General features: G+C 34.6%; 2 protein-coding genes and 2 long non-coding RNA genes across 4 annotated transcripts; 2 read left to right on the top strand and 2 right to left on the bottom strand.

Moving 5' to 3' along the window:
* Nucleotides 1-19,732: 19,732 nt before the first annotated feature.
* Nucleotides 19,733-82,845, bottom strand: LOC127860837 (palmitoyl-protein thioesterase 1-like). The gene is made up of 9 exons (XM_052399144.1): nt 82,688-82,845; nt 74,674-74,783; nt 74,367-74,494; nt 73,410-73,480; nt 39,036-39,120; nt 32,964-33,072; nt 26,457-26,555; nt 22,434-22,505; nt 19,733-21,380 (listed from the first exon to the last, which is right to left on the bottom strand). The coding sequence occupies exons 1-9, from the start codon at nt 82,785-82,787 to the stop codon at nt 21,255-21,257; spliced, it is 900 nt and encodes a 299-aa protein (XP_052255104.1). The 5' UTR covers nt 82,788-82,845; the 3' UTR covers nt 19,733-21,254.
* Nucleotides 65,962-67,307, top strand: LOC127860845 (uncharacterized). Its single transcript, XR_008039946.1, has 3 exons — nt 65,962-66,377; nt 66,657-66,859; nt 67,162-67,307. It is a non-coding gene; the product is annotated as an uncharacterized LOC127860845 (long non-coding RNA).
* Nucleotides 82,846-82,999: 154 nt separating the features above from the next.
* LOC127860831 (transmembrane protein 65-like) lies at nt 83,000-112,192 on the top strand. Its single transcript, XM_052399137.1, has 7 exons — nt 83,000-83,394; nt 87,062-87,106; nt 89,081-89,148; nt 92,109-92,163; nt 92,485-92,527; nt 99,375-99,480; nt 100,727-112,192. Exons 1-7 carry the CDS (start codon nt 83,112-83,114, stop codon nt 100,787-100,789), a joined length of 663 nt encoding a protein of 220 aa, XP_052255097.1. The 5' UTR covers nt 83,000-83,111; the 3' UTR covers nt 100,790-112,192.
* On the bottom strand, nt 93,466-99,008 carry LOC127860841 (uncharacterized). Its single transcript, XR_008039938.1, has 4 exons — nt 98,492-99,008; nt 97,815-97,955; nt 97,193-97,366; nt 93,466-96,198 (listed from the first exon to the last, which is right to left on the bottom strand). It is a non-coding gene; the product is annotated as an uncharacterized LOC127860841 (long non-coding RNA).
* Nucleotides 112,193-129,334: the final 17,142 nt, after the last annotated feature.

Below are 129,334 nucleotides of genomic sequence, written 5' to 3'. Positions count from 1 at the left end.
TGTTTTCTGAATAATAGTTTTTTGATTGACCAGGCAATTATTTTTATCACTTTTGAGTATGGGCACATTAAACGAACCGGTATTAAATACCGTTGTGCACATGTGCAATTTTAAAGCCTTGTATTGTGTCCATTATAATATCGCGTCATAGTTATGTGCAAATATTTTTATTTTTATTAAACGCTTTGTATGTTTAAATTGAAATTATGAAATGTTCTTATTAAACACTTCAGTGCACTTTTTTTTCATCACAATAAATATCTTGTAAAAAAACGCTTCGTTTATAAACAAATTCAGAGATCTTATACATATTATAATTACAAAGGAGTTTTTAAAGACATTGCGCCGATATATTAAGAACAAGCTACTGCTTAATATGGACTTGGAATAAAAATACCAGCAACAACATTTAGTAAAATAAGCCCAACACGATTCACTACATAATTCATCAATACCGCTCCATTAAAAAAAACTTAAAACTGAACTCTGTATCAACAATGTTATTGATTTAGTTTTGAACTAAACCAAAGTGGCTTTTGAAACGGCATTACAGGAAAAACAATTCATAATAATAATTCCAATCAGTTAAAACTGTTTAATTGTGGTAGCGGATTTAGGCACGTTCACAGTTAATTTTATTTACAAAATTTAGGTACATCGCATAACAATTTTCATCACGGAATAGTTTAAATGAACTGAAATGCCAACACATGCAAGTTCAATCTTTCGTGATTAATTTATTTTTTTCGGCCGATCGGTTCACTGCGTTTTAATATATCGTTCAATTACCCAAACTGTGTCAGATTCAAGTACTACACCACTTTGATCTCACTCGCTCTCTCTCTCTCTCTCTTCTCCTCTCTCTTCTCTTCTAGTAGATCTCTGCTACTCGATCTAAATATCGCTCGAATATCGCAGCGAGCTAATCGCTCTAGATATCCAGATCTCTCTCCTCTCCCCTCCTCCTCGTCCCTCCCCTCTCCTACCCTCCTCCCTCCCTCACCCCCCTCCTAACTCCCTCCTCCCTCACCCCTCCCTCCCTCCCTCCCTCCCTCCCTCCCTCCCTCCACTCCACCCCCTCCTCCCCTCCCTCCCTCCCCTCCCTCCCTCCCTCCCTAGACCATCGTTGGCTGATGCGAGTTGTCTTCTTTAAAAGGACATCATGTAGTTCCACAGCTTGACATAGATGACAAAGATCTTAATTCTATTCAATGAAATTGGACTTGTGGCCATTTTAATGTTAATTCTAGCACTCATCCTTTATGCAAAAGAAGGTCATTATAATATGTAAAGGGACGAATTCAACACATGAGAACAAAATTGTCAGAGGTGATTAAACACATTTAATTAAGGGGTTATGTATTGCACATGAGCCATAACTCTTGCGTTTGTAGGTAAAACTTCAATGCAATGCATATATGTTGTTCTATAAGTCGTATTACTTTGCAACTGTAAAGGACGATAGGTTTCATTAACGGAAAGTATATAGCAAGAAACACAACTCTTGCGTACGAACTTTAAGTAAGAGTTGTTGTCCTGAATGATAGTTACATTTAACGTGGGCCTATTTCTGTATGAGAGATCAACAGGACATCCATAGCTTGATTTATCTTGTTGATACAAATGTTGTGCACAAGAGCTTAAACTGTTGCTTCTATATTGTATGCTCGTTTATCCTGTGTAAACATTTACTTTTATCGTTCAGTCTGCGAAAAAATATATTAGAGCATATATCATTAAGACCTTCAGCCCTAGCAAAGTCGAAGGTCCAAACATATTTTTAAATGCCCCATTTTTGCCAAATAAAGTCAACAGTTTGCCGTGAGTTTTATTCTAAATAAAAGATGGCAAAATATTTTTAAAACATGATAATCTTTACATCCTTGTAATAAAAATAATTGTCCTTCATCTGAAATGAAAAGGTAAATTATTACAAAAAATGTTTGTTAATTTGGGGAAATTATTTCTTTATAAGCAATAATTGCAAAACCATGGCATATTTAAATAAAATAAACACTCAGGTCCGCCATTTTGAAATGTTGACTCTCCAATTCCAGCTCGACCCACATTTTGCTGTCATTGGTGTACAATAATTACACGAAGTCAGAATTCAAAGTCAACGAATGAAAGAACACCTTCCGAATTCTTATAACCACACCTACCGACTGCGTATATATAGGGCATTGTGTTAACTGCTGGTCCCGCAATCAGTGTTTGACGTAGGTGGTTCATTATTTCATTTTCAAAATGAAACAGGAGTTACAGGGCCAAAAAATTAAACACAATGTCGAACCTCACCATGTGCTGATGGAACTTTCCGATACAATCAAAGGTAAGCGAAACGCGTAAAATAAAATGCATGTTTGTTGAAAATAAGAACAGGTCTATAGACCAGTCTCCAGACATGGATGCCACCACACCAAACTGATCATTTGTTCGAAAGAAATGAAGGAGCGTAAGATATTATCACAGACGAGCGGAAAGTTCAGAATATAAAATACGTATTTGAACATATTTATTAAAAATATTTGCCAAACGAATTTGAATATATAATACCAATAATGCCGGATTAAATCAATCACAATCTGACCAAGTATTTGGCATTGCATTGCGTAAGTGATTGTTAAAAACTATCTCTTCCATGTGAAGTTTAAAATGTACCTCCTGGATGACGAACGAAGGACTGAGTATTTGGATCGTGCTCTTTAAAAAGGGGTTTAATGCATATGCGTAAAGTGTCGTCACTGTGCAGTCCGCACAGGCTTATCAGGGACGACACTTTCCGCTGTTATGGTATTCATCGTTTACAGCAGGTCTCTTCTTATCAAGTCCCCTTTATTAGCCTATGCGGACTTCACATGCTAATATGAGACGCCACTTTACGCACATGCATTAAACATTTTTTCACACAACAATAGTGTTTGAATCATTTCATTCTATAAGCAGCAATTACTGGAGGCCTATCTTCAACACTCTTAGTCGACCGACCAAAGCAAGTACATGTATCTTCAAACCATAAATAAATAAATCATAAATAAAATTACAAGACCTTTAAAAGATTCATATTATTTTTTAAATTGTGTTGTTTGATTGGGCTGCATGTGTTGTTGTTTTTTTGCTGAGCGAAATAAATATGTAACTATATTTGTAAACAAATGATTTCATGCAACTAGAGGATAAATCATATTTTCGTTTAATTAACGACTCGATAAAACACTTCAACCTTCAATCACTTAACGTTTAACGAATAATTCATGTCGTCAAAAAATGTAGGCTTAACCAAGATGAATAGAAACTAACTATCCTGGAAAACAATTGTTTGAATTAACGTCTGAATTAATGCGCTTATTATTTTAGTTTATGTTAATTTAATCCAAAGTAAATGCAGCGAGATAAAAATACTTGTTGAGTAAGCATTAATAACACAAACGAATTATATACTTAAATAAACTATAGCTAACAGTATGAAAAGTAACTGGAGCATCATAAATTGTAGTGTGCTGTTCAATAAAATGTTCCACAAAATGTTCCGATAGTGTTGCAATACGTGTGTCAGCATTGGGTACAACAAGGATCCCACTCGTTAACATGATCTTCATACTGTTTATGAACACAACAGTGCTGTCATTTGTCTCAAAACAGTTTATTCGACAAAAGACAAAGAGTTGTAATTGTCTTCAATGCTATTACTGGGAAACAAGACAGTGGTAATTATGCTACATAATATTAACGCGGAACCTACAATGTTGTCATTTTTCTACATACTGTACGGCGAAACATGACAGTGGTGTCATTGTTCTCTATACCGTTAACGCAAAACACGACATTGTTGGCACTGTTATCCATACTGTTAACGCTAGAAACGACCGAGTCTTCAGTGTTGTCCATACTGTCCATGCGAAGCAGGAAAGTTGATCATTTTCCTCGTTAAAGCTTTTTCCACACATGTTTCACATCCGTCAGTGTACACCACCATGTTTTCTCTCGACGTTTATGCCAATCATTTACGTGTATTCTCAAGCAATAATAACAATTTTCTGCATAGTATTATCAACCCAAGAATACCCGGCTCTGATCAGACAATATTTCCGAAAGAAATTCCGGCATGGGCCTTCCCTTTATAGTTTGTTCTGATGGGTGTTACATAGAACTATAAGGCGCGTGTAGTCCCCTTCTCTTGTGAAACAACGCTGTGTATGATACTTGGTCTTCCTTTGTTTTTCAGCAGAAAATACTCCGAGAATTTCGCTCTTCTCCGAAAGAAATTCATTCAGCAATACTCGGCCATAGAATGATATTTAATCTGCAAAACTTTGAAGAAACCAGCTTTAATGATATATCATTTCCATTTTGTTGCTTTAATTTTTTGTTATTGTTATTGGTCGTGTTAATGAAGATATGGTAATTGAATAAGTGTGTGTGTGTGTATAGGTGTGTGCGTGCGCGCGTGTGTGTGTGCGTGCGTGCGTTAGAGTGTGTGCATATGGGAATATGTAATCAACAATACATTTATATTGTTAAATACTTTCTGTTTATAAATATTTGTTCCTTGAGACCATTTCAATATTGGAAGAAAAATTAATAATATAAGAGAAGTCATATAATGTACTTGCTTTTTATGACACTTTTATTACACTGTTACAGTACTCTTATGTCCGTCAAAGTCTACATGTTTGCATTATAATGTAGAAATGCATTATACATACCATAGTTGTTTGAAGGCCTCATTGAAAATAAGATTGCCATTGTTAAACTGTCTGCATGACTTTGTATCAATGTGTTGTCTTAATGAGTTACCTTCGGAAAATAAAGAGATTATTATTATTATTATAGAAAAAAAGGAATATTACCATGGTTGTCATAACGTTTGGCAACAATAACTATGCAGGTACTGAGTTATCAGCTTATGTGGTAAATAAATGGCACAATGCAGTTACTTTATCTCCGCTTTCATCGTGTTTCCATCAGGGTTTAACAATTGCTGCGATATAGTGTCCGTCATATCTTCTGAACCTCTGAATCGCTGTAGTTGTCACATTGTGTTTATATTTTTGTCTATAAAACACTGGCATTAAAAGGGGCCTTTTCACATATTTTGGCATATTTTGAAGTTTGTCATAGAATGCTTTATATTGATAAATGTAAACATTGGATCTTAAAAGCTCCAGTAAAAAATCAAGAATAAAATTAAACAAGAGGGCCATGATGGCCCTGAATCGCTCACCTGACTCATTGAGATCAGATGAAAACTATGACCTCTATTGTCTACACAATGTTTTTCTATGATTTGACCTAGTGACCTAGTTCCTGACTCTAGATGACCCAAATACAATCCCAATCCAGATTTCATCAAGATAAACATTCTGACCACAGTTAATAAATATTGGATGAAAACTGTGACCTCTATTGTCAACACAAGGTTTTTCTATTTATTTGACCTAGATTTTTTACCCCAGATGACCCAAATACAATCCCACCCAGATTTCATCAAGAATTCTGACCAAATTTCATAAAGGTTGGATGAAAACTGTGATCTCTAATGTCTACACAAGGTTTTTCTATTATTTGACCTAGTGACCTAGTTTTTGACCCCAGATTACCCAAATAAAATCCCAACCCAGATTTCATCAAGATAAACATTCTGACCAAATTTCATAAAGATTGGATGAAAACTGTGACCTCTATTGTCTACAGAAGGTTGTTCTATTATTTGACCTAGTGACCTTGTTTTTGACCCCAGATGACCCAAATACAATCCCAAACCGGATTTAATCAAGATAAACATTTTGACCAAATTTCATCAAGATTGGATGCAAACTGTGACCTCTACTGTCTACACAAACAAATTGTTGACGGACGGACGGACGCACGGACAAACGCAGGCACGCACAACGGACGCCGGACATCACACGATCACATAAGCTCACCGTGTCACTTCATGACAGGTGACCTAAAAATATGTGTCGGAGATAAACATGAACAGCTTGTGGTTAAAATCCCATAGAAACAAGGGCTGTTTGTAAAACATGCATGCACCCCTATATGGGCTATAAGTTGTAGTAGCAGCCATTGTGTGAATACGTTTTTTGTCACTGTGAATGGTGGTGGTGGTGGTGGTGGTGGTGTAGTAGTAGTAGTAGTAGTAGTAGTAGTAGTAGTAGTAGTAGTAGTAGTGGTAGTAGTAGTAGTAGTAGTAGTAGTAGTAGTAGTAATAGTAGTTGTAGTAGTAGTAGTAGTAGTAGTAGTAGTAGTAGTAGTAGTAGAAGTAGTAGTAGTAGTAGTAGAAGTAGTAGTAGTAGTAGTGGTAGTAGTAGAAGTAGTAGTAGTAGTAGTAGTAGTAGTAGTAGTAGTAGAGTAGTAGTAGTAGTAGTAGTGGTAGTAGTAGTAGTAGTAGTAGTAGTAGTAGTAGTAGTAGTGGTAAAAGTAGTAGAAGTAGTGGCAGTAGTAGTAGAAGTAGTTATAGTAGACGTGGTGGTGGTGGTGGTGGTGGTGGTGGTGGGTGGTGGTGGTGGTGGTGGTGGTGGTGGTGGTTGTGGGTGGTGGTGGTGGTGGTGGTGGTGGTGGTGGTGGTGGTGGTGGTAGTAGTAGTACTAGTAGTAGTAGTACTAGTAGTAGTAGTAGAAAGTAGTAGTAGTAGTAGTAGTAGTAGTAGTAGTAGTAGTAGTAGTAGTAGTAGTAGTAGTAGTAGTGGTAGTAGTAGTAGTAGAAGTAGTAGTAGTAGTAGTAGAAGTAGTAGTAGTAGTAGTAGTAGTAGTAGTAGTAGTAGTAGTAGCAGTAGCAGTAGCAGAAGCAAGTAGCAGCATTACAAGACCAATACTTAAGAATGATCAAATGGGAAAAGGTAACCTAGCACTGGCAGTAAATATGGGGCTCATTTACAGGTCAGATTTGGAATCTCTGCTGTAAAATGAGATTTTGAATGAATTAAAGGGAGGCAAATCTGTAATAAAAAGAACATGCATAAACCGTAGTTGTTTCCCTTGTTTGAACCATGCTAAATCCTTACAAGTTTGGAAAGAATTGGATGAAAAATTTGGACTTCATTGCATAAACACCATTTTCTCAATCCAAGGGGAGGTAATTCTGTACTTCATGGACCAATAATGCTCATTTTTTGTAGGGTTCGTGTCCTCATTGATATAAAGACACTGTGCAAATTTGGAAAGGATCGGACAAAAAAGGTGGAAGATTTTTGAAAGTTTTCACAAAATAGGCAAAAACGAATAAACATGCAAAGTTCAACGAGCTCCTGCGGCCATGTTTTTTGACGAATCAAATTTCTTTGAACAACTTTTTCAGGGCAGCCTTCAAAGGTCATCCCTGTGAAATTTTTTGAAAATCTGATGAGCGGTTTCTGACAAGAAGATTTTTTAAGGTTTTTACCATATATGGTCATGGCGGCCATCTTGGTTATGTGATCAAATTTTTTTTAACAATTCTTTTGTCCCATGACCTAGGGATGCTCCACATGAAATTTAGTTGAAATTGGCTCAATGGTTTAGTAGAAGAAGATGTTTACAAATTGTTTACAGACGGACGGACGGACGGACGCCGGACGCTGAGTGATCACAATAGCTCACCTCGAGCTATCGCTCAGGTGAGCTAAAAAAGGGAAAAAATGTAGCCGGTACCAGGGCTCGAACCAGTGACCCATGGAGTCCTGGAGTTAGTCTGAAGTCAAAACGCATAAGCCCTCTCGGCTATTCCGCCGGGTATACGCGGTTTAAGTATTTTATACCTTATACAATATAAGCAATCTTCGTAGTTTCGTAAATTTAAACAACAACAGAACTCTCCAAATTATTCAATCGTTTCGCGTTGCAACGGTTTATAACTTTTAGGTTTTCAAATCGTCAAAAGATACATATAATGGCTTTATTGGACTATGGTAAATGTTCACTAATACTGTTTCCTCACAAATATTATAACTAAAACGAAAATTTGCGAATCTGAAACAACTTTTTTCAATTTTGTCAATTTACCAAACCGTGAAAAGATCCCTTTAATGGTCATTGTTTTTTTTACAGAGCAACCAAATACGTTATATTAACAGGATCGCTCAAATAATCTCTATTCCAATTCATCGTTGACATTGACACCGGCACACTTCCATTTGAGCATCTTCTCCATTCCTCCTCCGTTCAAGTGAAACACTGGCATAGTCTTAACTTCATTCCATTGAAATACTGACACGTCTCATCTTCATTCCTACGAATCTTTTACATAGTCTCAAGTTCATTCGACTAAAACATTTGTTTTTCGTTTAATCGCATATCCACTCAACATTGACATAGTCTAACCTGCATTGAACTGAATCTTTGATAAACATGTAGTATCATTTCAAGTCCAGTATATTTGGACTCATCTTATTTCATATCTGTTTCAGTTTCAGAACAATTGAAATATAACCATAGATAACCATAGTCACTGTGATCGTTTATTTTTATTACTTTAATAGCGCCGTTACAGAGAAATAGCCATGCGTGATTTTTTCGACGTTATTGTGAAAAATACAGGTATAATAAATTATGTTAATTGCCTTATTTTTGTACCGCATTTGTAACGTTATTGATTAAAATAATATTGCAATATTTTACCTGATGCCAAATTGTAAAATGACGCAGCAAGAGCTATTGCTTGTGTTTCTTGACATACAAAGATCAAAATAAATGTAGCAAAAGTGAATGTATTATACCATAAACAGACAGAAGAAAGCAATTAGAGTTTTGAAAATACCACCAGGACCTATTGACCATAAAAATGCAAGAGCGGGAAATAAGATCATTCTTTTGAAAATCTGACAATTGAGATTTATGAATCTCACAAGTTTTATAATATTCTGATGCAATTTCAATGTATTCTTTGTTTAATGCTTTGAGTCGTTCCGTGTAACCAGGGCCAGGCTTTTAAGGTTCTTAGTGGGGAAATATTTAACAATTACCAACCGGTCAAAAAAAACATCAACATTTAAAACACACACATACAAAATAATGCGTTATTTGCACACAAAACACCTAAGCAAAGTCATATTTATGGGTACTCGTGCACTATGTAAATTATTTGTTTTGAGTCACCTAAAACTTTTGAGTGTTGCCAGTTTTATATCAGAAACGAGTTTTTTTCGAGTTTCTGTTGTGATTATGTCTTATGTATTTAACGAAACAAATAACTAAACGAAATAGAGCAATTAAGCGAAATTTGCGTACTACAAAAACATATGCTTTCTAGTTGACGAGTGTAAATCGACTTCAAATGATTGACAAAAAGTGAACCTTGGAAAATGTTACGTAATGGAACGGGAGGGGGCGTATGCCATCCCCTCCCCTCAAATCACCTTTGGTTATTATGAAATGTGAATTATGTGCATGGATGCTAAAAAGCGTGTTTCAAGTGTGATGAATACTGACATTCATCAAACTAGTTGGCGATGATTCTTTCTTGATATTTCCAAAAAAAATACAAAACGTCGCTAGTTAATCTGATACGGCGTTTCATCTAGGACAAAGGAAAATTGCGCCTACTCAGTTACTTCGAGTCTCTTCATTCATTAAAACCTCATATTAAGTATTTAGTTAATTGATCATAGTCAAATTTTCATAAACAATTTTGCTTTAGGGAAAAAATACAGAAAGGGGCACCAGAAAACTAGGTCGCACAAAATTTATCAGAGACAGGCTCCATCGTGTGTTGAAGCTTAAATGAGTACTTGGCGTATGACCTTTTTATTTTACCTATGTTCCTTTATCCCGCAGAAAAAAAGTTACTATTGACAACCAACACCACTTACAATATACACAGCTGAAAAAAGTGGGAATAAATGACAATCGTTATTGATTATTTATTGATATGGCTCTTCAAATAAACAATCGAATCACAACATCTCATGTGCTGACATTGCAGATCGAAAATCTGTCATAAAAGTTGTTACCGTATTTCAAATGTGTGTTTCATAACTAATGATGGTTCAATTATAATTAGTGATATTTCATTTCGTTCCTGTGATTTTTCATTTCAGAATTTGATACTTCAGAGACGTGGTCCCTCTACTCCCTATCAACAATTATTGAAACGCCGTTTGATAATTAAAATAAGAGGAGTAATTAAAACGTTTGTTATTTTAAGTGTACGTGTTTCAAAAGAAATCCAACAGCAATAGTGTTCACGTTTGTTTTCGTATCAACAAAAAAAAAACAATAACAACATTGGCTTTTAATTGCAATTTAAAGATTCATGTTTTCATTTTATAAAAATATTAAGAACAATGCCAATGCAACTTACGTTAAAATGTACGTGAATGTAATGCGGCTAAGAATTGTTTAGAACAAACATCTGTGACATAAGTCATAACTCATGGAATTTTTTAACGATTTTTAACAACAAACACCAATTAACATCAACGTCGTATATTAAACCAAAATTCTTGTTATTTATCAGACCATTTTTTTGTATACAAGTCACATGCGTATTATGAGTGCATAAGTATGTGATTTATATCATGTGATTTTGCGCTTATTTACTTTCGTGCTGATTTTATGTCGTGACGTCATTGATTGCTTGTTAACATTTGGTTGAGTACCATAACGAAAATTTATTGAATGCTTTTCAGCAGGTTTTAGAAAACTATAAGTCAATTTGAAAATAAAATTTACTGCTTCAAACAATGGAATATAATAATGAAAAATATCGATAGTTATCGATAACTTTTGAGACATTGAAAATCATCGATTATTGTCATCGTTTAACTATTAAAGGGATCTTTTAAAGTTTTGGTGAATTGACAAAATTAAAAAACGATTATTTCAGATTTTCGTTATTGTAATGATATTTGTGAGAAAACAGTAATACTGAACATTTATCATGCTCTAAAATATCCATTATATGCATCTTTTGACGATTTAAAAACCTGAAAACTATAAAACGTTGCAATGCAAAACGATTGAATAATTTATGTTGTCGTGGTTATATTTTGTGACACTACGGGGATTGCTTATATTTACGGATGAAAAGTTGTCATTTTTACACCAATACTTAATTATTTCAGCGAAATTGTAACATATAAACTCGTGCAATATTTAAATACATCATTGTGGAAAAAGCATTAAATAATCAGAACATGTGTTTGTTTATGTTAGATTGTCGATTTTTATTTACTCATGACCATATCTTTGAACTCGTGTCTGCGTCACTCGTGGAAATATTTACTTATATGATAAATATAACATTATATATAACTTAAACACTTAGGTCCTGAGTCAGCATTTGAAAGGCATGTCACAAATCACATTTAGCACATGGTTTATCACAAAACAAACACCACTCTAAATAAGCCTTAAAGGGGCCTTTTCACAGATTTGGGAATGTTTTCAAGTTTGTCATTAAATGCTTTATATTGATTAATGTAAACATTGGATCTAAAAAGCTCCGGTAAAAAATCAAGAATAAAATTAAAAAAAGGAAAAAGTAGCCCGCAGCAGGGCTCGAACCAATGACCACCGCAGTCCTGGAGTAAAAACCAATATGACCACTCGGCCATCCTGCCAAGTAGGTATGAGTGACGTATTTTATACTTTACATAATCAATCTTCGTAGTTTCACAAAATTAAACGACAACAGAGCTCTCCAAATTATTCAATCGTTTCGCGTTGCAACGCTTTATAATTTTCAGGTTTTTAAATCGTCAAAATATGCATAAATTGGCTCTATTAAACCATGGTAAATGTTCAGTATTACTGTTTCCTCACAAATATCTTAACTAAAACGAAAATTTGCGAATCTGAAACAACTTTTTTCAATTTTGTCAATTTACCAAAACGTGAAAAGATCCCTTTTACTTCAAAGCAATTTACATCGGGCGTTTTTCATAAACGATTTTTTTATCATTAAACGTTTCTCGAGAATTGTATCATCATGCATACAACTGTATGCCTCAATCACTGCAATTCTCGTTATTTCTATCCGTCCTTAAAAGCACCATGAAAATCCGATCATCAACATCGAGCATTTAGTACTTCAAAGAATAATTCAAAGACATGATAATTAATTAAAGTAAGACTGCGTAGTATCAAATGACCTTAGTTATATAATGACATGATGCAGCTATCTAAGCAATTTAGAAGAGATATTCGCATTTAAACGACTTTGGTACATTTGAAAGTCATGATTCAAACACTAGAAAGGGCATCAAATCAACGACAAACAATAACATTAACACAGACAGAGGCAGTACATTTGAAATGAACATGTTTTTTTTCCGAATTCCAATGTGCAGATAGTGTTTGTTTATTACACTTAGCCTTCTACTGGTACTAAAATATTATTATATAATAGTACATAAACGTGACCGTGCGAGGATACCCAATAAAGCACGAACACTCGGTTTTGATGTAATAAATGTCAGATAAGAACATGACTACACACCCTAACATACATCTTGGATGATGTTACTTGATGAAATTGTTACGAATTGTCATTAGGTAACATAATCAATATCGCAAATTCGCGCCCTCTTTCTGTCTGTATCCAATGCCTTTTGTGTACATAGCTGAGGTGTTGCAAGTGAACATCCTATTTATACAATGACTGCTGAGATTGTTCACACAAAACTGTTAACAATCGAATCATATATCATGCTATTATTAACGGTTCGTTTTTGTGCTTGCAATTAAATTGCAACCAACGATCGAATTGCCGTATATGTAGTATTTTTTTTAAAGATTGTTTGATACCAATTCTTATATTGCATAAGTTATTCAGAAATAATGCGCCGCATTGATCATTTCTGTTTGTTCAATCCACGTCATATAAAGGCCACCCTATCGAGTGACCTAAATTATAAGATTCCGGGTAAACCTATTTATTTATACACCTACATACATAGCATTCGTTTCTAGTTTGAGTATTCAAAGTTTGGTGAACCTGTCAATGGATAATCACATCTTGATACGGTGCTTTAGTATACTTATTCATACAGGTCGATTTCGGCTTTTACTTTATGGAAATACATACAGTTTTTTTATTTCATGCACAGGTCTTTTTGAAGTGGATTTCCAGATAAAATAATTAGAAGGAATTAAATATTTAATCGACAAGGTTGATCGCATCTATAGGCCTTCATAATTCCGAATTGTCATTCTGAATATAATGGTATCTTTAGGATTATTATACACACATACTAAATACTGCCAGAATTATACAGAATTACCTTTTAGGCTGTTTTGGAAAAGGATTTTTTTCTTACTAAGTAAGTTGGTAAGGTTGTACACAAGTCAATATATTTAATTTGAATAAATCGTTGCCAAATGATTAATACCCTGCATAATTAATTGGATCGGTGCGAGATGCAATAAAACACTTGTATTACACTTATCGTAATTAATAGTGTATAGTTAAAAAAAATGTAGAGAACAAATATTGTATAATATTCACATATTGAATTGAAAGCATTCATGCTCGTTATAATGAATTATTGACAAACTGGATTTGTGTCTGGATTGTGAAACTGTTGGATGACGAATACCCTTTACCTTTAAAAGCTAAATGGCCCTAATATTTATATTCGACAATTTTACATATTTTTTTATAATTACAATCAATACGATGCATTGTCTTCTTTATTTTGATGACGAAATTAAAATAATGATTTTAGAAAGTATATTTATATTATGATAGCATGTATTTTTCAATTACCATAACAGATATTTCTGATATTTTACCGTTTTGTAAGACTTTTTTATGAGACATAAATGTATAGTTAAGTTTACAAAACTATACCAAAAAAGAAGCACATGTTTCAGACGAAATTATTACATGCCCAACAAACACAAATGAATGTAAAAAATGAAACAATTTAATCGTTTAAAACGCATGGTGATGCAGCAGCATTGCTAATTAATATTTGAAAATACCACTTATTGCAATCAATTCAGTGTGAGTAAATAAGTTAAGAAAAATCAATTTGCTTGATGAAGTAAGCACAAAAACGCAGCTTATTTAATTTAACATATTTGCCAATGACTTGTTAACTGTATTTTCAGAAATACATTTTGAAACATTAATTCTTACCTTTTTATCCTTTCCGTAATACATGGACATAAATTTTTGCAGCATGTTTTCTACGCACATGCACATACCCACACGGTCTTCATTTCCCGCGTCCATACAATCACTCGGGTGCATTGTCGCCCATTGCCTCCGATCGACGTATGCCATGGCATGCCATACCTTCCCTGCTGCCAATGTTGCCAATTCGCTGCGCAATGTCTTGTCACGTGACAAGAAACCGCTGCCTCATTTTACAGGTAGGCATTCATCGATTTTGTACTCGTATGACATTTATTAATTCACTCGTGAAAGAGTTATTATAATCGGAAATCTTTGTTGGAAAGAATTAAGCGTGGTTCTGTACTGCTAAGACATCTGAGGCTTCATAAACGAGCAGATCTTTGACATAAGCTATGCCAGGAGAATCAGATGTTAAATGATGACGACTTATTAAAGAAATTTTCATATTGTTCAGGTGTTTCATACTGAAACTGGCAGTAACAACTTGACAGCGAATGAATTTTTATAAGATTCGTCGGAAATTATTACGCGCCGCATAAAAAAGTGTGGTGTTACCTTGTTTTTTATGATTTCACTTGCGCTATGTTAAAAACTATATCATCCGACTTTACCCAATACTTTCGTAAGTAAACATGCACGTTTATAAAAAAATAAATATTATTTAAAGCGGAACATTCTTTACAATACCGATTTTTTCACGTTTTTTCTACATTTAGTGCCCGATATATTTATTTAAGTGTGTTACGTTTGCATAGCAACCTCTAAAACAAAATGCTGCGTATCAGAAAAACAAAAAGGAAACTTTCGCAGGTGTATTTTTGTTTTCTTTAGTGAACACAATAGATCACGATTACTTTAAATTGATATCAACGCAAATAAAATAGAAGTATCACCTTAACTCAAACATCTTGAATGTTTAAGGACAATAAGTGTTTTCGAGACGAGTCGAATGATCTGAATGACAATAATTAACACATTACCTAATGCACCATGTACATACACGCTATAGTAGTAATGTTGCCAGAACAAATAACAATTATTTCTGCACAAATGATTCCATTAAACAAGAAAACGTATGAGTGACACGAAGTTCACGTTAAGTAAGAGCCTCTCACTTGCGATTCTTCCGGTTAATGAATTAAAACTACACGACGTTTCCATGCGAATGCATAGTAAATTGGAATTTAATACATCGGTGAACATATACCTTGTTTGCACGAAACCATGGAAGTAAAATGCATCCTTCTCATGTTAATAAATTAAATATATTCATAAATTGACAGACAAAGTCGCTTCAGAGCATTAAGATCAAACTTCTCGTCATTGTCTGGCATCATATTGCAAAGGCGATGATTGCTATTTATGATCTGAATAATAAAAGTGACAAAAACTTCTTACGCCATGTGCATGCAATGCAGCCTTGAACGAAGATGAAATGCTTCGCGGCGACTTTCTTACAAGTACAATGCTGGATATGAGATATTTGTGGACAAATTGTATAAATAATTTACAAAAATACATACTTGTTTTATTGTTGTTTGATTTTTTTCAGTTACATATTTGTGTATGTAACATTACATTGGTTACCAGAATTATATATAAGTAATTAAATATATAATACATCATATGATTGCGAATTGCACTATATTGGCCCGTAAAATACTTTGTATTACCTGCACTGTCAGCAAATTGTCTAAAATTACATTGATAATAATTTTAATATTCGCTTGTGTAGTTTTTTGGAGTACTACTGAATATAGAAATGTACCGCATACAATACGTTGAGAAATTAATTTGTTCGGTAATTTCCAGTTGGTAGACCAGGTATGTGTATTAGAAATACATGTACTAGACATCCCTAATTTGGATATACATTGATCCAATTTAGAAGGATGGGAGAGTCCACTAGGCATAAATGAGTTAATGTGACATGTTCAGCTACCCTACAGTCAATTAGTTATGATTTTCAACATTCATCATCTTTTGATCTTCAGTAAAAGTTCAGCGTAATTGTCAAGTGAATATACCGGATATAAGATGTTTATGGGAACGAGTATCTAGTTAATTTTTAAATGGTTCGATACATGCATATGTATTCATGTTATACCTTAAAATTCAACCGCCATAGATCGGCATAGATCGTTTTAATTAAATAGTTGTCATTTGGTTTAGTGAAGTGAAAATGAAAATCAAGCTAGGGAACATCTACGCAAAAATCTATCATAGCTAAAAACGGAATATATAAATCTTAGGACTGTGCCAGTGTTCAAACAAGAGCACCGCCTTGCGGGTGCAGACCGCTCATCTATTTTCTTTTTAAAGGTGAAGGGACTCTCATTTTCAATCACAAAGGAGGGAGGGGTGGAGTGAAGAGGGGTGTATAGTGTGGGGATGTGGACATATTACATTATTTTCCAAAAATGCGAAAAAAATATATAAAATTCGGGTGGGGGGAGGGGGGGGGGGTGCGATGGTTGGACGGTATTTCAAATATAAAATAATAAAAATAAATATTTGTGTTTTTTAACCGTTTAAAAAAAAATAAAAAATAAAAATTGGGGGGGGGGGGGTGGGTGGGGTGGGGTGGGGGTGGAGGGGGGGGGGGGGTATAGTGTGAGGGTGTGGTGGTCATTTGTGAGATGATCTTTAAAAAAAAAAATTAGGGGGGGGGGGGATTCGGGTGAGGGTGGGGGGGATTCTTGGGTGCGATGGTTGGACGGTATTTCAAACATAAAACAATAAAAAAATATTTGGGTTTTTTAACCGTTAAAAAAAAATTGGAGGGGGGGGTGGGGTGGGGGGGGGGTATAGTCTGAGGGTGTGGTGGTCATTTGTGAGATGATAAAAAAAAAATTAGGGGGGGGGATTCGAGGGGGGGGGGGGAATGGGGGGGGGAAGGGGGAGGGGGGAAGGGCACGGGGGATGGTTTGGGTGGAGTCTATTGTGGTATGTCAGGTAAGAGTACTTTTGTCAAAGTATCAATCAAATCTAATCATAAATAAAGAAGTTATGGCAATTTTAGCAAAATTTAATAATTTGACCTCGAGAGTCAAGGTCATTCAAAGGTCAAGGTAAAATTCAACTTGCCAGGTACAGTTACCTCATGATAGCATGAAAGTATTTGAAGTTTGAAAGCAATAGCCTTGATACTTCAGAAGTAAAGTAGATCGAAACACAAAATTTAACCATATATTCAAAGTTACTAAGTAAAAAAATGGCCATAATTCCGTAAAAATGACAACCAGAGTTATGCAACTTGTCCTTTTACTGTACCCTTATGATAGCTTGCGAGTGTTCCAAGTATGAAAGCAATATCTTAGATACTTTAGGGGTAAAGTGGACCAAAACACAAAACTTAACCAAATTTTCAATTTTATAAGTATAAAAGGCCCATAATTCCGTCCAACTGCCAGTCAGAGTTACATAACTTTGCCTGCACAGTCCCCTTATGATAGTTAATAAGTGTTGCAAGTATGAAAGCAATAGCTTTGATACTGTAGGAATAAAGTGGACCTAAACACAAAACTTAAACAAATTTTCAATTTTCTAAGTATAAAAAGGGCACATAATTCTGTCAAAATGCCAGTCAGAGTTACATTACTTTGCCTGCACAGTCCCCTTATGATAGTTAGTAAGTGTTGCAAGTATGAAAGCAATAGCTTTGATACTTAAGGAATAAAATGGACCTAAACATAAAACTTAACCAAAATTTTCAATTTTCTAAGTATAAAAAGGGCACATAATTCTGTCAAAATGCACGCCAGAGTTATCTAACTTTGCCTGCCCAGTCCCCTCATGATAGAAAGTAAGTGTACCAAGTTTGAATGCAATAGCATTGATACTTTCTGAGAAAAGTGGACCTAAACGCAAAACTTAACCAAAATTTTCAATTTTCTAAGTATAAAAAGGGCACATAATTCTGTCAAAATGCACGCCAGAGTTATCTAACTTTGCCTGCCCAGTCCTCTCATGATAGTTAGTAAGTGTACCAAGTTTGAATGCAATAGCATTGATACTTTCTGAGAAAAGTGGACCTAAACGCAAAACTTAACCGGACGCCAACGCCGACGCCAAGGTGATGACAATAGCTCATAATTTTTTTTCAAAAAATAGATGAGCTAATAAAAGGCAACTTTGTTTCAAATACTCCTAAACACGTGTGGAACTCAAACAAAATTACAAATAAAACAGTATGTATAATGCAAATAAAATCAAATAGAGTATGTCGTGCAATTTAGTCTTATGCTTATTTATACGATTTTTTATTAAAAAAATCATTCTGTTCATTTTAAACGAGTGTATATCGATGACATTATTCGCATTATTATACCAGTTTTCAACCAAGTGAATTCTATGAAAGAATGCCTGATTTTTTTATAAGACAACAACAAGAATCTAAGTCTTTTGTACGATTTTATGACATTGGCATTGCATGATAAAAGTGTAATAATTTAAAAAGCACATTTCTTTAATGATTTCAATTGTATTGTTAATCTTGTTTATTATTTTGCCAGATGTTATTAAATCTCTCTATATAATAAATATGCTTCATATGTCACTTTAATTAAATATGGAACAAGTACTACATAAAGGCATTTTTAATTATGTCCCATTTTATGATTCTAGATTAGTACATAACAAAATATGGATTCAAACATTGATTAATAAGAGGGCATACGCCTGAACTACTTAAACCAACTCTCAGATGTTTCTGAAACCATGTTTAAACTTGGCTAAAATATAAACTAGAGAGTTAACAAGGTTTTACTACAGCCATATAAGGAAAAATGCCCAGCCCCGTGGCAGCCATATTTTACGATGAACCATAACCATGTTTGAACTCAACCCATATATCATTATTATAAATGTTCTGACCAAGTTTCATGGACATTTCCCTTAAATATGACTTAAAGAGTTCTAACGAGGTTTTTCTACAGCCATATAAGGAAAAATGCCCCACCCCCTCGCTGCCATATAACCATAACTATTTTCAAACTCATCCAAGCTATCATAAGAACAAATGTTCTGACCTGGTTTCATAAAGACTGGACCATAAATGTGACTTGTAGAGGGTTAACAAGGTTTTACAATAGCCATAAAAGGAAAAATGCCCAGTCCCCTAGAGCCATTTTGTTCAACAGACCGCAACAATTTTCCCACTCATCCAAAATATCATTAGAATAAGTTTCTGACCAAGTTTCATGAAGATTGGACTATAAATGTGACTGTTAGAGTGTAAACAAGTTTTTACTATAGCCATATAAGGAAAAATGCCCAGCCAACCTGGTGGCCATGTTTTTTAACCAACTGGAACCATTTTCTAACTCGTCTAAGTCACATTAGGACAAATCTTGTGACCAAGTTTCATGATGATCAGACAATAATTGTGGCCTCTTGAGTGTTAACAAGGTTTTACTTGAGCCATGTAAGAACCATTTTCAAGATATCATTGGCACAAATCTTCTGACCAAATATCTTGAAGATCGGACAATAAATGTTGCCTCTAGAGTGTTTACAAGGCAAATGTTGACACCATACGACACAAGACGCACAATGCAAGACGGACAAAAGGCGATCACATTGTGCTCAGGTGAGCTAAAAGTCTATATTTTCCAACTTTAAACCAAGCTGGCACCTTTCATATTTAAGAAATGAAATGCATAACTAAAAATTATTGTTACCATTCCATTTTAATCACCACATATATTATAATAGAGGACATACATTACTTATATTTACACAAATTAATGACTATTTGAACTGATATTTTTCACACAATTAAAACACTTATAGTCAATCATACTAAGAGTGGAATCTTGACATTATATTCCCTTTTGTCTTCACACATATATAACACAGAATTGTGACATTATAATTTAAAATATCTTCAAACGTTTGTTAAATGCAAATACAACGTAATAAATAATAGGAATTCATGTATATTTTTTTTAAAGCACGTTCATGAAATGTAAAAGCTTAGCATGTTAAGATATTTTGCAGCATTTTAATCTTTAATACATCTAGCTAAAGTATTCCTCTTGAACGGTGATATGCATAAATAACTATACAACAATCAGAATATAATTATAAGGTTAAGAATTGATATCAAATATTACATAACTCACATGTAAACTTAACAGTGAACATACACTGTGAAAATAGTGAAAAATCAACCTATGTAGACAAACTTGCAACCTCAAAATGTCATGATCTTATTTGATTTGTTACATTCATAATACATGACATTTCACACTTTGGTGTAAACAAACAACATTTATCTGAAAATTCCTGCTGTGCCATGTGACGAATATTAAAAAAGGTTTTGGTTAGCAAACTCAGCATATATTTAGGGGAAATACAGAAAAATATAAATGACTTGCACAGAAATCATACATGCAATGATTAATATCACAGACTGAGAGACATAAAGATTTAAATTGACATTGATTTCTCTTGAAATCACACATGCTCTAGAAAAAAATAACGACAAGGCTGGCTGAGTCATTTTTATTTTGTGCAAAGTCTGATATATGAGAGCAGATTTGACACAAAATGCAACTTTTAGAGTGTTGACAAGGTTTCACTCTTGGCATATAAGAAAAACTGACCTGCCCCCTCATAGCTATGTTTTTCAAAGGGCAAGAACTCTTATCAAACTCGGTCCAGAAATCCTTGAAACAAAGATGCCCAGTAAGTTTCATGAAGATAAGGCACAAAATGTGATGCGTAGAGTGTTCACCAGCTTTCTCTTCAGTTGACTCAATAAAGCAGTTGCAGTAATAGTTTAGATTCTGTAAAAGCAATACTTGAACAATTAAGGCTATTGTTTGTTGTATAAGAAGTTGTATACATTACATTATTCAGCAAGCTTTATGGGTGAGGCATACTTTAATTGAGAGAACAATATTTGTTTAATATTTTAGCGGTGGGTACTGTACTTGTAAATTTATTAAAAATAATAGATTATCAGACAATTATTCTCTTTTTTTTCTTTTGATTTTAGTTTGAAGTGCAAGTGGGGAAGGTTTTCCTGTAGCAAAATATCTTGTATCTGCACCATACAATTTGAATATTATTGTTTTATTGGAAGAATACCATATTTTTGAAAAGAAAAGCCTTTTATCATCTTTCATTAATTCTATTTCAATGTTTCTGTTCCAAAAAGTGCACAGTGGGTGGGATATGTTGAGTGTCTACTGCAGGAACTTCGTGATGATGTTGTCTATGAACCACTGCTCCGTGAATTGCAAGTGGTCAGAGTCGGAAGAGAGGAATGTGATACGACCCGTGTCGTTGAGAGTCTTTAAACCAAGCTTGTCCTGAAAGGAGAATTGATCATATAAGACTTGTTTTGGGAAAACTTACCTTAATGCATAGGCTTTAAGTGTCAGTCTAGTTTAGCCTGTGCAGTCCACACAGTCTTATTGTGGACCACACTTTCCACTTTACTTAAATCTTTTATTATAAGAATCTCTCTGCTAAATGAAAATCACTAAAGGAGGAAAATGTTGAAACTGATAAGCCTTTGCAGCCTGCATATGGTAATCTGGGACAGCACCTGAGGCACATGCATTAAGCCCTGTTTTCACAGAACAAGGCTCTGTTCAACACTTGGTTTCTCAAACTTGGAACGAGTATCCAAACCCAAATGTAATCATTTCATACTGAACAAAAGCATTTTGTATACTGTAAATTAAAAGGACCGTTAACCACAAACGACGAAAAAAGAGAAGTTCTAAAATCCCGTATTTTTTTACAATTATTAGTTTATATTGATTAAAATATCACGACTGGTATATAACATTACTTGAAAAAGTTGTCAAGTTTTCATATTTTATTGTTATGTCACCTATTTTATTACCGAATATACTGAATATATGAACTTTTTTCAAGTAATGTAATATACCAGTTTCTTTAAGTAGACATGTGTGCTTATGACATTGAGGCTCCAATATCTTACTTTTGAAAAAAAGCTTCCCACATATAGATAAAACTGCACTGAAAATTCAAGTGCACTCAAAATGTGCAAAAAATACCCAGGTGCTCAAGTTTGTATGCGGATTAACTCTTTCAGTGCAGGAACCGAATTTTGAAGGCCTTTGCAAACAGTTTGGATCCAGATGAGATGCCACAAAATGTGGTGTCTCATCAGGATCCAAACTGTTTGCTATTTTTATAGTATTCTTTGAAAAAAGTAAATGCTAACTTTAGAAATTCAGCAGACAACATTTTAGCAGACGACAATTTTCCCAGCATGCAAAGGGTTAATATTTTCTAAAGTTCTAAAGTTTAAGCTATGCCTTACTCAATGTCTTTTAGGATATCAATAAACAACACAATAATGTACTCCTAAAATACATCTAAAGGCATACCTGCAGATACAGGGGGCTCTCATACATGGTGTACAGCTTCTTGTCTTGGCCAGGAATGTAGTAACCAAACCACTGAAAAGGGAACAATTGGTATTGATGAGAGACATTCTCCAAACAGATCATTAGGTACTGGTTTGGTTATAATGATGTGGCAAATATTAATGCATTGTTTTGTGGGATTTCAGGATTTTTTAAAATAAAACTCCACCCTCATGCAAAACTCAAGTTAGATAAAAGCAATTATGCTGAAAACGGTAATGAAGCTTCATTTTATACCAACTAACATTACTGTTAAGTTTCACAATGGTTGGTAAATAGCTGTTCAAGTGTGAAGCCATTGCAAATGAAAGCCCCTGATCTCACAACACACAAATATTGTTTCATTTTATTTCTATTCCCTTATGATCATAATGAATATTGTGCTGTGAATTCAATGCCAGGTATTGGTAACATATTAATAGATGTATAGTGATAGTATAAAGTAAGCCAGATCAAAAGGCATTCAATAAATCACCATAACTTATTAAAATTTCATTGTTCTCCGATGCACCTGAGAGCAATTACAGAATAAATAGGCAAGGCATTCCATTTTTTTTATTAGAGTGATATGTAATCTTTCCATCAATTGTCATGCAAACTGAAATATTAAACCCTTTTTATAGTTCCTTGCCCAATAAAAGAAAGCCTGAGGTTTGATGCTATCAAATTTCTCTACCATCTTCTAGTATTCCCCGATGACAATTTCTTTTGAACACATTACTAAGTTATTGTAGAGATCCGGATTGCTTAAGGAGTCAATAAATTGTTTAAAATCATAATTTTGTGTAATGGTTTTGCACATTCTGTTTTTTTAACGCTACTGTCATGTCATGTCAAAGCTGTTTCTGCAAACTACATTAAACATATTCAAGAACAAGATATGTGTTTGTCAGAAACACTATGTCCCCTTTTGTGCCGCTTCGAAGCTATATATTTGACCTTGAAGGATGACCTTGACCTTTCACCACTCAAAATGTGCAGCTTCATGAGATACACATGCATGCCAAATATCAAGTTGCTATCTTCAATATTGCAAAAGCTATTGCAAAATGTTAAAGTTTGACCAAACAAACCAACCAACCAACAAACCAACCAACCAACCAACAAACCAACATACAGGGAAAAAACAATATGTCCCCCACTATAGTGGTGGGGGACATAAAATGTACTCAATTGCACCCATGGTTAGTTCTTCAATTTGTCTCCAGTGATATACTAAGGTCAAAGTTTAAACGGCCCATTTGAGAAATTGTGAGTACATTCCGCTATTCATAAATAGTGTTTTTTTACATTAAAAATGATATAGACAAGTTCATATTGCTTAGATGATTATTACTGAAACATTTTGATCATAAAATATTGGATTTCACATAAAAATAAGAAATTCCTAAGACAGCACATTAAACTGTTCTTACGCTTAAATGGTATTGTGTACACTCTCTGTAAGTCATCTGATATAATAACCACAAAGACATATTTCTTATTGAATATCTGTAGTACTTAAATAGTATAGTGAAAGTTAAAGCTGAAAAGTTATAAAGAAAAACAATAAATGTTACCATGCCAGGAAACTATATAATCAACTTTAAAACCATAAATTACGTAAACTTAAATCAACAAAAATATATATGTCAGCATATAAACTACCTACGCACAAAAGTACAGCACAATACCGGTACCTCCACTCAAATTCAAGGTATTGAGCAGAAAACATTTCTATTTTCAGTAACAATGACCTTGACACAACTGGTCTGAAATGCAAAACCACCCTAGGTCTGCATGAAGCCTTTCTACAAACAAAATGAAAGCACAAATCCTACAACCAAAATTAAGTCTTTCTTTTTTTCAAAAACAGTGACCTTGACCACAGTGGCCTCAATTGATCTAATGCATTCCTTCATTATATCAGCCTGTCCCCTACCTACACAAAATATTCAGCACAAATCCTACATCCAAAATAAAGTTATTGAGATGAAACTATTTCTTTTTTTCACCAACAGTGACCTTGACAACACTGACCTCACTGGATCTAATGCATTCCTCCATTAGATCAGCATGTTACTTTCCTACACAAAATATTCAGCACAAATCTTCATCCTTAAAGAAGTTCTTGAGCACAGACTTTTTATCTTTTTTCAGCAACCGTTACATTTACCCAATTCGAACCAATTGAGACCCTATGCTATATCTGCATGTCACAAGTTAAATGAGCTTCAGGACTGCACAGAGGCATGATTTGAATAAATTGGTAGAGGACTACCATACAATTTTAAACACCAAACTGCTGACCCTTGTTGTTTCAGAGAGGAATATTTTTTAAGGTAAATTTACTAAGTCTGTATAAATCTCGTGAACCTTGGCCATGGTGAGTTTTGACCCAAGGGGCATGATTTGTACAAACTTGGTAGAGGACCACCATACAAAAATACATGCCAAACCCTAGACCTCTCAGCCTTGCAGTTTCAGTTTAAACACATTTTTACTTGCAGTTTCAGCGGTTTAAACATGTTTTTACTTGCAGTTTTAGCGGTTTAAACATGTTTTTACTTGCAGTTTCAGTGGTTTAAACATGTTTTTACTTGCAGTTTCAGCGGTTTAAACATGTTTTTACTTGCAGTTTCAGCGGTTTAAACATGTTTTTACTTGCAGTTTCAGCGGTTTAAACACATTTTTACTTGCAGTTTCAGCGGTTTAAACATGTTTTTACTTGCAGTTTCAGCGGTTTAAACATGTTTTTACTTGCAGTTTCAGTGGTTTAAACATGTTTTTACTTGCAGTTTCAGCGGTTTAAACATGTTTTTACTTGCAGTTTCAGCGGTTTAAACATGTTTTTACTTGCAGTTTCAGCGGTTTAAACATGTTTTTACTTGCAGTTTCAGCGGTTTAACACGTTTTTTTACAATGTACATGCAAGGAAGACAAAACCCCCAATAGGCAGGGCCATTTTTGACCCTTAAAGGATTATTTGAACAAACTTGGTAGAGGACCACTATATGATGCTACACACCAAACATTAAAGCCCTTACAAGTGCAGTTTGATAGAGAAAGTTCGTTTAAAATGATTTACTTTTATAGATCTATTTAAATCATGTAACCCCTGAGGCTTGGCCAGTTTTGATTATAGGTAAATGAGGTGAACAAAATCAAGAGGACTATATGAAGATGTTATATGCTAAATTTTAAAGCCCTAACCCTTGTGATTTCAGAAAATAAGATTTTTAAAGTTTTCATTTTCTTTAGTTCCAGTAAATTCCATATGAAATCCAACAGCTTTGAAAGAGGGTCAGTTAACAATCATTTTTCAAATGTTAATCAAAATTCTGACCAGCAGTTATTTAGGAAAAGTTGACAGCTTTCACTCAAAATCCAATATTTAAACAATGTTTGCAGAGAACCACAAGACAATTATATAAATATAATAAATATTAAACATTTGTGTCAAGTGGTTAAAGAGAAAAATGTGTTCAAGTTACAAGTATTTTGCAATATAAGTCTCTATTAATCTATTTAAGCCCATGACCCAAGGGGAACTTTTTAATGACACTAGGTTGACAGCCACTTAAAAAAAGTTTCAATATAACACATCTGGGTGTTGAAGTTTCTAATGTGCATGTTTTTGCAAAAAAAATAATTCAGTAATGATGAATGTTACAGCAATTCGACCTTGAACAAGTGGCATAAAACTTTCATTTGTAACATAGGACAAAAAATGGAATTTAAAGCTAAAAAGTTTTAAAGGTTTTTGGAAAATAAAATATGCCAAATTCTTGTCTTAAAAGATAATGAAAAAATACCGTAGGTCATAATGCTTTATTTTTTGTATTTATTTGAAAAATCTTGGTAATAATATTAATGGTTTATTTTCCTTGTGTCACTTTATGTGTGCCTTTAGGTAACTTATGTTAAGATTTGTGTAAAAAGCTTTCTGTACACAATCCCTTGCATAGTATTGGGCACTGGGTCCAGGACAAGTCTGCAACTTACCTCACTCTCCCTTGGGATGACCATTGTGTCCTGTAGGAACTGAACCAGGACCAGATTCTTCAACTTCAGCAGGTTGGCCTTGTACGTTGCATTCACAGACTGAAGCAACATATGAAGGCCATTATTTCAAGGAACAGTGAAATATGTAGACACTGTTTGGGAACACAGACATAAGCAGGCTATGTTAAGGAACAGTGAAATGTTGACAATTATAGGGGAACAATTAATGCAATTATGTAGGCAATTATATGTGAAAAAATAAGGAAATATGTAGGTAACAATAATGTAACAACGGACGAAATGGGCAATCGTAAGGAAACAGTGAAATATGTAGGCAATATAAAGAGAGAAGTGAAATATGTTGGAATCAAAAAGGAAACTTAAATGATAAGCAGAATATGTTAACGGAACACTGAAATTGGTTATAAAAAGAAAAAAACACACTTTTACTGGTACAATTTCACTGATTGAATCAACATGGGTAAAGTTTAGCACATTGCCTGTACAAATGCTATAATATGGTGATTATCACTACTTGACTATCACACTAGATTTAGTTTTTATCTGCTTCCGCAAAATGCTTGTTTAACAAAAATCTATTAAATGAAAAAAAAACACAGAAGTTTACACAGTCATGTCTACAAGTTTCCCAAAATGTTTCAACAAACATGTGATAAGTTGATAACTGCAGACAGTATAGTTCCAAAACTGTTTAAGCAAGAAACAGTCATCAGAGAAATATACAGGGATGGTTAAGACAAAATATATAGGCAATGTGCAATATGTAGACAATTATGGTTAGTGTACAGTTCACAACTTCTGTAAAACTAAAGTAGTACTAGGAGCAATTTTAACATACGAAAGGAAGGGGAAAATACTGAAATAGATCAGAAATAATTATTCTTCGTATGCAAAATTTTAACAAAAAATGCCATTATTATGGGAGACTTTTAAGTTTGCATTACATTCTAATGACACTAGAAGGACATAAATTACACAAAATTGGAGAACTATTGGTAAGTTGTGATGCCATTTTATATTACATTAAACAAGACTAGGATTGTGTTTTACAATCTAGCATCATTGTTCAAATACATGTATTAGCATGCCATTGTTCAGTAAAAAAAGTGTAGCTAATGAAAATGCTCAACAGGTTAACTAAACATGTTTTAAATATCAATATTTATAATGATTGTAATTACCATGGAAACAAGGTTTAGCATGTGATTCCAATTTTGTATGTAATAATAGGCAAGAATTCCATAGGGCATGCCTTGTATTCTGTCAACATAAGGTCAAGAAATGTAGGACTTGCAAAAAAACTTTACTGGTTTTTAACCATGTCTTTTTTCTTATGCAATCTTACATCTGAATAGTGAACATGATCTTTTATTACTAAGGTAACCGCTGCCTATCCTTAATATCCAACATGGATAAAAAGGCTATCCAATACCAGTATAAGGTGTGCACTTTACACCTAGCTTATGCTTTATCACCATCTATGACACCATATGCTGACATTGCATTTTTATAAATTAGTGAATATTGTTAACAAGTACGCCAAGAAATATAGTAAACCATAGTATTGAAATACATCACTAAACTCTAGATGGCCATTTTTTTATAAGCTGCTAGCACAAATATAATAAATTTATAGATTTAATGCACAAAATATAAGAACAGCACCCAAAAAAATGTAATCAGGTAAATATAATTTATAACAAGACTATTGCCAAGCAATATAGTCCCCTACCGGCTCCACAATTGTCAGAAATTCCACCATTGTCAGAATTTTTTGTTGTTGTTGCCATAGCAACCAGAATTTTTGACGTAGGAACAAAATGAAATGACATGCATAATGTCCATATTGCCATCTATCCATGTTTCAAGTTTCATTAAAAAATATTAAGAACTTTTAAAGTTATCGCAGGATCCAGAAAACCACCATTTTCAGCAGTATTTCTAGTCTATTTGTTGCCATAGCAACCAGAATTTCTGATGTAGGAACCAAATGAAATGACGTGCATAATGTCCATATTGCCATATATCCATGTTTCAAGTTTCATGAAAAAATATTAAGAGCTTTTTAAGTTATCGCAGGATCCAGAAAAGTGTGACTGACTGACAGACTGACAGACAGACAAAAGGCAGACAGAGCGCAAACCATAAGTCCCCTCCGGTGAAACCGGTAGGGGACAATAAAGTGTGGCCTATAGATGCACATTATTTGGTGTGTGTGGGGGGGGGGGGTAGGGGGGGGGGGGATGAACGTCAAATTGACTTTCTTTTGCATACAATAAAGAAATCTAAACAAGAGGGCCTGAAAGTCCAAAAGTTGCTCACCTGAGATAACAAGATTTTGTTGGGACAAATCTTCTGACCAAGTTTCACGAAGATCGGGAAAAAAAATGTGGCCTCTAGAGTGTTAACAAGGTTTTACTAAAGCCATATAAGGAAAAATGCACCGCCCCCTGGCAGCCACGTTTTTCAACCAACCGGCATCATTTTTGAACTCTTCCAGGATATTATTAGGATGAATCTTCTGACCAAGTTTCATGAAGATCGGACAGTAAATGTGGCCTCTAGAGTGTTTACAAGATTTTACTATAATAGCCATTTGAGGAAAAATGCCCCGCCACTTGGAAGCCATTTTTTTCAAGCAAACATTATTATTTTCAAACTCATCCAAGATATCATTGAGAACAATCTTCTGACCAAATTTCATGAAGATTGGACAATAAATGTGGCCTCTAGAGTGTTAACAAGGTTTTACTATAGCCATATATAGCCATATAAGGAAAAATGCCCTTCCCCTGGTGGCCATGTTTTTAAAGCAACCAAAACCATTTTCAAACTCATCCAAGATATTATTGGGACAAATCTTCTGACCAAGTTTCATGATGATCGAAAAATAAATGTGACCTCTAGAGTGTTAACAAGGTTTTACTATAGCCATATAAGGAAAATAGCCCCGCCCCCTGGTGGCCATTTTTTTTTTACCAACCGGCATCATTTTAATAATCTTCCAAGATATTATTGGAATGAATCTTTTGACCGAGTTTTATAAAGATCGGACTATAAATGTGGCCTCTAGAGTGTTAACAAGATTAGACTATAGCCATATAAGGAAAAATGCCCTGCCCCTTAGCAGCCATGTTTTTCAAGCAAAGGTTACCATTTTTGAACTCATCCAAGATATCAGTGGGACAAATCTTCTGAGCAAGTTTCATGAAGATCGGAAAATTAATGTGTCCTCTAGAGTGTTAACAAGGTTTTACTATACCCATATAAGGAAAAATGCCCCGCCCCCCTGGCGGCCATGTTTTTCAACCAACCAGCATCATTTTCAAACTCGTCCAAGATATTATTGGGATAATTCTTCTGACCAAGTTTCATGAAGATTGGACAATAAATGTGGCCTCTAGAGTGTTAACAAGATTTTACTATAGCCATATATAGCCATTATAAGGAAAAATGCCCCGCCCCTTGGCAGCCATGTTTTTCAAGCAAGGTTACCATTTTGAACTCATTCAAGATATCAGTGGGACAAATCTTCTGAGCAAGTTTCATGAAGATCGGAAAATAAATGTGGCCTCTAGAATGTTAACAAGGTTTTACTAAAGCCATATCAGGAAAAATGCGGCCATGTTTTTCAACCAACCTGCATCATTTTTGAACTCGTCCAAGATATTATTGAGATGAATCTTCTGACCAAGTTTTATGATGATCAGACACTAACTGTGGCCTCTAGAGTGTTAACAAGATTATACTATAGCCATATATAGCCATATAAGGAAAAATGCCCCGCCCCTTGGAAGCCATGTTTTTCAAGCAAACGTTACCATTTTCGAACTCATCCAAGATATCATTGAAACCAATCTTCTGACCAAATTTCATGAAGATTGGACAATAAATGTGGCCTCTAGAGAGTAAACAAGGCAAATGTCCGCACAACGGACAACGGACGACGGACAAAAAGCTATCACAAAAGCTCACAATGAGCACGTTGTGCTCAGGTGAGCTAAAAAAGATAACAAAAATATCAAATAAATTTATTTTTCTGTTCAAACAAATGATGTTTAAAAACTATAAAAAAGAAAAGTAAGAATTTTTTTTTTCAAATGTTAATGTTTGTGAATGCATAATGAATATCTTTCAGTAAAATTATAAAATAGTAGCAAATTTGTATCTCCTAGCTGTATGACCCTCCATATATGTATTTGCTCAAACAAGTTTGCCTATAAATTGTCTTTCTCCATGTCTGTTAATGGTCTTTCTTTCAGTTGGTGTTTTTTTAATGATTTGTTTTCTGTTCTTTGCAACAAAATAAAAATCAGAAGATACATATATTAACGTCGTAAAAGTTGTAATTTTTTGTCAAATTACCAATACTTCCATGAAATATTGAGAAAACTAGATAATAATTGTAGAATAATGGGAAACAAAAGGCATCATTTTTCATATGAAGATAATTATTAATAACAAATAGGCCTAATAAAACCTAAATATGCTATTTAACTACAACATGGAAATAATAATGCAAATAATGCAAATAAATTGTCTTGTCGAACGATGTTTAACAAGCAGACTGCCACGTTCAAACAAATGAGCCGTATATAAAAATGCCTCATAACTGAAAAAGGAAGATTACATGTATAACTTAAAGGGACAGTGCCATAGATTTGGCATAGACAAACTTAACTCATATAATAGAATTTAAAAAAAAGTACAATGTATAAGAATTATATTATTTAAAAATATGATTAATATTCAAAAATATATTTATATGTACCATAAAAGACAGTTTTACTTAAACAATTGGGTATTTCCATTAAATAAGAGGGCCATGATGGCCTTTAAAGTGCTCACCTGAACAACATAAACATTCAGACCAAGAGTCATAAACAAATGTGGCCTCAACAGTGGTAACACGTTTTCTTATGGTATGACAATTATCTAGTTTTTGGACAAATCTGACCCAGATTTAAACTTGACTAAAATATCCTAAAGATTAACAATCTGACCAAGTTTTGTCAAGCTTGAGTCATAAATGTTTTCCCTTGAGAGAAAATAGTTTGTTCAAAGATTTGACCTGGTAAACTAGTTTCAACATACACATGACCTAGATTCAACATTTGCCTAACAATTGTCAAGATAAACCTTCTTACCAATATATTGTCAATAAAAACATTCTTCAAAAATTTCATCAAGATAACTGTGTTACAAGGTTTTTCTACTTTTTGATCTTGTGCCCAAGTTTTTGGATGCACAACTTTGCACAAAGCCTACACATTGTAAAGATAAACATTATTACTTAATTTCATCAAAATTGAGTCACATTTGTTTAATAGAATGATAACGAGGTTTTCCTAAGATTTTTTTACCTTATCCACTCGTTTTTTTACTCATGTGACCCAGATTTTAACTCTTTCTAGATATTGCCAAGATTCATAAAGGTTGCCTCTAGAAAAGTGACAAAGTTTAGACAGGATTTGACATTGTGACTCAGTTTTTGGATGCATGTTACATAGAATCAGGCTTTTACAAGATTTTGTCAAGATAAACAATCTGACCATGCTTTATCAATATTGTTTTTTTATTAAACTGGCCTCTAGAGTGGCATACAGTTTTTGTATAATTTTACCTGGTGACCTAGTTTGTGGACATACATAACCCAGAGTCAAGTGCAGCCTATTACCTGATGACCTAGTTTGTGGACATACATAACCCAGAGTCAAGTGCAGCCTATTACCTTATGACCTAGTTTGTGGACATACATAACCCAGAGTCAAGTGCAGCCTATTACCTGGTGACCTAGTTTGTGGACATACATAACCCAGAGTCAAGTGCAGCCTATTACCTGGTGACCTAGTTTGTGGACATACATAACCCAGAGTCAAGTGCAGCCTATTACCTGGTGACCTAGTTTGTGGACATACATAACCCAGAGTCAAGTGCAGCCTACTACCTGATGACCTAGTTTGTGGACATACATAACCCAGAGTCAAGTGCAGCCTATAACCTGATGACCTAGTTTGTGGACATACATAACCCAGAGTCAAGTGCAGCCTATTACCTGATGACCTAGTTTGTGGACATACATAACCCAGAGTCAAGTGCAGCCTATATATTGACATGATACAGCATGCTGAGCATGTTTCCAAGATTTAGTCATAAATGTGGTCTCTAAAGTAAATCAAATGTTTTTCTCAGATTTGAGTTTAACCAAGATTTAGTCATAAATGTGGCCTCTAAAGTAAAACCAATGTTTTTCTAAGATTTGAGTTTAACCAAGATTTAGTCATAAATGTGGCCTTTAAAGAAGCACCAATGTTTTTATAAGAGTTGACTAGATGACCTAACTTTTGGATAAATTGACCCATATCCATTGTCAGCCTAAATATTGGCAAGATAAAGATACTGAGCAAATTTCACGATGGTGGTAATATTAGAGAGAAAGCTAGTTAACACTCTGCTCTTCATAGTTACGTGCATCTAGTTACGTACATTTTCTTGGTTAATGTCTGCCAGGAAGACGCTCTTGGCCTGGTACTCTGCCTCGTTGAGGGGGTCATGCCAGTATTCTGCCTTGCACAAGCCTTGAATAGATATGAGCCTCACTTTGAGAAAACAGGGCTTAATGATTTATTTATTGTGCATAAAGTGTTGTCCAAAATAAGCCTGCGCAGTATGCAACACTTTTTACTTGCATTGTGTTTTCTGTTTAAAGGAAATGCTTCTTTGCAAAAAGCTGGATTAGGCCGAAAGTGTTGTCCCTGATTTGCCTGTGCAGACTGAGTCAGGGAAAAAATGTAAAGTGCCTTTGAACATACATACGGTATGAAAAGGGCGCTATATAAATGTGGTATATATTTTTTTTTTTTTTTTAATGAAGATGACCAATAAAATGTGTGGACAATGGTTGTAATTTGGGTCGGGAGTAAAACATAGACCTAATTATGATTATTAATATTGCCATTACTTGTGTGTAAATATAAGTGAAGATAAGAGTTCAAAAGTCTCTCTAAATAATTTGCCACAAACAGACTTGCAAATAACTGAAAAAATAACTTTTTTGGGAACATTATGTGACATCAAAATAAATGGAATACATTATTCATGATCTTCATTTGTGTCTTGTTCTGTGAAAGCTGGTCATAATGCATGTGCGTAAAGTGTCGTCCCAGATTAGCCTGTGCAGTCCGCACAGGCTAATCAGGGACGACACTTTCTGCCTAAACTTGATTTTCGGTAAGGAGGGACTAACTTGAAACTAAAAATACCATTAAAGCGGAAAGTGTCGTCCCTGATTAGCCTGTGGGGACTACACAGGCTAATCTGGGACGACACTTTACGCACATGAATTAAGCCCAGTTTTCTCAGAACAAGAAACATTTGATTGTTTTTAATGAAAACTCATATAAGATCCTATACTGATGAAGTATGACATTAGTATTTGTGTTTATTTGGTTCAAATTAAAGCTCAATTCGATATATTTATTGAAAAATAATAAAAAAACGAGTAACTTACTGGTTCTGGATTTCCCTGAAAAAATAAAATGTTTTAATTTCAAAAACTGAAAACATATATTATAAATTTAATACACAAACAGAAAATACATTCTTGTTCATACACTTTTAATTGCTGTTGATTTTTAATAAAAATAAACAATGTTCAAGCTAAAACTTAACACAGGTACTTCTCAAATTTTTACCAATAAAATGATAAGATCAAAATCATGAAACATTTTTTGCATGTGTTTTTTAAACTACTTAAAAATTATTAATTAGTTAATTTTATATTTCATATTTAATGTACAAATATACAGACAATTTACGTCATTTCTTATGCTATAAACAGCTTATTATTAGATTGGTGTTCAAGTGATAATTAACGCATTTATGCCTAGTGGACTCTCCCATCCTTTTAAATTGGATCAATTAATTTCCAAAATTAGGGATGTCTGGTATATTTTTTTTCTATTTTTAGAATATTTCTGATGGGTCTACGCTGTTTGCCAAGGCCTTTTTTCTAGACGCTAGGCATAAATGGGTTAACAGACTAGTTGCTAACCACTTCATTGAGAAATAGCTATTACTATCAAATAAATGCTGGTCAATTAAGTAAGCCAAAGGTGTGAATATCTTCTAGATAGGGTTTTAACAGTCACAGTTGCAAACATATTTTTATTTTATGCTTTCCAGTGGTTTATAGGGAAATATCAGTGAATTAAAACTGATGATGATTTCACTGTTCAAACAATGAAAGTTATCAGTGAAAATTATCGATAATTTTCACTGTTTACTGTGAAATGACGTCATTTCTTTGACGAAATGACGTCATTATTCCAGCGAAATTCTTAAGTTAAACTCTTTAACAATGTATATAAACTATTAAAAAAGGCATAAAATAAAAAGAAAATTTGTTGGATTCGGTGGAATATCGATTTTAATTCACTCCTGATCATAAAAAACATATATTTTCACTTGTGGCTGTGGCACTCGTAAAAATATTATTTTCTTTGATCACTCGTGAATTAAAATCAATAATCCACCGAATCCAACAAATATCCACTATATAATAAAACAACTAATTTCAATCCGTGTTTATCAAATGGACTGAACAGTACACAAGTAAAATGGCCTCTTTTGTTCTATCACTTTTCTCTTCATCGCATCTTTTTTCATATTATATTATACCACTACGACCAAAGTCATAGCAGATATGTTGTCTGAATGCATATCAACTGTGAGCACCTGCTTCACTAAGACCAAAGTCATAGCAGATATGTTGTCTGAACGCATATCAACTGTGAGCACCTGCTTCACTTAGACCTTAGTCATAGCAGATATGTTGTCTGAATACATATCAACTGTGAGCACCTGCTTCACTAAGACCAAAGTCATAGCAGATATGTTGTCTGAATGCATATCAACTGTGAACACCTGCTTCACTAAGACCAAAGTCATAGCAGATATGTTGTCTGAATACATATCAACTGTGAGAACCTGCTTCACTAAGGCCAAAGTCATAGCAGATATGTTGTATGATTACATATCAACTGTGAGCACCTGCTTCACTAAGACCAAAGTCATAGCAGATATGTTGTCTGAATGCATATCAACTGTGAGCACCTGCTTCACTAAGACCATGTCATAGCAGATATGTTGTCTGAATGCATATCAACTGTGAGCACCTGCTTCACTAAGACCAAAGTCATAGCAGATATGTTGTCTGAATGCATATCAACTGTGAGCACCTGCATCTCTAAGACCAAAGTCATAGCAGATATGCTGTCTGAATGCATATCAACTGTGAGCACCTGCTTCACTTAGACCAAAGTCATAGCAGATATGTTGTCTGAATGCATATCAACTGTGAGCACCTGCTTCACTAAGACCAAAGTCATAGCAGATATGTTGTCTGAATGCATATCAACTGTGAGCACCTGCTTCACTAAGACCAAAGGCATAGCAGATATGTTGTCTGAATGCATATCAACTGTGAGCACCTGCTTCACTAAGACCAAAGTCATAGCAGATATGTTGTCTTAATGCATATCAACTGTGAGCACCTGCTTCACTAAGACCAACGTCATAGCAGATATTGTGAGCCCCTGCTCCACTAAGACCAAAGTCATAGCAGATATGTTGTCTGAATGCATATCAACTGTGAGCACCTGCTTCACTTAGACCAAAGTCATAGCAGATATGTTGTCTGAATGCATATCAACTGTGAGCACCTGCTTTCAAGAACTGATTGTAATTACAGAGTATAATGAATAATTATTTGGAGCATTCATATGGAATTGTTCCACAATCTAGCTAAAGTTGCTGGAAACTGTGTTTCTCTTTATATTTAAAATCTGAGCAAAGATGTAAGAAAATAAAATTCCCAACCTGATTTGTAATGGATTGATACAACATCTTCATGCTAAACTACTGTATCCAATTAAGAAATGAGGATTGATACAACAGTTACACAATAAACCATTGAGAATGTTATTAACATAGTTTGATGGAAATCATAAAATACGAACTGAGTCTCAGCAAATTGAGTAAAATAGTACAATTTTATGGAAAACTGACACATGACAGGGCCAATAAAGAAACATTATTTGATTTTTATATGACATATAACAATAAATTATCAATAAAAACTGCATGTTAAATGCTCTGCAACTAATAAGCACTCTACAGAAAAGTTAATTCCTACAAAACTAACAGAAAAGTTAATTCCTACAAAACTAAGTATCTTTGAATGTACACATTACATGAAGTTGCAAGACTATTAAGAATAATTTTTACAGTACAGCACACATTTAAGTAACTTACTTCAAAATTATATAAATTTCTTTTACAAAATTCTTATTAATAAATGTCAATTTATCTACTTCAATTAAATGTGACATTTTCTCATTTCTATGAAGTGTTTAATCTTTATAAGACTAGAAAATTGTACACTTGAGATGTGAAGATAAAAAGCAGGAAGACATACATCAATGACAGACTTAAACAAGAGATGTGTTTGTCAGAAACACAATGCCCCCTACTGCCCCACATTGAAATAAAATTTATAAGTCAGACATCATTGACAACCAAGGCCTGTGGTTTAAAAGAGATCATAGTTGATCATGTATCTATGGACATACGTTCACAGGTATGTAATGAACATCAAAGAAATTAAAATTATATCATTTAAAAAAAACTTTGAAAAATCAATCATTTGGGTTATAAATAATCAAAATAATAAATTTGTACAGTAACTGTGAAAAGAACTTCAATTCTTGGTAAGGAAATATATAATATGAGATTTATAATTATATAAATTACTTCCCTTGAAAATAATTGTCTGTAACAAATCTCTATTTTTAGTAGCAAATAATTAAAAGCCACTACTGTGACTGTAGATTCACCACTCAAAATGTGCAGCTCCATGAGATACACATGCATGCCAAATATATAAAGTGGCTATGTTCAATATTTAATAATTTTCTCCCTTGTTAAAGCTTATAACTTCCCTTAAATCTGTATTTTTACCGTAGACCATAAAGGATGACCTTGACCTTTTACCACAATGTGCTTGTCAGAAACACAATGCCCCCTACTGCGCCGCTTTGATTTATTTGACAAAAATATATACGTGGGCAGGTCAGATAACTATGTCAATTTAAAGCTTAATACTTCCCGTGACTTTGTTTTTTCGACCCAAGACCTTAAAGGATGATGTTCACCTTGAAATTTTACCACTCAAAATGTGCAGCTCCATGAGATACACATGCATGCCAAATATCAAGGCGCTATCTTCAATATTTAAAAAGTTATGGCCAATGTTAAAAGTTTTTTTCGGACGGACGGACAGACATACTGACTGACGGACAGTTCAACTGCTATATGCCACCCTACCGGGAGCATAAAAATTATATTTTCCCAGTATTTTATATATCTTTTAATATTTTTTGTAGAAAGCTAAACAAGTCTCCCATGTCCCTGTTTGACATATTTACTGCTGGAAATGCATGTGAAAATCAAATAAAACAATATTATCACCTTATGTTTCAAGATTAAACTAGGTAGATCACAATGACACCCACAGGGGTTAATCAAGAAACTAAATTAATCTGCCTGGAAATTATCAGTTCTTGACAGATGAAAAAAATACTTTCAACCAATTTATTTCAGCTCAATCCCATTATTCAGAGTTTAACCCTTTAAGCGCTGGAACCAAATTTTAAAGGCCTTTGCAAACAGTTTGGATCCAGATGAGACGCCACAGAACAATAATTGGCATCTCATCAGGATCCAAACTGTTTGCTATTCTGATAGTATTCTTTGAAAAAATTCTAAGAAAATGCTAATTTTAGAAATTTAGCAGACGACATTTGAGAAGACTACAAATTTCCCAGCATGCAAAGGGTTAAACAAAAGATCTTGAGAATGTCCTCAATGTGTATTGCACCAACAAACCTTGAGAACCCTCTTTAACCACATTTATGTCTATCGTCTAGAAAAAAGGCCTTGGCAAACAGCGTAGACCCAGATGAGACGCCCCACGATGCAGTGTCTCATCAGGGTCTGCGCTGTTTGCTTAAAGGAATTTCTGTAAGAAATATTCTAAATATAGAAATAAATATACTAGAAATCCCTTGTTTTGGAAATAAATTGATCCAATTGAGAAGAATGGGAGAGTCCACTAGGCATAAATGGGTTAAGTGCGTGTTGAACTCTTGACCTACAAATTGCTAAAGAGACTAAACATCCACTACGTGACTGTGACCTCTACAGGACTCTTTCTTGAAGAGATCACATGGCCATTATCTGCAGGACCAATAACAACAAACATTTACATTATTTTCTTCATCTCAATTACTGTATCTATGTGAGGAACAGTAAAGCTTAACTGACAATCATGTCACCTGTAATTAAATAAAAGTTTCATATATTTTCATAGGTTAGATTTAAAGGTGGTTCAATATGATACAGCAACTGACAATGCTCATCAAACATCTGTTTTTCTTGTTCTGATATCACAAAGATGATGTGAAAGCAATTGAAGGAATGAAAGATTTTCATACTTACGGCACATATGCTCCTTGATTGAGAAGTTTACGTACTGCTTCACATATGGAAAAACTCCCAGGGCAGTGGGGAAGTCCAAATACACCTGGGAAAGGAAATATTGGGCAGGAATAAGGCAATTGGGAAGTCCAAATACACACATGGGAAAGGAAATATGGAGCAGGAAAAGCGCAATGGGGAAGTCCAAAAACACACATGGGAAAGGAAATATGGAGCAGGAATAAGGCAATGGGGAAGTCTAAATACACATATGGAAGGAAATATGGAGCAGAAATAAGGCATTGTGGAAGTCCAAATACACATGGGAAAGGAAATATGGAGCAGGAATAAGGCAATGAGGAAGTCCAAATACACCTGGGAAAGGAAAAATGGAGCAGGAATAAGGCAATGTTGAAGTCCAAATACGCCTGGGAAAGGAAATATGGAACAGGAATAAGGCAATGTGGAAGTCCAAATTCACCTGCCGTGGGAAAGGAAAAATGGGGCAGGAATAAGGCAATGTGGAAGTCCAAATACACATGGGAAAGGAAATATGGGGCATGCAGGAAAAAGGCAATATGGAAGTCCAAATACAACTGAGAAAGGAAATATGGGGCAGGAATATGGCAATGGGGAGGTCAAAATACACATGGGAAAGGAAATATGGGGCATGAATAAGGCAATGGGCAAGTTCAAAAACACCAGGGAAAGGAAATATGGGGCAGGAATAAGGCAATGGGGAAGTCAAAATACTCATGGGAAAGGAAATATGGGACATAAATAAGGCAATGGGGAAGTCCAAATACACCTGGGAAAGGAAATATGGGACAGGAATAAGGCAATGGGGAAGTCCAAATACACCTGGGAAAGGAAATATGGGGCAGGAATAAGGCATTGTGGAAGTCCACATACACCTGAAAAGGGAAATATGGAGCAGGAATAATGCAATGTGGAAGTCCAAATACACCTGGGAAAGGCAATATGGGGCAGGAATAAGGCAATGGGGAAATCAAAATACACCTGGGAAATGAAATGTGGGGCAGGAATAAGGCAATAGGGAAATCCAAATACACCTGGGAAAGGAAATATGGGGCAGGAATAAGGCATTGTGGAAGTCCAAATACACCTGAAAAGGGAAATATGGAGCAGGAATAATGCAATGTGGAAGTCCAAATACACCTGGGAAAGGAAATATGGGACAGGAATATTGCAATGTGGAAGTCCAAATACACCTGGGAAAGGAAATATGGGACAGGAATAAGGCAATGGGGAAGTCCAAATACACCTGGGAAAGGAAATATGGGGCAGGAATAAGGCATTGTTGAAGTCCACATACACCTGAAAAGGGAAATATGGAGCAGGAATAATGCAATGTGGAAGTCCAAATACACCTGGGAAAGGCAATATGGGGCAGGAATAAGGCAATGGGGAAATCCAAATACACCTGGGAAAGGAAATATGGGGCGGGAATAAGGCATTGTGGAAGTCCACATACACCTGAAAAGGGAAATATGGAGCAGGAATAATGCAATGTGGAAGTCCAAATACACCTGGGAAAGGCAATATGGGGCAGGAATAAGGCAATGGGGAAATCCAAATACACCTGGGAAATGAAATATGGGGCAGGAATAAGGCAATGGGGAAATCCAAATACACCTGGGAAAGGAAATATGGGGCAGGAAAAAGGCATTGTAGAAGTCCAAATACACCTGAAAAAGGAAATATGGAGCAGGAATAATGCAATGTGGAAGTCCAAATACACCTTGGAAAGGAAATATGGGACAGGAATAATGCAATGTGGAAGTCCAAATACACCTGGGAAAGGAAATATGGGGCAGGAGTAAGGCAATGTGGAAGTCAAAATACAGCTGAGAAAGGAAATATCGGGCAGGAATAAGGCAATGTGGAAGTCCAAATACACCTGGGAAAGGAAATATGCGGCAGGAATAAGGCAATGTGGAAGTCCAAATACAGCTGAGAAAGGAAATATGGAGCAGGAATAAGGCAATGTGGAAGTCCAAATACATCTGGGAAAGGATATATGGAGCAGGAATAAGGCAATGTGGAAGTCTAAATACACATGGGAAAGGAAATATGGGGCAGGAATAAGCCAATGGGGAAGTCCAAATACACATGGGAAAGGAAATATGGGGCAGGTATAAGGCAATGGGGAAGTCCAAATACACAAGGGAAAGGAAATATGGGGCAGGAATAAGACAATGGGGAAGTCCAAATACACCTGGGGAAGGAAATATGAGGCAAGAATAAGGCAATGGGGAAGTCCAAATACACCTGGGAAAGGAAATATGGGGCAGGAATAAGGCAATGTGGAAGTCCAAATACACCTGGAAAGGAAGTATGGCACAGGAATAATGCAATGTGGAAGTCCAAATACAGCTGGGAAAGGGAATATGGGACAGGAATAATGCAATGTGGAAGGTCAAATACACCTGGGAAAGGAAATATGGGGCAGGAATAAGGCAATTTGGAAGTCCAAATACAGCTGAGAAAGGAAATATGTGGCAGGAATAAGGCAATGTGTAAGTCCAAATACACCTGGGAAAGGAAATATGAGGCAGGAATAAGGATTGGTTATGGTTGGTAAGGAGACTAACACCTAAATAGAGAATGATCAAGACTTTTGACAAGCAATATAAATCCCCTACAACTGAAACTCCACCATTTTCATCAATATTTCTAGTCTATTTGTTGCTGTAGCAACCAGAATTCTTGACATAGGAACAAAATGAAATGACGTGCATAATCTCCATATTGCCATCTATCCATGTATCAAGTTTCATAAAAAAATATGCAAATCTTTTAAAGTTTTCGCAGGATCCACTACTTTCAGCAATATTTCGAGCCCATTTGTTAATATTTCTAGTCTATTTGTTGCCATAGCAACCAGAATTCTTGGCATAGGAACAAACTGAAATGACATGCATAATCTCCATATTGCCATCTATCCATGTTTCAAGTTTTATGAAAAAAAATGAAGAACTTTTAAAGTTATCGCAGGATCCAGAAAAGTGTGGCAAACCATTAGTCCTCTCCGGTTTCACCTGTAGGGGACAATAAGGCAAGGCAATGAGCCTAAGAAAATCTGAGAAGATAAATAAGAGCATAAATAAGGGACATAAAAATTGGCATGGCTATCACATTATGGAATATTTTATGGCGCTAACACACCTGGGAAGGGAAATAATGAGCAAAATTATTGCATGGTTATGAGGCTAAAAGACTTCAATCATTTGAAAAGGAAATACGGAGCATAAATAAGGCTAGTTATGAGGCTTACAAATCAAGAAAAGGAAATAAAAGCAGCCAATTCTTATGCCACATTTTTGTTAGTTATTTTATAATAAGAAAATATATTGAGGAAAAAGGCACCTAAAAAGGACACAATATTGAGAAACATGATAAATGAGACTCTGGAACTAGACAATGGCATGATGATTATGTTGACAGATTTTATAATTGAAGGAATGACATTCATAAATATGGTACCTGTAATATTGCTCAGGTTCACATAGGTTTATCATACATACTACATGTACTAACACTGATTTGCAATAGAAATATCGTCCCTGTCGTTCTAAAACATCGTAGCTACAAAATGCCAACTTTACAGGAGAGAGAAAAATTTTCTCATTTTTTTATAATGATGTTTTAAAAATTGAAATTCTGTAAAAATACCAAACAAATGAAGCTGCAAAATACAGTATAAGCCGTAGACGCGTAAGTCATACTGATAAGTCATACTGATATTCAGAAATGGTAGCTACGATATTTTGTCACCACAATTTTGTCATTTTTATGAGGTACGACAATTCCGCCTGATCGAAAACCTCGTAGCTGCAAATATAAAAAAGTTTTTGTCAACTTTGTTCAAACGAAATGACATACCCACGTAGCTCTTTCAAGGGCTCTGATTGGCGTTGAGCTACGAGATATAGCACAAAACACACGCCAGACTTCATATATTCGGAAACGACGCAAAAAAGATTTTGAAAATTTTGGAGCTACTAGGTTTGAGAACGACAGCGACGATATATTATTTTTTTTGTATGCATATCTATTTGTTGGATTTTTTATTATTGTTTGTGAATATAGTTTTTCCACTCATTCAATTTTATTTAAGTTAAGTAAATGGTGTTTTAATGGTGATACTATTACTCAAAATGTGTTACAAGCCAGATCTTCAGGGTAATAATTATCTGTACATAGTTGTTTGTGTCCAACCTGACCAATTCTTTTCTTAATGCCAACCCTAACATTTTTGGTGGGATTCAGACTATTTTTTCCTACCATTTGTAGTAAACTTTATGAAATTTGCAAAAGTTACATGTACATTATTTGTAAAGAAAGATAATATTATTGTTGCAATGGGACTTCCGCCAAAGAAAATCCTTGATAAAGTGGGAAATAAATTGAAGTTGTGTATGGTATATGACAAACAAAGTTTGTTACTTACTTATGTTTATTTTGGCTTAAAGCCACACAACTTATCTGGCATGTATAGTAAATTTCAGTATAAATAAGACACATTTTATCTATGCCAATTAGGATATATCTGGTGGTTACAAGGTAGAAATCTGTCTTTTTTTTTGCGCTTTAAAACTTAAAAATAATCGCTTTTGTCAAAATGGACATATAGGTCTAAAAATCCTAATTTTGATTTTAAAAGCGGTACCGTTTGAATAATAATAAATTACTTGCTAACTAGGCTATAGATTTAATTTTATCTATGCCAATTAGAATATATCTGGTGGTTACAAGGTAGAAATCCTTCTTTTTTGCGTTTTAAATAGGGATGCAAGAGGTTACAAAAATCATTAACCGGTTAACCTTTTTCCGTAACTGGTTATTAACCGGTTAACCATAAGGCCAAATACGTAGTTAAAATGATTAAGAGTACGTCAAAAATGTCATACCGCTGGGTAGAAACAAAAGTAATTTCAAATTTGAAATCGCTTGCGTTGATTACATGCCTTTTTCGTAATAAAATGTATTATAGAATTTATTTTAACAATTTTCTAAACATATGCTTTATATTTGATTTATTTTTCCTGCGTAAATGCAAAGGAGTAAAAAATTAAAGAACTACACAATATTCATTTTTACGTGTTATTAACTATTTTTGGTTGGGCCACTTATGTTACGTTCGCGTCGCATTGCTCACAAAAATGATTTGCTCCTTTGTTCATTCTTTTAATTTTTGAAACTCAAATTGACTCAATTATAATAGAGATGTGCTTTGCCCTTTCAATTCAACGTAAAGTGGGTCATGTGTGTTCAAAGATCTGCATCTCTTCTTATTCGATAATTGCATATTTTGTTGTTAGCATTTTAGCGTCTGTAGCCGAAGTATTGTCCTTTGATGTTCATTATACAATTAAACAAGAGGGCCAAGATGGCCCTAGTTCGCTCTCCTGAGAGGAGTCGATTCATTCAATCTTTACCAAATGTCAAACTTGACCTAGACATTGTCTAGACAAACATCCTGGTCAAGTTTCATCATTATTGAACCAAAACTCTGGCATATGGAGTGTTTTTTGTTTTTGTAAGATTTGACCTGGTGACCTATATTTTGAGTTGACCCCCCCTAACCAAATATCAAACTTTGCTTACAAAAATAAATATTATGATGACCATGATTCATAAAATCGGAAACAAAATTGTGACCTCTAGAGTGTTTACAAGGATTTTGTATAATATAATGAAAATTTGGACAATCTAAGGGCAATAATTATGGCATTAATTATGTGATATATATAAAACAAATCTTTGTACAAGGTTTCATGATGATTGGACAAAAAATGTGATTTCTAGGGTGTTCACAAGCTTTTTTAACTATATAAATATAAGAAAACTGCCCCCCCCCCCGGCACCCATGTTATTCAACTGACCGGAACCATTTTGCGAACTCAACTCTCATATCAAGGAAACAAATGTTCTGACCAAATTTCATGAAAAATGGGCCAAAAATGTAACTTCTAGAGTGTTCACATGTTTAACTGTAAACATATAGAGAAAAATGCCCCGCCCACTGGCCACATGTTTTTTCACCGATCTGGACCATTTTCAAACTCGTCTGAGATATCAATAAAACCAATGTTTTGACTAACTTTCATGTTGATTGGGCAAAAATTGTGATTTCTAGAGTGTTTACAAGGTTTCTCTATAGCCAAATAAGGAAAACTGCCCCCCCCCCCCCCGGGCCCCGGCAGCCATGTTTTTTAACTGACCGGAACCATTTTCTAACTCAACTCTCATATCAAGGAAACAAATGTTCTGACCAAATTTCATGAAAATTGGGCCAAAAATGTGACTTCTAGAGTGTTCACATGTTTTCACTATATACATATAGAGAAAAATGCCCCGCCCACTGGAGCCCACATTTTTTCACCGATCTGGACCATTTTCGAACTCCTCCGAGATATGGATTTAAACCAAAGCTTTGACCAACTTTCATGATGATTGGGCAAAAATTGTGACTTCTAGAGTGTTTACAAGGTTTCTCTATAGCCAAATTATTAAGGAAAACTGCCCCCCCCCCCAGCAGCCATGTTATTCAACGGACCGGAACCATTTTCGAACTCAACTTTCGTATCAAAGAAACGAATGTTCTGACCAAATTTCATGAAAATTGGGCCAAAAATGTGACTTCTAGAGAGTTCACATGTTTTCACTATATACATATAGAGAAAAATGCCCCGCCCACTGGCGGCCATGTTTTTTCACCGATCTGGACCATTTTCAAACTCGTCCGAGATATCAATAAAACCAATGTTTTGACCAACTTTCATGATGATTGGGCAAAAATTGTGACTTCTAGAGTGTTAACAAGATTTCTCTATAGCCAAATAAGGAAAACTGCCCGCCCCCCCCTGGCAGCCATGCTATTCAACTGACCGGAACCATTTTCAAACTCAACTCTCATATCAAGGAAAGAAATTCTCTGACCAAATTTCATGAAAATCGAGCCAAAAATGTGACTTCTAGAGTGTTCACATGTTTTCACTATATACATATAGAGAAAAATGCCCCGCCCACTGGCGGCCATGTTTTTTCACCAATCTGGACCATTTTCGAACTCGTCCGAGATATCAATAAAACCAATGTTTTGACCAACTTTTATGATGATTGGGCAGAAATTGTGACTTCTAGAGTGTTTACAAGGTTTCTCTATAGCCAAATAAGGAAAACTGCCCCGCCCACAGGCGGCCATGTTTTTCAACGGACCGGAACCACTTTTGAACTCGACCAACATATCATTAAGGCAAACATTTTGACAAAGTTACATGAAGATTGGGCATGAAATGTGACTTCTACAGTGTTTACAAGGTTTTTCTTTTTTTTGACCTAGTGACCTAGTTTTTGACCCAGCATGACCCAGTTTCGAACTTGATCGAGATATCATTGGGACAAATCTTCTGAACAAGTTTCATGAAGATCCGACATGAAATGTGGCCTCTAGAGTGTTTACAAACCAAATGTGGACGACGGACTGACAGACAGACGGATGGACGGACGGAAGACAGACAAAGACCGGTCACATAAGCTCACCTGAGCAATCAGGTGAGCTAAAAATGTGGGTAAAATAAAGGACACGAATGCAAATTAAATTAATTTTGAACGAAATGTAAGTTAAATAATTTAATTAGTACATTTATTTAATAGCGAAGTAACTAAGTATTATGATCTCAACTACTGATGGCTACGTATGTTTGTTAGCGTGCAAATTTTAAGCAATTACAAAAATACAAAATTTCATGGTTTTATTTTTTTAAATATGTTTAATTGATGTTTAATTATTGAATAAGTTAATCATTTGCTTTCTTAAAAAACACTTGCATCGGACGGTAATGGTGGAATCGTTGGACATATATAAATTATAATAAAAATATTAATTTCTGATAAACAAAAAATCGACGTTAACTCGGCAAAATTTTAACTACAAATGCAAGTCTTGATAAAATTGTTACTTATTAACACGGAATTTTTGCGTGCAATCAGTATTGGATATTGGTTAACAAAACATCAAAATAAGCCGTCCAATGTCTCAACTTTTTTTATCCCGAATTCAATAAACGTGTCAATTACGCCTTCGCTAATTGCTCCGACTCCCCGCAGTTTGCTAGTTAAATTTGTGCGAGTCAAACAAAACAATAGTGTCAGTTATCAAAACGTACCCCCTATTTGTTATCACAAAGGTATTGATTTATTGCTTTAGTACTTTGATTGTTGACACATTATTTATTACCGTTGATGGTGCGGCATGTTGTTCTACCTAGTAGCCAAGGCCAGTTGGCAGTATGTCACGCGCAAAAGTAAAATTGTTCAATTTATTCCATGAACCAAACATAATCAAATATATTTTCAAGGTTAACCTTTTCCCGAAAATATAACCGGTTAACTGGCCGTTTCGGTAGGTTAACTGGTTAACCTCTTGCATCCCTAGTTTTAAAACCTTAAAAAATAATCGCGTTTGTCAAAATGGACGTAAACATATAGAAATCCTACTTTCGGTTTTAAAAGCGGTACCGTTTGAAAAATAACAAGGGCTGTTTGTAAAACATGCATGCCCCCCATATGGGCTGTCCGTTGTAGTGGCAGCCATTGTGTGAATACGATTTTTGTCACTGTGACCTTGACCTTTGACCTAGTGACCTGAAAATCAATAGGGGTCATCTGTGGGTCACGATCAATGTACCTATGAAGTGTCATGATCCTAGGCAAAAGCGTTCTTGAGTTATCATCCGAAAATCATTTTACTATTTCGGGTCACCATGACCTTGACCTTTGACCTTGTGACCTCAAAATCAATAGGGGTAATCTGCAAGTCATGATCAATCTACCTATGAAGTTTCATGATCCTAGGCATATGCGTTCTTGAGTTATCATCCGAAAACCATTTTACTATTTTGGGTCACCGTGACCTTGACCTTTGACCTAGTGACCTCAAAATCAATAGGGGTCATCTGCAAGTCATGATCAATCTACCCATGAAGTTTCATGATCCTAGGCGTATGCGTTCTTGAGTTATCATTCAAAAACCATTTTACTATTTCTGGTCACCGTGACCTTGACCTTTGACCTAGTGACCTCAAAATCAATAGGGGTCATCTGCGAGTCATGATCAATGTACCTATGAAGTTTCATGATCCTAGGCCCAAGCGTTCTTGAGTTATCGTCTGACAACCACCTGGTGGACGGACCGACCAACAGACCGACCGACAGACTGACAGACCGACATGAGCAAAGCAATATACCCCCTCTTCTTCAAAGGGGGGCATAATAAATTACTTGCTAACTAGGCTATAGATTAAATGACAATTTCACACACTTTCAAATTGCATCTATATGTATTGATTTATATGTATTTAATTTCAAGGTCAGAGGCAAAGTGTGTGCCTTTAATAACTCACACAAATGAAGACAAGTAAGCAAATAATATAAATTGATTATTTGTATAGATATACATTCAAAATAAAGGTTTTATCCAACATTATTTTTGATTTCCCACAAGAAAAGGACATAATAGCCCTTCAAAAGAACATAATTTTTCATTCATATGTATCTATAGTGATAAGATAAAAAAACAATACCATAAGTCATTCTAGACAGTTGAGCATTGTGTGTCTTGTAATAGTTGGTAATAGTATCTGATTCATTTGTTTCAGATATATTTTCAGCTGTTTTTGATGTTTTGCTGTTACAGCCTTTTTACAGCTATTCAACATGACACACTAGTGTATATCATAACCCACAGGGAAATCAGAAAATCACGATTCAAATACTGGTATATTTAAAAGATTAAAAGATTTTGTACAAGAATATCATTGACCTTTATGACATCCTATAGTAATGGTATTTCACTGAGTTCACAAGTTGTGTCATGCCATTTAGATGTCTGGTGTACCTAGGACCACAATCCCATTTTCATACGTAAAAGCGCTTTAGTGCTACCTTGGGACAGTCTATTGAATACAAGATATCTAAGGTTGTTGTTCGTTGTAGGAAGTCAATTGATTATGAAATATATTCATATACAGAAGAAGTATTTTGCTTGATTGCGGCTGTTTAACCTGGCTTTGCTTTGCAATTACCGTAAAAACGCAGTCATAAGTCGAGATTTTTTACCTCCAAAATTTGATTAAAAAACCGGTATCGACTTATGAGGTGGTCCATGAAAAAAAATAATGAAATTCCATGAAAAAAAAAAGAAATTCGATGAAGATTGATCCCCGCGGCAATAGTTGTTGTTGTTGTATAAAAAAAATCGTTGATTTACGACTAACAAAACGTCGTATTTTTACTGATACATACCAATTAACATAATCACAGTTTGCATTTACTCTTGTTTTTATTTTGATAATTTAATCCAAAGTCTTCATGTAAGCAGGTGTTGTTTTTTTACTGTTCTGATGATGTAAACAAAGAATCAAGGACATCATTGAAAGTCTCGCGAAAATTTGCAATATGTGTGAATCGACAGTTTGACGTCATCAAAGGAAAGCCGTTTCCTGTCAAGAAGCCATAAAGAACACCTTTCTCGCCGACAAAATTGGATTCCTTTGTTTAGAGAAGCGATATGCTTAACCAATCGCGTGTTTGTAACTCGCTTGCAATCGCCCCATTATGTTTGAGCACGTGTATAGCTCCGCCTTTGAAACTGTTTCAGAGAAAAAGGTGGAGTTAGCGGTCTCTTGGGTATGTCGATCATTGTTATAAAAACACGTTTTACCGAGACACTAATCAATTGTTTTGACAGTCAGATTAAAAGTACAAAGATTGGTTTACAGTGATAATATTGTTTCATCGGATAAAAAGCGGAAAATAGTTTGTGGATAATTACTAGCGTAAATTATTGTGTGCAACCATTTATTAATTAGATAAACAAAAACACAACTGGACTTACGATGAATCTTTGAAAATGCCTGGCAAACGCAAACGCCAGGCTTATGACAATGCATTTAAAATACGTTTGATAGAGTTTGCGGAGAATTTAAATAACAACAGTGCTGCTGAACGTGAGTTTGGTATATGTGAGAAACTAGTGCGTGATTGGCGTAAGAATAAGGACACAATTGTGAGTGGACCTATGCTTTGCTTGTCTATATTGAAAAATATTATTTTCCATTTCCACAATAAATCGTATTGAATATATTAAACGAAATTTAGAATACATGTGTTGGCTTTGCCTACGTTAAACAGTTCCACAGTGACGTCATGTGCAATGTATAGAATACTACCGCAACTTCATGTACATTTAAAATGGCGTCCGTTTATGAAACTCGTAAACAGAAAATTTCTGACTCGACTTATGAAGCTAACATACTCAAAATCTCCAATTTTGGTACCAAAGTATACCCCCCGACTTATGAGCCGGGTAGACTTATGACTGCGTTTTTACGGTAGTTCCGGGATGAGTGCGAGGTTTGGCTTGGCCTCAAACCAATTTTTACCCCCAATGCTTAACATTTACTTTTTCAAGGACGTGATCCATGTTTAAGAAATATGATTTTAATTGTTGGAGTTTTAGTATAGAAGAAGACTACTAGTGGGATTTCTCTCTTGATAGAGTGTCCAGAGTTTAATAGTTTGTAATATGCTTATCTCATGACCATCGGCACTGACAATGATATTCCTTGATATACAGTCTACACCCTATGGCTCGCGATTGCCGGGTCTGACAAGAAAAGTTTGTGCCATCAAAAAATTAAAGAAAACAATTTTTTATATAATGTAATTAGTTAAATTAGTCAGCAACAGATGTTCATCTCGATTGCAAGAATATTCATACTGCCTAAACTCTGTATTATTACTTTGACCTTATGAATTAATAAGAACATAACAGTAAGTATTTAATTAATTACAGTCGACTCTCGTTATCTCCACATCGGATATCTCAATATTCTCGGTATGTCAAAGTCAGCTCAATGTCCCAACTTTTTTCCTTCTTTATCTATATTAACAAATATCGCATATCTTGATTTTCGTTATGTCGAATAATTCGATTTCTCGATATAAAAAGTTGTCCAGAGTCTCGATTTTACATGTTTTTACTGTGGTTTATCTCAAAGTGTGAATAACTGTCCCAGTGTCGGCAAAGGTGCGAAACTTTTTCTTTGTTACTTCACCGTCCCGCTTCGCCCGGATGCTCCCGATACTGTGCGGTAGATAATTGATCCGCTAATTGCATCAATGACCACATGTGTGTTATGTCGTTAGCCATTAACCCTTGAGTAAACCTGTCACTTTAACTGCAATAAACTGCAATTAATACACAGCCTGCCGAAAAGCCGAAATACTAATTGTTTTTACAAACATGCATTGAGGTATATTTTTTATTAAACCGTCGCAAGTTGAAACAGTTTGGATTTAAATGATCGCCCATATCTATGTGCTGCTCTGTTATTTCATGACAATTGGTCGGAATGCTAACAGAGATAATAAAGATAAGACTCAGAATGGCTTTTCATTTTTATTTTATCCTGTACTAATAATTGATCAAACTTTTCATTTACAACTACAAAATGTACATGTACAGTTCAGTATTCCGGAACGTGATTTACGCATGTTCAGATGGAAAACCCTCGTCTTGATTGGACGTCAATTGCATCTTAACTTTAAATAGCCATATTACCGGATGTTTACTCGACAGTTTAGAAAAATAATAACCTCATGTGTTCATGCAATTATGTAACACTTAAAACGTCATTTTAAGCATTTAAATAGCAAATTAAATCGTGCCTCGAAAAAACGCGTATATATAAGGTAATAGATAGGGTAGTAGAAAGTATTATGCCACACAGTTACGGCTTAAGTAAGACCATTTAGCAGGTATTTAGATATTAAAACAAGGTAAATTTTCGTCTCATTTTTTCTTTGAAAACACCTAATCGGATATCTCGAACTCTTGTTATCTCAATATTTTTTCTTGTTCCCGCTGACTTCGAGATAACGAGAGTGGACTGTAATAAATATTTAAAAACATTAACATTAACCAAATATAATAATATAAATGAATATAAGAGCACCTTGTTTTTACAAAGCAAATTTACGTGTAAATGTAAGAAACTGCACTTAGAACCAAAACATGCACCAGATCCATACACACATCACAAAAATATTAAACAACACTATTTATGTATTTTTTAGTTATTTTGAATTGATGTCAATTTGTGTGGTGTTGATGCATTGTCGTGTGATATGAATTTTAAAATGGCATCCTGCTGAATTTAAATATGTTTTGAGTCTTTGCAATGCTTTAGAGAACTTTTTATTTCAATGGCCACACGTGTGTAAATTGTCGTAAGCCTTTAACACTTGAGAAAGCCTGTCACTTTATAACCTGTGGGTTTATTTAATCCTGTCCTAATAATCGATTGAACTTTGCATTTCAAACTTCAAAATGTACTAGTGTTTTTCCCAGGCCATTTTAGCGTGGCGAAAAGCCACGCCGCCCTCCCGGATCGCCACGCTGCCCTTTTCAAAGGCAAATTTCGCCACACGCCCTTCTTTTCAAAGGCAAATTTCGCCACTCGCCCTTATTGATAACATCTTTATTGCCTTACGATCTAACTTGGTCCGCAAAATCAGCGTCCTTGATTGTCTGTGACGCTCCGACTGTGCTTGATTTACTCGAGAGGAGTCAACGTCTAATCGACTATATTATTTGAGCAGATTTAATCTATTACAGTGCTCGATTTATAGGTAGACTGCTCCATAGCTGTGAATTAGTCATGCGTGAATAACCCCGTGTCAGTATCAATCGATAATGTCAGAGGCTATGTTATACCAAGCGCACTTTTCGGTCGGCAATGTGTACTCCTCCACCATAAAATCGTTACTTCGGAGAATTTTGATGAAAAACTTGATGTTATTCTCGTGGCATTTGTGCATTGCATGCATTATTCAGTTATATCAAAACATATATTTTTACGCAAAATTACATTTAAAAACACAAACAAATTTATTCTTTATCGCTTTCGTCTTTAAGATAATGAGATCTAATTATTGAAATAATTACTGAGACGTATACTAATTTAACAAAATGCGAATCGCGTATACGATTAAACGTTGCTATGCGCACCTGTCGCTTACATCATTTGACATTTGAACAACATGGCGGACTATACAGAATTAAATTGCGACTCTGCAAAAATGACAAATAACGTCGTAAACGATCGAATTAACGATGGAGATTATACATTAAGAAGAAATTTATGAAATGTCTGTGATAATCAACGATGCATAAAAATGTTTTAGATAGCAACAACATTATTTATTTATTTGTAATCTACCTGGTGGATGTATATCACGGAAACGAGTGTTTGCATATTGTTAGCATCAATTTACTCGCAATGTTATTTTTAACATTTTGCAAGATTATTGTTAGAAAATGGGATAAGACAAACATGGTTTCATTTATATGTTAGTGGATCTGTGTATAATCAGATTCATATGCATATATTGCTTTATTATGTTTGTCGTGCAGTACAGTTTATTGAAACAGCATGGAACTTAAATGTACATTGTAAGGTAAATATATTAAAGCGGGTATATACGATTTTTTATATGTGTTTAATTGTAATATATTGATAAAATATGTTACAATAACATAAAATGGGAAAGAAAAATTATACGTTAAAGCCGAATTTCATAAAATGCAGCAAAGAAAAATTAGCGCCCCGAGCCGATTGTGACGTACATATTTTCCTACAATAACCGAAGCATTCGTCTTTGTATTAGATCGGAATTAGTGTTCGTGTGTCGTATGAATAGATATCGTTGCGGGAATTCAAATAAACCGTTAAACTAAGTTTAGATTCACATCGTACATGTATAGTATACATGCTGGCGAATTCGGCTGTACAGCCGTTTTCAATTTCAGAATTAAATATCTGGCTTATTTCGCATTTTTCGACACATGTTCTTCTTAACTTTTATTTTAATTTATATTGAAATATATATATATATAATAATTGTTTACACATTTTATATAAATTTATAAATATTTGACAAAATCGTATATACCCGCTTTAATATAAATCATAGTAAGATAAATACATCAATTACCATTAAATGTGCTTGTTTATATGTTATTTTTTCCACAACTGTTTCGGATGCGATTACATGTTGCCCCGTTATTAAGGGGACGTTTTTACCTTTTTTTTCCTATACTGCACGCTAAAATGCCCTTTTTGAAAGTAATGCCATGCCCCTTTGCCCTCCTGGGAAAAACACTATGTACATGTGCAGTTCAGTATTCCGGAATGTGATTTACGCAATTTCAGATGAAAACCCCTTGTCTTAATTTGACGTCAATTGCATCATAACTTTAAATAGCAACATTACCGGATGTTTACTTGACAGTTTAGAAAATGATAACCGCATGTGTTCATGATTTTCAGTAACACTTAAAACGTCATTTTAAGCATTTAGATAGCAAATTTAATCGTGCCTCGTAAAAACGCGTGTACACTGTAACTCCAATATAACGCTCTCCGTTATAACGCTGAATCCAATATAACGCGGGTGGGTCTTGGATCCCATTTTTTCTCCAACCTTCCATTTCTGATTCAAATCCATGGTTATGCAATTTCATGTATTTTCAGACAATTCAAAGATGGCGGCGATCACATCTTCATTGCTTATTATACTGTCCGTTGAACCGATTTTAATCGCTTTGAGGTTAAACAACACCGACAGCTAATTGGTGTTAATCTGTTGTGTAATGTCAATAATGGTGTGAAAAACTTGCGTGTCAGTGTTTATTACATGTATTCCCTATCAGAGCGGTACGGTGCACTAATTTCAATAAGTTAAGTGCAAGCGGGATAATTATAAAATTAAAGTTATATAAATCGATAAAAACATTCTTACTTTGAAAGGATTTCAGTTTGACTCTATAATAAAGGAGCGGCTTTGAAATATACTGCGCACAGCATAAAACAAGTTTTTCTGTCATTTCATTATCATTCTAGTATTTAGTCATTTAATTCAGTTCTTGTACGAGAAATTAATTAAATAATCCAGAAGATTTATTTGCATGCTAAGGAAGTGTTATTGTTAACAGAGATTCACTTTCATTTTTGCCCAGTATCAGAAAGTCCCCGGAAAGCACGTTTTTTGCATGACAGTGTATGACGCAATAAAACCTTTCTTTGTACATGTAACGTATTGCATTCAATCTAAATTTAAATTTGCTCGTCCAATGAAAGCTCTGCCCCATAATGCACTGTTCTCTTTACACTTCTGAAAAATGGCATATGCATATAGTTGTGTTTACGAAATTTGTAAACATATTTATCGTCATAAATGTTTAAGATTATTATTTTTTTAAGTGATGTTGTAATTTTATTGGATTATCGGATAAATATGCACATTAGACAAGCGGTATGTATAATGTTATCATACGATTCGGTTTATATGCATGTATTTGCGGATGAAAACACAGAATGGTATGGCAATGGTAATACACAGTACCTATATTATAGGCTATACTATACCTGTGTTATAGCCCCCTGCAAATAAATGAGCTCAAAACTTATAACGCGGATTCTTTTATAACGCTGTTGCGTGGCTTGGACCCCGTCATCCGCGTTATATTGGAGTTACAGTGTATATCAGGTAATAGATAGGGTAGTAAAGAGTATTATGCCACACGGTGACGGCTTTAGTTTGACCACTTAGCAGGTATATAGATGTTAACAACAAGGTAAATTTTCGTCTCAATTTTTCTTTGAAAACGCCTAATCGGATGTCTCAAACTCTCGTTATCTCGATATTTTTTCTTGTTTACGCCAACTTTGAGATAACGAGAGTAGACTGTATATAAATCAACATAAGTACAGATGTATGACGAGTGCAGTTGAAGTTGACAAACAAAACTGATAAATTAACTGATCAACAACAATTGGTTTTTGTAACCAACACAATGTCATGTACAAATAAAAAAAGAGGGCCTGAAAGGCCAAAAGTCTCTCACCTGAGATAACAAGATATTATTAGGACATCTCTTCTGACCAAGTTTCATGAAGATCGGAAATAAATGTGGCCTCTAGAGTGTTAACTCTTTCAGTGCTGGCACCGAATTTTGAAGGCCTTTGCAAACCGTTTGGATCTAGATGAGACGCCACAGAACGTGGCGTCTCATCAGGATCCAAACTGTTTGCTATTCTGATAATATTCTTTGAAAAAAATCAAAGATAATGCTAATTTTAGAAATTCAGCAGACAACATTTTAGCAGACGACAAATTTCCCAGCATGCAAAGGATTAAAAAGGTTTACCTATAGCCATATAAGGAACAAGAGGGCCATGATGGCCCTGAATCGCTCATCTGACTAACCAAATACAATCCCAACCCAGTTTTCATCAAGATAAACATTCTGACCAAATTTCATAAAGATTGGATGAAAACTGTGACCTCTATTGTCTACACAAGGTTTTTCTAATATTTGACCTATTGACCTAGTTTTTGATCCCAGGTGACCCAAATACAATCCCAACCCAGATTTCATCAAGACAAAAATTCTGACCAAATTTCATGAAGATTGGATGAAAAATGTGACCTCTATTGTCTACACAAGGTTTTTCTATTATTTGACCTAATGACCTAGTTTTTGACCCAAGATGACCCAAATACAATCCCAACCCAGATATCATCAAGAAAAACATTCTGACCAAATTTCATAAAGATTGGATGAAAACTGCGACCTCTATTTCCACACAAGGTTTTTCTATTATTTCACCTAGTGACCTAGTTTTTGACCTAGTGACCTAGTTTTTAACCCCAGATGACCCAAATACAATCCCAACCCAGATTTCATCAAGATAAAAATTCTGACCAAATTTCAAAAAGATTGGATGAAAACTGTGACCTCTACTGTCTACACAAACAAATTGTTGACGTTTTTTTTATTATTTGACCTAGTGACCTTGTTTTTTACCTCAGATGACCCAAACACAATCCCAACCCAGATTTAATCAAGATAAACATTCTGACCAAATTTCATAAAGATTGTATGAAAACTGCGACTTCTTTTGTCTACACAAGGTTTTTCTATTATTTTACATAGTTTTTGACCTAGTGACCTACTTTTTGACCCCAGATGACCCAAATACAATCCGAACCCAGATTTCATCAAGATAAACATTCTGACCAAATTTCATAAAGATTGGATGAAAACTGGGACATCTATTGTCTACACAAGGTTTGGGATTTTGGCCTAATGGGATTGTTCACCCTCGGGACTTCGGTTATAAACCATTGCCCGAGCACACTGCTTAACATAGAACTCTGCGTAAAAAAAGCAGAAAACGGCCATAAAATGGACAGCCAGATTTTACTGGGCTGTACCATTGATATAAATAGAAACTTTGCAGTGTTGGTGCGGTGCCTTGGTTTTTAACCAAAGTCCCGAGGGTAAATAACCCCATTAGTCAGTCAGTCGTAAAGATTGGATGAAAACTGTGACCTCTACTGTCTACACAAACAAATTGTTGACAGACGGACGCACGCACACACGCACGCACACACAACGGACGCAGGACATCACACGGTCACATAAGCTCACCACTTCATGACAGGTGAGCTAAAAATGCCCCACCCCCTGGCAGCCATGTTTTTCAACCAACCGGCATCAATTTTGAATTCGTCCAAGATATTATCGGGATGAATCTTCTGACCAAGTTTCATGAAGATCGGACAGTACATGTGGCCTCTAGAGTGTTAACAAGATTTTACTATAGCCATATAAGGAAAAATGCCCCGCGCCTTGGCAGCCATGTTTTTCAAGTTAACATAATTATTTTCAAACCCATCCAAGATATCATTGAGACCAATCTTCTGACCAAATTTCATGAAGATTGGACAATAAATGTGGCCTCTATAGTGATAACAAAGTTTTACTAAAGCAATGAATAGCCATATAAGGAAAAATGCCCCGCCCCTGGTGGCCATGTTTACCAAGCAACCAAAACCATTTTCAAACTCATCCAAGATATCATTGTGACAAATCTTCTGACAAAGTTTCATGATGATCAGAAAATAAATGTGACCTCTAGAGTGTAAACAAGGTTTTACTATAGCCATATAAGGAAAAATGCCCCGCCCCCGTGGTGGCCATGTTTTTAAACCAACTGGCATCATTTTAAACTCGTACAAGATATTATTGGGATTAATCTTCTGACCAAGTTTCATGAAGATCTGACTACAAATGTGGCCTCTAGAGTGTTAACAAGATTTTACTATAGCCATACATAGTCATATAAGGAAAAATGCCCGCCCCTTGACAGCCATGTTTTTTCAAGCAAACAACCATTTTTGAACTCATCCAAGGTATCAATAAGACAAATCTTCTGACCTTATTTCATGAAGATTGGACAATTAATGTTGCCTCTTGAGTGTTAAAAAGGCAAATGTTGACGCCGCACAACGGACGACGGACAAAAGGCAATCACAAAAGCTCACCATGAGCACATTGTGCTCAGGTGAGCTAAAACATTAAGCACAAGTAAGGCATTGTGACAAGGTACATATTTTATAACATCTTAAAGAAACTTATTTACATATTTTAGTGTTTTTGAAAAACTTTGTTTAATGCATTTAAGAAACAAGAGGGCCATGATGGCCCTAAATCGCTCACCTGACTCATTAAGATCAGATGAAAACTACGACCTCTATTGTCTCAGAAGGTTTTTCTATTATTTGACCTAGTGACCTAGTTTCTGACCCAAGATGACCCAAATACAATCCCAATCCAGATTTCATCAAGATAAACATTCTGACCAAATTTCATAAAGATCTGATGGAAATAGTGACCTCTATTGTCTACACAAGGTTTTTTCTAGGATTTGACCTAGTTTTTTGACCCCCAGATGACCCAATTACAATCCCAACCCAGATTTCATCAAGATAAACATTCTGGCCAAATGTTATTAAGATGACCCAAATTCTATCCCAACCCAGATTTTAACAAGACAAACATTCTGACCATATTTCATTAAGATTTGATGAAAACTGTAACCTCTACTGTCTACACAAGTTTTTATAAAACTTAGACCTAGTGACCTTGTTTTTGACGCTTGATGACCCACATACAATTCAAATCCAGATTTCATCAAGATAAACTTTCTGACCAAATTTCATAAAGATTTGATGAACACTGTGACCTTGATTGTCTACACAAGGTTTTTCTATTATTTGACCTAGTGACCTAGTTTTTGGCCCAAGATGACCCTAATACAATCCCAACCCAGATTTCATCAAAATAAACATTCTGACCATATTTCATAGATTTGATGAAAACTGTGACCTCTATTGTCTACACAATGTTTTTCTATTATTTGACCTAGTGACCTAGTTTTTGACCCCAGATGACCTAAATACTGTCTACACAAACAAATTGTTGACGGACGCATGCACACATGCACAATGGACCCAGAACGTCACACGATCACATAAGCTCACCATGTCACTTTGTGACAGGTGAGCTAAAAAACAAACCCCACATAACATCTAGAATAGTTTTATATAATTTTGTACAATGTGCCTGCCCACGGGTAATACCTATGACCTCTAGAAGTGAAGGCTTACAGCCTAACACACTACCACTACACCAACCAAGCCTTTGATATTAGATGATCGTTGAAACGGTATGCCATGAAATATCAATCAATTAACATTATGGTCTAAACCCTTATGCATATATTAATAATAGTTTTCTAAGACAATAATGTTATTTTACTTGTTTTAATATAATGCATACATGTATATCAATTATATCACAATATTTTTTTAAATTGTATTTTTATTTAAACTATGAACAAATCATCTTTATAAATGCAAACTGCTGCTTAAAATATAAGCAGCTAAAGCTGTATTTCCACTGTCATTTAAAATTGGGAGCAGTTTTGTGGACATTATTTTGCAATTATAAATTACTAGATAATACATCAAAAGTTGTGTAAGATAGTGGTTTTGCTAGGGATGGATTTTTTTTATATAAAGAATTCTGTATAATATTTCCAATTAAACCTATTTCTAAACAAAAGTATTGAGAAAACATTGATCCAACCATTAATTGAATTTAGAGAGGGCCTGAAAAGCCCAAAATTGTTCACCTGAGATTCAAAGGAACTGACCTGCTCTGTGAATCCCAAGATATCATAAGAACAAATGTTTTGACCAAGTTTTATGAAAAGTGATTTATAAATGTAACTTTTAGTTAGAGAGCTAACAAGGTTTTACAATAGCCATATAAGGAAAAGTTTCCCACCCTAGGCTGCCACATTTTCAAGACAACAGACCAGAACTATTTTTGAACTCATCTAAGATATCATTAAAATAAATGTTCTTACCAAGTTTCATGACGATAAGACAATAAATGTGACTTTCAGGGTGCTAACAAGTTCTTACTATAGCCATTCATACGTGGAAAAATGCCCCGCCACCTGCAGGTGGCCATGTTTTCAACATGCCTGAACCATTTTCAAACTCATCCAAGATATCACTGAAAAATCTTCTGAACAAGTTTCATCGAGATCGGACAATAAATAGAGACTCTTGAGTGTTAACAATGTTTTACTATAGCCATATACGGACAAATGCCTGGTGGCTAGGTTTTTCAAGCAACTAAAACCATTATTTAAATCTTTAAAGATATCATTGGCACAAATCTTCTGGCCAAGTTTAATGATGATCGGACAATAAATGAGGCCTCTGGAGTGTTAACAAGGTTCTACTTAACTATACCCATGTAAGGAAAAATGCCCGCCCCCGGTGGCCATGTTTTTCAACAGACCAGAACCATTTTCGAACTCATCCAAGATATCATTAGAACAAAATTTATATTCTGACCCAGTTTCATGAAGATTGTACTATAAATGTGACTTTTAGAGTGTTAACAAGTTTTTACTCAAGCCATATAAGGAACAAGAGCACCGCCTTGCGGGTGCAGACCGCTCATCTATTTTCTTTTTAAAGGTGAAGGGACTCTCAATTTCAATCACAAAGGAGGGAGGCGTGGAGTGAAGAGAGGTGTTTAGTGTGGGGGTGTGGACATTTATTACATTATCTTCCAAAAATGCGAAAATAAATGCGCAAAAAAAAAATATTCGGGGGTGGGGGGGGGGGAGGGGCTTGGGGGGGAGGGTATTCTTGGGTGCGATGGTTGGACGGTATTTCAAAAATAAAATAATAAAAATAAATATTTGTGTTTTTTCACCTTTTCAAAAAAAAAATTGGGGGGGGGGGCGGGTTGGGGGGGGGGGGGTATAGTGTGAGGGTGTGGTGGTCATTTGTGAGATGATCTTAAAAAAAAACAAAAAACAAAAAAACAAATAAGGGGGGAGGGGATTCGGGGGGGGGGGGGGGGAGTCTATTGTGGTATGTCAGGTAAGAGTAGTTTTGTCAAAGTATCAATCAAATCTAATCATAAATAAAGAAGTTATGACAATTTTAGCAAAATTTAATAATTTGACCTTGAGAGTCAAGGTCATTCAAAGGTCAAGGTAAAATTCAACTTGCCAGGTACAGTAACCTCATGATAGTATGAAAGTATTTGAAGTTTGAAAGCAATAGCCTTGATACTTCAGAAGTAAAGTGGATAGAAACACAAAATTTAACCATATATTCAAAGTTACTAAGTAAAAAAAGGGCCATAATTCCGTAAAAATGACAACCAAAGTTATGCAACTTGTCCTATAACTGTACCCTTATGATAGTTTGAGAGTGTTCCAAGTATGAAAGCAATATCTATGATACTTTAGGGGTAAAGTGGACCAAAACACAAAACTTAACAAAATTTTCAATTTTCTAAGTATAAAGGGCCCATAATTCTGACCAAATGCCAGTCAGATTTACATAACTTTGCCTGCACAGTCCCCTTATGATAGTTAATAACTGTTGCAAGTATGAAAGCAATAGCTTTGATACTGTAGGAATAAAGTGGACCTAAACACAAAACTTAACCAAATTTCAATTTTCTAAGTATAAAAAGGGCACATAATTCTGTCAAAATACCAGTCAGAGTTACATTACTTTGCCTGCACAGTCCCCTTTTGATAGTTAGTAAGTGTTGCAAGTATGAAAGCAATAGCTTTGATACTTAAGGAATAAAATGGACCCAAACACAAAACTTAACCAAAATTTTAAATTTTCTAAGTATAAAAAAGGCACATCATTCTGTCAAAATGCACGCCAGAGTTATCTAACTTTGCCTGCCCAGTCCCCTCATGATAGTAAGTAAGTGTACCAAGTTTGAATGCAATAGCATTGATACTTTCTGAGAAAAGTGGACCTAAACGCAAAACTTAACCGGAAGGCAACGCCGACGCCAAGGTGATGACAATAGCTCATAATTTTTTTTCAAAAAATAGATGAGCTAATAATTTTTTTTCAAAAAATAGATGAGCTAAAAATGCCAAGCCCCCTGGCGGCAATGTTTTTAAACCAACCAGAAGCATTTTGGAACTAGTCTAAAATATGATTGGGACAAATCTTCTGATCAATTTTCATGAAGATTAGACAATAAATGTGGACTGTATAGAGTGTTAACAAAAGTTTTACTATAGCCATAAATGGCCATATAAGGAAAAGGTCCCGCCCCCTGGTGGCCATGCTTTTCAAGCAACCGGAACCATTTTTGCACTTGTTCATGATATCATTGGTATAACTCTTCTGACCAATTTTTTATGATGATCGGACAATAAATGTGGCCTGCTAGAGTGTTAACAAGGTTTTAATGTAGCCATATTAGGCGGCCATGTTTTTCAACCAACTGAAACCATTTTCGTACTCATAAAATATATTATTGGCACAATTCTTCTGACCAAATTTCATAAATATCAGACAAGAAATGTGGCCTTTTAAGTGTTAACAAGGTTTTACTACAGCTTTTTGTAGCCATATAAGGAACAAGGGACAAAATTGTCACAAAACCAGATTTTCATTGTGAAAAAAAATCTGATAAAGGGAGACAACTCAAACTGAACTTTTTAACTGAACAAACAAAATTAACTCCCTTTGTAAGTTTGTTTTAAAATAAATCTATTTTTAGTCGTGGCGACCTTGACATTTGAGATATTGACGTGATTCTTTCGTGCGACACACCGTCCCATGATGGTGAACAAATGTGCCAAATGATTTTAAAATCTCATAATGAATGACATAGTTATAGCCCAGACAAGCTCATTTATGGCTATTTTTTACCTTTGAACTCAAAGTGTGACCTTGACCTTGGAGATATTGACGTAATTTTTTCGCGCGACACACCGTCTAATGATGGTTAACAAATGTGCCAAATGATTTTAAAATCTCACAATGAACGACAAAGTTATGGCCCGGACAAGCTTGTTCCGCCAGCCCGCCAGCCAGCCAGCCAGCCAGCCCGCCCGCATTCCCCAATCTAATAACCAGTTTTTTCCTTCGGAAAACCTGGTTAAAAATGCCCCGACCCCTTGCAGCAATGTTTTTCTAGCAACTGGAACCATTTTTGAAATCATCCACGATATCATTGGGACAAATCTTCTGACCAAGTTTTATGATGATCGGACAATTAATGTGGCCTCTAGAGTGTTAACAAGGTTTTACTATAGCCATATAAGGAAATGCCCCACCCCCTGGCGGCCATGTTTTTCAATCAACCGGAACCATTTTCTAACTCATACAAGATATCATTGGCAAAAATATTCTTACCAAATTTCAAAAAGATCCAACAATAAATGTGGCCTCTTAACTGTTAACAAGGCACAACTGACAAAAGGCGATAACAAAAGCTCACCAAGAGCACATTTTGTTCAGGTGGGCTAATAAAAACTAACTCATGGGAATAATTATGTACAAGTAGTCAATAGCTGTAAATATCTACAAAACATGCATACATTTTTTATTTGTTACATGATACATGTATGTCTTTCAGTAATTGCCACAAATGAATTATAATTAAGGAAATAATAAGGAAATAATAGAACAAGGGACAAAATTGTCACAAAACCAGGTTTTCATTGTGAAAAAAAAATCTGATAAAGGGAGAAAACTCAAATTGAATAAGTCGCTGTGGTGTAATGGATATGGTGTCCGCCTAGCGACCGGGAGGTTACGGGTTCGATCCCCACCTCGGGAGCGTTCTTTAGATCTTCCCCAAAGACACCAAGTACTGGTTCTAGGCCCAGGAAACGGACTCGAGAGCGTTTATATAAGCCTTAGGCTTTCGATGCAATCGAGCTTAAATAAATGGTTTAAACTAAATTGAACTTTTGAAATGAACAAACAAAATTAACCCCCTTTGTAAGTTTGTTTTAAAAAAAAATCTATTTTTAGTCGTGGCGACCTTGACATTGGAGATATTGACGTGATTCTTTCGTGCGACACACTGTCCCATGATGGTGAACAAATGTGCCAAATGATTTTAAAATCTCACAATGAATGACATAGTTATGGCCAGGAAAAGCTCATTTATGGCCATTTTTGACCTTTGAACTCAAAGTGTGACCTTGACCTTGGAGATATCGACGTAATTATTTCGCGCGACACACCGTCCAATGATGGTGAACAAATGTGCCAAATTATTTTAAAATCTGACAATGAACGACATAGTTATGGCCCGGACAAGCTTGTTCCGCCCGCCCGCCAGCCAGCCAGCCAGCCAGCCAGCCAGCCTGCCCGCATTCGCCAATCTAATAAACAGTTTTTTCCTTCCGAAAACCTGGTTAAAAAACCTGGTTAAAAACCTGGTTAAAAATAATTCGCTATTTCTCATACATGCATGACTTTATGGCCAATAATATCTCTTATTAACGCTTTTTATGTCCACTAAATATGATAATTTATACAGGAACAGCTCCCTTGCAAAAAGTTAACCCACTTTCATACCAAAACACACTTAAACCAACATAAAACTGTGTTTTTTCTAAGTTTTTCTGAGCGGAAGTTGGTTTTTGCTAATAAAAGCGAGTTTTATGTGAGCTAAACTGTGCTTAACTGAGTTTAAAGTTGGTTTTTTGAAGTAGATGTGTGTTAAAGCAAGTTTTTTTGCTGTAAGAAGTCGGTTTTTTATGTGTCAAAAGTGAGTCTTTTTATTTATGAGTTGGTTTTTGTGTGTTTAAGTGTGTCTTTTTGTTTCATAAGCGAGTCTTTTACAACAGAAGTGGGTCTTTTTATAAACAGAAGTGGGTTAAAGCGAGTTTAAGTTGGTCTTTTTATAAATAATTTGAAAGCCGCAACAAGGCTAAAAGACTCACTTTAACACACTTATCAATAAGTTGGTCTTTTGTTTATTAACATAACTCAACAATAAAACAATAATTCTTCAACTAGGTCTTTGTTTCATGTTTATAGCCATATATTATCAAGGTGAAATGTAAAGGGGCTTTTTTACAGCTTGTTTGCCATTGCACCTTTTGTACATTTATGGGCTCCCCATAATTTTAAGGAAACATTGGATAAAAATTGCTCTTTCAGAACATCACAGGTTCACAGATACTAAAAAAATGTTAAAATGTTCAAACTTAGTTTTATACCTGAATATGAAATTGTTTGTCTTTCACTTTGAATCAATACATAAATATTAAATATATTATAAGAACAATCACACATCTATAAAAATGTGAATACTTCCATTTAATTCATGTTCTTTGGAGAATTCAATAGACTTACAGTGTGTTTTTTTATTCATTTTTTGAGGGGGAGAGTGACACTGTTTCTATAATAAATAAAACTAGTTTCAGTGTGAAAGTGTTGATTAATATATGGAAACTTATGTGGGCTTGCCAGCATCAATTATATCTCCTCAACATAAAAACAATAACTATTTTAACTTTCTTATACTGATATTTAACCCCAATACAATTAATGCTGGTGTTGAAATCAGTAGATATTTCTCAGATTTAGTAATTGGCTGACACACATAAGAGATTAGCCCTCCCCCCCCCCCCCAATTAAATCATAAACATTAATTCTTATCACAGTATCAGTGCTCCATCTATAGGCCTAACAAAGGGGTGTTGATAGACTTTTGATTGGCTGAGCCACCATCTATTTGAAAACAAGCGACTTTGATTGGCTGGAGACAGGAAGTTATGTTTTGAAAACAAAGGGGGTTTTCATCAACTGACTTTGAGCTTTAAGGTATAATTGAGTAACATTAAGACTTATAATTCTAGTTTAAATTGTCTTGAATAACTTTCAGCATGAAGTATTGTGTGGTGAAAACAATGTGTATGTACTACAATGTGTAAATCAACAATAAGTTTGTTGCAAAGGAGATTCAAAGTGGATGGTTAAAGTGATATGGTCTCATAATTCATCAACTGCCTGTTATCTTGGAATACTGAAGAACAGTTGTTTTAGGTTTGTATTTTCATTTTTACATCACTTTTTTATTTAGTTTTATATTGAATTAATTATGATCATTATCATATTTATGTATTGTCACTGGGAAATGTAAATGGATAAGTATAAATGTAATGCAATTATAAGGAAAAACAACACCATTTGAATAATTATGGCTGTATTTTATGATTATTGTCATCTTAAATGTTATTTATACCTATTTCTGGACATTAATGAACAGATTTCTTTCCCACATATTCAATAATCAATGAAAACTTTTATATTTTAAATTTGAAGGTTAAACTCCCAAGGTGAAATTTACATTGATTGGAAGATTCTTTGGATAGAATATTTCTGCCAAAAGACAGCAGAAGGGGGACTAACTGATGTATGGATTTTGACACCAGATTTTACCCTGCACGAGCAGCCCAACTTGAGTAGATCAGGAGTGGGAAAACCGAGCCCTGTCCTTGACCAAGGAAAGTTGGATTTGTTGAGAGGTAAAACTATACAGGTTTTAGCATTTGAAAGGCGTCACACTTCCGACCAGTCCACACAGCCAAATGAGACCACATATCTTGGTACATTTTCAAACAGTATTTTCTACCACACGTAATTTCTTTTAATTATTTATGAATGACAAGCGTTAAGTCACATGTGATCACAGGATTTAAATTGCAAAAATAAACAAACAAAAACAACAAGCAAACAAACTTGTTTTGATTTAAATTAATAATATTTATAGTAACAAGATATACCATAACAGCAATATTTATCACTTACATTATAAAATATCTTTCAGGACCTGATCTCAAATGAGATCATGCACAAGACGCACCTCGCAAAGGCCATGACAGTATAGTTTTCAGACCTGATCAGCTGGTGACTGCTCTATGAAGTGCTGTTCAACCTCCCCTAAGGGGGAGATTCGAGAGGGTCTCCTGATTGCTGAACGCTACGCCATGGTTGGTATGATTCTTTTTTATAGGGAAAAAGGGGATTTAAATATATAGGTGTTCTACTGCCTCTATATTCATTTTGAAACAAACATAATGCAATTGATTCAAATTTGACTCCAGCACATAATCTGTCTTGCGTTAATTTAATACTACTGCTAAAATTTAAGAGTTACTAAAAATTGCGTTTGTGTATAAAAGTTTTGAGAATTTAACACATAGGCAGACAAAAATAACCTCAGTATAAAGTTAACGATCAAGCTCGTATTTTGAACGATATAAAAAATTCAAGCAACAGTAATTTGCCTCCTTGTTTCAAAAACCTCTTTTGAAATCCTTCTAATGTAGATGATGTTAAAATGGGATATCTGAACTGATGATATTGATGTAAAAGTTTATCCCACCAAAATCAAGTCATTCAGATCAGACTTGATTTGGGTGGAATAAACTTCTACATGTTTTTTTAATACTGTAATGTACAGTAAAATCCTGCATTGATTGTTCATATACATTTCAGTTGTCATCTCCAAAAAGTTTGCCCTGCCCATATCAACAGTGGAAGAGAACATGAGATGGGCCTTGAGGAGGCTTCGTGTCATGAACTGCGGGGAGAATATATAAACTGTTTAGTGCTGAGCAATATGTTCCTTTGTTCATAGGTGTAAATATGTGTAAAGGGCTATTCCAGGAAAAGATAGGATGAAGGATTCCTTAATGTTGTCATTTTATAAATCCGGTACCACCAACACAGTTAAAAACAGTTATTATTAATTTTATCCTCTGTATCACCCCTCACTAACTGAAACTGTATATAATCATGGTTCATACCCTTCCTCCCATTTTTACCTGTGGTAGCCCTAAGAGGAGAATGTTATTTATTTTAATTTATTATGTTAAATGTGCTCGCATATTGTGATAATGTATTTTGGGTAGATGTTTTCCTAGTTTTGTTAAAAATGCACTGTAAAAATGTTCACATCATTTTTTTTTAAATATAAACATTGTTTTTTGCAAATTGTGTGTGTCTTTTATTTATAATCACATGGGGCTTGTAATGATCTGTTGTGATTTTATCTCAAATAACCTTTTACCATTTTTTTACAAAGGTTACAGGTCAAACAAGCAAAATTTTATGATCCCTTAAGCGAACAAAAGACTCACAAAAACCAACTTAAACACACTATTGTAGACAGAAGTGTGTTTAAGTTGGTTTTTTGTGAGTTTTGGTATGTTGGTTTTTTGTGAGTTTTGGTATGTTGGTTTTTTTGTGGGTTTTGGTATGTTGGTTTTTTGTGAGTTTTGGTATGTTGGTTTTTGTGAGTTTTTTCTGTGTTTAACTCAGTTTTAACCAAGTTGGTAAAAAAAACACTTTAAACACAGAAAAAACCAACATACCAAAACTCACAAAAAACCAACATACCGAAACTCACAAAAAACCAACATACCAAAACTCACAAAAAAACAACTTACCAAAGCCCACATTTATGTAACAAGTGAGTTTTTTCTGTGTTTAACTCAGTTTTAACCAAGTTAGTAAAAATACCCACTTTAAACACAGAAAAAACCAACTTACCAAAACTCGCAAAAAACCAACATACCGAAACTCACAAAAAAACAACTTACCAAAACTCACAAAAAACCAACTTACCAAAGCCCACATTTATGTAACAAGTGAGTTTTTTCTGTGTTTAACTCAGTTTTAACCAAGTTGGTAAAAATACCCACTTTAAACACAGAAAAAACCAACTTACCAAAACTCACAAAAACCAACATACCAAAACCCACTAAAAACCAACTGCCAATACCGCTTGGTTTAACACGGATAAAACTCGTGTTTAACTCGAGTTTTACACACTTATTTGGGAAGGGAGTGTCTTATAATATTAATTTCATTAGATGATAAAAGTGCACTGGAAAATTATTTCAAAAGAACTATTTATAGTTCATTTAAGGCATAAATGTTATGAATGTGGGTATGTTGAAGTAAAATAAATGCCATGACTGCCTAAATCAGGGCTCAATCTGACATCCAAGACATGAAACTATTTTACCTTTTTTACTTTTATTTACAAACCCGGCCGTTGAAAAAATAAAATTCAGAGAACTGTCTTCATTTATTCCCTCTGCTGCTATTTGCAGAGGCCATGATGATCCATAAGCGGTGCTCACCTTAGTTAAAAGACATCGTTTGTTAAAGATTCCCTTGGTGGTCTAGTTTTTTAGCTTATTTGACCCCGTTTCAAACATGGCTTTTTTTTATAAGATTGACCTTAGTTGTTTGAACGCATATGACCCAGATTCGAACTGAGCTTAGATACAAATGTATGAAGATAATTGAAAGAGTGGGAAAATGTTTGTATCTACATGTAGAAATTGACACAGTAGTCCTCGCCCATATACAAGTTGGAGAATCTATGTTGGTGTTTTGCATAGTCAATATTTTCTCTACTAAATTGTTGAGTTATACAAATGATCTTTTATACTGTGAAACTTGTATTAGTGTTATTATTACAACTCTATGTAATCAGCAAATCTGTGATGAATATTTATTTCATGTCTTTACAGTAATTGGCACCTTTAATTACCTCACTGGTTTCAGATGTGTTTGTTTTGCAAAAGTACATTTGCTCGAATAACCATATTTTCCAGACTATAGGACGCTTAATAATCTTTACAGAGTTACCTGCATCATTTTTTTTTTCAGTGTCTTATAATAAAAAGGTCATCAGACAGATATTTTGCATTCAAACATCATGAAAATGCTTTAATATGCTTTTCTCTTTAAAATACAAAAATATGGAAACATTTCTGTAGAAGAGCAGTAGATATTCCCAAATGTGTTAACCAAATATACTATAGCAACTCATTTTCTCTGAAAGAAAACAAATCTCTGACATTTTTAAGCTTTAAAGGGATCGTCAACCAGTTTGACGCAAAAAATAAAAGTTCTAAAATACGTATTTTTTACAATTATTAGTTTATATTGAATAAAATATCACGACTAGTATATTACATTACTTGAAAAAAGTTCATATTTTTAGTATATTCGATAATAAAATTTCACGAAGTGAAGTTGAAAGTACATTGCGAAAATAGGTGACATAACGATATCCACACTATAAATAACGCAAGTAGATTGATAATTTTTTATATAAAATATATACAATTCACTACGCATGCACAATTTGCATTCCTGGGTTTACCATGTGACGATGATGATCAATCTACTTGCGTTATTTATAGTTAACTGGTAGTTACCTGGTACACATACCCAGTAAATTTTTATTATGCCCTCAATCTATCAGGTGGCAGTCCCCCACCTGAAAAGTATGCTTTTTTCCCCTTTTGGGGGAAAAAATTCCCCCTAAAAAAATAAAAAAAAATATATATTTTTTTTTTAATAGAAAGATGTGTCTCATGATTATTATATCTCAATTCTATTTCAATTTAATCTTTTCAAACATACTAAATTATGAAAAATGCAATGAATATAGTGCAAACATGTACACATGAAATAATGAGAGAGTAAGTAAAATATTTCCCAAAAAGAGAAACGCCGCGAAAATTCCCCCTCCTAAGGGCTGCAGACCCCTTCCCCCAAAGTAGTGCGAGGGCCCTGAGTCGTGATATTTTAATCAATATAAGCTAATAATTGTAAAAACATACGGTATTTTAGAACTTTTATTTTTTTCGTCAATCTGGTTGACGGTCCCTTTAAAATCAAATGTTTATTTTAGTTCCTATTTGAAATAATAGTTAAATGTTGCATTTTAAATTGTATTTTATTTGATTCCCTCCTCCTATGGCCTACCTAGACCTAAAATTTGTGTATTGTGAAGATAAAGAAATAAATGACCTTAATAACATACTGAATATTAATTCTTCCCCATACAAATTACCGGTAGTGAGTATTTACCCTCAGCTTCAAATATTGTCAGGTGCACTGTACCAAACATGATGAAATAACTGTGGTAAAGACCTGGAGGCACCAGAGAATTTCCACTTTAATGTATTGAACGTTATTACATGTAACATGATAGTCCAGGTCATAAATGAACATTTAATGACAGCATGTTGTAGAAAGATGTCGTAGTCATATAAAGAAGTCTTTGATGTATGGAAATATCCTTCACTTGGCTGAGAATTGTATTTCAGACACTCTACTTTTTATGATATTTTTTGTTTTAAGCAATATAGAGTATGAACTATACCGTTATTGTGAATGCTTTTGAATTTGGGAAATAAAAAGGGAGGTAATTGTGATAACATAGAATTATTTGTAAATTATAAAGCAATGGTTGCTCATCTTAGGCAACTTATGGTTACAAAAAGGAGGCAGTTTAAAAGGGCAGGTATATGTACTGAAAAGGATTTTACAATGTATTTAATTGCTGTGAATGAAATCTTGTTCAATATCGTAAAATGTTTCAATTGTTAGAAATAAATTTTGTTTAATGCAATTGGCCATGGATACACACAAAAATAATATACAAGATCTTTAGGATTTACAAACAATTCAAAGACTGCTGACCTCACAAAAGGGAGTGTTTTATATAAAATCTTAGATAATAATGAGTAAGTGAAAACATATCACTTTAAACTATAAGTTTATTATTAATCACTGAGACATTTACAGCAATTGGTAGGCAACAAAGTAAACACTGGTGTTATTTGAGGAAATATGGGTATGGATTGAAATGATGAAAAGACTTCACTCACGGAATATATGCCCCCAAATTGAGCAACTTTCTGACATACTCGCAGAGGGTCTCATTTCCCCCGGGGCAGTGGGGGAAACCAAAAACTCCTGCAAACATGGTTGTTGATTAAAACAATTTCTAGATGACAATATGCTCTGATATTTATAATTTGACATTCATTTTTAGATACGTAAACCAGACACTGAAATTTGAATTTGTCTCAGGAATATATTAATAATAGATGGGTGTTGTGAGTTGTGATATCTGATTTATTAATGAATATTAAACACATGAAAGATTTGTGTGCTAAAGATGTATGGTACATTTTACTTCTTTAAAAACACAGTTAAGTTACCAATAACCATGTGCAATAAGTGCACAAACAAATCATAGTTTGCATCCAGAATATATGTAAAGTGTTACGCAGAGAAAGTACTAAAATTTCGTATCAATTTTGCAAAGCTTCATTAAACCTGCATGGAAAAATATCATTATTCCCAGTATATTTAAAACAAACTCGTCAATAATAAAACAAGGAAAATAGCACACAGAAATGTATGTAAAAAATAAGATTTGGGCCTCAGCTTTGTTGTAAAGTTTTACATACAAATACATACAATAACAAATCTACTCACAGAACCAATTAATTAGAAAACAAAGATATTAGATCAATCTCCATAAAATTTACACACAATTATGCAGATGACTGCACAATGAGTTATTTTCATGTATCAATTGTTTACTTTGTGGTCATATAAAATTAGCCATAAAATGATGTGATATTTTTCAGATTTTGTTCTCAAACCAAATATCAAATGACTTGCACAAGTGGTAGAAGTATACATTAACCTATGAATGCCAAAGTTTTGTAGGATCAGCCTATTTACTGTTGTAGATCTTGCATCATAGGCAAATATTTATCTTTATTTAAGCTAGATTTCTTTCCTATTTTCTCATGTATGTTAATCATATCGCAGCAGTCGGTTAAAAACCTCACACTTTTCCTTGGTAAACTGCATTCCTAGTACTATGTTCACACACTCGTGAGAGCAACTGACAACCACCCTACTTGAATCAGAGGTAGGGTGAGATTTGTTTAAAGGATTTCATATCAAATCATTATGAAATATATGCTGCAGGGCCGGAGATTGAACCAGCCATCCTTGGATTTGTAGTCCAGATTTCTACCAGCAGAGCTAGTTTTCCCATTATAATTCAACTTTCTGATAATAATATAGAATATTTCTTTTTTTTTTTACTTTTTTTTTTGATATTTGTGAACTTTTAACTATTTTAACTTAAATGATCATATTCCCAAAATTGTGCTATCTTATTTATGCATAACTGTCAAAGTTTCACATTTTTCAATTATTTTTACAAATACATTATAATACCTTGCTGTTGGCCTCCCACTGAGATCAGATTGAGGACTGGGGGAGTCGGGCACCTCTGGGCCACAGCACGGCTAAACAAAGAAACAATGGACAATTAAAGGATATATTCATTATTCAATTAGAAATGCATCCTTTAGACACTGATTAAATTAAATTTCACTGGACACATAATGTGAACAGTTAACACAGCATTATGTTCCAGTCCTCTGTATTGTTCATTACACATAATACCTATATCACAATGGTGACATTGACCTTCAGCAAGCAACATAGTAGGTGCACTTAACAGTCGCCTTGATACGTTCATCATTTTTACCAATTTATTTTCTAAACACATAATGCCAGACAAAGTTAAGAGACAGACAGGAACATGCAATTTCACATGATGAATTGTAAGCTACAAGCACAAAACATTGCAGCAAAATGACCTCCATAAAAACACAAGGTATTGAATGAAAACTGTTTTTTTTTTCTCTTTTAAAACAGTGACCTTTACCTTGACCTGACTGCACCAAATACATCCCATATTAGCCCATGCAGTGCGCACATTCCAACAAGACTGAATTATTGATAAGAACATACTTTCAAAAAGGAATCCTGGTTTTATCAGTTTCTGAGTTAAATCTTCATGTAAAGTAAAAACTTTAATATTTTTCATGCATGAATTCATTCAAGAAACCATCAAATATTCCAAGATCAAAGATCACAAAAGTTACATAGCGCTGCTATTAAAGGGGCAGGGTGGAAAGCCAGACTAGTCTATGATGAGCATTTTAGAATAATTGCTAAATGCAGTGGATGTCTTAGTCTAGTACTTGTTAAAAATGGATTTCAGAATGTTCATTTCATTAACCTTTGGGCAAAAATAGATAAAATTCAATAGATTTTTACACATATTATTTTATGTTGACTAGTCAAGTAACAAAAATTACATTTAGCAAGCTGTTTTTTACTTACAGAAATTGTCCACCTTGGGAGAAACCAATTGCGTTGTATCCTCCAGCCAGTTTTTTATCAGCAGCCAGCTGTGAACAAACCATGGCAACCTGGTCGTTCACGTTCTTGAAGAACCCATTAAGTGTGTCCTGAAATGCAACAAACGTTTGTTTGTACCAATTTGCGTCTGATTGTATGTATGTGTTAATATCAGATACATATATTAACATCACAAATATTTCAGTTTTTCATAATGTATAAAAGGGTATTAAAATAGTAAATGACTAATAACAGATTATTAATGTACATGTATTTGTAAAAGAATTACTTCTTCAATACTTGACCCGATTTCAAGTGACAGGACGTACACATCTTTGATGTGTTTTTCAATCAGTTTCTTTATTGACCCCATACTAAGAGGGTTGCAGCAACTGTCTCCTGAAAGCAAAAAAAAACAAACAAGATATGTGTTTGTCTGAAACACTATATCAGGGCTCTCTCTTGCCGCCAGGGGAAGCCACCCACAGCAGTCATGAGGGGGAATTTTTGCGTTGATTACCTTTTATGAGGGATTTTTTTACTTAGTCTCTCATTACTTCATTTTTTTTGTACATGTTTGCACTATAATATTTTAATGTGATTTACATAGATATACATTTTATCAAACGTTAGTAGCACGATACCAGCTGGCAACATAGGTATAAAATCTAAAAAAATATATAAATTCTTTTTAAGCTAAAATAGGGGAAAAAAGTATACTTTTTTCATGAGGGAAGCCGCCGATATTCCGCGGTAAAAAGTGCAAAACGAGGGCCCTGTATGTCCCCTTCTGCGCCACTTTGAAGCTATATATTTGACCTTTGACCTTGAAGGATGACCTTGACCTTTCACCACTCAAAATATGCAGCTCCATGAGATACACATGCATGCCAAATATGAAGTTACTATCTTCAATATAGCAAAAGTTATGGCAAAATGTTAAAGTTTGGGCAAACACACAAACCAACCAACAGACAGGACAAAAACAATATGTCCCCCACTATAGTGGTGGGGGACATAAAAATGAAAATGCATGAAAAAAAAAGGATTCAGTAATATAAAGGATATCCACAGGAACAAATCTATGAATTTTATATTGAACCCTTAGCAGTCGCTTTCGAAAAAAAAATTCACCCATAAAAGCACATCTGCCACACCTCTATAAAGCCATTTTCTCTCAAAAATGTTATATTTATTGAAGAATAAAGTGAGGGTCACATAAGAATAATTTGTGTGAACTATTGAATTATTTTGAAATCAAATGATTAGTTTCTTTGGTATTCAAAATTTCAAACTAAGTCATGAACTTCATGTCAAGTCCATTGTTAATACTGCTTGTAAATATTAAACAAGTTAAAACTTACACATTTTGAACTTTTGTTACATATGACACAAGTCTCATTATTTTGAATATTTGTGATAAATAATTTAAATTTGCAAGATGAAATATTTAGATACAGTCTGGAAAAGCTGTTTTATTGATGAACTTAACCTTTTGTCTTTAACTCTTTCAGAGCTGGAACTGAATTTTGAAGGCATTTGCAAACAGTTTGGATCCAGATGAGACGCCACAGAATGTGGTGTCTCATCAGGATCAAAACTGTTTGCTATTCTGATAGTATTCTTTGAAAAAAATCGAAGAAAATGCTAATTTTAGAAATTTGGCAGACAACATTATAGCAGTCTGCCAGACGACAAATTTCCCAGCATGCAAAGGGTTAAGTTTGAGAATTAGTGTAGCCTTGCAAGAACCATCATAGAGCCTCTAGTGGATTCACAGTTTTAATTGGATAACAGTGAAGTTGTGTTATAACATAAGTTTCAGGCTTCAAAAATGCTGCCTGGAACTAAATAACTTTAAAAACAAGGGCTGTTTGTAAAACATGCATGCCCCCCTATATGGGCTATAAGTTGTAGTAGCAGCCATTGTGTGAATACGTTTTTTGTCAGTGAATACGTTTAGTAGTAGTAGTAGTAGAGCAGTAGTAGAAGTAGTAGTAGTAGTAGTAGTAGTAGTAGTAGTAGTAGTAGTAGTAGTAGTAGTAGTAGTAGTAGTAGTAGTAGTAGTAGTAGTAGTAGTAGTAGTAGTAGTAGTAGTAGTAGTAGTAGTAGTAGTAGTAGTAGTAGTAGTAGTAGTAGAAGTAGTAGTAGTAGTAGTAGTAGTAGTAGTAGTAGTAGCAGCAGCAGCAGCAGCAGCAGCAGTAGTAGCAGTAGTAGTAGTAGTAGAAGTAGTAGTAGTAGTAGTAGTAGTAGTAGTATGCATTACAAAAATGCAGTTAGCCTTACATTTGGTAAAATTTAAATATATTACATGGGAGGCAAATCTGTAACAATAAATTTAAACTTATTGCATTTGTTTCCCCTGTAGTGTATTACCTCCCCTGTCCTGCTTATATTTATATTAATCAACAAAATTAAACATAAACACAATATTTAATACACAAAATATACAAAAAATCTCATATTCTGATAATATTTTTACTGATCCACTGTATTTTACTAAAAGGATGATGTTTCATTGGACTGATAATTATAGATTTAGGAATTACAGACCAGTTGCTTCAGTAATATTGTTCAGAGTGTGCCCTGTTGGCCGCGTATGCATTCTAAAATTATCATTCAAAAAACCATTTTACTATTTCGAGTCACCGTGACCTTGACCTTTGACCTAGTGACCTCAAAATCAATAGGGGTCATCTGCTAGTCATGATCAATGTACCTATGAAGTTTCATGATCCTAGGCACAAGCGTTCTTGAGTTATCGTCTGACAACCACCTGGTGGACGGACAGACCGACAGACCGACCGACAGACCGACAGACAGACCGACATGAGCAAAGCAATATACCCCCTCTTCTTCGAAGGGGGGCATAAAAATTAGTGGTAGCTTCAGAATGTACTGAAGGCCATCATCCATTGGCCTGCAGGTGAGTGAAGCAATGTTTTAGGGCTTCATTGAGACTGAAGAAGTTCAAGGCTCTGTTGAGTATTAGCTTAAGAAGGACCTAGGGTCAAGTAAGCTCAGGACAGCCTCATGGAGGTCCATTATACGAAGACATCCTCAATTCAAAGTCTCACTGAAGCATAAGTGGGTGGCACTGAAACGCGGAGCAACATTGAGACATTGGATAGCTTCAATGACGCACAGGTCAGTTTTGCTGAAGCCCCATTGAAGCACAAGTCCCTTGTAAATCAAATTGTATATATTTACACTTTTTACATGTAAAGCAACTCAATAAGTTGTAGTTAATATCTGTAAGTCACAACGCCAAAGGAAACCAAATTATTTAAATTAATGTTTAAGTTGTTGACATGATTTGCTTTCCGTTTGTGAGTGGCTCATTCGTATTGAGGCCATGCACATAGCGCTAGGTGGATGCCTCAGAAAGCCTGCTTCATGCTCCACTTCAGGGTTTTTTTCTCAGCATTTTGGGAAGATAGCCCATAAGCCCATGGCTTTGAAATTGGGAATTTTATCGGCATTTTCAAGAAATTGGGAAAATCAATTGGGAATTAAAACTACATGAAAGAGTTCAACATCTTTAATCACAAACTCCACAAACACCATGATGATCAACAGTTTTCCACATAATAAGCTCACACAAAGTCTCAAGTCCAAAACTTATTTTTCTTGTTTCAACATGCTGAATTTCAGTCAGCACTTTGCTTTCGGAAATAAACAATGACAATGCAAAAGAGTCACCTGTTATTAAATTACTATCATTGACAATGGAAGGAGAGTCAATGGAAGGACTTGTACTTGTTGACGATGTTTGTTTAAAAAAAACAACAGTTTTTGTTTGGACACATTTTTGCTTAGGAATCTTTTTCAAGTAATATTTCAAAATGTGTGACATATTTGTTTTCTATTCAGCAGAATCACAAAACAATTAAATTAAATCACAAATATAATAAGCGCCTGAACAACACAGAGAATATCAGGCACACAAATAATGCTGACGTTATCCAAAAAGCCATTGTCATAAGCTTTTTTTCCAATTGGGAATTTTTTAGCAAATTTTGGTAAAAAAGTATACTTTTTGTGATTGGGTATATAGCCAAATTTCGGCTATAAAATGGGACCAAAATAATCTCTGCACTAAGTGACAAGTTTTTATGTAAAGCTTTTAGATGTTTTTAAACACAAAAATGCTCTAACATATATAACTCATGTTATCTTTCCCAGGTATCTTACTGCTATCTTAGCATCACATCAACTTGTACAATAAATTTTATAAAAACACACTTCTGTGGCACATGATCATCAATCAATTCTGAGTGCATGCCATTTAGCAAGTTGAATTCACTCTTTATTTTCAATAATTATAAACAAGAGGTCCTGAAAGGCCCAAAGTCGCTCACCTGAGATAACAAGATATTATTGGGACAAATCTTCTGACAAAGTTTCATGAAGATTGGAAAATAAATGTGGCCTCTAGAGTGTAAACAAGGTTTTACTTTAGCCATATAAGGAAAAATGCCCCTTCCCCTGGCAGCCATGTTATTCAACCAACCGGCATCATTTATTAACTCTTCCATGACATTATTGGGATGAATCTTCTGACCAAGTTTCATGAAGATCTGACAGTAAATGTGGCCTCTAGAGTGTTAACAAATAAGATTTTACTATAGCCATATAAGGAAAAATGCCCCGCCCCGTGGTGGCCATGTTTTTCAACCAACCGGCATCATTTTTGAACTCGTCCAAGATATTATTGGGATAAATCTTCTGACCGAGTTTCATGAAGATCGGACTATAAATGTGGCCTCTAGAGTATTTACAAGATTTTACTATAGCCATATTTTTCAAGCAAACATAATTATTTTTGAACTCATCCAATACATCATTGAGACCAATCTTTTGACCAAATTTCATGAAGATTGGACAATAAATGTGGCCTCTAGAGTGTAAACAAGGTTTTCATAAAGCCATATATAGCCATAAGGCATATAAGGAAAAATGCCCCGCCCCTGGTGGCCATGTTTTTAAAGCAACCAAAACCATTTTTGAACTCATCCAAGATATCATTGGGAAAAATCTTCTGACCAAGTTTCATGAAGATCGGAAAATAAATGTGACCTCTAGAGTGTTAACAAGGTTTTACTATAGCCATATAAGGAAAAATGCCCCGCCCCCTGGTGGCCATGTTTTTCGACCAACCAGCATCATTTTCGAACTCGTTAAAGATATTATTTAGATGAACCTTCTGACCAAGTTTCATGAAGATCAGACAATAAATGTGGCCTCTAGAGCTGTTAACAAGATTTTACTATGGTCATATAAGGAAAAATGCCCCGACCCTTGGCAGCCATGTTTTTCAAGCGAATGTACCCATTTTCGAACTCATCCAAGATATTATTGAGACCAACCTTCTGACTAAATTTCATGAAGATTGGAAAATAAATGTGGCCTCTAGAGAGTTAACAAGGCAAGTGTTGATGCCGCACGACGGACAATGGACGACGGACAAAAGCCGATCACAAAAGCTCAGTGCTTTCCACAGGATTTTTGTCAGGCGCCCCGGGGCTGATAGGGGTGGTTCGGGAGGGGTGTCCCCTCCTGATGTTAATTTTTTTAAAGTTAACGTGTCAATTCATGTTCTGTGGTGCGTTATAACTCAAAGAAAAACAGCGTCGAAAGACGTCATTTGGTGCGCTATGACTAATCAAGAAAATCCCCCCGTCATTTAAAAATATATATTATTTGTTATATTGTTTAATTGTTTTAAAACTTTTCCGCACATATAGTAAAAATCCCGACTCGATCGATTCCCCAATACATCCGTTTCGGTCGACAGACAACTCGCCCCATTGCCAACTCGCCCCTTGTCAACTCTCCCCAAAAATAGGACAAGTTGCCCCAAATTTATTGGACAACTCGCCCCAACCGTAAAACAACTCGCCCCAACCGAAAAACAACTCGCCCCAACCGAAAAACAACTCGCCCCAAATGTATTAAAAACACGCCATGAATTATTTTGTCATATAAATAATACAGCTTATTGAAGATTTGTATTTGATAACAATATTTAGTATAAAACGAAAGTCGATTTTACGGTGTTCCCGGTAATTTTACATCTTTGGACTTATTCTTCAAATAGACCCAAAATAGACAAGTCGCCCCAAATTTATTGGACATCTTGCCCAAACCGAAATTCAACTCGCCCCAAATGTATTAACAACTCGCTATTAATTATTTTGTTATATAAATAATACATTTTATTGAAGATATTTATAACATAACAATATTTAGTAGAAACGAAAGACGATTTTACGGTGTTCCCGGTAATAATACATCTTTGGACTTATTGTTCACAAACCAAACGACCAATATGGGAAAAAAAGAAAAAATCAAAATTCATATTCATAATTTATAACATCATTTACAGCAAATATATAAATCATTGTTTGAATCGCACCTATCAACGCTGACCTCTCAACCTCAATTAAGTTTTCGCGCCTAGTAAGTGATGATTATCTTAATTGTCTACAGATTATAGCATATGAAACCAAACTGATACAAATATTCTTGTCAGGGCAGTTATATTTGTGCCTTATAAACATTAGTAGTAAAGTGAGTCGTACACGAGTTCCGAATAACAATGATAACAATTTCATGTCAAATAATTATATATGTTAAAAGTCGTTGTCATTAGGTATTTTCTGACATAAATTTGCAATGTTGTTTCTACTTATATACTATCCATTTATCTATATTTTTCGTACTTTAACGCATAAGCGTTCCTGAATCAAATTTAAAATCCAAGTATAAATATTTACTTTCATAATTGTTTTTATGCGTAATTCATATATACATCAGTAATATGCAACAGTATCGGTTGAAATCCGATATCTAAGCATTTTAGAACTGCCTTTACTAGTCCTATCCGAGCAGTAGCTGTGTAACTTTTATGACATTACACACGTTTATTGTCCGCTACATCACTGAGATGGTTGGTAATCGATAATCTTTGATAAGGAAGGCATATTACAATAAAAATGGGAGTAATAAAAGATGTGTTCTGTTCTGATAAATTCATAACAGTGATTTTTCAGGAACTTGATAGCAAGCTTACAAATTATTTTATGGTTTGCCATTTCTTTTCATGTACTTGCTTAGGATGCTTGAATATTTATGACAGATCAATAAAATAATGGATTTTTTTCTATCATTCCCCGTGTGCAGTTAATGCATACTCTTACTTACCTCGTATTTTTAGTAGTTGCCAAGTTAACGGACTCACTTAAGCATATTACAGCTCAGCGTATTGCCAAACAATACGTCTCATTAATAAATATGTGAACAGACCATGAAAGCATGCCGGTAAATTAATGTTTTACAATTCACACGTTTTCAAAACAGGACTGAAAAAAAGACATTCCTTTATTCTTTAATCACACCAAACAAGGATACAATATTTCTCATAAATAAACTCGTGAAAAGACAATAAACGCATGCCGGCAATATTACTGTTTGACAATTCACACGTTTTCAAACAGGGCTGTCACAAAGGAATTACTTTATGGATAATAATAATCAAACGCACGTATATAACAGCTAATAACAACTTATAATTATAGGCAATCAAATAAGTTTATATGTAAACAATTAAATCGTTATACAGTTTTTCTATATTAAATACAAAACGAAAAATAAAAAAAGGAACCAAGTATAATGTTCGCATACTTGATAATTACATCAAACACAAATACACAAACAACAAGCATATAGCTTACTTAACACATATTTCATTTACAAAATAATTGTATTTAATAATAGTCAAAAGTAACAGAAACAACATTAAACCTGTATTAAATATATTGAAATATATTCAAAATACTGATCAAATACACATTTATGACAATACATGCCTCGCAAACTATACGAAAATAAATTGGGGCGAGTAGTTTTTCAGTTGGGGCGAGTTGTCCAATAAATTTGGGGCGACTTGTCTTATTTTTGGGGCGACTTGACCTGGGGCCAGTTGGCAATGGGGCGAGTTGTCTGGAAACCTGTATCACCATCTGTTTCAACCCGACTCTATTACTGTATACTTACTACTTTTCAAGTTTCTAGTTATTACCCGATAATCCCGTTTGTTCCGTTTTTATAAATCACTTTCTGGTAAATATTTACGATAAAAGCTCCCAATTATTTCTTTAACACAAGCCTTGCCATTTTTCTATAGTATCAAATAAATTTCAGAAAGTGATATGTATGAAATATATTTAGCGCCCTGTACTGACATTGCAATTAATAAAGAAGAAATTTGCAGAAATTATATAAGAAGTCTTCAAGTTTACCCATTCCATGCCAAATGACAACTGGCACAGGTTCATTTGACGCTTTTGCCATTAAACCTGCCAACAGGGAAAATAAAAACCATTTTACAGCGATCGCCATTTTGGTAAGTCATATGACAAAGGGATCATTGATTAAAAATAGTATTAGTGTTTTAGTTAATATTTTTTCCCAAAATGACACGATTTTTATTCATATAAATAAGTTCAAAGCATATATAGATCATATAATGATAAAGCATCTGTATTTTTATGATGTTATTGGGTATTTTGCTTTGCTACTCCCTTTGTCACATGACCAACACGTGATATCAATACAAGACGACTCAGTTTGCAAAATGCTTGGAATGTAACCTTGTTTATGTTTTATCAGTGAAGTTAAACTGAACACTAGAAAATATATTCGAGAATTCTAACGAGATAAAAGATGGCTTTACGTCTTATACGACCGGGATTTAGCCTGATTCAACTGATAAACCGTGAAGGACAATTAAAGTCATTCACCTGCTTAGAACATGTTAGAGTGTCACACCAATTTCCGAAGGGAGAAGTGGAACCAAGCAAGTACAAAGCTGTCTACAGAGACTTCCATGGGGGAATCGACGGGCCATCCACCGCCAGAGACTTTGTGTATGCTCTTAACAAACAGGAAAGGGATCTTCTGCATACAGAGTTAATGAAACTTAATGTAGATATGAAAGATGTACCAGGTAAACCGTAAAACAACAGTTGTATGTTTTTTTTGTTAGCTAACTGGAGCTCATTTAATAATTTGGTGAGCAAAAAGTCCTCATATCAAGCTTTTCAGGTCAATATATGTCCTGTTTAGTGTGTTGAGCACAATTAACATCCAATAAGGATGAAATTTGATCAGAATCTTGACAAAGTCAAGGCCATGTTCAAACCTGGGAGGCGTGTCTCCTAGATTGGGCAACAAGGCAAATATAAGAGAAACCTTGAATTTTGATACAAGGGACAAAATTGTCACAAAACCAGGTTTTCAATGTGAAACAAGTATGATAAAGGGAGACAACTCAAACTGAACTGATTGTTTATAATTAACCCCCTTTGTTTCAAAATAAATCAATTTTTGTCGTGGCGAACTTGACCTTGGAGATATTGACGTAATTCTTTTGTGCGACACACCGTCCCATGATGGTGAACAAATGTGCCAAATGATTTTAAAATCTCACAATGAATGACATAGTTATAGCCCTGACAAGCTCATTTATGGCCATTTTTGACCTTTGAACTCAAAGTGTGACCTTGACCTTGGAGATATCAACATAATTCGTTCGCGCGACACACCTTCTAATGATAGTGAACAAATATGCCAAATGATTTTAAAATCTCACAATGAATGACATAGTTATCGCCCGGACAAGCTCATTTATGGCCATTTTTGACCTTTGAACTCAAAGTGTGACCTTGACCTTGGAGACATCAACGAATCCTTTTGCGCAACACACCGTCTAATGATGGTGAACAAATGTGCCAAATGATTTAAAAATTATTTTAAATCTCACTATGAACGACAAAGTTATGGCCCGGACAAGCTTGTTCCGCCCGAATTCGCCAATCTAATAACCAGTTTTTTCCTTCGGAAAACCGGGTTAAAAAACTGTTTAGAATTTATATCTTTACAATATCTAGCAGACCTTTTTCATTCTACAGCTCTTACTAGTCTGTTTGTCCGACCCTGTCCCAAACCAAAAGATGCATTTTTCTAAATATAGAGCAAAGAATTTTTAATTTGAATCAGGCTTGCGTCCAAAAACCTTGTTATCACACTAGCCACCACACTTCTGAGTTTAATAATGTGGTAAAAACTTGGTCACAATGTTTCTCATAATAAAGATACAAACTAGACTTAATTTAATTCTTGGCCACATGGGTCCAATAAATAGGTCATAATGTCATAATTCAATGTAATTACTCTATAAGCCAAATTAACAACTCAATCTAGATGGAAAATTGTCAGAATTTCTATCATGACAATATCAAGGCCTTGTTTGAATCTGGGTCAAGTGAGGTCAAAAACAAGGTCACCACTCACCAGGTCAAGTTTACTTCAATTAGTGCACATTAAACCCAAATAAGTGCTTCAGGGTCCTGTTTGTGTTTGTAAGTGGGATGTTACAATAGTTTATCTGTAAGTGTTACTGGGAAGACATATAATAAATCAGGTTACCAGCGATTTTGTTCGGCCCAATGGGGAAAAGTACCTGTTCCAGCCCAATCTGCCCAATTTGGCAGGCTTTATTCATCGTTAAGTAAACTGAGGAGGAAAAGTTTACCTGTACCTGTCTTGTATTATATATATTTGACAACTGCATGGAAACTAGGAAGATAGTCTTAGTCTTACTCTACAGTGTGAGCCTATTGGGTGACTAGTTCATACTTACGCATTATCCCATAGTCCAGTATGTGAACCTCCATGACATGTTAAGGTCTTTTTGCTAATACATTTGTAGATTGAACAAATTAAAACAAAGTACCACATGTTGTATTTTCATACCGTCTTTATCCTATTAAACGCGCCCGGGCGCTATGCAAATCACAAAGAGGGCGCGTTTATTTCACCCTCCTTTAGGTATAATACATGAGCCAACACCTAAAATGTATTAACCGGTATTTGCGAAAAGTTCCGAGTTCATTGAGCAATCGTAAACATATCACAAATAATTTTATAAGAATACTACACCCTATTATCATACGGAATGAAAGGGCTGTTGCAGAGATGACCTTAGTGAGAACTGTAACATTATGTGTGGCCGAGATATGAACAGTGTTAATTAGTGAAAGTTTATGGTTACGGTAGCTTCGTCCCAGTGTACCACATATTGAACAACCGTAGATCCGTATTTTAAATAAACGGTGTCAAAAAAAACGTTACATGAATTTGACATTTAAAATTGAAAACACCGATACAATAATAAAATCGCCTGCATGTAGGAGTTTAATTTTTACATTGGTCTGTTCCAAATACATGTTTATATGTTATTATTATTAAAGTTTTATATCTATAAGGTTCTTGCCAATTACCTTGTTGATAAAAAAATTTCCGTCAATAAAATGCAATTACTTTACCCCTTAGCAGCCGAGAAATGGGGGCGCTATTATTTTGATCACTCCTTCATTTTAATTTAGGATAGGGGCGCGTTTATTAGGGCGGGAGCATTTATTAGGATAGAGACGGTAGCTAAATTCTCAGGAATCTGCCAGTTATTCAAATGCAAAAAGTACCTTAATATTGGCACTCTGTCTGGGCCTAGTGTCCCTTACTTGATATCAGGTTTGCAGATTTCATAAGAGATCTAAAAGGTCGGACTTAAAAGAATCTCTTCATATAAGTGTCACTGGAAGTCATATCCGCTTGCATTTTTTTTTGTAACAAGCATTGTCATTGTCTGTCTTTTCCTAATCTTCTGCTCAAAATTGGTCTTTAAAATATTTGGGTAATTTTTTTGCTGATTTTTTGCAAAATAATATGCTTGTTCCAAAGATTGTCAACAAACTGAAGGTAAAAACTGATGTAAAAAAGTCCACTTAGACCCCTGCCTTTTCACTATCGTTTGTTGTCATTTCTGTTTTATTTTCATCTTTATACAAGTCTGTAACTGATACTTTAGTTTTAGTTTTCCTGTTAACATAGTTCCACAATGCATTCGGATTACTTTTAGAATTTTCAGCTATTTTCTTCTCTCTTTGTTTAACCATTTTCCTTGTCAAATTCCTTATTTGATTTCTTGTGCGCTTATAATCTTCATAAGCGCATAGATCACCATCTTTTACATATCTGTTCCATAGTCTTTGTTTTTGTCTAATTTTAGATTTAAACTTAAATTTAAATTTAAGCTTATCTAAAAATATCCGTGGATAAAACTTTATCTTTTCTGTATGAGTCATATTTTGTTCTATAAAATCATTTAGCTGTAGGTTAAATAAAATATATTCAATTCACTACGCATGCACAATTTGCATTCCTGGGTTTACCACGTGACGATGATGATCAATCTTCTGGTGTTATCTATTGTTAACTGGTAGTTAGACATATCCAGTAAAATTTATTACAGAATACACTGAAAGTATGAAAACTTAAAAACTTTTTCAAGTAATGTTATATACCAGTCGTGATATTTTAATCAATATTAACTATTAATTGTAAAAGAATACGGTATTTTACAACTTTTCTTTTCTTCATCGTCGTGGTTGACAGCCCCTTTAAGTCATGCATATCACCTATGTTCAAACTGTTAAATTATGTAAACTATAGTTAAAATAAATAATTTATTTACAGCTGGCATATAGACATGTGATCTATAGTATATATAGTGGGCTTAACTGTTTTGCTAACATCTTGTGTCAACTTTTCAGGGGCAGGCGCCCAGGGTCGACCCAGCAATGTTCAACTTAAAGCAGGTATTTCAAAGTGCAAATATTTCAGTCCGTAGCTTTAAAACATGTTGGCATAAGTGCAATATCAGTACAGTGTACACAACTTCAAACAGGTATGAACAAGTGCTTTATCAGTATAAAACTTCAAGCAGCTCTGTCAAAAATCAATGATTTTGGTACACAGCTTTAAAACATGTATGTCGAAGTGATCTATCAGTATACAACTTAAAGCAGGTTTGTAAAAGTGCAATATCATGCAGTTTACAGCTAAAAGATGTATTTCAAAGTATTGTATTTTGTATACAATTTATAGCAGGTATGTCAAATTTAGTGCAGTTATTTCAATTAACGGCTTAAAACATGTATTTCAAAGGTGAAATATCAGTATTCAACGTATAAAAGCAGGTATACAATGTGTGATTTTTTCAGTTTACAGCTTAAAACATGTATTTCAAAGTGCTATGTAAGTACGCAAGGGAAATTAGTATATGGGTATAGTCATACTCGTACTACAACTAATACTATTCATGGTCCCATTCATAATATTATTCTTGGACAAAGATTATTTTGTTATGCCCCCCTTCGAAGAAGAGGGGGTATATTGCTTTGCTCATGTCGGTTGGTCGGTTGGTCGGTTGGTCGGTCAGTCGGTCCGTCCACCAGGTGGTTTCCGGATGATAACTCAAGAACGCTTGGGGCTAGGATCATGAAACTTCATAGGTACATTGATCATGACTCGCAGATGACCCCTATTGATTTTGAGGTCACTAGGTCAAAGGTCAAGGTCACAGGTGAAGGTCACAGTTACTGGAAATAGGCATTTTAAGGATTTAGCATGGTTCAAACAAGGGAAACAACTACCGTTTATGCATGTCCTTTTTATTACAGCATTTGCCTCCCTTTAATTCATTTAAAATCTCATTTTTACAGCAGAGATTCCAAATCTGACCTGTAAATGAGCCCCATATTTACTGCCAGTGCTAGGTTACCTTTTCCCATTTGATCATTCTTAAGTATTGGTATTGTAATGCTGCTACTGCTGCTGCTACTTCTTCTTCTACTTCTACTACTACTACTACTACTACTTCTACTACTACTACTACTACTACTACTACTACTACTACTACTACTACTACTACTACTACTTCTACTACTACTACGACTACTACTACTACTACTTCTACTACTACTACTACTACTACTACTACTACTACTACTACTACTACTACTACTACTACTACTACTACTACTACTACTACTACTACTACTGCTACTACTTCTACTACCATTACTACTACCACCACTACTACTACCACCACCACTACTACCAGCACCACTACCACCACCACCACCACCACCGTTCACAGTGACAAAATATGTATTCACACAATGGCTGCTACTACAACTTATAGCCCATATAGGGGGGCATGCATGTTTTACAAACAGCCCTTGTTCTGAAAAATTTGAAAATCAGGACAACGGTATAATTATAAAATTATAAGCTTTTATAAAAACATTTAAATTTTATTATATTTTTGGTCTGATCTGTATCTGAACTGATTCAAGCCGCTCTACATGTGTTTACTTTTATTTCAAATAAAGCATGCTTTTGTGACATTTTATGTGTGTCAGACCAAGGTATCAAAAAGACTTTAGCAGGTGGAAGGCTGGGCTGACATAATTTGTGTTAGCAAAAACAATACTTTTCATGTTCCTAACAATATTTGATGTTAAAACATTGTCTAAAAGGGTACCGTACAATTATTGTTGAAGTTCATATAAACATAATTTGTTGATTGCAAATCAAAATTCATAATCTTAAATTTTGATCAAGTTAAATGTACGGTAAACAATTTTGTTCTCTTTCAAACTTGAAAATGGTTGGAGTGGACATTTGACTATTGATGTCTATTTCTTTGATTATTGCATGACCTCATTTTGTGAGATTTATTACACGGTTGAAAGTTAAACATTAATACAAAGAAGTTCTGCTTTCAGTGATGCTTCACAATGCGGTACCCTTCATTGGTTTTGGATTCCTTGACAACTTTCTTATGCTAATCGCAGTAAGTTATATCTAGAATATCTGTAAAGTTCCTCGTTAAAAAAAACTATACCTTTTTCAAAAAATGGCTCTTCTAAAAAATGAGCAATTTGTAAAGCCCAAACAGTTTATAAACATAATTTCTAGTACATGTATGTAGTTAATCTAAAACTTTTACTTAACCCAATACTACAGAATGAGGTTATGAAGCATAATCAATTATTATTTTCCTTGAATATTATCTTAAAATACATTTGAGTTGCCTTTGAATTTTTTTCTTTCCGTCTCCTTTTGAGGTATATTTTTTGTAAAATTACATACAAATCTCCCCCCCCCCCCACACACACATACATGTACATGTACTACTTCAGATGTACATAGTGGTAAATGCAGTGCTCCAGCTAGGCCTAAATCGAAGGGCGACGCCCCCCTGCCCTCCCGAACCTCCGCCCTGCCCACCCGAACCCCGCCCTGGCCCCCCCCCCCCCCCCCCCTCAATTTTTTTTTTTTTTTTTTACATATGATAATCTTATTACATTGTAATTAGTTTAATCCTCATTGTAGAAATTATATTTGAATGGTTTAATAATAATGGGAATAATACATTTATTTATAACATATAAATTAACATGCAATAGGAAGCATTCCAGAAACACCCGCGCGCTCGAACGTGCCCTTTTTTCACAAAATACTGCGCGTCGAAAGTGCCTTTTTGACAAAATACTGCGCGTCGAAAGTGCCCTTTTGACAAAAAAGCCCCCCTGCCCTTTTCAAATCCTAGCTGGAGCACTGTAAATGTAAGCACAATGCTCTCTTGACTTAAGGCTACATGTAAGTACTTCTGTCTATGACTAAGTACTTCTGTCTACTACAGCACAGGGACTAATTATGTTGCTGTGAAGACTTTATACTGAACAGGATGCTTTTTCCACAGGCTATGAAAGCAATTATTTGATGTTTAGATTTTTAGAGCTGAGCAGAAAACTGATGTATCTTCTGTTAACTCTTATATCAGATGCAACATTATTGCAATCAACTCTCAATTTAGGATAGCAAGTTTGTTTGGGCATGCTAGTAATTAAGGGAACATCTTATTATTGATGCACTTTGATCATGGTGATAGCATATTAATGTGTGAGGGCACTTGATACTTCTCTTATTAGACTTGTTAGACTCTTTTATCAGAAAATCAAGCAATGTCACATGTTCATTTAAGTATATTGAGCATTTGTTGAATTATCAATGTGTCTTGCAAATAGATTAAATAAAATATTTCTGCATTTTTGCCATCAGATTTTTATATTTTGTGTATCAACTCCAAGTATTAAAGTATTTTTTACCTATGGGTACAAGCAATTCTCCAAGTATATACATGTAGCAAGAAGTTGTGTCCATTTTGTCAATGCCTGTAAAATGCCATGAATGTACTATATCCCATGAATAATTCCTTCTTTCTTTAATTGCAAGGCAGTTTTTTTGCCATTGATTTTCTGTTAGCCATACAATTGTTTTATCTACGACGTGAATATCAGAGACAATCTGACGTAGGATTAGGAACAATAAAGTTTTGTCCTGATTCTCTCATCAATAATTGGATTGATATGAGATGACAAGCTGCACTGACTCTGTATTTTCTATTCTACATTTGTACATTAGCCTTGCTTTGGGAAAACAAAGTTTAAAATGTGGTACGATATTAGCCTGCGCAGTCTGTGGAGGCTAATAAGGGAAGGAACTTTTGCTCTAAACTGGATTTTTGCTAGCAAGAGACTTCCATTAAACAAAAAATACCATGAAAGCTGAACATGCCGTCCCTGATTAGCCTGTGTGGCAAAGGCAAATACGGATAAAACATGACACACGTGCTGTAAGCCCCATTTTCCCCAGAGCAAGGCTCATATGTTTTGTGTTTGAGAATTTTGGCTTTTTGCATCATCATTGTTAATTGACTCATTTATATTGATTTCGAGTCATGTTGCGTGGTATATGAAGTTGAGAAGCCAAATATGGGCGAGACAAGTTAATTGAGTTTATTGTTGGCAATCAAAAAATGATGATATGAAAATTAATTCAAGTTGAACATCAATAAAAAAAGTACTTTTAAGCAATAATATTTTAATGTACAGTTTTAAATGCCTGAAAATTCTATCTAATGCACTTTTGTTGGACTTAAAATCCAATTGATTCCTATTTGCAAATGTTTGTGGCCTACAGGTTTGATTGTTTAAAGCTTAAAAGGGGCAGAAGCCGGGGTTTGTGCATATTTTGCTCTCAGATGCATCATACTCTTGCAGAGAAAATCATCAGAGATTAGTAGGCTTGACTATATGCACCACATTATATCCTTGAAAAAATAAGAATGCCAATTAATCAGTCTTGCACTTTTGTTGTGCTAAATGTACCAATCACATTTATGATCAATGTTTCAAATCAGACTTTTAATAGTTTGTAATATTAAACTGCTAAAATTTATTAGCTGTTGGTAACTGCTTTTCTGCCCCCTTACACCACAATCAAGTTTCCATTCCTAAAGGAAATATTTTGTTTCAAAAGGACTCTTGAAAACTAGTTAACCCTTTCCCACTCAGCTGCAAAGTGAAAATAGCTATGAGCAAACAGCAAAAAACCAGAACAGCCTGTGAGTCACTCACAGTCTGTTCAGGTTGTATGCTGTTTGCTGCTCATCAGTATCTTAGGTTTGGAAATGAATCCTTTAAAAACTTGAATCTAGTAAGAGAGGTCTTTAAGTAAATTTAACTTTTTAAGGGACTGCAAATGTGTAAAAATACGTATCTGGTAAACGGTTAAATGTGTAATGTTATCAATGATAACTGAATCAGATGAAAACAAAACGAAAAACAGAAAGGTAATTTGAAGCACTGTTTACATGCTACAATGAATGTTGTTAAAACCAGCAGCACAAAGATAATGAAACTTAAAATAGCATAGATAATCATCTCTGTTTGTCGTTTTTCTTTTTAGGGTGACTACATAGAACATCATTTTGGTGCAATGTTTGCAATCTCCACAATGGCAGGTATGTATTTACATGTACATGTATATCTGATACATTATGAGCTAACCTATTCGTTACGTCAACTTCATAGAGTGTGTTATGTTTATTTTACACTAGAACAACATTTAATACATAGTTGAAAAAAAAGTTTGTCACACATTACATGTATTTAATTATTGTCTCAATATTGTGATACTTTCTAATTTTGCTTAACAGCTACCCAAGCAGTTTTAAAAGGTGCCAGTAAGGCTGCTTTAATGATAGAACTAGACATATACATGTAGGCCTGGCCATTGCATTGACATTTTTTGGACAACTAATGAGTATTATGTTACATTGCAGCTGCTGCATTGGGCAACTGGATCTCTGATCTTGCAGGCATTCAGTAAGTGGATTACTAACTCTTTCAGTGCTGGAACCGAATTCTGAAGGCCTTTGCAAACAGTTTGGATCCAGATGAGATGCCACAGAATGTGGCGTCTCATTAGGATCCAAACTGTTTGCTATTCTGATAGTATTCTTTGAAGAAAATGCTAATTTCAGAAATTCTGCAGATGACATTTTAGCAGACGACAAGTTTCCCAGCATGCAAAGGGCTAAACCTCAGAAAAATCTAGTCATAACAAAAATGTGATTATCTGTTAACTTCAGTATATTTTGGTGAATGTTACATGGCTTATGACTTTGCTATGATTAAAAACCTTAATTTCCTGTTTTATACAAAATCCATCACTAGATTGATTAAATTATTTGCAATGTCCACTTGATTGATCAGGCTTTCCACCCATTTAAGCCAAACCCTGTACCTTTACCATGTACTAAGTATTATAACTATTATGTGACACACTCTTATTTTCACTAAAAGATTGTCCTTAATAAGGTGTGTATCATCAAATGATGCATGTATGAATATACTTGTAGAGCCTATAAAACCGGGGACTCGCATAGTGCAAATTGTAAACAAGTCTGTGCAGTTGTACATGAATGTTTTATTTGTTTAAGGATGTTCGATCGTTTTGTGAAAATTTTCAAAATATCCGGAATGCTATAATTTTTTGTATGGTGATTAATGAATCTGTATCTGAAATTAATATAAAATAAAAAAGAGAGGTCACCGTGAATAATTTTGAGATAACGAAGATTTTTAAATGCCATGTGCGTTTGAAAAAAGGTCATTTTTGCGGGGCATAAATTTGGAGGTACGGTAAAATGTTTTTGTGCAATACATTTAAAATGGCATAATAGTATTGAGATTGCATTAGATTAGCAACTGTAACATGTGTATTATCATAGTGAACAGTTTTAAAACCAAAAATTATGGAAATCGTAAAAAATAATGAGAAATAAGTATGACTAGTTTTTTGTTTGTTTTGAATTTTTTATTGCACAGTTCAAAATAGATAACATGCAATACAGATACATATTTCTGTTGATGTAATATTCATATTCATTTGAAGTTCTCAATAATTAAAGGAAACTAGCTAAGCATTAAAATGAAGTAAAGAAATTGATAGGTCACCGTGGATTTTTTTTTGCTATAGAAATTTTAATATGGACTTAATTTCAAAAATACAATGACTAACATTGTAATAGTAATTAAAACATATCTATATAATAACTGCTCCATAACAATTAAATTATCAACTGAAATGTGATACACGTAGAAATATTTATAATGTATATTGTTATGAACATATTTCAGATGTAACAACTGAAAAAACAATGTTGATGTTCAAATAAACATCTTAAATTACCCCACCCACCTGTTACCCATGTTGTTGGTTGTAAATTGAACATATGTACTAGGTATTTTAAAATTATTTTTAGAACTGTGTGATGTGTATTTAAAGACAAGAGGCCATGATGGCCCTGTATCGCTCCACTGCTGAAAAAAAGACTGAAACAAATATTCTCCGCATGTGCAGATACTTAAATATAGGCCCTATTTAAGCACATGTACAATTTTGTGACCACCTGGGCTGGATCAAATTTAACCATAGGGGCATAATTTGAGCAAACTTTGTAGAGGACTACTATATCTCACTCCATACAAAATGTGGTGGCCCTAAGTCTTAGATGTAGAGTTAAGGACAAGAATATTTTTAAAGTTTTCACAAAATAAGCAAGATACAAGCGTATATAATGTTCAATTTTGTGACCCGCGGGTCAGGGTCAAATTTGACCCAAAGTAACAAACTTGGTAGATGACTTTAAGATGTTCCTGCATACCAAATTTGGTAGCCATAGTCAGAATGGTTTTCAACAAGTTTTTTGAAGATTTCACAAAATAGGCGCTTTATAAGCGTTTATTAAATTTTGTGACCCCCCGCGGCAGGGTCAACGTTGACCCCAGAGGCATTATTTGAACAAATTTGGTAGAGGTTTATAAGATGTCACTACATACCAAATTTGGTAGCCCTAGGCCCAATAGATATGGACAATTTTTTTTTAAAGTTTTCACAAATTAAGCACTTTATAAGCATATGTTCAGTTTTGTAACCCCCGGGGCAGTTTCAAATTTAACCCAAGGGGCATAATTTGAGCAAACTTGGTAGAGAACTATTACATGTCACTACATACCAAATTTGGTAGCCCTATGCCATACTAATATGAACAAGAAGATTTTTAAAGTTTTCACAAAAAATGCCTTATATAAGCATATGTTCAATTTTGTGACCCTCAGGGCAGGGTCAAACTTGACCCTAGGGGCATAATTTGAACAAACTTGGTAGAGGACTATAAGATGCCACTACATACCAAATTTGGAAGCCCAAGGCCCAATGGTTATGGACGAAAAAATATGTGAAGTTTTCACAAAATAGACCCTATATAAGCATATGTTCAATTTTGTGACCCCGGGGCAGGGTCAAATTTTACCCCAGGGGCATAATTTGAACAACGTTGAAAGAGGAACATTCCTAAGAAATTTCATCACAATTGGACCAGTAGTTTAGGAGAAGAAGATGTTTAAAGGAAACGTTCAGGCACGCACGCACGACGGACACAGAATCATAACATAAGCCCCGCTGGCCTTTGGCCAGTGAAGCTTGAAACAACAAAGAATACAATAAGCTGGGCAATTATGTTTCACACACCATCTATGGTTTAATGCACTGCCAAAAATATCTTACAACTTAGGTGAAACATGAGAAATACAACTGACATAAGAATCACAACTATGTTCGTCATCGAGAAGGAAAAACAATTATGTAACAGCTATTAGATTTCATAGCTTATCTATATACAAGATGCAAATTACAATTGGTTAGATGTCAGGCAACAAATAACTCGCTATTGTACATATTATTTTCTCTGATTTTGTTACTCTGATTTGTCTGTTTGTAACCTCTGACAGGGGGCTCCTCAAACCACTCAGTCCGTTTCAATTGATACAGGACTCAAATGTTTAAGTTGAAATCCACTTCCTGCAACTTTCCTTGCAACACCTTGACTTATAACTTTTGTATCAATTATCGTTTGTAAAGATTTGATGTTGGAAGCAACATTTAGTTACACATTGTATGTTAACACTGCTCGGTAAAAGCTGAATGAATATTTGTTAACAATTTTTGGTCAAGAGGAACAGAGTTCACTAACTTTTGTAAAGCTAAAATATCCTGTATAGCGCCATGTGCCATGTATAATTCACCAATGACGTCTTTAACTAAATGTTCCCGCTTATATGATTTCATATTTGGTAATATTTCCTTTAACATTTTTAAGTATCTAAAAAGCCACAAATATTTTGCTGAAACTCAAACATTTTTCAACAAGTATGGATAGCACGGAGCAACACTTTACAATCAAAAGACTCTATATTATGCCCAACTGAAATAATTGGTGAACATTTCTGTAAGAATGTTATAAAACTTGTCAATGCAGATTTGATGGGGACAGCTGTTACTGTTTGTCTCTTGACAAGCATAGAGTCGCTAACAACTGTCACTCCAGTTATTTCTGACGCTTGCAAGGAAATCTTCTTTTCATGAATCACATATGTTGAAAATTGACCAGTTGAATGCACTGCAGCTATCTGAATTATGTGAGAAGTGTGCTCTGAAAAAACAAAACAAAAATTTTAAATAGAAATTGCACAAAATCCATTTTAGCCCCGTTAATCACAGAGCCCTGGGTCGCTCCCCCAAGTACAATGTAAACTTCTTAAAATACATTTGAAGTGTTTACAATAAATATAAAAGGGAAAAACATTGCCCCCCACCAGGACAGGACTTTTTTTTAAGCTTAATGTGAACAATCGTAGAAGAGGTTCCTTCACATTCATTCTCTATGCATTGTGGTTTAAGAGAATTTTCAGTTGAAGGGTTATTGATCGGAAACAATTTTCACACTTATTGTGACCTTTGACTAAGTGACCATAATTTAAATGGGGGTTATATACTGTCCAATCCCTATGCACATGGAGAGTAAAAAGCCAATCAGTGAAAAAGTTGACAAATTATTGATCGGAAACTTAATGATCTACCCACAGACAAACATCCAGCAAAACAATATTAACTCTCTCTTCCAAGGGGGGCATAATAACTGTTATTATGAAAATTGAAACGCTCTTTTCTTCCATTCATGGATATATCAAAGTAAGTTGTTGGCATCTAATGATCTTATGTATTCATAAATCTGAAGAAGCGAAGAGAAGAGTGTTTAAATTCTTAAATGATGCACAATAATGTACTAAAGCCAGTTGTGGGTAATGTAACATTGCATCATCTAAGTGGTATTTACTATCATTTTATCAATAAAGATTAAGAATGATGTATTATATGAAAGCAAAATGAGAAATTAGTCTGAACATAACTCTTGTTGCAATTCAATCATATGCTAGGTTGACCAACAATTCACACGATATCTCTTACACATTGAGTTACTCAGCAGTAGCAGGTTGAATTATGTTATACATGTAAGTAAATATGTATATTTTTTAATAGAAGTTCAACTTTGGAGATTTAGAGTACCTAAATACCTGAATTGGACCAAGATAAACTTCTGTATGTGCAACACTGTGAATAAGGAATATGTTAAAAATAAACTTTACCTAACCCTCTTGTTTCCAAATCAAAGAAAACAAATTCCTTCCCAGTAGTGTCTAGCCCTGCTGGACCAGGCTTGGGTATAGGTGGGGGTATAGTTGTAACTTCAACGTCTTGGTCCTCTATGTTTGAACTGTATGTTGGTCCCGCTCGTACTTCTTGCACTGTCCTTTGAATGCCTGAACAGAAAAACAGAATTTCAAATTGGAAAATTTGCTTGCACCTTCATGGGTTATCTCCGATTTTTATTTAAAGAAATGATTACACAGCACATTAATGCTTTTACAATAATCAATTTACAAACATTAGCATATGCTTTTAAATGTTACTACTACTTTGCATATATAATTGATGGATCTATTGATACAATCTACAACAAGAAATGTGTCCACACGACACGGATGCCCCAAACTCCAACTTTGTAACTATATAAAAAAATCATCCATACAATTGTTAGAAACCCAGTTTGGTGAAGATTGGATGAAAACTACTTGAATTAGAGAGCAGGCAAGAAAAGTGTGAGGGACTGACCGACCAACGGACAGTGCGAAAACTATGTCGCCAATTGGGGGCATACAAATGAAGAATACTGTGTTTTAAATATAAAATGCCCATAATTAAAAATACCGTTCGAGTTTTAAGTCTTATGCGTCACTGTTTTGCTGCACGAGTAACAGCTATAGCCTTTCTTTTTTTGTGCTGAAGGTCATGGAGAAGGGCCAGTTTCGATGTGAAAGTCCCAGGTGAAACACCCAGTTTTTGATTTACCTGAAACAGATTGCAGTAAATGACAGAACAGTTGACAATGCACAATGCTAGAATATGCTTATGCGGAATAAAATAATATGAAATAATGTCACTAATTTACAAAAGTTACAACATTTTATAAGACCTAGTGATCTACATACACACAAATAATAATTAATGCAAGCCCTTTATTTTCAAAACCAATACGTATTTGACAAATTGAGAATATTTATGTTTTGTAAACTTGTAAAATTTCATATTTATTACCGGTATTAATAACTAGGACTGCAGGAAGAAAATAAACTTATGTCACTTTAAAATATACATGTTTAACTTAGGACAACCATTCACATTCTACTGTAATTGTGTTTACTGGCAGTAAATCAGACAAAATATGAAGGAAAAATATAGCAAGTACAATATAAAAAATGTATGCATGTAGACTACACGCGAATTACTTAGAGATAACTATCTGAATGTATTCAAAAGTATCAGTAATTTAGACAATAAATCATGATATAATGCACCAATGTACCAAAAAGACAAAGAAGTCTTACCCAAATGCAAGCTTTGTGATCATGTCATAAACTCTGCCATGTTTCCGTCCAGTAGCCGCATTATTTACTGCACCACAATTGCTAAACTGTATGTCCAAAACACATGCCTGTCCGAAATCCATGCTTTCTACAGTGTTAAGTAAATTCATGGGCACTTGACAAGCACTGCATGCTAAAAGCGATTCGGTCAATGCGTCGAGTTCAACGACACGTCTACCAATTTTATATCCAACTAGCATCGCTGTTGTCACATGTGGTCACGCTTACCGACGAAACGATAGAAAAATCGTCAAAATAACAGTGGTCATACCGGAAATCCTGATTGTCGGTGGAAATAGTCTTTCTATTGAAATCCACATTGTTCTTTTGAACGTTGTTGTTTTCAATACCTTTTAAGTTTCGTTTTGTATTCCGAATTATATCCAAATTACACATTTTAAATGAAAATTATTAAGCCAAGTATCTGATTCTCATTGTTGACAAATTATCGTTTCGTTATCAATAGACGCTTGCATTTGCACAGAAAATAACATCTACAGCGTAAGCAAGCGTTTCATCGATGTCGATCACGAAGTGACGTCAAGCAATCGAACGCTTGGTTTCAATGCAGTAAATCTCGAAAATATGTAAATGCCGAAAATTTGAAGGCGCATTATCAAAACAGTAAAACTAGAATTTACACTCGTTTATTCCAACCTAATATTTTGAAACCGTGAAAATATATAAAGGTTTTTAATTTTCACAATATAGTGAATCAATTACCGTAAAGTGGAAACGATCGAACATCCTTAAGCTGATAAAAAAATATTTGATTGTATGTGGAATGTTTACAAAAACTTTTTTAATGTGAAAATGCTTCAAATTATGTATTGTTTGACTGTAGAATGGCACACCACATCGAGAGCGTTTCTAGTCGCTGGGGTGTGAAGACACCTGCCATGACAGCGGAACAGGTGGACATGAGAATCACCCGGTTGGCAGCGTTCACTGTAAGCCACTGTTTGTTATTTCATAGGAATTTTTGAGTGTATAAAAAGTGATAATCTACTGAAAGGAGACATCCTTTTTATACACCCGTTTAAAAAAAAAGGGACGTATTATAGTTTCACCTTGGCGGCGGGCGGGCGGATGGGTCATAAACTAGGTCACGGAGTCACTTAGCGCTTTTCAAGCATTTAGCATGGTGTCCGCTCTCTAATAGAAGTAGTTTTCATCCGATAATCGCCAAACTTGGTCAGAAGTTGTATCTTGACAATATTTAGGTCAAGTTTGAATTTGGGTCATGCCGGGTCAAAAACTAGGTCACAGGGTCACTTAAACCATTTCAAGCATTTAGCATGGTGTCCGCTCTCTAATTGAAGTAGTTTTCATCCGATCTTCACCAAATTAGGTCAGAAGTTGTGTCTAGACTATATCTACACGTAGGTCAAGTTCAAATATGGGTCATGCCAGGTTAAAAACTAGGTCACGAGGTCACTTAGCGCATTTCAAGCATTAGCATAGTGTCCGCTCTCTAATTAAAGTAGTTTTCATCAGATCTTCACCAGTTTGTGTCAGAATGATATGTAGTTCAAATATGGGTCATGGTATAGTTATCAAGTTGTCAAAACCCTTAAAACGGGCGTATCTTGTGACAGTTTAGCACTCTTGTTATTTAATGCTTCTTCACCATTTATTTTTGCGTAAAAATGGTTCAACCTTACAATGTTTGTGGGGTTAAAAAGTAGGCCCCAAAGGTCAAATTAATAAAATGAGCGCTATAGAATTAACATTTTATGCACAATTTTCATCAAACTTGTTCAGACCTTTTGCTGTCATAATTTTTGCTTTAAGTTAGATATGATTCTTGTCAATTAAAACACGTAGCAACTTTCTGATGTGGCTCAAGTAAGTTTTATACATGAGCCACTGATGGTAAATTTTGCTCAAAACATAAAAAAAAATGTTCTGGTTGTGTAAAAAAATTCTTTGAGGCGGTGTTGGGGTGGTTTTTCTTGTAAGTCTATTGTGAAACCTTGTGAAAAGTACCTGCACTGAACAGTTTAATTACTTAGGGTCTCTGGTGAGAGCAAAGGGGCCCTTTACCTATGTCTTTATTTTATCAAATGTTAATTAAAAATTCCTAAACATGGTGTTATTTGTAACCTTTATAAAAATTACTTTTATATTTATGTTTTTACTTAACTGATTAGTTGTTTGTTGATTAAATGTTGCCTCTTTTTCTTCTACTTTCAGGGTAAAATCGTCGGTATAACAATAGGCTGCTTTCTAGGAATGTGTCCATTGTTGTTTATTTAGCAGAAGACAATAAGTACTCCCAGAGTTCCCGCCCTTTTCCGGTGATACAGCCATACCACAATTTGACAAAGAGTGACCTCCCATTCCTTATACTTCATATGTGTGAATACAATGCATATATATATATATATATATATATATATATATATATATATATATATATATACAGTGTTCTGCCGTGAATTTTTATTGTTGGGGACAGGGACCCTTTAGGGTTAAAAAAGTGGGGACAAAAAGGATAAATATGGGGACAGAGAAATATATTTGTAGCAGAATTTAATTTCCAGAAACTAATTATATTTTACTTGCATTCTTAAATTTGCTTGTTTTCTTCTTACAGCAAGTCCACAGGACGTAACATTCTAATTCAACCATGAATATTTTAAAAACTTTTTAAAACTGTCAAACAATAGCCAACATATTTACATAACTTTCAACAGATTTATGGTCATTGAACTCAGCATTGCGTGTCAAAGTACTTGTTCGATAATTAGAATTACCGATAGTAAACGTGTTTTTTTGTGCTTCATGCACAAAGTGTATGTCATTTTGTTGTTGTCAAACAGTGACCAAGACAATTTTTGAAGCCAATTTGCTTGGAACGTACACATGTATGTTTAGGGCCAGGGGTAGACTTTTTTGTCATTGCTAAACGATGTTGGGACTTGGGAAGACTCTGTTGGGGTGTTGTTATTATTTTCGTCATATTTTCTAATTTTACTTGCCGGAGGACAAAAACTAAAATGGATTTTGTTTTCTTCGGCCGGTCACTTTCCGCCATTTTGATTGGTTGTTATAATCTCAACTTACCAATACAATAAAGTGTTATTATAGTAAATTTACCATTGGCTGCAAAATGACGTCACGTCCAATGAAATAATTCGTTTTGATTACACACTCACTCAATTACTTTACCGACTAACCAATTGAATTGATTAGTTTTTATTACTAATTCCTGTGCGCTCGCGGACCCATATACGGAAAATGGGTGGGGACAAATCTTTTATTTTTACGCCAATGACGCAAGGGCGCATCAACGGCAGAACACTGTATATATATATATATGTTGCACAGAGTTTGCTCCCTTTCCCCACATTGGAAACACTTGCAGGGTCATATGAATTTATTCGGTACCTTACCACATATTCACCAAATAAGTGCTGATAATTATAAATTTTGTGTTGAGATTTTCTTTTGTGTTTTTGTAACCATGTGTAGAGTGTAAGCAATAAATGCCAAAATTGGGAATGTTAAAAGTTCAGGTAGTTTATGGTGTTATTGCTCAATCATAATTGTTAAGAATGTTTGTCATAACTTCAAATCAAATGTAGCTAGATTTTTTTGGTATAAGATGAAATACTGTATTTTTCAAATCTTTTAAAAGCTATGTTTACATATAGTGATGTCAAACCTTTACAAACTAAATTGCAGATGTATTTGTTTAGGATTTCACACACTCCTTTCATATGTATATAAATATGTATACATTTAATGTTTAAAAACAAAAGGACTGATGACATATTGTATGCCGTCAGATACTGAACTTTTGAATTTGTTAATGATTTGCTATTTGTTAAATGATAAAATGTTGTTTATTCTTAAAAAGACATCAACATTTATTGACATTGTTACTTGTTATGTCACATGCACAAGTAAGATGTTTGGTTTAAAAGTGTAGAAGCTCTTTTTGCTTTAGTCACTACCCGGGCTAGTTTGTAGACTTTTGTTGTAGGGACCATAGTTTTTCACAAGTGTGGCCCTTATTTTCTCTTTAGAGTGCGTTTTATTGTGGTTAAGTTCATGTATATCCCTACATGTTGTTCATCTCTGTTACTGAAATGAAATGTAGAACTGTAGAATGTATATGTTCTAACCATGTGTACTTTTTATGGTTTTAGAACTATATCATTTAATGGTATTAGGCATAACCACATTAATTTGTTACATGTGCTGTGTTTAATAACATTTGTATTATTGCTTTGAAGTAATATTTTAAATTGTTGGATTGTTCAGTTGGATATATTCCTTTACATGTTAATTCGTCTGCAGTTGTCAATAATCATTTGCATCAATTTTGGTCCTTTTTAGTCCATTACCGGTGTAACCGGGGGAAACTATAGGCCACCTGGTGGTTTATCTGTGTGTCTGTGCCTGTGTTTTTCTGTCCAAATCTGGGTCATGCAATCTGAAAAGAACTTTGTATAGTTTCTCAAAATATTAAAACTATAACCTGGATCATGCAGTTACTTGAAAACTTATCAATCTAATTTTCTGAAATTTGGTACATGGATAGATTATCACATGTGGAATATGAATTCATATTTTTCTGACTGTCCTGCCAACAATGTGCATCATGTGGTAACTAAAAAAGAACACAAACTAAGTTGATGAAATCACTTTGTATATATAGTTGGTCATATAGGAATATGCACATTATTTTTTCTTTTTGATCAGACAAAAATTTTGTTTTTTATGGGTTCAGCAAATAAATACTAAGATCTGTATACTGCCATTTCTATAAAGTACATACTCTTAGTTAATGAAACTAAGTGGAGATGTTGTTCTTACCCCAACAACATTAACAGAGTAAAGATAACTGCTGAATTGTAAGCTCTTGTGTGTTCTAGTTTGAACATTAATATGTTTTTTATGCAAAAGTTGAGTATAATCGATAGTGTCTTCCTGTCTTTGAAGGTGTGTCATGTTTACTGGTTTAGCTTAATTAGTGCATGTTTGTTACATGAGTTTAATTTAATGATGTATTTTTTCTGATTTAAAGCTTTTTCACATCTGTGTTCTCATCACAGTAAATGCAATTGAAGTAGCTAAACATTGTGGTTTGAACAGATGAGAAATGTTTTCTTTTTTATTTGGAAAAAGAATACCATTATTTCATATAGAATATTTCTTGTATGGTATAGAACCAGTGTATTTTTATCATCCCAAAGAGTGGGAGGCATTAGGCATTGCACTTGCCATTCTGCATTGTTGTCCGTACATCCATATATCCTGAAGTGTTTTGAACTTTTTCTTTATTTTTATTTCTGTATTTGTCTGTTTCCAAACATGTTTTATGGGGGAATCTGTGTCTGTAAAATATTTCTAGTTACATATGTTTTTATAAAGATAATGAATAGGGTATATTGTTTACCTGTAGATTACAATAGATAATTATATACAAGTATTGTTAATACATGATAGTTATTGTTTTTTGGTAGAACACTGAATCTGTTTTTAGCTTGTTTGTTTTTTACGTGTATATACTTTTCCTTTTTGGATGTGGGTAAAAGGTATCGCAGCTTTGTGCGTGGCTTTTAAATTGTATACACATGCTTTGTACTAATGTTGCATCTATGTTTTGTAGAAAATCATTACATGTTTATAAAAAAGGATTGGACTGTGAACAAAATAAAATACATTTGTTGGGTATTTATATATTTTAATCTTTCAATAATAACTGTTCTTCAAAAATGATAAGTGAATTAATAAGTGTTCATGTGAATTAAATAGTGTTCTTCAAAACTGATTGTACTCTCCTTACAAATTTATACTTTCTTTAAAATCCAGTGTTTTTCATTATAAGCCGCAGCTTTTGTTCTTTTGTTAATTGTTTTTCTAAATTATTATTATCTTTTTTACTTAGTTAGTATTGTTCACTTGTAAGTGTTCTTAAAGATTAAGAAATCTTCTTATAAAAATCAATAACTGTTCTTCAATACTGATTGTGTTCTTTTTCAAAACTGTATTCTTTGAGCCTTATAAACTGAAAGACATAAACAGAACATTGGCTCCTTGACAACAACGCTAACATTTTAAACAGTATTGACAAAAACTATCGTGCGAATACCATCACATGCGCCAACACAGCCTACGCCAATGGTCGTTACTTCGGGAAAGGTGGCGTAGCGATCATGTGGCATAAAGATCTTAATAACCTGGTTGAAATCGTAGACACAAACAGCGACAGAATTGCAGCCATACGCATATGCTGCGGCTCTATCTCAATCCTCATAGTACAAGTCTACCTCCCTGCAGCTAATCATGACATTAGCAGCTTCAAAAGCGCAGTGGACCAACTATGGGACATATGTACTGTGCACACCGAATCTAATTACATCCTGATAATGGGCGACTTCAACGCCAGATTTCCCAGACCAGACGTCACCACTCATCTCCGATCACGTGACATGTACGTTACGGAACTTGCTAAATCTCTCCATTTATATGTTGCTACGGACACAGTGTCATGCACAGGTCCTCCATTTACGTTTTACCCTTACAATGACGCCAATCCCTCACGCATTGACCATGTACTACTAGACGAACGTTTATCACATACAGTCAACAGTTGCGGGGTCATACCTGATGCACCACTGAACGTTTCTCGCCATCTCCCAGTTTTTATTAGCCTCTCTATCGATATACGCCAAGATGAAACATGTTCTTCTCAAGCACTACCAAGGGTGACATACCGTTGGTCAAACTCCTATGAAATCAATGAATACAAGAACGCCGTGAGCATCTGTGCGCGACTCAGTTGGACTTCACAGACGTCAATGAGACGTACTTCCATATAGTCCGATGTATAAGTTCTGCGGCAGAAAAATGCGTCTCAAAACGAACATACAAACGCTTCCTCAAACCATTTTGGTCTTCCGAACTTAAAAACAAACATCACCAACTACGCCTAGCACGCCTTGCATGGATCTGGAGCGGTAGGCGCACTGGTTCACAAGAATATGCGCACTACAAAGCAATAAAGAAAACCTTTTGACGAAACCTTCGCATGGCCAGTCACCGTTACGATGAAGAGGAAATGGATAGAATAGACACTTTAGCCGAAATAGATCAAAAAGCTTTCTGGAAAGTTGTCAACTCCAAATGCGCAAAAAGCAAACAAAATGGTCGCGAACTCGATTTCGATGGGAAGCGGGAGACAACCATCGATGGGGTGCTCCGAGGTTGGAACTCCCACTTCAACCGCCTATACTCATTCGAAGAGAACCCCAAGTTCGACCCTTTTCACAAAGAACTAGTTGAAAATTCAGTAAAAGAGTACCTCAAAACTCCAGACGTCGATCATGACTACACAGAAATTGCCTACGAAACAAACACAACTGAACTGGATCAAATAATCAAGGAACTACCAAACAACAAAAGCGCATCACTCGACAACATCACATATGAACACCTGAAATATGGCGGCCCAACCTTAACAGAGTGTCTTGTAAAAGTCTTTAACTCAATCTTGACCCACTGTCAAATACCTAACGGTTTCAAACATGGTCTCATCGTCACCCTGCATAAAGGAAAGGGGAAGCAACCGACCGACCCCAACAGCTATCGGGCTATATCACTTATTCCTGTGGTCGCAAAACTATTTGAAAAGCTTCTAATGAAACGCATAGAAAACACCGCAGCATGGTCTAAACTCAACAAACTACAATACGGGTTCCAGAAAAACAAAAACTGCAAAATGGTATCATACATGCTACAAGAGGCTCGCGACTACTGCTGCGAACGTGGAAGCAGCCTCCATGCGTGTTATCTGGACGCTCAGTCCGCCTTCGACAAAGTTTGGATCAACGGGCTGGTTTACAAACTTCACCAACTTGATGTCTGTGGAAAGTTACTCCCGAGTTATCTTTGAGTCACTCCAAAATTGCACCAGTCGCGTACTATCACGCGGATTTGTCTCGGAACCCTTCCCGATTCAACAGGGCACCCGGCAGGGCAGCATATGTGCACCATTCTTTTACATCGTTTACATAAACGACCTGCTTAACGAACTCATGACATCCCCATACGGCTTTAGAATCGGCGACCAGTCATTATGTTCCCCAACCCAAGCTGATGACGTGGTACTCCTGTCGCTTTCGCGCCGCGGCTTAAACGAACTAGCGGAGAAGTGCAACTCATACGCTAACAAGTGGCGTTTCACTTACAACGCTTCCAAATGTGCCGTTATTACCATGGGCCGACAACGATCCAAAGCAATACCCGCCTGCCAGATCGCTTATGATTCAACACCAATACCCGAAGCGGTAAATTACAAACATTTAGGTATAATACAGTCGATCAGTGGAAAATACCCTTACGACATTGACGCTGTGAAACAGACAATAAGAGGCACGTTCCTTTCCCTCTCGCAGAAAGTGTCCGGAAGGTCCGGAGCAAACCCAAACACTGCGATTAAACTGTACAAGACCGCAGTCATTCCCAAAGCGCTGTTTGGCTGCGAGCTGTGGAACAGTATCTCCATTGCCGACATGCAACAACTCGAGGTAGCCCACCACTTTTGTTTGAAACGTGCCCAAGGTCTCCCCCATCTCACGCGCTCAGACATGGTGCTCGGCCTTGCGGGAATGACTTCCATCGAAGCGCTTATCGACCTGCAAAAATTAGCATTCCTTGGCTCACTATGCCACGCTCCTACAGGCGAACCGTGCCATACGCTTTTCATTTTAAGACTGTGTCAGTTTGACTTGTGCGAAAACCGGAAAATTGGCTTTATTCCAGATATTGTGAAAATTCTGCAAAAATACAACCTTGAAGACTACTTAACGACCTTTAAGACCAACAGCTTATTCCCGTCAAACGAGAAATGGAAATCTGTCTGCAAAAAAGCAGTGCGCCAACACGAAACCAGTCATTGGCGTACGAGGCTCGAACAACATAAAGATTTTTCGCTTTTAAAAGAAGTACACAAGAGCCTGGAACCGGCTACCACATGGAGAGTCGCGAAGATCCGCCCAGACAGCTTATCGCTCATGAAGTTCCTGTCTCGGTTATGCTGCAAAAAACCTCCTGAACAACCCGTCCTATGCTCAAAGTGCACACACCAGCATATGCACATCGAAGTGGTACACGCACTTTTTGAGTGCCCCTTTACCGACTCGCCGGCTCGTCTACAAACGTTCATAGAAACCGTTCGGCCACTAAGCGCACCACTGCACGAACACTTGAAAAACGTAGAGCCTGCAACACTGGTGTTGTACCTTATGGGTATGATCGATGACGTCATAGCAGACTTGATGCCTATAGCACTCTACCCAGAGTTTCTGATTAACTGCGCGAATTTTCTACAATCGGTACTCTCGGGTTAGTCATCAAGAGAACTACCCGCATTTCGTCGAACCCTAAACCTGGCACTTCCAAATTTCGCTTTCTTTATTAGTGAAGTGCTTTGGACGCTGATTAGGGTATAAATATGACGCGTTCAAAGAACTGAGAAATAAAGTACACCCTTGCGACCTTCAATGTCATTCTTGGAAACAAATTTTGTATTCACATGCATATATACATGTATATAACAATTTGACTTAATCTCTATTTATTTACATTGATTGTCTTTTTGTATTTGTGCTATGTTTGTATCGTTTGTTTGTATCATGTACATCTTCAGAAAATGGAGGCAATAAAGATATATATATTGAATGTTAAAAATGTTTAGTACCAACGTATGTACAGGTATATGAACACCTATTCTATTTCTGTTTGCTGTATAATTTAGTTCAAGTTATTGTTGAAGTTGTAATAGTGCAGACCCTTGATTGTTATGACTATTGTTAGATTTGTTAATGTATAATATTTAAAAAAAAAGCTTAATATTAAAACATAGCAATACATTGTGTTGTGAACTTGTTTTACTGGTAAATTATAAAATGATATTATGTTTGATTTTAATTTGATTTTAAAGTCATGGCTGTTTGCAAATATTTAATATATTAATTTTTTTTTCATTTTTAGAGAAATCAATGATGGAAAGATTGAGTTGAGACTGTAAGCTTTTATTCTTGGGATTTGATCATGTTCAATGTATGTGTGAGGCTTAGCAAAAGACTGTGTCAGCTGGTAAATTATCCCTCACAAACAAAAGGTATATTCAGAATGTGTGTATATTTAGTGATTTGTGTAAAGCATTGAAGTGTTAACTAATGAATAGGATGTATACCTCATAGGGCTTAAACTTTATAGTATAGTAAAATTATAGTAACATTAGTTATAGAAAATGCTTTTATTATTATTTTATATTTTTTATTTTAATACCTTTAAATACTAGTGATAATTTCGTTGAGTATAATGTTATAAAAATTACATATACATTTCATTTACTATACAGTAATCAATTTTATAATCTGATTCTTACACAGTTTTAGCAATCACTAAATACTACTCATACTATTTGATGGCATTCATATCATTTATTATGTGTATTGTTGTACCTCCTGACGGTGCCACTGAAGTCTCGCTTATATATTTTTTATATCTTAGAAGATTTTGGGCTTCCTGACGGTGCCACTGAAGTCTTGCTTTTATATTTTTTATATCTTAGAAGATTTTGGGCTCCTGTGTTTTCTTTTTATAGCCCCCATTTGAAAGTATACTGGAATCACCATCAATGTCTTTCTATCAGAATACCTATCAATGGGTACAACATTTTCCTCTGGTTTCTCCTTCACCTTTGAACATACAACATTTAATCTTGCAAGGACGCTTCCTTATGACATGAAAATGTGCATGTGAGATTGTTTACAACCCATTCTAACAATAACAAAAGTGATGCCACTAATTCTACAAAGATTTTCTGTAAATAATGATTGTTACCGTCTGTAGATTTGTTTGCGAAAGATTATCGTCACTGTAACTTCAGAGTTGAGATGTGTTATATGTGATATGTAAAATTGTGTATTTGCCTTCTACTTAGTTTCATCAAATCATGACAATTTGATCATGACTTGGGACACCCAGAGGTCTAAGTATTCATACAGACTTACGTAGGCAAAAAACATTAAAAAAAATGACAAGTCGCAGATATATTTGCACTTTGGACTGTAACTATATATTTTGGTTCTGTACAAACTTTGTTTAAAAAACCTGCAATTGGTTTCGAAAACAACTACACCGAAAGGAACACTTTTCATTGTTATAACTTGGTACTTGTTCTTTAACGCAACGCTGGCGGTAGGGCGAGATGGTGAAGTATTTGTCAACACTTTGACAAGTTCTGGTAACAATATGCCTTGTTCTTATCTCTCCTGTTTGGTTAATATTCACTTCCCATCTACACCGTTTGGCAGCTTTTATTTGTATTCTAGTCGAAACTAATATTAAAGTAAACCATTTGTGTAAATGATTAATAACCATGAAACCTCTTTTATGTCCTTTTAGTATGCAAATCATAGTAATGTCAACTGAACTATGCAATTGTTTGTGATTGAAATATGATAATCCAATCCACAAGAATGAAAACTCTGATATGAATCTTTTATTTTTCCCGATTATTTTTTTCCCTTCGTTATAGAAATTGTTTGGTAATAATGAAAATGATGGTGGATTAGTTCTGTTTTATAACATAGAAGTTCTGACTTAGATAAGGATTTTGAGATATGTTTTGAAGATTGATAGATCTGCTTTTTAGCTCACCTGAGCACAACGTGCTCATGGTGAGCTTTTGTGATCGCCTTTTGTCCGTCGTCCATCTATTATTTAGATTATTTTTATTTGGTATTTTCTAAATTAGAAAGCCTCTATTTTATTTCAATAACTTTAGTAAATTCTTCTTATTTTTACATTTGATTCACTGAAGTTACTTAATCTCCATAAATTGTGTTCTTTAGATTAAGTTAGACCTATTTTCTAAACTAGATTTTTGAAGCAACTTCTAGACTTACAGTAACTAATATTTATATCAGTTGTTTTGACAGATTGTGAACTTCTTTTTACATTCATTAAGGTATTTGCTGTATGTTGTTCATTTTTGTAACGATACTTAGATTCTTTAGACTTGGCTTGTACCTGTTCTTAATTCTCTGTCATTGTTCTTCATTTTCCGAGTTCTCGGAATAAAAGTTAGTTATTTTCGTTAAAGCTGCTTTGGTTTTCACTTAAAGATTAATTCTTTGAGTGTATTCAGGCGTATATGACTGGACGCCTTTAGTTAATTGAATAACAACCAGTCAGTGGTGTCACCGAAATAAGCGTTCATCGAATAAATATTTCCGCATTACATAAGTGCTCACAAAGTTACATAACTCGCAACCATCAACCATTCCGTGACCGGTTCACTTGTGTAAGCGAACGAGACCGCACTTTCACAACTGGATACAACAGTTGAGTTCGAAAATGGTTTGGATCGGTAAAAAACATGGCCGCTAGGGGGGGGGGGGGTCTTTTTCCTTATATTTATATAGTAAAAAAGCTTGTGAACACTCTAGAAGTCACATTTTTTGCCTAATCATCATGAAATTTTGTCAAAACATTAGTTATGTGGATTTCTCAAACGGGTTTGAAAATGGTCGTGATCAGTGTGAAAAACATTGACGCCAGGGGGTGGGGCAGTTTTCTTTATATGTATATAGTGAAAACATGTGAACAGTCTAGAAGACACATTTTTTCCCCAATCTTCATGAAATTAGGACATATCTTGGAAGAGTTAAAAAATGGTGCAGGTCTGTTAAAAAACATGGCCGCCAGGGGGCCATTTGTTGTTCATTCTTCATGAAATTTGGTTAGAACATTTGTTCCATTGATATCTTGGGCTGCAAAGAACAGGTCATTTCTTTTTTTATCTCAGGTGAGCGACTTCGGGCCATTCAGGCGCTCTTGTTATTTGATTACTCAAGTGGAAAGGAAAACTAGTGCTTGAGGATTGAAGTTATCTGAAAAAAAATCAATTGTGCTATGTATTTATGAAAATTTCACATTTGACTAGTTTTAACTAGTTTTGATATTACTTTTTGCTATATTATTACACAGATCTATGACTCTTTGGTCAGTCGTGTAATAGAAATGTTTGGTCATAAACATGAATAGCAATTTAAGATTATTCTGGCAATGTATATTTTAGTTAGAGTAATGGAATTAAGAAATTGCAATGTAGAAGTATTTACAGTATATGATTTAATTTTTATGTTTGTTATATTACATTTTAAATATGGTTACGTAAAATGATTATTAATTGTTATTTGATCGTTACCTTTCCACTTCACAATAAATGGTGTTTTTTACATTTTACCAACATATTTTTTACGTTTTACTTTCCATGGTTGTAGACATTTGTATTGCATCTTACAAAATTGATAACAACCGTATGTTACTTTTATCAAGAGAAAGGAAGCATTTTTTTAAAGAAAATTAATGGTAAGAATATTTCTCAAATACAAAAGAATAGCGAATGTATTTTGTAGAATATATTTTGTCCTCAGTTGAATTCGTGCACTTACCCACACGTTTTACTTGTGACATCTTAGTTCTTATATCGTTATTATTTAAGTACATTTACTTGGGAAAGTTGAACTAGCAAATCTAATAGATGTTTACCTAGTTTGATTTAGTTTAAGTATTATCTGTAGCTTAATTATGTTTTCGGTATATATAAATAAAACGATTATGAATATTTAACCTTGTACTTTAATTCCTCGGTCAATACTAAAAAGTAGATTGCCCGTTTTAAATCGTTAAAATTACTATTTTGGCTAGCCAATCATTTTTAGTTGTTCACGTAGCGAACAGCTAATGTTGTTGACGAAAATTACGCAGTTCGCTGTTATCTACGGAAAGCCTACTACCCGCCACCTGTGCCGCATCTGCCGTTTCCGGCCGAGAAAGAGTTGTATAATTTATGCAAGAGGTTTGCGTTCTTCAACTATATTCATTCAAAAATTATGTGAATATCGTGTTAAATGGAATATTTTTTTAACGGAGCTTATATAGAAAAGAATCAATGAACAATGTTTGTATTATACGTGTCGCGGAAGAGAGTGTTTATGAATGATTAAAATAGTCCACCATCTGCTGCGTCTTAATGTCGTAGTACAGGTCATTCGCAATCTGAGGCTATTAATAGATTCGGAAAACAACGCAATAGTAAGGGAACGCTTGTTTATTATCTCAATTTTTAAAACGTTGAACATGTGTTGAAAAATAACTTCAGGGATATGATAGACAACAACATTCGGCTAAAACCGAATATAAAAAACAATTAAATATAACAGGAATTCGTCGCTTAATTGCTATAGTGCTCTATCTGCATTTTTTTTCAAAAATGAGTTTTTTATATCGCTGTGTTCGTGAGAACGAGATCTTTAATATGACGTAATCGGGTGAATGCTGTACTGCACCATCTCCGGGACTTAGAGCAAAGTAGAATTCACGCTCAGATTAGCCAATCAATCACCAGAATTTACACCACGTGACCGTGTTTCATTTCAGAACTATAATGATCCATCTCCATGACGTTCAATGAATAAATTTCCAGATCCGTAACCGATAAAATGCTATATGTCCCGATAGAGCAGTTCAGCATTAACGATTTAAAAAAAAAACAGAATGCTCTATCTCCATAACATATACTTTACTAAAGTTAATATTTAATTATATTCATATTCTCCGTTTGCTGATTAACACTCCGGTATATTTTTTTTCCACATACGTGCATAAATAAGTGAGAAAATAAAGGTTAAACCTTTAAATGCGTTTTTCTCCAAAAAATGACAATCGTAGTTAGAGCACTAAAGCAATCATGGGACGAATTATCTGTTTCGTAACCTCGTTCATGCTTATAAAGCGGGTTAAATTTGATATTTCTGGGAAACGTTCGTTCGTTCTCAACAGATAGCGGCGATCTTTTGTATTTACGGGTGCTAACAACGCAATAGTAGAAGGTTAAGCTTGTTTAATGTTTATATTCACAGTTTTCAATTTATAAAACGTTGAACATGAGTTCAACCAATGACTACAGGTATACTATAGACAACCTCAACAATGATTTAGAATCGATAAAACCGAATATTAAAAACAACTAAATATAACAAGAAATATCTTTTAACAATTTAGTCGGCGTAAATTCTGACTTTGAAATAAAGTTTGCAATTTACGTTTCTAAATAAATTAATTGAATTTTTACTTTTTTTTTCACGTGTATGTCGCATATTCACCGCATGAAATGTGTGTTATCATTGTAACATTAGTGTAAGTAGTTAAAAAAATTACTACGGAAGTGCACAGCATATGTGTCCTCACTTGCCTTATTATGAGTATATTTCTCCACTATCGAAATATATCGTATGTTAATATTTGATTTAAACGCAGTTTTCTTTCGACACTTTCATAGACGCGTCATGCGAAAATGGGTCTCATGCGTTTCGGCTAGCGTATCTTAAACCCAATATTTGAGGCGATGCTGTTCGCTATGAAATCACTGTGTTTTGGTCTCATTATGTATCTCCTGACCAGACTGAGAGATGCGCAGGCTGAGTGGGCTATTTATATGATGGGCGCATATGGAACAAGACAGTTTTTTCGCATGACGAGGGTCATTAACAATCTTATTGCGAATTCTAAAAGGCACATTTTAGAACAATGCTTTTCGATACAAAATTGAATTTTAAAAAAGCAAACTTGTAAATAAGGGCAGCCTATCCAGGCGTTCAGGAACGATTTCCAGACGTGCTGACCGAGTACGACAAACATTGTGTTTGGATAATTTAACGATTTTCCTCTTATCGTGACACTATACTATTTTGGAAATGTTTGTTTTCTCATCTTGAAAGCAAAAGTATGTTTATCGATAGGCAATTATATATTCCCCGGACGATTTAGTGAACGAGTACTAACCCTGAAATTCTTCGAGATGGATTTTAACGCGTAATTGTAACTGTTCCACAATTTGTATCGTTTAAACATACAGAGAGTAGTCCGGAATTCCTTACACTGAACAGTGCTACATCCTTTGCGCTGAGCACAGACACAGTGATGTAGCCAAAGTTTAGAGGTTTAATCTCGAATCAGCCTATGAAATATTAGAACATATTCATGCGCGTCTGCTGGTGTTATGTAAAAAAGTCATTTAAGGTGAAAGGCTGGGTTAAACAGCTATGCCAAAAAGCACATAAGTGCCTATGTTTAGGTCCGAGTTGTTGACACCGTGTGAACTGCTAGGGTAACAAGTTATGCATTAAAAGCAAAGTACGGGTCAACAGGGCTGTCTTTATGACTACCTTATTCGTGAGTAAAAAGTATTGCTCGCAGATTTATTTTTTATTTATTTTCACCAATTATCTTATTGTATATTGTGAATTTGTATATGGTGTTAAGTGTCAGAGACGTGTTATCTACGTCTCTGAAAGAATCAAGTTTTGTACAGATAATTTTCATTATGAAATTATATTCTTACTGAGATAGGTTTTCGATATTCCAACAATATTCATTTAATATGATGGTGATTGCAAATTGTCTGTATATTCCGTTCTCATTACCATTTTCATCATACTTTCTATGCTTTCAGAACGTCCAAAAAGGGCCATGTTGTTGTTATTTTGCTTAAGTTATCTCTATAAAATAAATAGGATGTTAAAAAGTGCACACAAATCTCGACCTGTGCGTTATGCCACAATCTTTATAATTTTGAATGGCGTGTGCTCATTTCAAACTTGCGATTAATTTTTAAAAATGAATTGCGTATTAAATTAAGCAATAGCGAACACTTTCAGTGCCTTCAGCGCTTTGATATAATAAACTTACAACTTCCCATACAAGAAGACATTACAACTAAGTTCAGGAATAATGAAGCAAACAACAAAATCCCAGAAACTCTTATCAGATGGAAAATTGTTCATCAACATACTCTTTTTTCTACTGCTGACATTCTCTGAACACAGAACTATGACAAGTAGATCATAACTTATGCGGAGTGCTTTTAACATATTTATTTATGGTTTACAGTAATTTATAAAATTTATCCCACCATGAGGCTTGTATTGTCGAAATAAACCCCCGTTAAGAAAGGTATGATTTGTTGCAGAATCGTAGGAAGAAAGTTGTCACGTATTGAAGTATTACATCATTTTTAAAAATCACACAACCATCCCGTTAAATCACGCCCCTTAAATAAAATATATATATAAAAAAACAGAAAGAAAGACATCGATAGAATCGTGTGAATGGTTTCTCACTTGCCCAAACTTTCACATATAGTATATACAACTGAAAACTCTAAAACATAAAAAACGCACCAAATATCGGTGAATGGTAAAATAGGGTGAAGGCCAACTACCCTATTTTCTAACGTTTTGCTTTCATAATACATTTCAAAAGACACACACACTGTCGTTTCTGCGATAAAAAGAAAGACGTAATGCTAAATTATCTCACGAAGAATAACAATACGCTGTTTGCACACCATGGTCAGTTTGTTTTACTTTCTTTCTACCACAAGCGCTGCTGATAACAAACCCAGGGTCCCTCCAGTCCCTTCTCCCACAGAGCTATAACAAACCCAGGGTTCTTCCAATCCCTTCTCCCACTGAGCTAAAACAAACTCAGGGTTCCTCCAGTTCCTTCTCCAACTGAGCTATTACAAACCCAGGGTTCCTCCAGTCCCTTCCCCCACTGAGCTATAACAAACCCAGGGTGCCTACAGTTCCTTCTCCCACTGAGCTATAACAAACCCAGGGTTCCTCCAGTCCCTTCTCCCAGTGAGCTATAACAAACCCAGGGTTCCTCCAGTCCCTTCTCCCAATGAGCTATAACAAACCCAGATTTCTCCAGCCCCTTCTCCCACTGACCTATAACAAACCCGGGGTTCTAACAGTACCTTCTTCCAATGAGCTATAACAAACCCAGTGTTCCACCAGTCCCTTCTCCCACTGAGCTATAACAAACCCAGGGTTCCTCCAGTCCCTTCTCCCACTGAGCTATAACAAACCTAGAGTTCCTCCAGTCCCTTCTCCCACTGAGCTATAACAAACCTAGGGTTCCTCCAATCCCATCTCCCACTAAGCTGGTTTGCACCTTAAGACTATGCGAATTGAATTTTTTGGTCCCTCGTATCCACAGTGTGATCTTTAAAAGGTGTAAATTAAGTTTTGATTTTGTATATGTTTATTTATTTTTTTTTAATTCAAATAATAAAATTCGTTGGTTATGACGTGCCAGCGGGCTACTAGCGCGCAAATAATGAATCTTTATCAAGTCCGCGTGAATTTGTGTCGATCGCATGACCTTTTCAAGATTGCAATACAAACAACGATGATGGCATTTGCTGTTTAATTTTTCTACATTAGTCTTTTGCATGATTTTATAAAGTTAACTATGTGTTCAAATTACCATTTGCGTGCTGGGTTTTATCCCATACTGTTCATAACTAACAATAAACATGGATTTCACTATTACGTTTGTTAAAGATAGCTACCGATAATACTTGTAACCTTGGCTACCAAAAGTATCATTGTGGCATTTGCGCTTCCTCAGCACATGGCACTTCATTGAAGAAAATGATTCTTATTTATTGTCAAACGAAGAAAGCAAAGAAAAATGACACGTTACGAAAGAGAGAATCAGTAAAGTGTCACACGAAGAAAGCAAAGAATGAAATCTTATGACAATCATAATCAATATAGTAAAATTTCACACGAAAAAAACATTAAGAATTTATATAGAAATTCTCTATTACCTCTTCCTTAAAAAGAACAACAGCAACAACAACTACCGGTGGTGATCTCTATGCATATACACACACAGTCCTTCCTCTGATATAGCAAATTATATATCTAGCTTAGTTTCTTATAGTATATATTAGTTATATTGAGCAGTAACGCAAGACAACTGCTTATTCTTTGTTATGTTCAATTTAGCTTTGCCCTGGGGAATTTTCAAATGATTATTAGGACAAGCTTTTACATATATACCCTAACAAGTGTGTATCTTCGAACAAAACAGATGGACGATAAAGTGCAGCGGTATTTTGTTGCTACGCAACCATTCCTATAAGGGTCACTTTACTTAGTGCTTTCAATGGTGTTTATAAAATACACTTACCAACATGTTCTTCGCATGAGTGAAAATATGCACACTTTGATCCAACAACTTAATACCGATAACAAAACAGGGTTAAGGCAATTAGCTATGTTTGGTTTAACATGCTTTCAAATACAAGAAACTATCATACACATGTAGTATACTCCAATCATATTTTTTACAAAGAAAACCAGCACAGAATATTTCAATGATTGCATTTATTAAAAATTATGACGTCGCTATGTATTAATTTAATCCACGTGACAATATACATGTTTATTTCCAGTCTATTTATACTGACTTTTCTTCGAAACGACGTTTTGTTGACATTAATTTCAAACGCATGTTGTTATTGTATATGTTTGTTAATGCCGATGAGCTTCACAATCTTTAATTCAAATAAATTATTCTGTTTTGTTCCGTACAACCGAGGTGCAGTTATGGGTGCTTTTCATCGGACACTAATAAGACAAGGGTCGCCTGTGGAATTGGGGCGTCTTCTGTGTCTTCCAGTCTTCCTCCTAACTAACACCTCTCAGGGTGGTGGGGTGCACAGAAACATCAACACATATATCTATCATACCATTAAGTAAACTTGTTTAATATTTTTTCACTAATTGACATGTTAACAAAGAATTATACGTATTCGATTAAAGAACTGACGAACATTTACATAAGGTTAAGTGGAGACTTGTGTCGCCATCCTGCTAAGAAGGCGGCTAGGATGTTTGGCAGACAGGGGTGGGAATAAGCGATGTTTGCTTTTTTGCGCGGGTACCAAATTAATGTATTTATCAAAGTCTCAATAAAACTCATCTGCAACAAATCATGATATATAAATATATATTTCCTACTAAACCCAATAATATAAAGCTACGAGTCCGTTAAGAGCTATACATTATAAATTGATAAAATATTGTGAAGTGTTTAAAAAAATCTGATATTAAAACAATTATAACAAGATACATAGTTTCCCATCATAAATTTAAAATAATAAAACTAATAACCTCTCCTTAACATCAATCTTTAAAATAATAATCGGAAAAACGTTCTTGGTGTTTTACTATTGAACATTCTAGAAATTATAGAAAAAAAACACGCAAAACATATCAAATAATAAGCTATCAAGTCTACTATTTAATTTTGTAACTACCAAATACTTATAAATTTAGTTTTCGATTATAAATCGTCGTCCTATATTTTCACAACTGCCTGTCGGTGGACGAAAATGAACTTAATGCATTGAATCAGGAACAGTGGATCGTGTTTTGGCAAAATCAGCCATTTCCTAGTGTGTCTTTTTAAAGAAACAAAGCTGTACTTTAGCGATAATCCAAACAAACCATTCGAATACAGGATTTAAAGAATATTTTTCATTATAGAAAGCGGAAAACGTTACTGGACACGACTTTTGTTAAAATTTCAAATGTTATAAAATGTATGGGAAATACCATTCACGTATTTGTTTTTATTCTGACTTCAAAAATATGAGGCTAATGCTTCTGTATACGTGTATGATTTGCTATTAAATAAAGGCTTAAAATAAGGTTCGAGCAACCTTTTAACTTGTTTTAAAGCCGATGACGCCAGCTCTTATGTTTAAATGTGTGTTGTATAGACTGTTTTGCAGTGGGTAAAACATTCTTAAAAATGTTTTATTATTGTTGACTCTTATAGCCTTATCAATGTTATTAATACTATAGAACCCTGCATTTCGTCTAAACAGTTAAGTCAATATATGGTTTAATGATGGCTAGCGAGACGTTCACAATGTCAAGCATAATACAACATCCATTTATTAACGCTAGCGACACAAACATAATGTCACTGATAACACACTATCCCTTCTGTGATCCGTCTTATTTTGCAACGTGCAATTTTCAAAATTACGTGCGTTTTACGATATTTTACATCGAAAACAAGACTTTTCAATAAAATTGTGAGCGTAAAAACGCGTGAATGCATTAATGGGGAAGTATTGCGATAACGATTATGTTTATCTTTGGCGCACTAAAAGCGCTGTTTGCAGGCGTTTTCGTGTCATTTGATTTCCTCAAAAACATGGAACAAATGTTTTCTTTCCTGTTGCTAATACTATACTCTCTATAAATGACACGCGCACACGATTTGATATATTAAAATAAATGCTCTGAAATTGTCATTTTGGAGAAGTGTTTTGATGTTTAACGTTTCAAGTTTCAATATTTATGACAAGCACACATGTCTTATTTAACTTAAACATTCAAATCAAAATATCGAGTTTCCGAAAAACGTGTAACATTATTCTTAGGCTTTTGTTAGAAACAGTTTAATTGCTCTCAAGCTAGTGTTAGAATGAAAATTTCATATCACCAGTGTTTCTGCGCTACAAATTATGTTCCCATGGCTATCGATGCCTGCTATGTTTATAAACCTTATACAGTAAGTTTAAGATGTAATAAGGTATTTTACTACACTCCACTGCTTGTGTTGAAAAGTAATCACTGTTAATATTCACCGAACAAACACAATTTCACTGTTCTTACTTCAAGCACATAATGTTTGTCAGCGCTACCCTCATTGTGATTAACATTACAAACGGAATGTTATAAAAAATAGTCCAAAACAAATAATTCATGTTGTTTGTGTTTGGTAGTAGCTTACGCGGCGCTTTATTTGGAGTGTGAAAGTAAATTCTGATTGGATCTGATGCACATCAAGTAAATTCTGATTGGATCTGATGCATATCAAGTAAATTCTGATTGGATCTGATGCACATCAAGTAAATTCTGATTGGATCTGATGCACATCAAGGCTCACCACTGACCCATATTTTTTATAATACATGATTTTTAAATACAAATTAACTTCATGAAAAAACAATTCAGGTTGTTAAAATTGTGATATTCAAGAAAATAAAGTTATGTCAGATCATATGAAAAATCACGTACATATGGAACATGTAAATGAATCTCAAGAATGTTATTTATAGTAACGTATTTAATAACACGCAACGATCATTACTCTAAATTACTCTAAATTTTCGAACACTTCAAATGTTCGGACAACTCCTTTTTTGAGCAGAATAATTATTTTTCGTGACTTTCGGATTTACGGGGTTTCGTCCATAATTAATGACTCTAATGTTTCGGACAGTATATTTTCAACCGCTATTTTACCAGATTTCTGGCCTGTTTTCGCTTATCTGGTGTCACTTCGATCATGCGTTTTTATGACCGGATGGTAAAATTACCATGGTTTGACACAGGAATTAGTGTACATATTTCAACATAATGTATTTGGTATGAAAAGCGGTTATATAATTATTGTCTCTGAAATGGTGGTTAGGCCTGAACATATATGCCTAATTTGTTTTTGTGTGTAATAAAACCAGTATTGTAAACATGTAACAGAAATTGAACTTACATACCGCACTTATCCAAAGCCTACTCGAACGGGTAAATTATGGGGTATGCTATGCAATTCTAAATAAATGTACCCATATATCAAACGATATCTCTCCAATGGTCTAGACAATAGCAAAGAAGAAGGCAGCAACATTACACTAAGCTCTCATTTTATGAAGACTGTACAGAGCAAATCATCAGGTACTAAAACTACGCAATAGCCATGCGAATGACGCATATGTTCGACGATTCCAGTCCGATGTTAAAAGACTCGTGAATATCGGTTTCATACCAAGATTGCATAACAAAAGACAAAATACATTGGTATTCCTTTTTACCGAGGATGGGCCAGGCTTTTATGTTAAGAATGTATTGTATTGTTTTGTACACATTACGCAAAAGAAGCTTTAAATGGCTTTCTCATCCAGACTTTTATAACGGCTAGAAACATAAACAATTATAACATCGTATCAAGTGGTTGGGTGAGACCAGTTCTAAACAAGTCAGTTCTTACATTTGTCAACTATCCCATTTTATAATCAAAGACTTCTATATCAGTAGTATTTACATAATTGTACGCACAATGATTATGTTCCTTATAGTTTAACGAAAGGTAAATATATTCATTGAAAATAAATGGACGCTATATGACATATTTATGTTTGCACATCCTTACAGAACACATAGCTGAATATATTGGCGGATGCAGCGTACTGTGCTTAGAAATATCTATGAAATGTCACAATAAACTAGGGAAAACAAAGCAGGTCAGTTCTAGTTCTTACTGGAAACACATCTGGATTCATTTGCGTGGACCATTTCAAACGAACGATTTTGCTCGAACGGATTCGCTTGAGGATGATAAGCCATGCACAGATTATCATATTAGAAGGATATTCCATGATAGCCCTACGTCTGTGTATTGATTGTTCCATTGTGTGTGTTCCTGTTTAATAAATATAATTTATGTTTACGTGTTGTATTGATATGGGTTATCATTCAAAATTTTGATAAAAAATTGTGTTTTATCATTCAACATTGTGTGTTATCATTCAATATAGTAATATCATTAAACATTGCGTGGTATCATTCAACATTGTGTGTTGTCATTCAACATTGCATGTTATCATTCAACATTGTGTGTTGTCATTCAAAAATGTGTGTTATCATTCAATGTTATGTGTTATCTTTCAAAATTATGTTTTATCATTCAACATCATCATAATCATCATCATCATCATCATCATCATCATCATCATCATCATCATCATCATCATCATCATCATCATCATCATCATCGTCGTCATCGTCATCGTCATCATCATCATCATCATCATCATCATCATCATCATCATCATCATCATCATCATCATCATCATCATCATCATCATCATCATCATATTAATCATGCTCGCAATTGCCATTTAATCATTAGTTATAATATATTTCCACTAAACAGATTACCGCAAACCTTATTTATTTCAATATTATACTTAGCGCGTGAAATAATTCCAAACACAAGCGGGTGGCATTGTGAATTGCTTTTACTTAATAGTAATTATAATCACATAAATTTGAGTTGTACCTGGAATAAATAGCTAGTTTTATTATGGATTTATATATGAATATATCAATTACAATGATTGGTCACTTGACGTCAAAGCAAGTCGGGTGGCCTTTTTTTTATGATCACTGCGAGACGCTGAACTGTGAATAACATATCATTTGTCTTGAACGATAGATTTAACTTGGTGTATTAAACACCTTTGCAAAATTACAGATATGATCATATGTCGTACTATCATCCACACCATCATTACGTATTTTTAAATAACGCGACCTGAGGCGTTCTAGTCGTTAACGTGGCATCCGTCTGTTTTCTCTTCATTACCCCACGGTATGCATCTGCAGACGCATGTATGAGCCACAGTATGAGCCAAAGTCCGGTTTTATGACATATTAAGTGTTTATTCATGTAATGCCACATAAAAGCAAACACGGATTGTAACGACCAATACGCATTAAAAAGATCATCAACCATGCTATAGTATAATCTGATATCCGATTTCTCGATCATCCGAGGATATTATTGAAATTACGTTTAAGTTTATTAATGTTACTCAATCAGCTATGCATTCATAATGCTCATGATTTTGTTAATTCTTGCAAAAACATTATTTGATTACAATTCAAAACGATTCAGATGCGTCTAGGTACACAAACACATCCGTAAGAGCATGTCCCCGGACTCACCTCAACTTGCTAAGCCTTTATGAGCCTTTGGCTACTCCACTGTAAAAGAATCTTTGTGTGCACACCGGTCCTACTATTGATGACGAGGTCCATGTATAAATCGTCAAAAGGAAATACTGATTGCTTTTAGCATTGTATAGCAGGAAAACAAATATTTGAAAACTTGACAGAAATTGTACAACATTATAAACATTGACCATACTTTAAGGCCGTGAGAATAAACGGTCACCGGTCAAAATAAATATGATATTTCAACAGAATGAAACAAGCATAGCAGCTTAAGTTTCACTTCCTAGAAACAATCTTTACCAGTCGATGCTGGGAATTTTTTTGTATGATAAACGATTTGTGTGTTGACATAGTGTAGGAGTAATTTTGTGTAATCATCGCAAGGTGAATACGTCTTTAGACTTATTCTGACAAAGTATTGAAAATTCAGGAATGGGTAGCTTAAGCATTTCGTGACAGGTGTACACAAATTGGTTCGTGGAATTTTTACCGGATGTTTCACCGAAAAATTTCTCATCCCTAAAATATTTTCCCAATAAATTATTCACAGTTGTTTAAACTTAATTTGTGATTGTAAACGAAATCAAGTATTAAATATTGAGTGTTCATTCCATATCATATTCATATATAAGGCATTTATTGTATACATGCCACTTTACAAATACATGTATATGTAATTATTCAATACAATTTCACAAATTTAAATAAAAATATGTATTTTTTTATTCAGAGCGTAAGTATTCCATTCCAGGATTGTTGTTATATATTTTCCACCGCGAACAAAAAAGGACAATCGTATTTCATACACAGATGTCGATATTGATTTATTTATTATTAAAATGTTTCAACAAACGTATATTCGATTTTGTTTCAAAACATGTAACGTTCAACGACTTACTGAATTGAAATTAAGTGACACATATTTATGCAAATGCTATGTACTGGTACTCTTGTTAAAGAGGTTAAAAGGTGCACACATGTTGAATTGTTTTTGTCGCCGTATTTCTGAAAATAGTTTATGTTTGCAATAACATTTCGTGACTGAATTTAAAACGTTAAAAGTGTTACTTAAACATAAAATGTACATTTAACAATGTAATGTTTTTTAACGTTTTAATATGCCCCCATATGGCGTTATGACAGAGATAGTAAATGACACAATCTTGGATCGAATGAGTTTGTATTGATCAAAGAAAGAGTCCATCATAGGTACTTATTGCAATCGAACACGGGTGTGGTATCGCATAGCTGACCTTGTAGTCTGCTCTTCCACTGAATTAAGGTCAGCAATCCTTCCTGAGACAAGCAACGAACAAAAGTAATTTCGCAAGACCAGAAAACTGCTCTCATTCGTGGTCACCAATCGTGTACATATTTCAACATAATGTATTTGGTTTGGAAAACGGTTACATAAATATTGTCTCTACAATGATGGTTAGGCCTGAACAGGTATGTCCAGTTTGTTTGTGCGTGTACTAAAAACCTGTTTATTTCCAGTTTTGTGAACATGAAAAAGAGATTGCACTTACATACTGCATTTATTCGAAGCCCACCCGAACGGATAAATTATAGGGTATGCTATGCGATTCTAAATAAATGTACATACATATCAAGCGATTCTGGTTTTCAAAACTGTATTTTAGTGTATAAAATTGTTACAATTTTCAATTTTATTTTTATGTAGAAGTCTAACAATTTGACATCAGGCTAGGTGTCTACTGTTAATCTTCAGTATAATACTGTATATATAATGTTGGCAACGCAAAATGCAAAACCAATCAATGTCATTATGCGGATAACCAACTTGAGCTCAAATAAATTAATATTACTCTCAAGAAACACAATGTTAAATCAATTTATATATTTATAGCAAATTGTCAACGTTAATCGCAAGAACTGCATCTTCGTTGATGCAATCATTCATAAGTAAAGAATGGCGAAAATGTTATTGTATTTTTAAGTGATCAACTACCCAACAGCATGAAAACGAGTTTAAAGGCACTTTGAATGCGAATTCGAAATTTGTAACATATTGAATGAGATTTTTTTTATAACTTTAAAAGCTAATTTATCACCCATCCAGCATTTGTATATTCTTCCCAAATCGTCAATTCCTAGAAAAGACATTGAGAACAAGTGAGCATATATTAACATGAATAGAAACCACAAAGTACAATAAGTACATAATCACAATATACTTGTTAACAGAACGTATGGACCTAAGCAGGACTGTCCTTTGTCCCCTGTGCTTTTCAATCTCTACATAAATGATTTGATATCTTTTTTTGAGTAACCTAGGAGTATATGATCAAAAAGTATGTATTCTCGTTTTTGCTGATGATGTAGTTCTGCTCGCAGAAAATGCTGTTGACCTCCAACTGTTGTTAGATTCTTTATCTGCCTGGTGTTTACGAAATAAAATGTAAGTTAACTGTAAAAAATCAAAGATTGTTCATTTTAGACCAAAACGTATTTTAAAAACTGAACACGTATTTAACGATGCTGGTATGAACTTAGAAATTTTACATTGTTATAAATACCTTCGTGTTATCTTAAATGAGCACTTAGACTACCATGAAATAACAATAAGTGTAGCAATGTCTGCATCTAGAGTACTGGGTTTAGTAATTTCTAAATGTAAAGCTTTTGGTGGCTTCCAGTTTTCAACCTTTACAAAACTGTTTGATTCCATGGTATGGCCCATAATGAATTATAGTTCGCCAATATGGGGAGATAAATCCTACTCATGCATCAACGCAGTTCAGAATAGAGGTATGCGGTACTATATTGGTGTTGGTAAATACACACCAAATGCGGCTGCTTTGGGTGAAATGGGCTGGACACCATCAATAGTTAAACAATTAGGATCTGTTTGTAGACAGCATTTTAGAAATGTGAATATGGATGAACCTAGAATTAACAAGAAAATTTATGATTAGACAAAATCTGTAACTGTTCGAAATGGGTACACAAGATTAAAGGTGTGTTTAAATGATCTTAATATGTCTGATATTGTAGATACACCATAAGGTAATAGTAAACATGTTATAAATGCTATAGAATATAAGTTATTAGAGAAGGAAACTGTTAAAAGGAAAAAAAAATTAATAGAGAATCTGGATAAAGGGGCATAGGAAGAAATAAATTAAGAACTTATAAACTATTTAAAGTAGATTTTGGTACTGAAACATATATTAGCGGTAAAATACCATTCAATTATAGAAGTGCTTGAAAAAAGTTTAGGTGTGGTGTAGCGCCGCTTAGGTTAGAGACCGGCCGGTTTGAAAATATTGAGCTATGTAATAGAACTTATTCCATTGTACAGATAAGATCGAGTATGATATACATGTATTCTTTCACTGTCCGTTGTATGTTGATGCAAGGAAAATGCTAATGGATAATTTAAGTGCAAATCCTGATAGTCATGCCATTTCAGATTGTGAAAAATTGAAATACATATTTACTACAGAGAATGTTATGTTCTTATCAGCCAAAACCTGCTATTCTATTCTTCATGAAAGGAAAAAATACATCTACTCAAAATAGGTTTAAAACTCGCTGTAATAAGACCTATTTTGGAGTACATGTATTTTGTCCTTTTCATTGTTGTATCCACAATTGCAACATGTTAGGTAGCGCAAAATACATTCCTTAAATGGTGTGGCCCAGAATGAGGAGACACAGCTTGTTATGGGAAACTGGGTAGGGTTACTGATTCCTGCGGAAGAAGTATGAACTAGATTTCTGCTCTACCACTGAATTAAGGTCAGCAATCCTTCCTGAGACAAGGATAATTGATATCTTAAACAATTTTATATTAAACGCGTTAGTGCCTCTTTTCGCAGTGTCAGTATTTTACGTCAATGTATCTTATGTCAGTTTTTAATTATGGATAAGCAATGGCAACCTAACTTTTAACCTTACTTTTTAACGTAAATATGTATATAGAGAACAAGTATGTGGAAAATACGCAATGTTTAACTCTTCATAGTCTCTTATAATTCTTTTATAGAATGGCCATTTTCATGTTTTTATGTGTGTTTTAATGCTATGTAATTATGATGTACATGAAATGGATGAGACTTAAATAAAACATTGAATTGAATTGAATATATTGTATGTTTATATTGTGACAATATATTTTTCATTCAGGTGTTAGAAAATGTGTTTCATCGTGTTGTTTGAATACAATTAAAATACAATAGAGCTTGTCTCTCGTGTAAGTTGCTCTCTGAAAGGTGCAGTGAACATCAATCCCTGTTTGTTCTTGTAAATAAACTATCTTTCCAAGAATCTAGGCAATAACAAAGAAGAAGACAGCAACATTACACTATGCTATCATTTTTAGGAAGACTGTACAGAGCAAATCATTCGGTACTAAAACTACGCATGTGAATGACGCATATGTTCGACGATTACGGCCCGATGTTAAAAAGACTCGTCAATATCAGTTTCGTACTAAGATTAAATAAACAAAATACAAAAAAAAACATTGGTATTCCTTTTTACCGGGGATGGGCCTGTTTTGTATACATTAACGCAATATGAGGCTTTTAATGACTTTCTCTTCCGGACGTTGATAACGGCTAGTAACATAAACAATCATTTCATAGTATCACGTGGTTGGATGAGACCAGTTCTTAACAAGTCAGTTGTAACATTTGTCAACTATCCCATTTTATAATCAAAGACTCATAGATCCATTAGTATTTACATAATTGTACGCACAATAATTGTGTTGCTTAATGGAAGGGAAATACATTCATTAAAAATAATTGGACGCTATATGACATTTTTATGTTTGCACATCCTTAAAGAAAACATAGCTGAGCATATAAGCGGATGCACAATTCTGTGTTTAGAAATATCTCTGAAATGGATTAATAAACTAGGGAAAACAAATCTGACCAGTTCTAGTTCTTACTGGAAATACACCTGGATTCATCTGTGCGGCCCATTTCAAACGATTTACCTAAACAGATATGCTTGAGGATAACAAGCCATGCACATATTTTCATATAAGAAGGATATTTATTAATGGTTCAACGTTTTTGTACTGACTGTTTCATTATGTTTCTTCCAGTTTAATACAATTCTGTTTTAGTGGTGTGTGGCTATGTATTATCATTCAAATGTTGATAAAAAATTGCGTTTTCTCATTCAAAAATATGATCTATCATTAAACATGGTATGTTATCTTTCAATATTGTGTGTTATCATTCAACATGGTATGTTATCATTCAATATTGTGTTATCATTCAAGATTGCGTGATATCATTCAACATGGTATGTTATCATTCAATAGTGTACGATCATTAAACATTGTATGTTATTATTCAACATTGCGTGGTATCATTCAGCATTGTGTGTTTTCATTCAATAATGTGTGTTATCATTCAAGATTATGTGTTATCTTTCAATATTATGTATTATAAATTAACTTTATAATATTAGACGAGAATGTGTTCAATTTGTTCGCCCAATACAAGTTGAGCCTCGCCAATAAAGCTCGAAACTCGCCTTATACGAGAAAAAGGCGGCCAATATGTAAAAAACACGGCCACTACGGGAAAAGGTCGGCCAATACGAGATTCAGCCAATCAGAAACCAAGAAAATCTCGGCCTTATATGAGAATCTAAAATTGCGACAATTTTGGACGCCATTTTGAAGTTGTACGCTTAGTTTTGGTGCAAAAGATTTTAATCTTTAAACATATATAATATTGCAGTTTACCGAAAGGCTCGCCACAACAATTAGTTGTTTCATACCTTTATTGGCTACAACAATTTTCACAGTTATCAATTATTATTATTGTCTGTCTTCGGTTTTGCTTTGCCTTCAATTAATTAAACGTCGCGCTCATAAAACGTATCATAAACTTAAAAAAAAATCCACATTATAACGCTCTGGCATCCGTGTAGTTTACAGTTTCGCACGCGAAATAAATTCAGCACGATTACGAATAGTCCGCTCTCTTATCCGCTTCGGCATTTGAAACTAACCAATTAATTGTCTTTCCGGCAACGCGGATGAATCAATAATATAACACACATCAGCCTGTAAAACCTATAATTCGAAAGTGAAATTCAAGCTTTTCTT

Source organism: Dreissena polymorpha, chromosome 15 (assembly GCF_020536995.1).
Source record: "Dreissena polymorpha isolate Duluth1 chromosome 15, UMN_Dpol_1.0, whole genome shotgun sequence".
In the NCBI taxonomy this organism is placed as follows: Eukaryota; Metazoa; Mollusca; class Bivalvia; order Myida; family Dreissenidae; genus Dreissena; species Dreissena polymorpha.
This window is presented reverse-complemented; position numbering and strand designations above follow the sequence as displayed.

Bases quoted from the DNA above. Each gene is read 5' to 3' on its own strand.
- LOC127860837 (XM_052399144.1), bottom strand. From the start codon at position 82,787: ATGGCGATCGCTGTAAAATGGTTTTTATTTTCCCTGTTGGCAGGTTTA. The intron at 73,481-74,366 runs GTAAGTAAAAAA...TTCTTTGTTTAG, and splicing joins TCCCAAGGTGGACAATTTCT to CCGTGCTGTGGCCCAGAGGT. The intron at 33,073-39,035 runs GTAAGTATGAAA...TCTCAAAGTGAG, and splicing joins AATCAAGGAGCATATGTGCC to GCTCATATCTATTCAAGGCT.
- LOC127860831 (XM_052399137.1), top strand. From the start codon at position 83,112: ATGGCTTTACGTCTTATACGACCGGGATTTAGCCTGATTCAACTGATA. The intron at 89,149-92,108 runs GTAAGTTATATC...TTTTCTTTTTAG, and splicing joins ACTTTCTTATGCTAATCGCA to GGTGACTACATAGAACATCA. The intron at 92,164-92,484 runs GTATGTATTTAC...GTTACATTGCAG, and splicing joins TGCAATCTCCACAATGGCAG to CTGCTGCATTGGGCAACTGG.